General features: G+C 43.7%; 6 protein-coding genes across 18 annotated transcripts; 4 read left to right on the top strand and 2 right to left on the bottom strand.

Moving 5' to 3' along the window:
* The first annotated feature begins 457 nt into the window (after positions 1-457).
* LOC118391255 (myelin proteolipid protein-like) lies at positions 458-6,858 on the top strand. Of its 2 annotated transcripts, none has more exons than XM_035782450.2 (7): positions 458-623; positions 3,195-3,381; positions 3,628-3,784; positions 4,171-4,348; positions 4,470-4,543; positions 4,742-4,807; positions 5,560-6,858. In XM_035782450.2, the coding sequence occupies exons 1-7, from the start codon at positions 620-622 to the stop codon at positions 5,632-5,634; spliced, it is 741 nt and encodes a 246-aa protein (XP_035638343.1). In that variant the 5' UTR covers positions 458-619; the 3' UTR covers positions 5,635-6,858. The 2 variants fall into 2 exon arrangements, with proteins under 2 accessions (XP_035638343.1, XP_035638342.1); XM_035782449.2 differs by lacking the exon at positions 458-623 and adding an exon at positions 2,531-2,784.
* A 164-nt stretch (positions 6,859-7,022) lies between these two features.
* On the bottom strand, positions 7,023-25,935 carry LOC118391254 (calphotin-like). Of its 4 annotated transcripts, XM_035782445.2 has the most exons (11): positions 25,649-25,932; positions 16,049-16,084; positions 15,807-15,918; positions 15,473-15,613; positions 15,296-15,364; positions 12,938-13,000; positions 9,619-10,481; positions 8,826-9,528; positions 8,497-8,559; positions 7,573-7,675; positions 7,023-7,429 (listed from the first exon to the last, which is right to left on the bottom strand). In XM_035782445.2, exons 2-11 carry the CDS (start codon positions 16,059-16,061, stop codon positions 7,331-7,333), a joined length of 2,229 nt encoding a protein of 742 aa, XP_035638338.2. In that variant the 5' UTR covers positions 16,062-16,084; positions 25,649-25,932; the 3' UTR covers positions 7,023-7,330. The 4 variants fall into 4 exon arrangements, with proteins under 4 accessions (XP_035638338.2, XP_035638339.2, XP_052313926.1 ...); XM_035782446.2 differs by having other exon boundaries at positions 8,826-10,478; XM_052457966.1 differs by having other exon boundaries at positions 8,826-10,481; positions 25,649-25,930.
* On the top strand, positions 25,134-61,297 carry LOC118391256 (rho-related GTP-binding protein RhoG-like). Of its 6 annotated transcripts, none has more exons than XM_052457967.1 (3): positions 25,134-25,427; positions 57,364-57,485; positions 58,196-61,297. In XM_052457967.1, exon 3 carries the CDS (start codon positions 58,228-58,230, stop codon positions 58,801-58,803), a length of 576 nt encoding a protein of 191 aa, XP_052313927.1. In that variant the 5' UTR covers positions 25,134-25,427; positions 57,364-57,485; positions 58,196-58,227; the 3' UTR covers positions 58,804-61,297. The 6 variants fall into 6 exon arrangements, with proteins under 6 accessions (XP_052313927.1, XP_035638345.1, XP_035638347.1 ...); XM_035782452.2 differs by having other exon boundaries at positions 25,136-25,427; positions 57,364-57,555; XM_035782454.2 differs by lacking the exon at positions 25,134-25,427 and adding an exon at positions 57,074-57,199 and having other exon boundaries at positions 57,364-57,480.
* Positions 61,298-62,856: 1,559 nt separating this feature from the next.
* LOC118391252 (transcription initiation factor TFIID subunit 1-like) lies at positions 62,857-83,999 on the top strand. 2 transcript variants are annotated; one of them, XM_052457965.1, is made up of 39 exons: positions 62,857-63,139; positions 63,393-63,507; positions 63,783-63,906; positions 64,087-64,203; positions 64,373-64,498; positions 64,700-64,941; positions 65,035-65,256; positions 65,514-65,765; positions 66,564-66,762; positions 66,976-67,086; positions 67,258-67,425; positions 67,562-67,692; positions 67,804-67,911; positions 68,067-68,240; positions 68,379-68,552; positions 68,743-68,847; positions 68,977-69,177; positions 69,402-69,543; positions 73,321-73,451; positions 73,554-73,634; positions 73,736-73,885; positions 74,087-74,212; positions 74,319-74,494; positions 74,600-74,823; positions 74,922-75,129; positions 75,227-75,392; positions 75,713-75,924; positions 76,126-76,234; positions 76,375-76,473; positions 76,650-76,827; positions 76,920-76,987; positions 77,155-77,277; positions 77,510-77,602; positions 77,802-77,954; positions 79,282-79,398; positions 80,956-81,051; positions 81,172-81,385; positions 81,927-82,101; positions 82,195-83,999. In XM_052457965.1, exons 2-39 carry the CDS (start codon positions 63,394-63,396, stop codon positions 82,400-82,402), a joined length of 5,817 nt encoding a protein of 1,938 aa, XP_052313925.1. In that variant the 5' UTR covers positions 62,857-63,139; position 63,393; the 3' UTR covers positions 82,403-83,999. The 2 variants fall into 2 exon arrangements, with proteins under 2 accessions (XP_052313925.1, XP_052313924.1); XM_052457964.1 differs by having other exon boundaries at positions 62,858-63,139; positions 75,227-75,398.
* A 284-nt stretch (positions 84,000-84,283) lies between these two features.
* Positions 84,284-95,469, top strand: LOC118391253 (uncharacterized). 2 transcript variants are annotated; one of them, XM_035782443.2, is made up of 9 exons: positions 84,284-84,446; positions 84,877-84,985; positions 88,561-88,743; positions 89,378-89,468; positions 91,959-92,035; positions 92,157-92,228; positions 92,397-92,468; positions 92,941-93,094; positions 93,288-95,469. In XM_035782443.2, exons 1-9 carry the CDS (start codon positions 84,371-84,373, stop codon positions 93,399-93,401), a joined length of 948 nt encoding a protein of 315 aa, XP_035638336.1. In that variant the 5' UTR covers positions 84,284-84,370; the 3' UTR covers positions 93,402-95,469. The 2 variants fall into 2 exon arrangements, with proteins under 2 accessions (XP_035638336.1, XP_035638337.1); XM_035782444.2 differs by lacking the exon at positions 88,561-88,743.
* A 9,029-nt stretch (positions 95,470-104,498) lies between these two features.
* On the bottom strand, positions 104,499-110,535 carry LOC118391251 (zinc finger protein 711-like). 2 transcript variants are annotated; one of them, XM_035782439.2, is made up of 8 exons: positions 110,338-110,535; positions 108,968-109,058; positions 108,416-108,862; positions 107,371-107,529; positions 107,133-107,270; positions 106,863-106,997; positions 106,561-106,704; positions 104,499-106,459 (listed from the first exon to the last, which is right to left on the bottom strand). In XM_035782439.2, exons 2-8 carry the CDS (start codon positions 109,044-109,046, stop codon positions 105,282-105,284), a joined length of 2,280 nt encoding a protein of 759 aa, XP_035638332.1. In that variant the 5' UTR covers positions 109,047-109,058; positions 110,338-110,535; the 3' UTR covers positions 104,499-105,281. The 2 variants fall into 2 exon arrangements, with proteins under 2 accessions (XP_035638332.1, XP_035638330.1); XM_035782437.2 differs by having other exon boundaries at positions 108,968-109,062; positions 110,338-110,534.
* Between the last annotated feature and the right edge of the window lie 7,164 nt (positions 110,536-117,699).

Below are 117,699 nucleotides of genomic sequence, written 5' to 3'. Positions count from 1 at the left end.
TCAGTAAAAACAGTGCTCAAATTAAGATAGTAGATCTGTATGCATAGGAATAGGATTGTATTTAGGGAAATTGTTACAAGGTTTCTGCTCTGGATTGGTGAATACAGGATGTCATACTCAGTCTAGGAGAAATTTTGAAAAATATGGCATATCTTTTGAAATGTGAAAGGATATGAAGTGCTGCTCATTGAGTTGTATCTGATTGCTAACATTTAAAATATGTAATAACTTACTCCTAAAATCCAAAGCCAATTTATAGGGAGACATGTCACAGCAATGTTTACGATGAAGTCTGCTGCAAGTGTACTACACAGAAAAGGCTATGTGTTTGTGTGAATTTGTTATGCATGAGAGTGACTGAAAAGCAAGGGTCTACGGGTCTTTGACCCCTGCACTGTCCTTAATGTTGAACCCAGGGCTGCATTAGTGATGGACAGTGGCTGAAAAGGGACTTTGTGTCTTTAAGATCTGCTGGTATCTGGGAGTTGAGGGTCTGTCTATTGTTGGTCAGACAAAAGCGTGAGTCAGATTCATATAGGAGTGGTGGGGAATAACTTCTCAAATCACAGTCACAAAGCCGCCAAGCTAAACCTCAATAACCCCATACCTCTTTCTGAACATGGGTAAGTGGTTATCTAATGAGTTTTTAATATTTTCTATGACTATCTTAATAGTAAATGTCTGTGGAATATAATTAATCTACTTTTGAAATATATATATATATATTTTAGAAAATATAATTGTTGCTTCACTTGAGAACAATATGAAGGCTTGATTAATATTGTGATAATTGCTGGTTTTATTGCAAGTTGATTGTATGATTGTCTGATAAGATTATAATGTCCACTTGTGGGTACCTCATGGGTTATTCATAACACAACATTGGTAATATTGCAACATTAGAAACATAGGCAGGATTGCTCAAATATTATTCCAGGTTGCACGTAGGTAATATTGTAGACTAAATAGTCAATTTGGAACATTTGAGATAAGCTCAGCGTATTGATACTCATTACTCAAAACATTGATTGCAATTCCTTGAAAACAAAACATGAGATTCAAATACATTCAGGATCCTCATCTAATCAATGAGATTAAACTTCAAATACATTCAGGATCCTCATCTAATCAATGAGATTAAACTTCAAATACATTCAGGATCATCATCTAATCAATGAGATTAAACTTCAAATGCATTCAGGATCATCATCTAATCAATGAGATTACAATTCAAATCGAACCAGCTCTCACACAGCTAATATCTGTAAAATATTTTCTAAAAGGTGGATTGAACTCATTGGGGTTCAGAGAGACAGAGGACCAGCGCAGGCTGCTGTCAGGGAGAGGTCATGCAAGGTCGATCACGTCAAAGGCTCTCACACTTCCAGTCTTGTCCATGGCATAATTAGCAAATTTGCATGGAGTCCTTTGATTCACGTGGTAGATCTGACTCTGGAGTCAGTTTAAGTCGACCAACTATTCCTCCTTCACTACTATTTCTTCAAACAAAATAGTTACTCTGCACTACAGTTGATTCAGATTTAGCATGATATATTAAGGACTTAGTTTGGTATGATCCTTCAGTGGTATCTGTGCTGTGATTTTATTAATAGGTTATCGTGGCGTTTCAAAGCACAGCTGAAGAGGGGGCGTCTGCAGCTGATGTAATTTCCAGGGACTCAAACAACTTTCCAGCTGTTGCTGTTTTTATTTAAATGGCAGTATATTTCATTAACATACTTTGTTCCTTCCTACCGACTAAAATCACAGAAACCATAATATTACAGGAACATTTAGTCAGCGTGCAACAGTTGCTCAGTCATCTATTATGTATGATCATGACAGTGTTTGCCATTCCCGAATGGGGTTTGTAGATCATACAACTTTGATGAGCCACTTGGTTGTTGTTGTGAAGATATTTCAGTTTCCCCCCACCCATTCATTGTGCTTCCTCCCACCCTTGAACACTTGAACCGCAGTCCCAACCCCCTGCTGACATAGACACTTATTCGCTGCCATAGTACCAGTCCCAGCCAGCTGTAGCTGTGGGCTGGACTGGGTGAGTAGCACTGACGTTGCCATCGGTACTGTGAGAATCCTGGTGGTGGAGATACTCCCCTGACCTCCGCCCCACCTGCCCAGGCACCCGATGGCTTGTTTATTAGATTGTTGGTTTGTGTGTGTGTGTGTGTGTGTGTGTGTGTGTGTGTGTGTGTGTGTGTGTGTGTGTGTGTGTGTGTGTGTGTGTGTGTGTGTGTGTGTGCGTGCGTGCGTGCGTGCGTGCGTGCGTGCGTGCGTGCGTGCGTGTGTGTGTGTGTGTGTGCGTGTGTGTGCGTGCGTGCTTGTTTTGTGTGTGTGAGGTGGTGCTAGTGTGGTCTTTGTTTGTTTGACATCACTGGCCTTTGTTCTCCTCCACTCCTAGCTAAGACAAAGGGCACTGTGTATCCCGCCACAAAGACAGGCTCTCTCTCTAAGCCCCTGGAGCCCATCCCTCAGTGCCCTCTTCTCTCTCTCCTCTCTTGGTGACGCCTGTGGTGGCGGGTGGTGGTGAAAGAGGGTTGGACTCTGGAGAGAAGAGGGGCTGAACTGTAAGCTGTTGGCAGGAGCTGAGGAGCTTTTACACACGGATGAAACCAGTGCAGAGAGCTGTTCTTTAGTTGCAATATCCTGCAGAAGAGCCTTTAGCATCACTGGTTCATAAACTCTTTGCTTGTTGTTGAGGAGCACAAGATCGAAAGCAGCAAATGTTTCCGGTCAGACAGCCTTGGCTTTGCAAAGCCCTAGGTGCATCTCTCTCTCTGATTCCTATACCAATACAGCCATTAACAGTCTGGATGTTTCCTATCTGCTTCCCCAGCACAGCTTACATTGGAGGAAGTGTATGAGAGTGCTGTGAAGTCATTGGTGGCTGGTTTTGTATGGGCGCTTTAACGTTACTTGGTTGGATACGCTGCTCTGCTGCACTTGGTTTCGCTGTTGTGTTTCGCTAAAATGTTTCTGTTGCTTTCATGCCTGTTGATGGAAGTTGTTGGTGGATGTTGATGGATTTTCAGCAGAAACAGTGGGGTCTTTCTATTCAACAGCTCCCCAAGTAGGGTGACTGACAGGTGTCTGGACTGTGGCGTAGATGTGCTGTGTGTTGGTGTGTGCGGTGTGTGCCGCCTGTGTGTTGATGTATTATGCCCCCTCACCAGGTTGTTATGATTGCTGTATCCGCTGCCTGGGGGCAGTGCCCTACCCCTCCCTGGTGGCCACTCTGCTCTGCTTCACCGGCATGGCACTGTTCTGTGGCTGTGGGCACGAGGCACTGGCCAACACAGAGGTTCTCGCCGAGACATACTTCGCTCGTAACATACAAGACTATGTTGTCCTGGCCTCGTTGTGAGTTGAGTGGTCCTTTTAATTGATGAGTAGAATTTTCTTCCGAGTAAGTGTTTGTATTTGTAGATAGGTTGTGGAAATCAAGCAACATAAATGTAAAGACTCTTACAGTAGTAGTAGTAGTAGTAGTAGTAGTAGAAGTTAGTAGTAGTACCCCTTCCTTTAGGTAGGTTGAGAGCAGCCACCTCTCAACAGTAAATGTTTATATCTGACCTCTCCTTATTATGACCTGTCCTTGTCTCCCAGTATCAAGTACTTCCAGTACGTGATCTATGGCCTGGCCTCTTTCTTCTTCCTTTACTGCATCCTGCTGCTGGCTGAGGGATTCTACACCACCAGTGCCGTCAAGCAGACCTTCGGAGAGTTCCGGAGCACCAGATGTGGCCGCTGCCTTAGTCTGACGGTGAGTAGGGGAGTGGGAGAGAGAGAGGTGAGGGGGCAGGGAGCAGGGGGGAGGAGGGAATGACGTCACCTCGCTGTTAGGTTGCTAAAATAATATTGACACTATAGCCTACTGTACTCTAGCTTGTAACCCACCCACTGCAATAGAGGTTTAAAAACAATCCATAAACAATTCATGGAGTAGTTCATTAATCATCAGTTAACTATCCATGAATCCCTCATATATTATGCTCTGTGGATATTAGGCTCATGTTAGAGTATTTACCCTCTGTGGTGGGGTATTACTGCAGTAATAAGGCCTCATGGGACATGTTGTGTCACATCCTGATTCCCTGGAATTTGACCAATAACTTCCTGTGACCTCCTACTCTGCTTCCTGCTACACAGTTCATCATTGTGACATACGTCCTGGCAGTGATCTGGCTGGCGGTGTTTGCCTTTACAGCCATACCCGTCTTCTTCTTCTTCAACATGGCACAGACCTGCCACACCATCAACATCCTGGCTGAGACGACACCCAGCATCAACCAGCATGGCTGGATCTGCATGGATGCCCGGCAGTATGGTACGTTTAGCTTATGATGGGCCCAGCCGGCCCACCTTATGTTATTGTCTTTTTAATACATTTTTTACATTTGAAATGTACTGTACTTCATTTCACATTAATGAGATAAGCTTCGCTTTAGGACTGCTGCCCTGGAATGCAATGCCAGGGAAGGCTTGTGGAATGACCTTGGCATCCATTTGCAAAACAAAAGAGGTGAGTTGGTGGTAGCTCTGTCTGACAATAAGACTACTTTGAAAGAATGAATGTTCCTGGATTATGTAACCTTTAACACATAGCTAAATGATCATTCTGCATAGCAATTCAATGTACAGTACATGCACTCTATGAGGCCCCTTTTTATAATGTGTACTAAAATGCATTTAATCATATTTGCATGTTTTGTCTCTGCAGTTCTTCATCACCTATGACCTATATATCGCTGCCTTTGCTGGTGCAGGGATCGCTCTCTTGGCTCTGGTGAGTAAGAACGTCCACCCAGAGACTGATGAGTCTATGGGGCCTGTCAACCTCTTGGTTTAAGTTCAGAGTATGATTTGATGGTAACAGTTTATAATAGCTATCCTTTATAAACCATTTATAAATTAGTAAATAAATAAACTATTTGCAGATTATTAATAGTTAAATATCAGTACATTACTAGTAACTATATTAGTTAAAAATTACAAAAAATATGTTTAACTAATGCAGTTACTAATAATGTACTAATCATTTACAAAGATTTGTACATCATTTGGTAATATTTAGTTCATTTATAAATGGCTTATAAAGGATAGTTATTATAAAGTATTACTGACTTGAGTTTTGCAGCTCCATTTGGCTTAGTTTAAGGCATACCACCAAAGAGGTATGGGGTAAATTTAAGGCTCTTTGGCAGAGAAGAATAATAACAGAGAAATAGACAAATATATCATACTGTCCATCAGTACAGTAGCTACGTCTTTATTGATTTTCAACAATGATTAAGATGACAAGACCAGCCAGGTCATAAGAGAAAAGCTCACCAATAGAGAACAGACTTAGTGTTATATAGGTGTAACTGTAGGGGCATATGGAAGTGATCAACGTGTGCACGAAGAGAGATCAGCTTGTGAGGCTACTGAATAATTGTGTCATCTAAATGAAGCTGCACTTTTGCAAAAACATATTTAGGATTTATTTCATTTTTTTAATAGTTTCTCTTTTGTCCCACTCTTCATCTTTATCTCTAGTTTATGTATGTGGTAGCCACCACATATAACTATGCAGTCCTGCGGTTCCTGGGCAGGAAAGGGCTGCGCTGTTAAAATCTGTGCCCTTTCACGTCTCCTTCACCCCATAGACTGGGCCTGAGGGGCGCAGTTACACATCACACCACTGAACTCCATCCATCCCCTGTGAGACACACCTGCAACCTGGATCCCCTACCTACTGCTGGCTGCTTCCCTGGAGGGCTCCAATTACTGACACATGGTTCATCTGACCATCTGGTTTATCACCTCAGCCTAGCCTCAGAGCCATACTTTATGTATTTCTGAGCACCTCCAAGACGTATGATACCTACTAATGGTCTAGTTACTTTAGACAGAAACTAAAGTAGGGAGGTTGGTCAAAGAAGAGGGGTGGGCTCAATCCATGACTGTATGATATTGTACGTCCGCTATTCCATTCATAACATAACCTAATGTAACGTAATATATCATGCTAAATGGAGTGTCAAAGATTTACGCTGAGAATAATACAGATTGCCCTGAGACCACGTTGGGTCGTTATAACTTTAAGCCCCTCCCCCTGCTCACCAGTCTTATACCCGTGGTTCTCAGTCCAGGAGGAAGACTCTCTGATGTCTGTTGCTAATTTTCACATTGGATGTAGCGTCTCTGATTTTGGTTCACACATTTAAAAAAAAAGCTTTTAAAAAGTGTCACTGATGCTATTGTCAGATTGTGGGCTCTATTTAGCTCTCTAAATCTGAGTGACTTGGAGAGATGGCTGCTCTCCATGCTAATCAGAACTAAGAAACCGACCCCAGTCGCCTTGCTTACTGATATGTATATAGATTGTGAACATGATCTAGCTCTTGTTGCTTTAGATTGTGTTAGTAAATGAGCTGTCCATTACTGTAACTAGAGAAAACAGCAGAATGTGCCAAAGTTCTCTACAACACTCAAGTGAAATGTGGGAGTGTAATGTGGGAGTCGCTCTTTTCTAAGTGTGTCAAAGCACTTACGGCAGCTTTTTTGCATTCACTCTTGATGTAGTACCTATTGTTTGTCCTTTTGACTGATTACTGTGTGTGGGGTGCAAGGAAACCCAATTCTATGGATGTGCTAAAGGTATAAAGGTATATATATAATATACTCCGTTTTCATTCTCCATATGTATTAATGCTCTCTGATTTTAAACTGTAGTGTTTGATTTTCAGGGGATTTCTGGCTGGTGAGTGGCCTGCTATGCTATTTACTGAATTGGGTGTGTATATAATGCTGTGTTGAATTGATTAGCCATTAAAATGTATCAAAGCCTTTGAACCCAAGGTATTAAAATATTGTGCTTCATTTCATTTCATTTCATTGTCATGCAAATGTCAAATGGTAAAACAAAACTTCCAGTGAGGTTGTACACATGGGTAATATAATGCACAACAACAAACAAGACATATGTTATTAGATGTTAATTATTGACAAATTATGGAAACGGTCATAAAATCATTTATATATTTTTTCTCATTAAAGATATACATGTCCTCCACATGGTGAAAACACAATAAATGGGGAAAAAAATATTATTTGTTTACAGAAAAAAGTCTTACATTCACAAAAGAATGGCATTCAGTGTCAGGGAAGGAAAATTGATGATAACTCTGGAATTATAACATCTTACAACAAAAAAATTGAACAGTGTTAGCAAGTAATCTGTCAAAATGGTTGTGTTGGTGACAGGGATGTTCCAGGGATGACACTGTTGTGCCCTCTGTGTCAAGGTGATGAGAAGCCCTGGGGCCTACATGGTTTTAATAAAGCAGCCATCACAGTGGATCACTCTCCCATGCACGAACATGGAGGTCGCCATGTCCCCCAAGGCCTTACTGCACAATCCGCACTGAAAAAAGGAAATATTCCCCTCAGTATGGAGAGAGAGAAAGATGACTAACATATCACCAAAAAACAAGTGTCATAATGTTCAGTTCACTGACAGATTTTTTTGAACAATGAGGTGTCTGGACAAGGGTTGGGGTGCTGTACCTTAAAACAGTCTGGGTGGCTGTAGATTTGTGGGTAATTGATTGTGATCTTGACATTTCCATCAATTGACTTGTCACAGTATGAACAAATAGCTTTGCCATCCCTGCAGGGGAGAGGGGAAGTTCATCAATATTGAGTACGGTCAAAACATCTCTTTCTCAAGTATAGAAAATACACTATAAGCTTTGGAATGGCTAAAACAGACTCGATTGTTAATAATTGGCAAAAAAATACATTTACTTTTACAGTGGTGGAAAAAGTACCCAACTGTCATACTTGAGTAAAAGTAAAAATACCTTAATAGAAAATGACTCACGTAAAAGTCACCCGGTAAAGTTCTACTTGAGTAAAGGTATAAATCGTTTTAAAATCCTTATATTAAACAACCAGATAGCACCATTGTCTTGTTTTTTTTATTTACAGAAAGCCACGAGCACACTCCAATAATCAGACATTTTTTACAATTGAAGCAGTTGTGTTTAGTGAGTCTGCCATATCAGAGGCAGTAGGGATGACCAGGGATGTTCGGTTGATAAGTGCTTGAATTGGACTATTATCCTGTCCTGCTAAGCATTGAAAATGTAATGAGCACTTTTCGGTGTCAGGGAAAATGTATGGAGTAAAAAGTAAAATATTTTCTTAACGAATGTAGTGAGGTAAAAGTAAAAGTAGTCAAAAATATAAAAAGTTAAGTACATATACCACAAAAAACACTTAAGCAGTACTTTAAAGTATTTTTTACTTAAGTACTTTACACCACTGTACTTTTATGAGGAGAAATGTGCATCCTGCAATGTGTAGTATTATGCTGGTGTAAGTATTGGTGTAATATTTTTTTTAAACTGTCTTCCCTTTACACATAGTAAAGGTGTGTTCCTTTTAGGTCTACTATAGTCTGAACATGGACAGAATGACAACACTTACTTGGTGTGACGAAAGTCATGGACTATCTGATGCTGGGGTTCAGCATCCTCCTGTTGCTGAATGCTGAAACAGTACAGAAACAAATAGACACTGAAATTGCACTGCCCAAATGTAGAAAATGTACATACCATGCGGGTGTCTTACTGCATTACTACTGCTTGTATTGAATGTATGTATGCATGTGTCGAATAACTTAAAGGGTAAATGTACATTTGAAATGTGTGCTAGTTTACTGTACTGATTAACTTATCTGCTCAAATTACTTTCAAATAAGTGTACTGTCTCTAGTAGGAAAAGATTAGGACAACTTAATATGAGGGCAGACTCACAGTGATGGAACCTGACCCCCACAAGGGGATGGTGAAGGTTCTGATGCAGGTGCTATTATATCATCTGCCACGACTTCAGCAGCAGGTAGCTCCACGACTAATGCCTCCTCAAGTTCAATAGCAGCTGATAATTCCTGAACAACTTCAACAGCTGCTTCAGCCACAGTTTCAGCTTCAGCTTCAATGATGGGTTCAGATGTTGACTCCTCAACTACAGGTTTAACTGCAGCCACGGGCTCAACTACAGGTTTAACTGCAGCCACGGGCTCAACTACAGGTTTAACTGCAGCCACGGGCTCAACTACAGGTTTAACTGCAGCCAGGGGCTCAACTACAGGTTTAACTGCAGCCATGGGCTCAACTACAGGTTTAACTGCAGCCACGGGCTCAACTACAGGTTTAGCTGCAGCCACAGGCTCAACTACAGGTTTAACTGCAGCCACGGGCTCAACTACAGGTTTAACTGCAGCCACAGGCTCAACTACAGGTTTAACTGCAGCCACAGGCTCAACTACAGGTTTAACTGCAGCCACAGGCTCAACTACAGGTTTAACTGCAGCCACGGGCTCAACTACAGGTTTAACTGCAGCCACAGGCTCAACTACAGGTTTAACTGCAGCCACAGGCTCAACTACAGGTTTAACTGCAGCCACGGGCTCAACTACAGGTTTAATTGCAGCCACAGGCTCAACTACAGGTTTAACTGCAGCCACAGGCTCAACTACAAGTTTAACTGCAGCCACAGGCTCAACTACAGGTTTAACTGCAGCCACAGGCTCAACTTCAGGTTTACCTGCAGCCACAGGCTCAACTACAGGTTTAACTGCAGCCACAGGCTCAACTACAGGTTTAGCTGCAGCCACAGGCTCAACTACAGGTTTAACTGCAGCCACAGGCTCAACTACAGGTTTAACTGCAGCCACAGGCTCAACTACAGGTTTAACTGCAGCCACAGGCTCAACTACAGGTTTAACTGCAGCCACAGGCTCAACTACAGGTTTAAATGCAGCCACAGGCTCATCTACAGGCTTAACTGTAGCCACGGGCTCAACTACAGGTTTAACTGCAGCCACAGGCTCAACTACAGGTTTAACTGCAGCCACAGGCTCAACTACAGGTTTAACTGCAGCTACAGGTTTAACTGTAGCCACAGGCTCAACTACAGGTTTAACTGCAGCCACAGGCTCAACTACAGGTTCAACTGCAGCCACAGGCTCAACTACAGGTTTAACTGCAGCCATGGGCTCAACTACAGGTTTAGCTGCAGCCACAGGCTCAACTACAGGTTTAACTGCAGCCACATCCGCTGGCCTAACTTCAGGTTCTTCAGAAACACTGTCAAAAGGTTTCACTACAGGTTCTAAGATTGATTCTACAGCAGCCTCTTCTGATTGAATTTCACTTGCTGGTTCCACTGTGGGTCCCACGGTGGGTTCTGCAGTGAGTTTTGCGATGAGTTCTCCATCAGCTTCTTCCACAGATGCAGGTTCCTCAGTCGTTGTCTCAGAGGGCTCTGCTGCCTCTGGTTGGTCAGCAGGTGCATCTACAGATTCCTCCACTGCAGGTTGTTCCACAGGTTTCCCAAGAGATTTGTCTTTTGATTCTGCTGTTGGTGGGTCCGACTCCTCCACAGCTTCTGACAACTCTTCAGGCCTACTGTAAATCAGTCACACAGAATTAGCACTTAAATACGCTTTATGGCAGTAACTGATTCAAGCACCCATTATACTACTTCTACTACTACTTCTGTCAGGGTGAACAACAGCACCTGCTATCTATATTTCTCCTCAATTATATTCTAAATGTGCACAAAATCTATTCTTGCATAAAACAAAGGTAACATTCATTTTAATGGAGCTGGGGATGTGCTTGGCTACTTCATAGTGAATACATTAACCCCTTACCCCCCTCGGAAAGGGCCTATATAGTGCTAGATTGAAAGAAATAATAGAGGAATAATATGGAAATGATATACATAACCATGGTAGCAATTCAAAGGGAGATTATGGCAAGATTATTAGGCTAAAGGTGAGGACACAACAGTTAACCTGACACAAGACTGAATCCAAACATTGCACTGTTGATTTTATGTGCATTTTACATTTACTGTATTTTTAGCCACATTTGATAATAACGAAATCTGAAAATACTCTAGATACATTCAGTAACATGATAAGAATACTATTGGGAAATTTAGGGTAGGTGCAACATAAGACAAAACAATTACAAGAGTTTGAGTGAGAGGTCGAATTGGTGGCCACACCTCTCCATCGTGTGCACAGTTCATAAGTCATTTCAATGCACTTTCATGACTCAAAGAAGAGTCTTCAACTAAACTCAGCAAAAAAAGAAACATCCTCTCACTGTCAACTGTGTATATTTTCAGCAAACTTAACATGTGTAAATATTTTTATGAACATAAGATTCAGCAACTGAGCCAAAAACTGAACAAGTTCCACAGACATGTGACTAACAGAAATGGAATAATGTTTCCCTAAACAAAGGGGGGCTCAAAATCAAAAGTAACAGTCAGTATCTGGTGTGGCCAACAGCTGCATTAAGTACTGCAGTGCATCTCCTCCTCATTGACTGCACCAGATTTGCCCGTTCTTGCTGTGAGATTTTACCCCACTCTTCCACCAAGGCACCTGCAAGTTCCCAGACATTTCTGTGGGGGGTGGCCCTAGCCCTCGCCCTCCGATTCAACAGGTCCCAGACGTGCTCAATGGGATTGAGATCCAGGCTCTTCGCTGGCCTTTGCAGAACACTGACATTCCTGTCTTGCAGGACATCATGCACAGAACGAGCAGTATGGCTGGTGGCATTGTCATGCTAGAGGGTAATGTCAGGATGAGCTTGCAGGAAGGGTACCACATGAGGGAGGAGGATGTCTTCCCTGTAACACACAGCGTTGAGACTGCATGCAATGACAACAAGCTCAGGCCGATGATGCTATGACATACTGCCCCAGACCATGACGGACCCTCCACCTCCAAATTGATCCCGCTCCGGAGTACAGGCCTCGGTGTAACGCTCATTCCTTCAAAGATAAACGCAAATCCAACCATCACCCCTGGTGAGACAAAACCGCGACTCGTCAGTGAAGAGCACTTTTTGCCAGAACTGTCTGGTCCAGCGACGGTGGGTTTGTGCCCATAGGTGACGTTGTTGGCGGTGATGTCTGGTGAGGACCTGCCTTTACAACAGGCCTCCAAGCCCTCACTCCAGCATCTCTCAGCCTATTGAGGACAGTCTGAGCACTGATGGAGGGATTGTGCGTTCCTGGTGTAACTCGGGCAATTGTTGTTGCCATCCTGTACCTGTCCCGCAGGTGTGATGTCCGGATGTACCGATCCTGTGCAGGTGTTGTTACAAGTGGTCTGCCACTGCGAGGACGATCAGCTGTCCGTCCTGTCTCCTGGGCATAATTTTAAAGCACGTTATATTAACCAACATGACTAGCTAAATGATAAAATACAATCTTAATTTCACTAGGAAATTCAGAGAAGCAGATCATAATTTTGGTGCACATAGAATGGAGTCATGACTCGTGTGCATTTAGATGTGTGGTCCGCTTAACATTTTCTTCACAATACAATAAACATAGGCTCAATCTGTTAAGGACAAACCAGGGTATAATGCCATGTCACCTTGTAACTATACGTGAAAACATAGTGATCATATATCATATGGAAATGTGAAGTGCACATTTGGACTCACGGGTGTTTGGCTTGCTTGTATGATATCAAAGCAGTATTTATTATCTCAATGTCTCATCTTTCAAAATACATTGAGTCCTCGTAAATTGAAGAATTTTCCCCACTCAGACAACAAAACATTTGCAAAAGTTGCCCAATTAGCGGGAGGGATGAGAGACCCTGGGCTCCGATGTCATGAATAGTATGTTACTGTACAACCACTGCTTTCCAATTTAGGAACTTATCAGTGTCCAAATCTACAATTTTCAACCTCTATACGGGTACGAGTGTAAAGTGCTAGAGATAAGTTGATGTTATGTCCCAGGGTGATAGAAGGATACTCAGTCGGAGTGGATGCAATTTCAGAGAGAGAGAGAGCGAGAGAGAGTATATTTTCTACCAGGAAAACATTACCTTATAGGGAAATGTGACTGGCTGATTTTGAATGGTGGGGGGCTCGTTGGGGAATCAAGAGATCTAAAAGGTAAGAGAAAAGACATACCCTAAGATAACTTGCATGTCGGAACTAAACTACCGGTCAAAAGTTTTAGAACACCTACTCATGCAAGGGTTTTTCTTTATTTTTTACTATTTTCTACATTGTAGAATAATATTGAAGACATCAAAAAAAGTGTTAAACAAATCAAAATATATTTTATATTTGATTCTTCAAATAGCCACCTGTTGCCTTGACAGCCTTGAACACTCTTCACATTCTCTCAACCAGCTTCACGAGGTAGTCACCTGGAATGCATTTCAATTAACACGTGTGCCTTCTTAAAAGGTCATTTGTGCAATTTCTTTCCTTCTTAATGCGTTTGAGCCAATCAGTTGTGTTGTGACAAGGTAGGGGGTATACAGAAGATAGCCCTATTTGGTAAAAGACCAAGTCCATATTATAGCAAGAACAGCTCAAACAAGCGAAGAGAAATGACAATCCATCATTACTTTAAGACACGAAGGTCAGTCAATACGGAACATTTCAAGAACTTTGAAAGTTTCTTCAAGTGCAGTCGCAAAAAAACCATCAAGCGCTATGATGCAATTGGCTATCATGAGGACCGACACAGGAATGGAAGACCCAGAGTTACCTCTGCTGCAGAGAATAAGTTCATTAGAGTTACCATGCTGTCTGCAGCCCAAATAAATGCTTCACATCTCAACATCAACTCTTCAGAGGAGACTGTGTGAATCAGGCCTTCATGGTCAAATTGCTGCAAAGAAACCACTACTAAAGGACACCAATAAGAAGAACAGACTTGCTTAGATCAAGAAACATGAGCAATGGACATTAGATCGGTAGAATTTTGTCCTTTGGTCTGGAGTCCAAATTTGAGAGTTTTGGTTCTAACCACCATGTCTTTGTGAGATGCGGTGTGGGTGAACGGATGATCTCTGCATGTGTATTTCCCACCGGAAAGCATGGAGGAGGTGTTATGGTGTGGCGGTGCTTTGCTGGTGACACTGTCTGTGATTTATTAACCTCTCTTGGGTAGGGGGCAGTATTTTCACATCCGGATGAAAAGCGTGCCCAAAGTAAACTGTTACTCAGGCCCAGAAGCTAGGATATGCATATAATTGGTAGATTTGGATAGAAAACACTCTAATGTTTCTAAAACTTAAAATTATGTCTGTGAGTATAACAGAACTGATATGGCAGGCAAAACCCAGAGGACAAACCATCTCAAAAACAAACACAAAATCACCCTACCAATGTTTTCAATGGCTGTCACTTTTATTATAAGGCGAAATCCTCCCAGATTGCAGTTCCTAGGGCTTCCACTAGATGTCAACAGTCTAAAGAAAGAGTTTCATGCTGGTTTTTGAAAATTTGCCAGAATTTTCTAGTTGGCTCCCATTTTGGCTGTACAGTTTCCAGCCGCATGGAAGAGAAAGCGTTCTTTGGTATTTTTCTCCGGGAAAGACAATAACGATTCTCCGTCTTGAATTGTATAGTTTTGTTACGTATTAGGGTACCTAAGGTTTGATTATAAATGTTGTTTGACTTGTTTGGAAAAGTTTATTAGTAGCGTTTGGGATTAATTTTGTATGCATTTTGATGGAGGGAAACTGGGTGGATTATTGACTGAAGCACGCCAGCTAAACTGAGTTTTTATGTATATAAAGAAGGACATTATCAAACAAAATTACAATTTGTGATGTATCTGGGACCTTTTGGAGTGCCAACAGAAGAAGATCAAAGGTAAGGTATTTATTATATCGCTATTTCTGACTTTTGTGGCGCACCTGCCTGGTTGAAATATGTTTTTCATGCTTTTGTATGCGGGGCACTGTCCTCAGATAATCGCATGGTGTGCTTTCGCCATAAAGTATTTTTGAAATCTGACACAGCGCCTGGATTAACAAGAAGTTATGCTTTATTTTGATGTATTACACTTGTGATTTTATAACTATAATTCTGTAGTTCGAATTTAGCGCTCTGCAATTTCACTGGATGTTGGCCAGGTGGGATGCTACCGTCCCACCTGCCCATAAGAAGTTATAAGAATTCAAGGCACACTTAACCAGCATTGCTACCACAGCATTCTGCAGCGATACGCCATCCCATCTGGTTTGATTTGTTGAACACTTTTTGGGTTACTACATTATTCCACAATGATACTGGGAAGAGATAAACAATATGCTATTCATATTTTACAAGTAAAACGACTCAGCTACTGAGTTTTATGGGTAGATCTAAAAAAATATATATATTGTGTAAATATACATACAAATAAAAATTAAACACTACACTAAAACACAAACACCCACTCAAATTTCTTAGCTGCTGAGAGGACATAGGACTTTGCCAGGGGTCTGACCCTGCTAGATGTCAATGACCTACAGAAGAGAAGAAAGAGGTAATTAAGTTATGACATGTTATTACACTTTAATAACTGTCCAATACTGATTCATCACATGCACAGTCAAAGGTAATTGCCCTCTTACCATTTGGTGATTTCCTCAGGGGTCAGTGGGTCAACATCTGGTGTCACTGTAGGACTGTAGGGGTTGCATGGAGCAAGAGAGGTAACAGGGCTGGATTCAGCTGAAAAGAGACCAGTGGGTTTCTTTGGAAGTTCTGGCTTACTTGAGAGAAGAAAATAGTGGGGTTGTGGAATGTTAGTTCCAAATAGACTAGCGCCATAAATATAAAATCTGACTCAATTGTTAATTGCAATTAAAGCTTTAGATAAATCATTAATGTCTTAGACAAAGATAAATGTGCCTCCATTGTCTCCTAAAACATCAAGTGGGTGCATTTTGGTTTGGAATGGGTTACCGTGGTTGTCCCTCTTCTTCATCTGGGTCTGTCACTCTACGGATCCAGCTGCCGTCTCCCTTGAGGGAAGTACGCACCTTCATGGTTCTAACCACCTGTGCTCTGTTAACTTCTACAACACACACACACACATTACACATACACTTGATATTATTCTGTGTTTTGATATACCACAATTGCTCATGATGGAGCAGTGATGTTTTATATAGTGTTTCGTTACAGAGTTATGTAGGTCAACACACCCTTGGTGGCCATGGTCCAGTCCAAGTCTCTGCTTCCTATTGAAACAAAGAACACGGTTGGTGGGTAAATTGTGTGGGGATCATAGTATGTACAGAACAGAAGTCTGTATGTACTAAATATATATTGCATTAGAAAAAGGTATAACCAAAGGCACTTCAGCCCAGCTTAAACAAAAAAGGGGAATCAGTTGCTAGACTGAAGGACTTGAAAATCCCCAAAACATTCCTTCCCCCAGGATACTTCAACTGGTGACTATCCGGGAGAACAAAGAAAAAGGAGCACACTGGTACTGCGTAAATCTAATAGATTTATTGACTGGACAAACAAACAATATGCTTGAGTTTCGGCCTTAATCACCTTCATCAGAGCCTTGAGAAGGAAAATAGTGGGAGGCACCTACAGTTGAAGTCGGAAGTTTACATACACCTTAGCCAAATTACATTTAAACTCAGTTTTTCACAAATCCTGACATTTAATCCTAGTAAAAATGCTCTGTCTTAGGTTAGTTAGGATCACCACTTTATTTTAAGAATCTGAAATGTCCGAATAATAGTAGAATCAATTATTTATTTCAGCTTTTATTTCTTTCATCACATTCCCAGTGGGTCAGACGTTTACATACACTCAATTTGGTAGCATTGCCTTTAAATTGTTTAACTTGGGTCAAATGTTTCTGGTTGCCTTCCACAAACTTCCCACAAAGAGTTAGGTGAATTTTGGCACATTCCTCCTGACAGAGCTGGTGTAACTGAGTCAGGTTTGGAGGCCTCCTGGCTCACACACGCTTTTTCAGTTCTGCCTACAATTTTTCTATGGATTGTGGTTGTGGTCAGGGCTTTGTGATGGCCACTCCAATACCTTGACTTTGTTTTCCTTGAGCCATTTTCCACAACTTTGGAAGCATGCTTGGGGTGATTGTCCATTTGTAAGACCCATTTGCAACCAAGCTTTAACTTCCTGACTTATGTCATGAGATGTTGCTTCAATATGCCATCTATTTTGTGAAGTGCACCAGTCTCTCCTGCAGCAAAGCACCCCCACAACATGATGCTGCCACCCGTGCTTCACAGTTGGGATGGTGTTCTTCGGCTTGCAAGCCTCCCCTTTTTCCTCCTAACATAACAATGGTCATTATGGCCAAACAGTTCTACTTTTGTTTCATCAGACCAGAGGACATTTCTCCAAAAAGTACGATCTTTGTCCCCATGTGCAGTTGCAAACCGTAGTCTGGCTTTTTTTATGGTGGATTTGGAGCAGTGGCTTCTGCCTTGCTGAGCGGCCTTTCAAGTTATGTCGATATAGGACTTGTTTTACTGTGGATATAGATTAATTTTGGTACTGTCCATATAAGATAACCCATGTAAAACGTACAAGATCTGTAAAATGTATATAGGTTCAGAAATGTTGTGAAATAGCACAGTTACAAATAGAAATCAAACTGGATGGACATCAGAAATAGAGGAAGGACTAAAAACAAACAGAATATAACTATTTTAAAATAGATTGTATCTGTAAAATGTGTATAAATATAGGTGATTGGAAATAATGCATACAATTACATTGATGGAAGCAACAATCTATCTGAAATATTAAAGATGATCCACCCCTTAAAAAAAAGTAACAAGAACATTTTCCAGAAAGCTTAAATTTGTGATAATCTAACTGCACTGTCAAATTTACAGTAGCTATAGTGAAATAATACCATGCTATTGGTTGAGGAGTGCACAGTTAACTTGAAAATGTATTAATAAACCAATTAGGCACATTTGGCCAGTTTTGAACAGTTCATTGAATCAGTCTAAAACTTTGCACATACACTGCTGCCATCTAGTGGCCAAAATCTAAATTGTGCCTAACCTGGAATAGTACATTATGGCCTTTCTCTGGCATTTCAAAGATGGAACAAAAAAAACATGTTTTTTTTCTTTGCTTTATTTTTTACCAGAACTAATGTGTTATATTCTCCTACATTCATTTCACATTTCCACAAACTTCAAAGCGTTTCCTTTCAAATGGTATCAATAATATACATATCCTTGCTTCAGGTTGGTTCTTAGCTACAGGCAGGGTCCGATCCTTACATGTCACGTATCAGTTTGCAATTTAAAAAATTAAAATAATAATAGAGTTAATAAAGCAGCATACACACTTGGTCTCTTTTTTGCTTTATTGACCAAGGCAGCTCCAGCCTAGCTCAGTGCATTCTGTGGTGGTGGGGCAGCCAGTGAAAAATACAGAGCATAGGAGTTGGTAATGTTCTCTAGTTGTGCCGTGATTAGCTCAGTGTTCTGTCCCACTACGACACCACCAAATCTAAGGGTAGAGCTAAAAAATTCAAGCCCCTTGGGTGCTGTCATAGAGTTACATTAGAAGTGTCCATCCAAAAAGGCACAAGGTCATTGAGCACAGGTAAAATGTCAAATCACGTTATATCTACAGCAGCTTTGATTGGACAACATCCTACTTTCAAAATCTTAGCTTGCAAGCTAGCAGTCATCATCATGAATGAAGTCGACAATTTACTAGCAAATACTTTTTAATCCTTGTCATACGAAGATAAATAATGAAGAGAAATTATAGATGTAAAGTATTGGTGCTCATAGGCCATTGGACATAAACAAGTTGGAAATCGCAAATTCAACAATGAGTGGTTTGGAAGGAATCAGTGGCTAACTGCAAGCATTGCAAAGCAATCACTAGCCTGCTATTCAGTGGAGTGGATGTGTGGTCCCAAGTCTGTGTTTAAGGGTCTATTTTCCAAGCTTAAAAGGATACACATTCAACATTCACCATGGTGTCTATCCAGCATGACTTCTGACTTGCTCAAACAACAGGAAACTCAGAACTGGGATATATGATTTTGGTGAGTTCAAGATAACTGGGAACTCTGATAAAAACAAGCTCAGACTGGTAAAATACATTTTGAACGGTCATCCAACTCGGAATTGCAAGACGGGAACGCCGGCCTCTTTCTAAAGCTCCGATCTGAAGATCACTGACGTCATGATTCAAACTGTTTTTTTTTCTCCGGAGTTCCCAGTTGTCTTGAAAGCACCATAAATCTAGAGGATGCCATACTTTGATGACAAAATTTGCCCATGAAGGATCGCTGCGCCACCTTTCTGTTCATGTGAGCACAGCACAACAAGGTATGCTTGTTGTCTTGTATGCCGCTATATAAATTATGTAATATGCCAGGGAGATCTGTATACTGGGGTTATATCCTGCCTGGTTGGCCCTGTCTGGGGGTATCGTCAGACAGGGCCACAGTGTCTCCCAACCCCTCCTGTCTCAGCCTCCAGTATTTATGCTGCAGTAGTTTATGTGTCGGGGAGCTAGGGTCAGTCTGTTATATCTAGAGTATTTCTCCTTTCTTACCCGGTCCCCTGTGTGAATTTAAAGTACGCTCCCTCTAATTCTCTCTCTCATCCTCTCCTTCCCCTCCCAGAGGACCTGAGCCCTGGGATCATGCCTCAGGACTACCTGGCCTGATGACTCATGACTAAGTTTGTCCTAGCTCGCTCATTAATGTCTTAATGGAAATTAAGGATTGCCTCACATCTGCTCGTCGTCCCATTATAACAAATTCTGCCATATCAGCTATGTTTTTTTAAAGGCAGTAAATGAGGCTGTATGAACTATTTCCCTGTCAGACAAGGCTCTGCTGATAGCCAGGTGTAGCCAGGTGTAGCAATGTTAGGTGTTGGGACTGCTGTTGGGACACTGCTTATCCTCTTTGGGCTGCAATCCCATTAACGGGATGATATGACAACAGCCAGTGAAAGTGCAGGGCTCCAAATTCAAAACAACAGAAATCTCATAATTAAAATTCCTCAAACATACATGTATCTTATATCGTTTTAAAGGTAGTCTTGTTGTTAATCCCACGCAGGTCGCTATCATGTGGAATGCGCGTGACCAGAAAATGGCTGACTGCCAGACACCTGTTCATTCTGTTCTTATTCAGTCCCACAACACAGTAGAAGCATTCAAATTTCTATAGATGGTTGACATCTAGTGGAAGCCCTAGGAAGTGCAACTTCATTCATATCTCAAGGGGATTTCAATGGGAACTGTGTTGAAAACCTACCAACCTCAGATTTCTCACTTCCTGTTTGGATTTCTCCTCAGGTTTTTGCCTGCCATATGAGTTCTGTTATACTCACAGACATCATTCAAACAGTTGTAGAAACTGAAAGAGTGTTTTCTGTCCAATACTAATAAGAATATGCATATATTAGTAACTGGGACTGAGGAGCAGGCTGCTTACTCTGGGCACCTTTCATCCAAGCTACTCAATACTGCCCCTGCAGCCATAAGAAGTTATGTATGCCCTAACAGTTTGTGGGCACCGTTTGCCACTGATAGAGTTCAATTAATGTATGGTTTGGTGTTGTGTAATGGGTCTGCTGGTATGCATCTAAAACAAAATGTGTTTTGTTTGCCCCACCAAGATTTACATGCTAAAATTGCCACTGAATGTGTACAAAAACTTAACCAACAATCAATGCCGGTGTGTTAGTGAGGAAGAACGTGTTGATAAAAAATTGGTTCAATGGATATAATGTCATCATTGTGGGCGTGGCATCCCACAATGCCACGCCCACAATGCGTGTTTCTAAACAGCAGTGTTTCTAAACTGCACTGCGGCCACCATGGCATTTCTATATATATATGCACTACCGGTCAAAAGTTATAGAATACCTACTCATTCCATTTTTTTTGTTTATTTTTTACTATTTTCTACATAATAATGAAGACATCAAAACTGTTAAACACATAAGGAATCATATAGTAACCAAAACAATCTGTTGTGTTGTGACAAGGTAGGGGGAGTATACAGAAGACAGCGCTATTTGGTAAAAGACCAAGTCCATATTATGGCAAGAACAGCTCAAATAAGCGAAGAGAAATGACAGTCCGTCATTACTTTAAGACATGAAGGACAGTCAATACAGAACATTTCAAGAACTTTGAAAGTTTCTTCAGGTGCAGTCGCAAAACCCATCAAGCGCTATGATGAAACTGGCTATCATGAGGACCACCACAGGAATGGAAGACCCATAGTTACCTCTGAAGATAAGTTGTTAAAATTTACCAGCCCAAATAAATGCTTCACAGAGTTCAAGTAACAAACACATCTCAACATTAACTGTTCAGAGGAGACTTGCTTGAGCCAAGAAACACGAGCAATTAGACCAGTAGAAATTTGTCCTTTGGTCTGGAGTCTAAATTTGAGATTTTGGTTCAAAACGCCAAGTCTTTGTGAGATGCAGCGTGGGTGAACAGATGATCTCCGCATTGTGCATTTCCCACCATAAAGCATGGAGGAGGTGTTATGGTGTGGTGGTGCTTTGCTGGTGATACTGCCTGTGATTTATTTAGAATTCAAGGCACACTTAACCAGCATGGCTACCACAGCATTCTGCAGCGATACGCTATCCCATCTGGTTTGGGCTTAGTGGAACTATCATTTGTTTCAATAGGACAATGACCCAACACACCTCCAGGCTGTGTAAGGGCTATTTGACCAAGAAGGAGAGTGATGGAGGGCTGCATCAGATGAACTGGCCTCCACAATCCCCTGACCTCAACCAAATTGAGATGGTGTGGGATAAGTTGGACCGCAGAGTGAAGGAAAATCAGCCAACAAGTGCATTAACCTCTGCATGCCTTAAAGTAATGATGGACTGTCGTTTCATTGTCCCGTTGAAAAACAAATGATAGTGGGACTAAGCACAAACCAGATGGCATGGCATATTGCTGCAGAATGCTGTGGTAGCCATGCTGGTTAAGTGTACATTGAATTCTAAATACATCACTGACAGTGACACCAGCAACGCCCCCCCCCCAGCATCACACCTCCTCCTGCATGCTTCACGGTGGTAACCACACATGCAGAGATAATCTGTTCACCTACTCTGTGTCTCACAAAGAGACAGCGGTTGGAACCAAAAATCTCAAATTTGGACTCATCAGACCGAAAGGACAGATTTCCACTGGTCTAATGTCCATTGCTCGTGTTTCTTGGCCAAAGCAAGTAACTTCTTCGTATTTGTGTCCTTTAGTAGTGGTTTCTTTGCAGCAATTTGACCATGAAGGCCTGATTCACAGTCTCCTCTGAGATGTGTCTGTTTCTTGAACTCTGTGAAGCATTTATTTAGGCTTCAATTTCTGAGGCTAGTAACTCTAATTAACTTATCCTCTGCATGCCTTAAAGTAATGATGGACTGTCGTTTCTTTTTGCTTATTTGAGCCGTTCTTGCCATAATATAGACTTGGTCTTTTACCAAATAGGGCTATCTTCTGTATACCACCCCTACCTTGTCACAACACAACTGACTGGCTCAAACGCATTAAGGAAAGACATTCCACAAATTAACTTAACAAAGCACACCTGTTAATTGAAATGCATTCCAGGTGACTACCTCGTGAAGCTGGTTAAGAGAATGCCAAAAGGCAAAGGGTGGCTACTTTGAAGAATCTCAAATATAAAATATATTTTGATCCGCTTAAATACTTTTTTGGTTACGACATATAACACATGGAATTTTCCTTGTTTTGATGATGTCTTCAATATTATTCTACAATGAAGAAAATAGTAAAAATAAAGAAAAACCCTTGAATGAGTAGGCGAGTCCAAACTTTTGACTGATTCTGTATATTTACAAATGTATATATGGTGGATTGGAAATGATGCAATTACATTGATGGACGCTACAATCTAGCTGCAATGTTAAAACTGATCTACCCCCTAAAAAAAACATAATTAAAAAAAGATCCCATGGCACGTATCGTAAGAGTAGGGGTGATAACCCCGGTGTCCTGGCTAAATTCCCAATCTGACCATCATGGCCACCTAATCATCCCCAGCATTCAATTGGCTCATTCTTCCCCCTCCTCTCCCCTGTATTATTCCTCAGGTCATTGCTGTAAATGAGAATGTGTTCAGTTGACTTACCTGGTAAAATAAGGGTTAAATAGGAAGTGCAATGCTCTTCAGGAAACAAAAAATCATGAGTTGGCATACAACACAAATCTACTCAGGTGGGTGAACCTCTGTGCCCCTACAGGCTACCAGAATATCATCCATATATCTGTGCCACAGGACAATATTATTAAATAATGTGTTAGATACAGCATTGTTAATGAATATATTTTTTACAGAAAGCTATAAACAAATTAACATAATTTGGCACTATTGCCGCTCCCATCTCATATTGAAAAAAGTTCATAGTTAACGCCATTTTGGTTAAAGTCGAAATAAATCCAGAAGTGGGCAGCAGACCTTCAGGGCGTGTATATGGTGGGAGAGGGCTTCTAGGCCTCCTGGATGGGGGATGTTTGTAAGTATGTCATTAGATTCATATTTGGCATTCTCAAGGATCTTTAGCACATAAGTGGTGTCGCCAAAGAAAGCTGTGAGGAAATGAACCAACTTCATGTAAAAATATACAAATTGGGATAGGGGTTCTGTGAGGCTATTATTAGCACAGACTATAGGCCTCAGAGGAGGGTCAGATTGTTTCTTGAGAAATTGAGTGCTACTTTTTTTCAGTTGAAGTATCCGGGGGTAAGGAATGTTTTTTTAGTAATTAGATTACTCAGTGGAGCTGAAAGCCCTGAGGGAAAGATCTAGAGCTTTGATTCTGTCAGTCATCCATCTTTTTACCATGACTTCACACACAATTTATGGGCCAACATTTCACTAGCAACCAGTGTTACCGCATTCTGGGACTCTAAAGGAATGATCGGCATCACATTTAACCAACATATGCAAAACCCACAAAATTATGTAACAACAAATATGTACAGATGTACATGAACATACCAATTATTACAGGCCTCTAGAGCAGATAGTGTAACCCTAAGTAACAGTACATTGAAAGATTCAGGCCTACTGTACATCTTACTGTAGAAAGTATTGCTGAAAAAAAGGTCTAGGTTAGAACTGCTGCTGTTAAAATACAATAAATATTTTCTTATTTTGTCTGGAATAAACCTTTTGATCACATCACACAGATATAGACCAGAAAACAAACACGCAGTCACAATGAGGTGTGTGGCTGGTTGAAGTTTTCAACAAGTATGTCGATTCTGGGCTCAGTTTTTGATAGTGCAACCTTGAGGTCATGCTCAGAATTGGGTATGTTTCTGTACTTGCTTTTTTTTTTTAGGTACACCAGAGTTGAGAACCCTGACTTAGGTATGTGGTGCCAAACTGGAAAATAATATCTACTGCCTTCTCACACAGGCAGGGGACCACTTCCTGCTGTAGATGAACAACCCAAAGCTGTGTGTGTGTTTGCCTCAAAAAGGATCTTGTTTCAGTTTTTTCCAGAATCAAAAATATTACTTGTACTTTAACAGTAACAGTTACAATCTGGAATTGTTTATCAATAATTTATACAGTCAGATGTACAGTAGTTAAGATAATTATTTATCTTCATCTGTACTGTTACTTAGGTAGGGTTGCACTAAGTACAGTAGCTATTTTAACTAATTTGGTTTAGCTAACGTTAGCTAGCTATTAGCTGTGTACATGGGGATTGTTCAATAGAGAAACTCACATCTACTTTAGTACTATGAGCGATACTAACGTTACTCCTTTATTTCTGCTGATCTGTTAGAAAATGACAACAATGCCTTGCTAGCTGAATTACTTTTCCACTGTCGAAGCACTGTTTCATGAAGCATTGTGCCCTGTTCTGAAATAACTCCCTCGGTTTACCTTCATGCTGTGGACGTTTGGTCAGGACGTGTATGAAACCAAGAGAGATAAATGTATCGTTGTATGAGCTCAGTCAGAACGTGTATGAAACCAAGAGAGATCGATGTGTCGTTGTATGAGCTCAGTCAGAACATGTGGCTAGCTTGAGTCCAGTTGATGACAGAGGTGAGTGAGAACGACAAGACAGCGGCTGTCATCTGCTGCTGAACGACGCTGCAGCTTGTGTGTCGCGGAGTGATCTTCAATAAAACTGCAGAAAAAAAGATCCGGTGAACCGCCCCACCCACAGTTGCTAAACTGATCAGAGACACTGCTGCTAAACAGAGAGCACAGTTGCACTTGGCAAAATCAGTTCCAGTAATGAATGAAATAATTACACATTTACCCCCAACATTGTTATTACAATCTGCAATGACTGCAACAAAGCAAGGATCCTGGAAGAGTCATGTGATCTACTCCAAAGAATGGAAATTTGCCAAATTTGACATGAATCTATAACCGGTTGTAAAATATGTTCTTCATTTGCCGCTCCAATCATTGTGGGCAACTGTGTCTGCATCCACACACTCACATTATACACACTCTCCACTGATTAATGGATTATTCACACTCTACAGATGGTCAAGACTAGCAGCACCAAAACAAAGGTAAGTCTAAGGACCTGTAGTGAAACCTGTTGAAAGTGTTTCTTAAGGAATGCAAAGGCAACAACATAAATATCAGTTTAAAGATCATGTGTATGCATATGTAAATCATTTAAATGTTCTGCAGTGAGAGCAGTCTGAATTAGCAGCATAATCTCTCCCTCCCAGTATTTTATAAAGTCTTCAGATTGTTGTCTAAAAGATCAAAGGCAGTCAGAACTCACCTGTTGGAATCAGTACTGTGGATGATAGCAGTGCCGCAGTACCTGGTCTGGGTTTGTAGCAAGTCAGGTCCTCCTTTCACACAGCATAGATGCCTCTCACTGTGGGATGGTTGAGACCGCAAGCTTAAGATTCAACACAAATAGCTTTTGCCCCCCCCCCCCCACACCACAGGTACCACCCCTGGATGCTAGTATGCCATGCAGGGATCTCAGAGTGGGGCAGAAGGGAGCATTGTGACTGTCATTTTTTACTTCCTTTGTATGTTTGAAAGACATTCCTAGAGAGACAAAGAGATACCAGATAAAACCGGATCATAACATGAGGCAACACTTTTTCTTACTAATTCCTGCTTTCACAGCCTGGTCTCATAGATTAAATGTAACATAGTAAACAGAATTCCGGGACACTCAAATTAGTATGATATGTTAAGTTTGGTTACATAAGACAGATGTTAACTTAAATCTTTTGTTAAGGCAAAAAACACAGACGTCTAGCAACCCAAAGGTTGTGACTTCAAATCTCATTACTGACAACTTTGGCATTTTAGCTAATTAGCAACTTTTCAACGACTTACTACTTTTGTAGCTACTTTTCATGTTCGCTAACCCTTCTCCTAACCTAACTCCTAAACTTAACCCTAACCCCTAGCCTAGCTAACATTACTCACCTAGCTAACGTTAGCCACCTAGCGAGAATTCGCAACATATCATGTGTTTTACAAATTCGTAACATAGTAGGATTTGCAAATTCCTAACATATAATACAAATTGTAATTTGTAACATATCATACGAAATGAGTGATGGACATGAACAAATGAATGCGTACCATACAAAACATAACATGTCATGTCATACTAAATTGAGTGTCTCTGTCACGATAGTCGTAAAGGGGAGACCAAAGCGTAGCGTGATTAGAATACATTCTTCTTTTATTGAAGGAAGAACACGAAGAACAGTTAAACAAAAATAACAAAACAAACATGACGCTATGACCAACGAGTGCAGACACAGGCAACTTCACATAGACAATAACACATAGACAATAACCCACAAACCACAATACAAAACAGGCTACCTAAATATGGTTCCAATCAGAGACAATGACAAACACCTGCCCCTGATTGAGAACCAAATCAGGCCAAAACACATATAAACAGACAAACTAGACATGCAAAATAGAATGCCCACTCATATCACACCCTGACCAAACAAAACATAGAAACAAACAACGCAAATAATGGTCAGAGTGTGACAGTACCCCCCCCTGAGGTGCGGACTCCGGCCGCAAAACCTAAACCTATAGGGGAGGGTCTGGGTGGGCATCTGACCGCGGTGGCGCCTCCGGCGCGGGACGTGGACCCCACTCCACCATAGTCATTTCCCTCTTCAAGGGCCTCTTTAGAGTGGCGACCCTCGCCTCCCACCTTGGACCTAAGACCCTAATCAAAGGCCCTTGGCTGGCTGACGGCTCTGGCGGCTCCTGGCTGGCTGACGGCTCTGGCAGCTCCTGGCTGACAGACCGGAGACTCTGGCGGCTCAGGACAAACGGGAGACTCTGGCGGCTCCTGGCTGACAGACGGGAGACTCTGGCGGCTCAGGACAGACGGGAGACTCTGGCGGCTCAGGACAGACGGGATACTTTTTTATTTATTTATTTATTTTATTTCACCTTTATTTAACCAGGTAGGCTAGTTGAGAACAAGTTCTCATTTGCAACTGCGACCTGGCCAAGATAAAGCATAGCAGTGTGAACAGACAACACAGAGTTACACATGGAGTAAACAATTAACAAGTCAATAACACAGTAGAAAAAATGGGCAGTCTATATACAATGTGTGCAAAAGGCATGAGGAGGTAGGCGAATAATACAATTTTGCAGATTAACACTGGAGTGATAAATGATCAGATGGTCATGTACAGGTAGGGATATTGGTGTGCAAAAGAGCAGAAAAGTAAATAAATAAAAACAGTATAAAAACAGTATGGGAATGATGTAGGTGAAAATGGGTGGGCTATTTACCTATAGACTATGTACAGCTGCAGCGATCGGTTAGCTGCTCGGATAGCTGATGTTTGAAGTTGGTGAGGGAGATAAAAGTCTCCAACTTCAGCGATTTTTGCAATTCGTTCCAGTCACAGGCAGCAGAGTACTGGAACGAAAGGCGGCCAAATGAGGTGTTGGCTTTAGGGATGATCAGTGAGATACACCTGCTGGAGCGCGTGCTACGGATGGGTGTTGCCATCGTGACCAGTGAACTGAGATAAGGTGGAGCTTTACCTAGCATGGACTTGTAGATGACCTGGAGCCAGTGGGTCTGGCGACGAATATGTAGTGAGGGCCAGCCGACTAGAGCATACAAGTCGCAGTGGTGGGTGGTATAAGGTGCTTTAGTGACAAAACGGATGGCACTGTGATAGACTGCATCCAGTTTGCTGAGTAGAGTGTTGGAAGCCATTTTGTAGATGACATCGCCGAAGTCGAGGATCGGTAGGATAGTCAGTTTTACTAGGGTAAGCTTGGCAGCGTGAGTGAAGGAGGCTTTGTTGCTGAATAGAAAGCCGACTCTTGATTTGATTTTCGATTGTAGATGTTTGATGTGAGTCTGGAAGGAGAGTTTGCAGTCTAGCCAGACACCTAGGTACTTATAGATGTCCACATATTCAAGGTTGGAACCATCCAGGGTGGTGATGCTAGTCGGGCATGCGGGTGCAGGCAGCGATCGGTTGAAAAGCATGCATTTGGTTTTACTCGCGTTTAAGAGCAGTTGGAGGCCACGGAAGGAGTGCTGTATGGCATTGAAGCTCGTTTGGAGGTTAGATAGCACAGTGTCCAATGACGGGCCGAAAGTATATAGAATGGTGTCGTCTGCGTAGAGGTGGATCATGGAATCGCCCGCAGCAAGAGCAACATCATTGATATATACAGAGAAAAGAGTCGGCCCGAGAATTGAACCCTGTGGCACCCCCATAGAGACTGCCAGAGGACCGGACAGCATGCCCTCCGATTTGACACACTGAACTCTGTCTGCAAAGTAATTGGTGAACCAGGCAAGGCAGTCATCCGAAAAACCGAGGCTGTTGAGTCTGCCGATAAGAATATGGTGATTGACAGAGTCGAAAGCCTTGGCGAGGTCGATGAAGACGGCTGCACAGTACTGTCTTTTATCGATGGCGGTTATGATATCGTTTAGTACCTTGAGTGTGGCTGAGGTGCACCCGTGACCGGCTCGGAAACCAGATTGCACAGCGGAGAAGGTACGGTGGGATTCGAGATGGTCAGTGACCTGTTTGTTGACTTGGCTTTCGAAGACCTTAGATAGGCAGGGCAGGATGGATATAGGTCTGTAACAGTTTGGGTCCAGGGTGTCTCCCCCTTTGAAGAGGGGGATGACTGTGGCAGCTTTCCAATCCTTGGGGATCTCAGACGATATGAAAGAGGGGTTGAACAGGCTGGTAATAGGGGTTGCGACAATGGCGGCAGATAGTTTCAGAAATAGCGGGTCCAGATTGTCAAGCCCAGCTGATTTGTACGGGTCCAGGTTTTGCAGCTCTTTCAGAACATCTGCTATCTGGATTTGGGTAAAGGAGAACCTGGAGAGGCTTGGGTGAGGAGCTACGGGGGGGGCGGAGCTGTTGGCCGAGGTCGGAGTAGCCAGGCGGAAGGCATGGCCAGCCGTTGAGAAGTGCTTATTGAAGTTTTCGATAATCATGGATTTATCGGTGGAGACCGTGTTTCCTAGCCTCAGTGCAGTGGGCAGCTGGGAGGAGGTGCTCATGTTCTCCATGGACTTCACAGTGTCCCAGAACTTTTTGGAGTTGGAGCTACAGGATGCAAACTTCTGCCTGAAGAAGCTGGCCTTAGCTTTCCTGACTGACTGCGTGTATTGGTTCCTGACTTCCCTGAACAGTTGCATATCACGGGGGCTATTCGATGCTATTGCAGTCCGCCACAGGATGTTTTTGTGCTGGTCGAGGGCAGTCAGGTCTGGAGTGAACCAAGGGCTGTATCTGTTCTTGGTTCTGCATTTTTTGAACGGAGCATGCTTATCTAAAATGGTGAGGAAGTTACTTTTAAAGAATGACCATGCATCCTCAACTGACGGGATGAGGTCAATGTCCTTCCAGGATACCCGGGCCAGGTCGATTAGAAAGGCCTGCTCCCAGAAGTGTTTTAGGGAGCGTTTAACAGTGATGAGGGGTGGTCATTTGACTGCGGCTCCGTGGCGGATACAGGCGATGAGGCAGTGATCGCTGAGATCACTGCCTCACTCTGGCGGCTCAGGACAGAAGGGAGACTCTGGCGGCTCAGGACAGAAGGGAGACTCTGGCGGCTCAGGACAGACGGGAGACTCTGGCGGCTCAGGACAGACGGGAGACTCTGGCGGCTCAGGACAGACGGGAGACTCTGGCGGCTCAGGACATACGGGAGACTCTGGCGGCTCAGGACAGACGGGAGACTCTGGCGGCTCAGGACAGACGGGAGACTCTGGCGGCTCAGGACAGACGGGAGACTCTGGCGGCTCAGGACAGACGGGAGACTCTGGCGGCGCTGGAGAGGAGGAAGGCTCTGGCAGCGCTGGACAAGCGGGAGCACCTGTAGGGAGAAGACCGAGAGATAGCCTGGTGCGGGGGGCTGCCACCGGAGGGCTGGTACATGGAGGTGGCACCGGACAGACCGGACCGTGAAGCTGCACTGGAGCTCTTGAGCACCAAGCCTGCCCAACCTTACCTGGCTGAATGCTCCCCGGAGCCAGGCCAGTGCGGCGAGGTGGAATAGCCCACACTGGGCTGTGCTGGCGAACCGGGGACACCCTGCGTAAGGCTGGTGCCATGTACGCCGGCCCGAGGAGACGCACTTGAGACCAGATGCGTAGAGCCGGCTTTATGGCACCTGGCTTGATGCCCACTCTAGCCCGGCCGATACGAGATGCTGCACTGTACCGCACCGGGCTATGCACGCGCACCGGGGACACCGTGCGCTCCACGGCATAACATGGTGCCTGCCCGGTCCCTCGCTCTCTCCAGTAAGCACGGGAAGTTGGCGCAGGTCTCCTACCTGTCTTCGCCACACTCCCCGTGTGCCCCCCAATACATTTTTGGGGCTGCCTCTCGGGCTTCCAGCTGCACTGCCGTGCTGCCTCCTCATACCGCCGCCTCTCTGCTTTCGCTGCCTCCAGCTCAGCCTTGGGGCGGAGATATTCTCCAGCCTGTGCCCATGGTCCCTTGCCATCCAGAATCTCTTCCCATGTCCAGGAGTCCTGTGTTTTTAGCCGCTGCTGCTGCTTCCCATTACCACGCTGCTTGGTCCTTGGTTGGTGGGTTATTCTGTCACGATCGTCGTAAAGGGGAGACCAAAGCACAGCGTGATTAGAATACATTCTTCTTTTATTGAAGGAAGAACACGAACAGTGAAACAAAAAAATGAACGTGACGCTATGACCAACGAGTGCAGACACAGGCAACTTCACATAGACAATAACCCACGAACCACAATACAAAACAGGCTACCTAAATATGGTTCCCAATCAGAGACAACGACAAACACCTGCCCCTGATTGAGAACCATATCAGGCCAAAACACATAGAAACAGACAAACTAGACATGCAACATAGAATGCCCACTCATATCACACCCTGACCAAACAAACATAGAAACAAACAACGCAAATAATGGTCAAGTGTGACAGTCCCGGATTTACATACAGAATAATACAAAATGCTCTGAGACCAGGTTGGCTTTCAAAAACGTTTATAGTGAAACCCAGATGCAAAGCTCAACTAGCAGTCATAAAAAACAGTCACTAAGACACTAACCCATCTGGTGTGCTCTCTGTGTCAACACATAACTTTTTATCATTAGAAAGTAAATTGCTAAAGGCTCAGGTGAATAAATTAAGCAAATCAGGCTAGCTTTTCGACACCAGTAAGTATTAGTGTCTTGATGAGGAGCTATCAGAATGTTAGTCTGACTTGTCCTTGTTGAATTAAACTACTCATGTATAGCCATTCAACTGCCCCAGAGTAAATTGAGCATTAGTCTTGTTTTTGGGGATGTTATGTGGTGAGATTAAGTAGCTATAACTGATCACAGTCATTCCTGTTTTGACTAACCACTCTCTCCCCCTTATACATAAGGAACTTGGCCAAGGGGTGTATGCTTTTCCTCTTTGTATGCACCACACACAGTCACACTCACGTAAAAATAGACCAGACCCATACACCATGAATAAGTAGATTTACTGGGAGGTTTCTGGCCATGCCCTCAGAGCTAAGCTTTAATATTAGGCCAATCAACATGAGTCAGTTAACACTCTAGTGAATACACTTTGTGGGTTATTTAATTAAATGTCTGTTTGCCTGCTTGCTTGAAACCCTCATCCACCCACACCCCATGATTCCTACCCACCATCTAGCACAATATGGAACCAGTAGAACCTTTCCTCTTAGTCTACCTCCCTCTACCTCCCTCTGCCCTGGGGCCTTCGATGGGAATTTGCGGCATTTGAATCCACCTCACCGTATCCAAAAAAGACAGAAGGAAAACACATAACTATATGAAGACAATGTTTGGCATCTGTGGACTGATGATTCATGTCAGTGGCCAATCATTCTCAGACAGAGCACAATGAAGATTGTTTATTACACATGAGAAGACAGGGACATTCTGATCTGTTCTCTGTTATTTTCAAGTTTGAATGTCACGTGCACAAGTACAGTGAAATATCTTTCTAGGCCCAAAAATGCAATAATCAATATCAATGTAGCACTAAAATACCATAAGGTAGAACAAAAAACACAAGTAAAAAATCAGAAATAAGAAGAATATAAGAAAGTAAGTATGCTATATACAGGGATCAGTCAGTTCCAATACCATATTTCCAATGTGCGGGGATACTGGAGTGATAGAGGTGGGGTAAGGTGAGTAGGCATCAAGATATATGATACAGAGAATAGCAGCAGCCTATATGATGATCATATGTAAGTGTGTGTGCGTGTGTGTAGAGTCAGTATAAATGTGTGTGCATGTTGTGTGTGTGTGTTTAACTGTCAGTGTGCATGAGTTTGTAGAGTCCTGTGAGTATGTATAGAGACAAAAATAAAATGCCAGGGTCTATTGAGATAGTCCATGTAGCCATTTAGTTAGCCATTTAGCAGTCTTATGGCTTGGGGATAAAAGCCTGTTGGTGTCAGACTTGATTCACCGGTACCGCTTGCCTTGTGGAAGCAGAGAAAACAATCTATGGCTTGGGTGGCTTGAGTTTGGAGTCTGGATGGCAGAGAGCTAGGCCCTAGTGATTTACATTGCATTCAGGCCCCTTGACTTTTTCCACATTTTGTTACGTTACAGCCATATTCTAAAATGTATTAAATGTTTGTTTTTTTCCTCATCAATCTACACACAATACCCCGTAATGACAAAATAAAAACAGTTTTTTATAAATGTAGCAAATGTCCCTTTACTCAGTAGGGGAGAGTGAGGTAAGCTGTCACACAGGTAAATTGTCAAACTGTTCATACCTCCAACACAAGAGATGCTATCTCAAAAATCAAATAGCTACTTTGTGTGACTACACAAATTGTGAATTTCCTGTTCACATGTGGTCAAGGTCACTCTAATCTGAGATGAACACTATTTTCTTATTTTTCCCCTTCAAAAGGTAAAAAATTGGCACTTTACATTTTATGCAATAAAACTTTGTTAGGTATGAATGTTCAAAATTATAATTTTGCACTGAGTAGAGGAGACAGTAACGTCTCTTTTGATACTTTAGCTGCAGTCTTAGGTTGAGCTAACCTTGAGATTTAGCCAACATTAGCACACATATCAGTTTGGGGCAAGTTGTCTCAATGACCTTGGGGCAAGTCTTCACATTTGACAACTTGCCCTAGTATACATGTATACATAGACACATAGAAAATGCTAAGAAAATCATTGTGATATTGTATAATCAGCTCTGATAATAGTATTAAATGTTACTGTAAATGGATTATTATATATGCACATATAGTTTAGAGCAGCAGACCTGTCGCTAGACTATACAAGACAGGCTCTGTTGTATGTGTGTGTGTCTACTAACACACTACATGCCTACTGTATGACACAGTATATCCACACACACACTACTTCATACAGTGTCATGAATTTAGTGTGGTGTTATGAATTGCATTGTGGCAACAAGGATAGTAGACAGGGAAGTGGGTGGAATAAGCCTGTAATGAATATGTAATTGCAATGAGGAAATGTGTTTTTGAAGGAAAAATGGAAGGAAAGAAAGAGGGTTAGACATTTTAAAAGAAAGACAGAATGGCAGCACACCACCTGGCATAATGTTATAGGCAGTGAGGCAGGTGAAGTTGCAGAACAAATCAATCAGGAGAACAGGGAAGGAGTTTTACATAAATGACCGTAATCTGACTCGATATTGTCAAAAGGTTACCAAAGAAGAAGTTGAAAGTCAGACAGTCATGCCAACAACAGTAGTTGGCTATACAAAGCCACGGCAGGTTTATTCACCTGATTTAGAGATGCAGCTTGTTTAGTATATTACTAGGTCAGCTGACATTTATTTTGGTCTGTCGCCAAGTGAGGTCAGAAGACTTGCCTACCAGTTTACTGTGGCACACCAGCTGAAGTTCGCGCCAATGTGGGCAAAAAAAGAAAAAGGCCAGCTCTGAGTGGTTTACAGGCTTCTTAAAGCGGCAACCAACGTGGTTGCTGAGAAAGCCAGAGGCAACTAGCCTTGCCAGGGCAAGTAGCTTCAACAGAGAAAATGTTCATGCTTTCTTCGACAATGTAGCAGAAGTGCTACAGAGATATCAATTCGGACCAGGACACATATGGAGTGTCGATGAAACTGGGGTGACCACTGTACATAAACCTGACAAAGTGGTGGGCAGACGTGGATTCATGCAAGTAGGGTCACTGACCTCCGCTGAAAGGGGAACCCTCGTCACACTGGCCTGTGCTGTCTCAGCCACAGGGAATAGTATACCTCCATATTGTATTTTCCCCCGTGTCAACTTCCGCAATCATTTCCTGATCAACAGGCCACCTGGCAGCAAAGGAGGGCCAAATCCCTCTGGGTGGATGAATGATGTGCACTTTGCTGACTTCCTGAAACATTTTGTCGAGCATACGAAGTGCTCAAAGGAGAAGCCCTGTTTTACGTCTTTTGGACAAAACCAGGAGTCTCATCTATCCATTGATTGACTCAATTATGCCAAAGAAAATTGCATAATTTTGTTGTTATTCCCACCCCATTGCGCTCATCGGCTTCAACCCTTAGACAGGTCTGTCTATAAGCCCGCTAAAGAGGCACATCAACACCACGTGTGATGCCTGGATGAGGAACAATCCCGTAAGACATTGTCAATTCATGATATTCCTGGGATTGTGGCAATCGCCTATCCTCTGGCTGCAACCCCCTTGAACATTCAGGCTGGCTTTAGGGTGACTGGAGTACAACCTTTACAACATGAATGTATTTCTGGAAACCGAGTTTGCGCCATCCTACGTTACAGATCTCCCATTCAGAACCAAACCCTACCAGGCCCCAGCACCAACTCTGCCCTGGCAGGCCACAGCAGCATCCCAGCCTTGCCAGGCCCCAGCCTGCCTGCCCCAGCACTATTCCAGCCCTGCCAGGTCCCAGCACCAACCTGCCAGGCTCCAGCACCATTTCATCCCTGCCAGGCCCCAGCACTAACCTACCAGGCCCCAACACCATTCCAGCCCTGCTTAGCACGAGCACCATTCCAGTTCTTAAGCTAGCACCAGCTCACCCTTGCCCAGCAATGCCATTGCTGACAGCGGACTACCAACTCCAGAGGACATCCGGCCATATCCAAAAGCTGGCCCCTGAAAACCAGCTTGCAAAGGAAGAAAATGGCGCAAAACAGCAATTCTATCTAACACACTAGTGAAGCAGGTACTATAAATAGAAAAGAATAAGTCACAATCTAGCAAAAGGCTGTTTCCGAAAGAAAGGGAAGCAAGGGGGGGTGGGGGTCAATCTGGATCTGCAACGACAAGGCAGCAGCTTAAAAAATAAAAATCGTAGAAGAGTCATCATCAGATGAAGAGGAGTGCTTCTGCCTCGTCTGTGTGGAGCCATTTTCAAACAGCCTTCTAAATGAGACTTGGGTGAAGTGTGTGAGATGCAGCAAATGGGCCCATGATGCTTGCACCTCAGGCCAGGCAATTTGTGTGCCAGAACTGACTCTGAAGATGAGTCTGATACGAATGTATGTCGTATAGGCTGTTACAAAACTGTGAATTAGTGCATTAGTGTGTTTAAACACCACGTCTGTTTTGTTAAGACTTTCGACATTTAAGCAAGTTATCTGTAGCATTACATTACATTCAGATTCCAACAACTATCGTGCATCTATGTGCACACCAGAGAACTTTCGATTTCAAAGTAAAAGTAAAAGTAAAAGTGGTCGTGCAACTTATTGTTTTGATTGAAAGGCATGATTTGCCAGATTCTCTAGGCATGATTGTTTTGATTTTAAGGTCTTTAATAAAGTTGAGCTTGGTTTTGAATTTGAAATTAAAATCAATATTCACAATTAATTAGTTGTGTTCTTATTTGTTGATAATCCAATGTGTCCAGTGTGACAATATACCCGCTGATGGGGCAAATTGTCACAAGTGCACACTATTTAACAATCTACAACTCCATACTGAAATAAGATAGGAAGGAAGCTGTAATGAATACGAAATATGTGCCCAAGACTTCCTCCTTTCATTTGGTATGACCATTGTGATGTATTGTGCCCAGTAAATGTTAGACAGCGTGAAAAGTGTGACAACATACCTCGCTCTCCCCTACTTTGTTGAAGCACCTTTGGCAGCGATTACAGCCTCAAGTTTTCTTGGGTATGACGCTACAAGCTTGGCACACCTGTATTTGTGGATTTTGTCCCATTCTTCTCTGCAGATCCTCTCAAGCTCTGTCAGGTTGGATGGGGAGCGTCACTGCACAGCTATTTTCTGGTCTCTCCAGAGATGTTAGATCGGGTTCAAGTCCAGGCTCTGGCAGGGCCACTCAAGGATATTCAGAGACTTGTCCCGAAGCCACTCCTGCATTGTCTTGGCTGTGTGCTTAGAGTCATTGTCCTGTTGGAAGGTGAACCTTCCAGGTCAAAATCAAATCAAATAGTATTTGTCACACGCTCCAAATACAACATGTGTAGACATTACCGTGAAATGCTTAAGTCCCGAGCACACTGGAGCAGGTTTTCCTAAAGGATCTCTCTGTACTTTGCTCCCTTCATCTTTCCCTCAATCCTGACGAGTCTCCCAGTCCCTGCTGCTGAAAAACATCCCCACAGCATGATGCTGCAACCACCATGCTTCACCGTAGGAATGGTGACAGATTTCCTCCAAACGTTACGCTTGGCATTCAGGCCAAAGAGTTCAATCTTGGTTTCATCAGACCAGAGAATCTTGTTTCTCATGGCCTGAGAGTCCTTAAGGTACCTTTTGGGAAACTCCAAGCAGGCTGTCATGTGCCTTTTCCTGAGGAGTGGCTTCCGTCTGGCCACTATACCATAAAGGCCTGATGGGTGGAGTGATGCAGAGATGGGGTTCCTTCTGGAAGGTTCTCCCATCTCCTCAGAGGAACAGCTCTTGGTCACCTCCCTGACCAAGGACCTTCTCCCCCGATTGCTCAGTTTGGCCGGTCCGCCAGCTTTAGGTAGAGTCTTGGTGTTTTCAAAATTGTTCCATTTTAAAATTATGGAGGCCACTGTGTTCTTGGGGGCCTTCAACGCTGCAGAAATGTTTTGGTACCCTTCCCCAGATCTGTGCCTCGACACAATCCTGTCTCGGAGCTCTACGGATAATTTCTTCGACCACGTGGCTTGGTTTTTGCTCTGACATGCACTGTCAGCTGTGGAACCTTATATAGACAGGTGTGTGCCTTTCCAAATACGAATCTTGTCCAATCAATTGAATTTACCACAGGTGGACTCCAATCAAGTTGTAGAAACATCTCAAGGATGACCAATGGAAACATGATGCACCTGAGCTCAATTTCGGGTCTCACAGCAAAGGGTCTGAAAACGTAAATAAGGTATTTCTGTTGTTTATTTTTAATAGAATTGCAAACATTTCTAAAAAACTGTTTTCGCTTTGTCATTATGGAGTATTGTGTGTAGATTGTTGAGGATTTTTATTTATTTAATCCATTGTAGAATAAGTCTGTAACGCAAAAAGAATTTGGAAAAAGTAAAAGGGTCTGACTATTTTCCGAATGCACTGAGGGGGAAGAGCGCGGTTGCGCCCTCTTCATATCTGTGTTTGGACCATTTTAAGTCCTTAGTGATTTGGACACTGAGGAACTTGAAGCCTTCGACCTGCTCCACTGCAGCCCCCGTCAATGTGGATGGGGGCGTTTTGTTGTCCACGATCAGCTCCTTGGTCTTATTGATGTTGAGGGAGAGGTTGTTGTCCCAGCACCACATTGCCAGGTCTGGCCTATCACCATCTTGTCGTGAGCAAACTTGATGATGGTGTTGGTGTCGTGCGTGGCCACGCAGTCGTGGGTGAACAGGGAGTACAGGAGGGAACTAAGCACACACCCCTGCGGGTCCCCCTGTGTTGAGGGTCAGTGTGGCGGAGGTGATGTTGCCTACCCTCACTGCCTGGGGTCAGCCCGTCAGGAAGTCCAGGATCCAGTTTCAGAGGCATGTGTTCAGGCCCAGGGTCTTAAACTTGGTGACGAGCTTGGAGAGGACAATGGTGTTGAACACTGAGCTGTAATCAATTAACAACATTCTCACACAGGTATTCCTCTTATCTAGGTGGGTGAGGGCAATTGAGATTGCGTCGTCTATGGATCTGATGGGGTGGTATGCACATTGGAGTGGGTCTAGGGTGTCTGGGATGATGGAGTTGATTTGTGCCATAACCAGCCTTTCAAAGCACTTCATGATTACAGATGTGAGTGCTACATGGAATAGGAATGATGACGGCCATCTTAAAACATGTGGGGATTACAGACTGGGTCAAGGAGAGTTTGAAAATGGCCATGAATATGCTTGCCAGCTGTTCTGTGCATGCTCTGAGACCTCGCCCAGGAATACGTCAGCCCTTGACCTTGCAAGTGTTGAACTGATTAAAGACCTAACTCACATCTGCGAGAACATCCAGTCGTCTGGGTTGGTGAGGGTCCTCACACCCGGAAGGGTGTTGCTATTGTCGAAGAATGCATAAAATGCATCGATTTCGTTTGGTAGAGAGGCATCGTTGGGCAGATCACAGCTGGGTCTTCCTTTATAATCTGTAATGGACTGTAGCCCCGGCCACATGTGGCGGTCAGCGGAGCCTGTGTAATATGATTCCACCTTGTTACTATATTGGCCTTTTGCTCATTTGATGACTCTGCAGTGGTCATAACGGGACTTCTTGTTTTTGTTCCTGTCTTCAGCCATAGCCTCAGGGTTGTCTGGGATAGCCCTGTGTGTGATGACCATGTTATTTAGCTTAGAGCCAACCTTGGTGTTAATCTAATTGGAACATACATAGGCATGCAAAAGAACAGGTTAAGGAGGGAGGGTACATAGTTTGCATGATACAGGAGGGTATAGGTGCAAATTTCTCAGAACGATCATGCATTGCATGTAAAATAATGAGGTTAACACTAGTAGCACCAGACAGTGAAAGCCCTTTAGAGATAATAATAAAAGCAGAAAGATAAACGTTCATACCATAATGTGAGAACCAGTTGTTTCCGCCCGGCTTTGAGAGTCTCTACACACTAAATATTGTCAAGTGACTTGTGTGACACATATATTAAAGCCACAATTATTAAAAGGATAGTTCACCCAAATTACACATTGGTTTCCTTAACCCAGCCTGTTCTCATAGACAAGACATAACATATTAAACGAAAATCCGGGACACTAAATTATTAAGATATGTTACATTTGGTATGGTTAAATAAGACAGAAGGTTACTTAAGGCAAAAATGAAAGGAGGGTGGTTGGTCAGGGTGAATTGGTGGCCGTATAAAGCAAACATCTAGCATTTAACCCAAAGATTGCGTGTTTGAATCTCATCACAGACAACCTTACAATTTTAGCTAATTTGTATTTTATTTTTTTAAATTTTTATTTCACCTTTATTTAACCAGGTAGGCTAGTTGAGAACAAGTTCTCATTTGCAACTGCGACCTGGCCAAGATAAAGCATAGCAGTGTGAACAGACAACACAGAGTTACACATGGAGTAAACAATTAGCAAGTCAATAACACAGTAGAAAAAAATGGGCAGTCTATATACAATGTGTGCAAAAGGCATGAGGAGGTAGGCGAATAATACAATTTTGCAGATTAACACTGGAGTGATAAATGATCAGATGGGCATGTACAGGTAGAGATATTGGTGTGCAAAAGAGCAGAAAAGTAAATAAATAAAAACAGTATAAAAACAGTATGGGAATGAGGTAGGTGAAAAAGGGTGAGCTATTTACCTATAGACTATGTACAGCTGCAGCGATCGGTTAGCTGCTCGGATAGCTGATGTTTGAAGTTGGTGAGGGAGATAAAGTCTCCAACTTCAGCGATTTTGCAATTCGTTCCAGTCACAGGCAGCAGAGTACTGGAACGAAAGGCGGCCAAATGAGGTGTTGGCTTTAGGGATGATCAGTGAGATACACCTGCTGGAGCGCGTGCTACGGATGGGTGTTGCCATCGTGACCAGTGAACTGAGATAAGGCGGAGCTTTACCTAGCATGGACTTGTAAATGACCTGGAGCCAGTGGGTCTGGCGACGAATATGTAGTGAGGGCCAGCCGACTAGAGCATACAAGTCGCAGTGGTGGGTGGTATAAGGTGCTTTAGTGACAAAACGGATGGCACTGTGATAGACTGCATCCAGTTTGCTGAGTAGAGTGTTGGAAGCCATTTTGTAGATGACATCGCCGAAGTCGAGGATCGGTAGGATAGTCAGTTTTACTAGGGTAAGCTTGGCAGCGTGAGTGAAGGAGGCTTTGTTGCGGAATAGAAAGCCGACTCTGGATTTGATTTTTGATTGGAGATGTTTGATGTGAGTCTGGAAGGAGAGTTTGCAGTCTAGCCAGACACCTAGGTACTTATAGATGTCCACATATTCAAGGTTGGAACCATCCAGGGTGGTGATGCTAGTCGGGCATGCGGGTGCAGGCAGCGATCGGTTGAAAAGCATGCATTTGGTTTTACTCGCGTTTAAGAGCAGTTGGAGGCCACGGAAGGAGTGCTGTATGGCATTGAAGCTCGTTTGGAGGTTTGATAGCACAGTGTCCAGTGACGGGCCGAAAGTATATAGAATGGTGTCGTCTGCGTAGAGGTGGATCAGGGAATCGCCCGCAGCAAGAGCAACATCATTGATATATACAGAGAAAAGAGTCGGCCCGAGAATTGAACCCTGTGGCACCCCCATAGAGACTGCCAGAGGACCGGACAGCATGCCCTCTGATTTGACACACTGAACTCTGTCTGCAAAGTAATTGGTGAACCAGGCAAGGCAGTCATCCGAAAAACCGAGGCTGTTGAGTCTGCCGATAAGAATTTGGTGATTGACAGAGTCGAAAGCCTTGGCGAGGTCGATGAAGACGGCTGCACAGTACTGTCTTTTATCGATGGCGGTTATGATATCATTTAGTACCTTGAGTGTGGCTGAGGTGCACCCGTGACCGGCTCGGAAACCAGATTGCACAGCGGAGAAGGTACGGTGGGATTCGAGATGGTCAGTGACCTGTTTGTTGACTTGGCTTTCGAAGACCTTAGATAGGCAGGGCAGGATGGATATAGGTCTATAGCAGTTTGGGTCCAGGGTGTCTCCTCCTTTGAAGAGGGGATGACTGCGGCAGCTTTCAATCCTTGGGGATCTCAGACGATATGAAAGAGAGGTTGAACAGGCTGGTAATAGGGGTTGCGACAATGGCGGCAGATAGTTTCAGAAATAGCGGGTCCAGATTGTCAAGCCCAGCTGATTTGTACGGGTCCAGGTTTTGCAGCTCTTTCAGAACATCTGCTATCTGGATTTGGGTAAAGGAGAACCTGGAGAGGCTTGGGTGAGGAACTACGGGGCGGAGCTGTTGGCCGAGGTTGGAGTAGCCAGGCGGAAGGCATGGCCAGCCGTTGAGAAGTGCTTATTGAAGTTTTCGATAATCATGGATTTATCGGTGGAGACCGTGTTTCCTAGCCTCAGTGCAGTGGGCAGCTGGGAGGAGGTGTTCTTGTTCTCCATGGACTTCACAGTGTCCCAGAACTTTTTGGAGTTGGAGCTACAGGATTTGCAACTACTTATTACTTTTTGGCTACTCCTAACTTAGCATTTTAACTAACACTTCTCCTAACCTGAACCTGAACATTAACCCTTTAACTTAACTCCTAACCCTTAGCCTAGATAACGTTAGCCACCTAGTGTTAGAACATACACTAGTGTTAGCCACCTAGCCACTTAGCTAACGGGAGCCACAACAAATTGGAAATCATAATATATCATGTGAATTGCAATTTGCAATATATCATATGAATTGTTATCCGTAACATATCATAAAAAAATCTATGATGGACATCCACAAATGAATACATACCACACCAAATGTAACATATCATACAAATTTGAGTCCAGGTTGCTTACCCTGTAAGCAGTCTATGGACAAGGTATGACAGTAATCCATGCTTTGGTTTTGTTTACCTGGCCACTGTTTAAAGCTAGAACATTTTAGCATTTGTGGCACAAATCCAATGCAAGTCAATGGTACCTACAGTATATTAGCATTTCCGCACGGCATGTCCAAATCATTAATAAGTCACTTCATTGAGCTACACAATCAATTTGAGCTACTTTAATTTGAATTTAGTTCAACTACTACCAAGTTACTGCAAAATGTAGTTAAATTACTATTTGAACTACATATAATACACTACTCCCCAACACTGAAGCATAATGGCCATGCATTCCACCTGGCTACCCCAACCCCGGCCAACAGCTTTGCACCCCCAGCAGCAACTGGCCCAAGCCCCCCCCTGGACTCTCTCTTCCTAACATTATCCACCGCAATCGTTGCAACCCCTATTACTAGTCTGTTCAAGCTCTCTTTCATATCGTCTGAGATTCCTAAAGATTCGAATCCCACCGTATCTTCTCTGCTATGCAATCTGGTTTCCGAGCTGGTCATGGGTGCACCTCAGCCACGCTCAAGGTCCTAAACGATATCATAACCACCATCGACAAAAGACAGTACTGTGCAGCCGTATTCATCGACCTGGCCAAGGCTTTAGACTCTGTCAATCACCTTATTCTTATCGGCAGACTCAACAGCCTTGGTTTCTCAAATGACTGCCTCGCCTGGTTCACAAACTACTTATCAAATAGAGTTCAGTGTGTCAGATCGGAGGGCCTGTTGTCCGGACCTCTGGCCGTCTCTATAGGGGTGCCACATGGTTCAATTCTCGGGCTGACTCTTTTCTCTGTATATATCAATGATGTGTGGGTGATTCTTTGATCCATCTCTACGCAGACGACACCATTCTGTATATATATAGCCCTTCTTTGGACACTGTGTAACAAACCTCCAAACAAGCTTCAACGCCATACAACACGCCTTCTGTGGCCTCCAACTGCTCTTAAATGCTAGTAAAACGAAATGCATGCTCTTCAAGCAATCACTGCTCGCCCGACTAGCATCACTACTCTGGATGGTTCCAACTTAGAATATGTGAACAACCATAAATACCTCGCTGTCTGGCTAGACAGTAAACTCTCCTTCCAGACTCACATTAAGCATCTCCAATCCAAAGTGAAATCTAGAATCGGCTTCCTATTTCGCAACAAAGTCTCCTTCACTCATGCTGCCAAACATACCCTCGTAAAACTGACTATCCTACCGATCCTTGACTTCGGCGATGTCATCTACAAAATAGCCTCCAACACTCTACTCAACAAATTGGATGCAGTCTACATTTACATTACATTTAAGTCATTTAGCAGACGCTCTTATCCAGAGCGACTTACAAATTGGTGCATTCACCTTATATCACAGTGCCATCCATCTTGTCACCAAAGCCCCATATACTACCCACCAATGTGACCTGTATGCTCTCGTTGGCTGGTCCTCGCTACATATTATTTGCCAAACCCACTGGTTCCAGGTCATCTATAAGTCTTGCTAGATAAAGCCCCGCCTTATTTCAGCTAACTGGTCACCATAGCAACACCCACCTGTAGCACACGTTCCAGCAGGTATATTTCACTGGTCATCCCAAAAGCCAACACCTCTTTTGGCCGCCTTTCCTTCCCATTCTCTGCTGCCAATGACAGGAACGAATTGCAAAAATCACTGAAGTTGGAGACATATCTCCCTCACTAACTTCAAGCGTCAGCTGTCAGAGCAGCTTACCGATCGCTGCAGCTGTACACAGCCCATCTGTAAATAGCCCATCCAACCAACCAACTACCTACGTCATCCCCATATGTTTTTCTGCTCTTTTGCACACCAGTATTTATACTTGCGCATCCTCATCTGCACATATATCACTCCAGTGTAAATTGCTCAATTGTAATTACTTTGCCACTATTGGCCTATTTATTTCCTTACTTCCTGACTTAATTTGCAATCACTGTTAACAGATTTTACTATTGTGTTATTGATTGTACGATTGTTTATCCCATGTGTAACTCTGTGTTTTGGTCGCACTGCTTTGCATTATCTTGACCAGGTCACAGTTGTAAATGGGAACTGGTTTTCAAGTGGCCTACCTGGTTAACTACAGGTGAAATAACACATGATACATAACAGTGGATATGTGTGCTGGTGTGTATAATGCTTACGATTAAAACGTACCGGATAACATGATACATGTGGAGGTGTCCTCCTAGCGGTCAGTGGGAACGTCCATCAACACCAGGTGACATATTGTGCAGCTTGTGCTCTCTACACCACTAGATGGTGGTGGTGTTGTAGCCTGCATGAGAGAGACTAGGGTGTCTGGCTCCCACTTGAGCCCAACAGTAGAACTGTAGCTCACAGCTCTGAGTGGATGTTCCAGTCAAAGCCCTATTTAAAACCAAACTTATTTTCTGTTTATTCACTGTACCTTGAACTCAAAAGAGACAACAGTGCATGATAAGGTCATGGTATCTGACAGAGAAAAGAATGTTTCCTCGGTACAACAAAGGTTGACGTAGTTCTCCTGGCCCAGTCACATTGTTTGCTGGAAGACCGGCCCAGCAACAAAGGAATGTATTTATACAATAAGATCAGGATTTATGTTCAGTGTTCCTCAGAGTCCATCTGGACAACAATAGCTACCTTAAGTAAACAATTCAATCTGACAATGTTAAAGTGACCACAGAACAGTATAATGCAGCTCTACTTGAGCAGGGATTGTGTGAGTAGTGGTTTTGATGCAAAACTAAGACGGTTCTGCCGAGTTATTTGAATAATGCTCCACACCACTCTCTCACTTGAGTATCTTACCTAGTTATTTTCAGATCTCATTTTTGTTCTGTTGTAGCTTTGGCAACTATGTGTGTGTTTTCACACCTGTCCCCTTGGCTGCAAAGCTTCTCATTTAGTGTACCCTGTGCACACAACCCATGTGGAATTACGGGTCTCTGGCAGCATTTGGAACTGCCAAACTGCGGACAAGAAAGCCAAGTTCATCTCAGCCTACAGTGCATTTGTAAAGTAATCAGACCCTTTGACTTTTTCCACATTTTGTTATGTTGCAGCCTTATTCTAAAGTGTATTAAATATTTTATTTTCCTCATCTACACACACTACCCCATAATGGCAAATTGAAAACATGTTTTTAGAAATGCTTGCACGTTTATATAAAAATTAAAAAAACATATCATATTTACTTAAGTATTCAGACCCTTTGCTATGAATATTGAAATTGAGCTCTGGTGCATCCTATTTCCATTGATCATCATTGAGATGTTTCTACAACTTGATTGGAGTCCACCTGTGGTAAATTCAATTGATTGAACATGATTTGAAAAAGGCCCGCTTGGAGTTTGCCAAAACACACTTAAAGAACTCTCAGACCATGAGAAACAAGATTGAATGCCAAGTGTCACGTCTGGAGGAAACCTGGCACCATCCATACGATGAAGCATGGTGGTGGCAGGATCATGATGGCGTGGTGTTTTTCAGTGGCAGGGACTTAGTAGTAGTAGTAGTCAGGATTGAGGGAAAGATGAACGGAGCAAAGTACAGAGTTCCTTGATGAAAACCAACTCCAGAGCGCTCAGGACCTCAGACTGGTTCACCTTCCAACAGCACAACGATCCTAAGCACACAGCAAAGACAACGCAGGAGTGGGTTCGGGGACAAGTCTCTGACTGTCCTTGAATGGCCCAGCCAGAGCCCGGACTTGAACCTGATTGAATATCCATGGAGGGACCTGAAAATAGCTGTGCAGCGACACTCCCCATCCAACCTCCCATTCTACAGAGAAGAATGGGAGAAACTCCCCAAATACAGGTGTGTTAAGCTTGTAGCGTCATACCCAAGAATAATCAAGGCTGTAATCGCTGCAAACGGTTCTTCATCAAAGTACTAAGTCTGAATACTTACATATTGTTAGATTCTGGGTGAAACTTGATACATTATTATACGCAGAAGCATAGTATATAAAGGAGTGAAAGAGACTGGTTTTTACATCAGAAGTTAATGGTTATCTGTAGGAGACAGATGGCTTTGGAATGTGTTGGGTGGACAGGTGTAATGGTTTTCTTCATCTGAACGAGAGGCAGACCAAAATGCAGCGTGGTTATTTTGATTAATGTTTTAATAAACCACTTCACATGAACAAACTAACAAACTATCAAAAACAAGAAACGTGAAAACCCAAAACAGCCCTACCTGCCTACCTGAGAACCATACTAGGCCGAAACATAGAAATACCCCAAAACATGGAAAAACAAACATAGACTGCCCACCCAACTCACGCCCTGACCATACTAAATAATGACAAAACAAAGGAAATAAAGGTCAGAACGTGACAGTACCCCTCCCCCCAAAGGTGCGGACTCCGGCCGCAAAACCTTAACCTATAGGGGAGGGTCTGGGTGGGCGTCTGTCCGCGGTGGCGGCTCTGGCGAGGGACGCGGACCCCACTTCACCATTGTCTTAGTCCGCTTTATTGTCCGCCTCCGTGGCTTTCTAACCATGGCCACCCCTCTCAATGACCCCACTGGACAGAGGGGCGGAAGCTCTGGACAGAAGCTCTGGACAGAGGGGCAGAAGCTCTGGACAGAGGGGCAGAAGCTCTGGACAGAGGGGCAGAAGCTCTGGCGCCTCTGGCTGAGGAGTTCTGGCGCCTCAGACTCCAGCAGCAGCGCCGGACAGGCGGGAGACTCCGGCAGCAGCGCCGGACAGACGGGAGACTCCGGCAGCAGCGCCGGACAGGCGGGAGACTCCGGCAGCAGCGCCGGACAGGCGGGAGACTCCGGCAGCAGCGCCGGACAGGCGGGAGACTCCGGCAGCAGCGCCGGACAGGGGAGACTCCGGCAGCAGCGCCGGACAGGCGGGAGACTCCGGCAGCAGCGCCGGACAGGCGGGAGACTCCGGCAGCAGCGCCGGACAGGCGGGAGACTCCGGCAGCAGCGCCGGACAGGCGGGAGACTCCGGCAGCAGCGCCGGACAGGCGGGAGACTCCGGCAGCAGCGCCGGACAGGCGGGAGACTCCGGCAGCAGCGCCGGACAGGCGGGAGACTCCGGCAGCAGCGCCGGACAGGCGGGAGACTCCGGCAGCAGCGCCGGACAGGCGGGAGACTCCGGCACCAGCGCCGGACAGGCGGGAGACTCCGGCAGCAGCGCCGGACAGGCGGAGACTCCGGCAGCAGCGCCGGACAGGCGGGAGACTCCGGCAGCAGCGCCCGGACAGGCGGGAGACTCCGGCAGCAGCGCCGGACAGGCGGGAGACTCCGGCAGCAGCGCCGGACAGGCGGGAGACTCCGGCAGCAGCGCCGGACAGGCGGGAGACTCAGGCAGCAGCGCCGGACAGGCGGGAGACTCAGGCAGCAGCGCCGGACAGGCGGGAGACTCCGGCAGCAGCGCCGGACAGGCGGGAGACTCCGGCACCAGCGCCGGACAGGCGGGAGACTCCGGCACCAGCGCCGGACAGGCGGGAGACTCCGGCACCAGCGCCGGACAGGCGGGAGACTCCGGCACCAGCGCCGGACAGGCGGGAGACTCCGGCACCAGCGCCGGACAGGCGGGAGACTCCGGCAGCAGCGCCGGACAGGCGGGAGACTCCGGCACCAGCGCCGGACAGGCGGGAGACTCCGGCACCAGCGCCGGACAGGCGGGAGACTCCGGCAGCAGCGCCGGACAGGCGGGAGACTCCGGCACCAGCGCCGGACAGGCGGGAGACTCCGGCACCAGCGCCGGACAGGCGGGAGACTCCGGCAGCAGCGCCGGACAGGCGGGAGCCCCTGTAAGGATGAGCCGGAGAGACAGCCTGGTGCGGGGGGCTGCCACCGGAGGGCTGGTGCGTGGAGGTGGTGACGGATAGACCGGAGCTCTTGAGCACCGAGCCTGCCCAACCTTACCCGGTTGAATGGTCCCAGTCGCCCTGCCAGTGCGGCGAGGTGGAATAGCCCGCACTGGGCTATGCAGGCGAACCGGGGACACCGTGCGCAAGGCTGGTGCCATGTAAGCCGGCCCAAGGAGACGCACTGGAGACCAGATGTGTAGAGACGGCTTCATGGCACTTGGCTCGATGCCCACTCCACAGCATAACACGGTGCCTGCCCGGTCTCTCTAGCCCCCCGGTAACCACAGGAAGTTGGCTCAGGTCTCCTACCTGGCGTAGCCATACTCCCTGTGAGCCCCCCCCCTCCAAGAAATGTTTGGGGCTGACTCTCGGGCTTCCATCCGCTCTGCCGTGCTAGTTCCTCATAATGCCGCCTCTCTGCTTTTGCTGCCTCCAGCTCGGCCTTGGGGCGGCAATATTCTCCTGGCTCTGCCCAGGGTCCTTTCCCGTCTAGAATCTCCTCCCAAGTCTATTTCTCCAAGTAGTGAAGTCTCTCCCACTGCTGCTGCTGCTACTCCTGTTGCTGCTGCCTCTGTTCCTTCTCCTGCTGCTGCTTTTGCCGTTGCCCGTTACCACGCCGCTTGGTCCTGTTGCGGTGGGTGATTCTGTAATGGTAATGTAATGTAATGGACCAATATGCAGCGTGATATGTGTTCATGTTGAATGTTTAATTAAAGAAAGAACTGAACACTGAAACACTATACAAAAACAGTAAACAAAATAACAACCGTGACGCTAATGTGAGCTGCGCTGAAACAAGTCATATCTGGTGCAAAACACAGAGACAGGAACAATCACCCACAAACACACAGTGAAACCCAGGCTACCTAAGTATGATTCTCAATCAGAGACAACTAATGACACCTGCCTCTGATTGAGAACCATACTAGGCCGAAACATAGAAATACCCCAAAACATAGAAAAACAAACATAGACTGCGCACCCAACTCACGCCCTGACCATACTAAATAATGACAAAACAAAGGAAATAAAGGTCAGAATGTGACAACAGGAGGAAGTCACAGGATTTCTATTTTTTAATTTTTTATTTCACATTTATTTAACCAGCTAGGCTAATTGAGAACAAGTTCTCATTTACAACTGCGACCTGGCCAAGATAAACAGATAAACAGACAAGAACTGTTGTGAACAGACAACAACACAGAGTTTTACATGGACTAAACAATAAACAAGTCAATAACACAGAAGAAAAAAAGAGTCTATATACATTGTGTGCAAAAGGCATGAGGAGGTAGGCAATAAATAGGCCATAGGAGCGAATAATTACAATTTAGCAGATTAACACTGGAGTGATAAATGATCAGATGATCATGTGCAGGTAGAGATACTGGTGTGCAAAAGAGCAGAAAAGTACATAAATAAAAACATTATGGGGATGAGGTAGGTAAATTGGGTGGGCTATTTACAGATGGAATATGTACAATGTTTATCGTTGTCTAATTGGGAACCATATTTAGGCAACCATATTCTTTGGGTATTTCGTGGGTTATTATCTTTGTCTAGTTGCCTGTATTTGCACTTTTGTATCATAGCGTCACATTCGTTTTGTTATTTTGTATAGTTTGTTTAGAGCCTATCTTTATTAAAAGTATCATGTATTCACATTACGCTGAGCCTTGGTCTCCTCACTACGACGATCGTGACAATATGCGACATAAGCAGTCGGTTAGGCCCCCAACCCTCCCCAAACTCAGTCGGGGTGCAATTTCAAAATTTGGTTGTGCATCAGCAATTTCTCTCATTATGTCAGTCACTCAATTAGCTGAAAATTAGCCATGTCAAATCTTTGATTGGTAGTTAGTCTAGCCAGCTATCTAAACTTGTAGTAATCATGGCCGAATGCTGACTGGGCACGCAGGGGATGCGCCCAGGAGCCCTGACCTCCAGCGGGCCCCCATTGATTTTGTTAGTCATTCTCACTCCGATGTCATTTTAACATGGCATAAGTCATGAATTGTTTTTTGAGTTGTCGGGAATTTAGCTTCAGAGGCCCACACCAGAGGGCAATGCCGGCCCTAGTTTGGCGTAATTCCTGTCCTATAGCGTAATTTCTCGTTTAGGTTTCACGTCCAAAGAATGATGTAGGCTGCTAATACATAATCACGAATTGGGGGTTGGAATGTTGTGGATTTCCACGTGGAGTGGAGAAATAACAAGAAAAAGGGCACTGACAGCTGTCAGTGTAGCTAGCTAGCATGCTAACCTTATCTATCTAGCTAATGTTATGTTGTTGCTACACTGTATTCAAAAGATTAGCCAGCTGGCTAGGCTGTGGCTGGTTCTGGAGATGGATTTGTCATAAGTATTTAGGGAAATCTTCACCACAGATGGATATGGAAAATATTTTATTTTGCCATCTATTGTTATCTCCAAAGTTTTGGCATTTTCTATATATTGTGGCTTCACATCAAAATAATAAAATTAAGCTCTGGTAATATGGATAGCTTATCTATTGAACGGTTTGGACTAGATTCTACATTGTAATGGACACAGTGCAACCTTTGGTAGGCTTCTGGCAGGCTGCGTTACAGCAATGCCACGTCAGCCTGTGCTCATGCCATGGTTCTCACAGCTAGGGGAAGTGATGGCTACAATGACTTTGCTCTTGATGTACGCCGCAAATTATACTATATGTAACAACACCCTCAGCGCATTGGACACGAAACACCAACACAAATGTAACAACCGCACAAAATAGATAAACACATTTTCTATTGCAGGTGCCATCATGATAGGATAGACACTTGTGATTTCTAGCTGCACCGATCAAAGCAGTGGAGTGTGTTCAAAACCTTCTTGGGGAGCTGGGTTCCAAAATGCAATGATATCACTCACAATTTTACCATTTATAAAATTGTCATATATATTATTTAATACAGACTAGCTCAAAAATAAGTGAAACTTGACAAATTATCCAATGGATTATGATAATTTGCTAGGGGGGAACAACAACAAAAAAACATAAGTTTGCACCCCCTGTTTTAATTTGTTCCATGACTCAGGTGACCAAGTGTAGGTTTCCACGAAAAGCTGTTTGGCTCAGCCGAAGATTATTATATAGTTCAGTCGAGACTCGCGAACAGGAAGAACTTTGCAGGTGTTTCTGATTAATAAACAATGCCATGCTGGTGGGTGGTAACATTCAAATGAAACTGTCCTGAAAAGAAACGTAGACTGAAAAGTATTAGCATGTCATAGCATAGGTGAAACACGCGGCATTGGCACGGATAATATCCAAAGTTACCACTTTAATTTCCCACTTCAATCCCAAATATATCATACTTTGACTAAAACAATGACTTATTTTAAATCATTTTGCAACATCATGGGCAAACTATGGACATTGTCTTTCAGCTGAAGAAAAAAAGTGAATTCTCTCTTGTAGGCATTTAAAACTGTAAAGAAATGTCTCCACCCCATGGCAAAATGTGTAGAATTCCAGGAAATAAGCTGTAAAACTGCAAATGTTTTCACTCTGCTCCATTATAAAATGAGTAGAATTGCATTCAAATTGTTGTAAAATTGCAAAATCTTTCTCTCTGCCTCATGGCAAAATATGTAGAATTTCAGGAAATGTAAATGTTTATCTCCGCTGTCAAGAGAGGGGCCACTTAAATAATTTGTCGCGAGATGGGCAAATTATCTCGCTTAGGGCCCCCGAAAGGTTAGAGCCAGCCTCGACTCTTACAGCCATCCTGCTTGGGTCTCTCAGAAAGGAAATAATAATGTCTGTCCCCTCTAAGGAAGCCATTAGGAAAGACATAACACTGCTGTCCTTTGCCCTCAAGCTGAGCCATGTGGGTCCAGCCTCCAGGTCAGTGACATACTTAGGATGTTATGAGTGCTTCATGACCAGTTGCTGACATAGTTCCCACATGCTTAAAACAGAAAATAATCAGCATTATACAGTTGTGGTCAAAAATATTGGCACCCTCGCACTTTTCAAGTAACTCACAATTTTCCCTAAATATAAGTTGAAATTGACCAAAGTATTTGGTCTCCACAATTATTTATTTCACTGTTAATATTACAGAAACTTTGTTTTTGATTCAGAACTTAATATATCTATTTAATTGAGAAAATAAACAGAAATTGTATTGACAAAATGATTGGCACCCTGGACTTAATTTGGTAGAGCACAGCCTTTAGTCAAAATAACTGCAATCAAGCCCTTCCTACAGCCATCGATGAGCTTCCTTTACTGTACTGGAAGTTTGGCCCACTCCTCTTGTCCAAACTGCTCCAATTCTCCCAGATTTTAAGGGTGCCTTCTCCAAATTGCTGGCCACTTCAGAACAGTCCAGCATTTTGTCTTGAAACATTCCTGAGTCCTTTTTGAAGTGTGTTTGGGGTCATTATCCTGCTGGAAGACCCATGACCTTTGACGGAGACCCAGCGTTCTGACACTGGGTCCGACATTGCGCTCCAAAATGCCTTGGTATTCTCTTGGTTTCATGATGCCATACACACGTTCAAGGCACCCAGTGCCAGAGGCAGCAAAGCAACCCTAAAAAACATCCCCAAACTTCCATGTTTGACTGTAGGGAAGGTGTTCTTTTCATTGAAAGTTTCATTTTGTTTTCTGTAAACATGGAGATGGTGTGCTTTACCAAAAATCTCTAATTTGGTCTCACCTGTCCACATGACATTCTCCCAGAAGGATTTTGACATGTTCAGATGTGTTTTAGCAAATTGCAGTCAAGCTTTTTTAAGTCTCTCTCTCAGCAGTGGGGTCCTCCTGGGAGTCCTACCATATAACCCCTATTCAATGAGTTGGTGATGGATGGTGCGAGTTAATTGTCGTAACTTGTGTCTGAAGGTCTGTGTGGCAGTTGAGCGAGGTGCTTTCTCCACCATTCAAACAATCCTTCCATCAAGTTTTCTATTGCTGCCATGTCCAAGGAGGTTGGCTACAGTGCCATGGGCCTTAAACTTCTTGATAATTACATACAGTGGAAACAGGAACATCACGGTCTCTATAGATGGACTTATAGCCTTGAGATTGTCCATGCTTGGCTACAATCTTGTGTCTGACCTCATATAATTATTTTCTCCATGCTCATTGCAGCATACAGTGCCGCAAAACAGGAGAATGAGTCCTTTCCTCTGTTAAAGCTGGTTGAATTAGTTATTTATAAATTGTAGGCACCTGCAACTCACCATATGTGAGTTCAATTCCAAAGTAAAGGAGCATTACCTGCTTGAAATATAATTATTTCAAACTACTTCTAGAAGGTGCCAATAACATTGTCCGTGCCGTTTTAGAATTTCTTTGTGTAATATGCTAACATTTGGTATGTTATTACGATTTTTTTTGTTTTGTTCAAATGCAAACCAAAGACATACGTGGATACCACTTTTTTGTTTTCTGGATGAAAATGTGCATTATGTGAAAAAAGTGCTAGGATGCCAATGTTTTTGGCCACGACTGTAACAGTTTTCGCATGTTTGATGGGTTTACCCAGCTCAAAAACAGATGTAAAGTAATCAATTATGTGGGTGGGTTGGTTTATTGAGCCATTCCTTCATCCATTAATTCACTCATTCAGTCCATTGTTAATAGCAATGTTAGGTCCCTTTACAGACTAATCTCACCTCTTGCGGTTCTCTCTCACCCATCAGACTGTCTGTGGATGTGGTGCATGGGCATCTGTCTCAGCTGCACAGCAGACTAACTGCACTAGAGATGAGAATTCAGACAATCTGCTCTCCAACAGCAAATCAAATTTACATTTACATTTACATTTAAGTCATTTAGCAGACGCTCTTATCCAGAGCGACTTACAAATTGGTGCATTCACCTTATGACATCCAGTAGAATAGTCACTTTACAATAGTGCATCTAAATCTTAAAGGGGGGTGAGAAGGATTACTTATCCTATCCTAGGTATTCCTTAAAGAGGTGGGGTTTCAGGTGTCTCCGGAAGGTGGTGATTGACTCCGCTGTCCTGGCGTCGTGAGGGAGTTTGTTCCACCATTGGGGGCCAGAGCAGCGAACAGTTTTGACTGGGCTGAGCGGGAACTGTACTTCCTCAGTGGTAGGGAGGCGAGCAGGCCAGAGGTGGATGAACGCAGTGCCCTTGTTTGGGTGTAGGGCCTGATCAGAGCCTGGAGGTACTGAGGTGCCGTTCCCCTCACAGCTCCGTAGGCAAGCACCATGGTCTTGTAGCGGATGCGAGCTTCAACTGGAAGCCAGTGGAGAGAGCGGAGGAGCGGGGTGACGTGAGAGAACTTGGGAAGGTTGAACACCAGACGGGCTGCGGCGTTCTGGATGAGTTGTAGGGGTTTAATGGCACAGGCAGGGAGCCCAGCCAACAGCGAGTTGCAGTAGTCCAGACGGGAGATGACAAGTGCCTGGATTAGGACCTGCGCCGCTTCCTGTGTGAGGCAGGGTCGTACTCTGCGGATGTTGTAGAGCATGAACCTACAGGAACGGGCCACCGCCTTGATGTTAGTTGAGAACGACAGGGTGTTGTCCAGGATCACGCCAAGGTTCTTAGCGCTCTGGGAGGAGGACACAATGGAGTTGTCAACCGTGATGGCGAGATCATGGAACGGGCAGTCCTTCCCCGGGAGGAAGAGCAGCTCCGTCTTGCCGAGGTTCAGCAAATCCTTTCTGTAGGTAAGTGCTTCCTGAAAAATAATTTATAATATCTCAAAGTAAGGCCGCAAGACTGCCATTTCAATGTTTCAGAAATGAATTTACATTGTAAGTAATTTGATTGGAATTTGGACTAACAATCATAAGTTATGAAAGGTAGTTTGCAAGACTTTTGTTGTGGTCTGTTGTTAGAGCACTGAGGGGAGGCTGGAGGAGGCAGAGGTGGAAGCTCTACTGCAGGCCCAACAGGACCTGGTGGACTTCTTCTGTGAGGATGATGTCACGTTCAAGCTGGAGGAGGCCTGCAGCATCTTTTACTCCTTCAACGTTCGCTTTCAGACATTTTTAGAAGTCAGCAACTAGAAGCATCTGTTTTGAGTTCAACCATATTTTCACTTCTCCCATTGATATGAATGAATATTATTTTGCTACAATAATGCATGTGTGCTGGTTGGCAAGACCTCCATCGATGTACTTTTATTTGCCCTAAATTATTATTCTAATTTGATTACACTTCTGATTGTGTTTCATTAGAATGCAAAGAGGGAGCTTCAGGAACAGAAGTGAGCAGAGGGGGGAGGATGGAGAGGGACTGGGACAGGACAGGGAGATGTTGCTCCATAGCCACCTGTTCATCACTGGAGATGGGACCACCACCCCAGACAAAGTCTCAGCAGACTGTGGCTGCTCCCCCCTCTGACCCCATCAACAGTATGCCTGCCCAGGAGACCACACCTCCGGTGGACAGCCCACAGTCATCTCTGGAGAGTGCCCACTGCTACTCACAGTTGAGGGACAAGCAGGAGCAGGACAGCGGCAGCACCCCGGGTCCACAGAGTGGCAGCACCCCAGGTCCACAGAGCGGCAGCACCCCAGGTCCACAGAGCGGCAGCACCCCAGGTCCACAGAGCGGCAGCACCCCAGGTCCACAGAGCGGCAGCACCCCAGGTCCACAGAGCGGCAGCACCCCAGGTCCACAGAGCGGCAGCACCCCAGGTCCAGGGGGATAACATGCAAGCAAAAAGTTATGTACACCAGCTTCTGGGCTGCAGAGAAAAACTCTGCCCAGGAGCAGGGCGTCCACACCCTCTGCTAGCCCCACTTCCACCCTTTCCTCTACTGATTCTGCCATCCCCACTTCCACAGCCTCTGCCATCCCCAAAATGCAGGGCAGGTCAGAGGCAGCCTCCACATGGTCCTCACTTCTCCCTCTCGGAGACTCAATGCGTTCCCCAATTCCATCCACCTCCAGAGATTATACTGAGGTCAGACAGGAAGCGATTGTTGGGGAGAAAATTATTTATCTGAATGAGCAGACAAAAAGAGAATCCACTTTGTCAACTACTAGAAAAAGATAAACCGAAGGAGAAGATAAAGGAGCAGGAAAGAGAGATGGAGGGAGAGATCATGGGAGGGAGTGAGAGGGAAAGAGAGAAGGTAAAGCATAAGGAAGAGAGGGAAAAAGGTAGGTCAATGAGAAAGAGAAGGACATGGAGAGGAAGATGGCAAATTATAATGCGAGGGAAAAGGCAGAGGAGAAGAAGCAGATGAAAACAAAGCTAAAGTGGTGGGAGATGGAAGTCAAAGTGTAGCCAGTGATGGAGTCAGCTCTGTGTGTGTCCAAGCGGCTGCCCCTGCACCCTGACTGTCATACCTCTATACCCTGCCGTGCCCTTCAGAGCTCTGTGACCACCAGTGCCAAGGTCATACACTGTGCTGTCATTGCTGCTGCGAATAAGGACAGGAGCAGCCGTCCACAGTAACAAAAACCCCACTTAAAAAGCTGCCTGGCCACAGGTCGAAGCTCCCAACTCCACTATCCATGTGGAAGTGAGGCCACCCACACCCACTCGGTCTATGACCCAGACGTACATAAAAACCCTCAGATCTAATATGAACAGATTCCAATTGGGATTCAAGAAAATTACAAGTATTAGTAATATCACACTTCCTTGGCTTTAGCTGAGTAGGCTACCCTGAATTATGTTGAACTGAGGTGAGAACTGTGGTGAAAGTTTGAAAGTAGAATATTCTATTACTATGCTAGACATATTATTCAAGGTAATGAAATAGTTGGAAATGTTTGCTCATCACTCTGTATGCTGTTTTTTTTATTCAGCTAATTTAATAGATGCATCTATTTGTATAATGATTTACTACTGAAAATGTGATTAATATTATGAGGTAGGTAATAAAAGAACACCCAATGGGTCTGGTGAATTTACCTGTAATAATAAAATGTTGCAAAATAAAGGAAAAAGTATGTATTGATGAGGTGGTATATTCAACAAGATGCTTGAATATGGCGTGAATGGATGAGGTGGGGATGATGAACAGAGAAGGATCTGGTCAGGAATAAAACCCACTTTGATGGGGTTTGTGTGCTTGTAGGTGACTTGATTAATTGAAAATGCATTGAAAGTTTCTATATTTCGTACCTTGTATTCATGCTAGTTCCAACTCTACACAAAACAATACAACTACGAAAATGTAATTTGGTCTGTTACCTGTGTGGCTTTTGTTAAATAACTGACTCCTCCACTGTACACAGACTGTAGTGTGGCAGCTATCTACTACAACAACCAGAACACAATACAATTTGGGCAAGAATCCCCGGATGAAATACTTGCTACAACAACGAAGGGAGGAGGGCGCGAGACAAGAAGTGGTGGGGTAATTTATCAAAATAACCTGACTTTCAGCTCAGTTAATGGAACATTTCAACTTCCCTACTAAATTCATCGTGAGTTGTGTTCTTAATTTAGCCTGGTTACAGATGATTTCCAACAAGTTATTCTTATCCTCGGACAATTTTACAACCTAGCGTTTAGTTTAGCGTGTAGCTGTGGCTAACGCTAGCTAAAGTTCATAGCTAGCTAACGTTATCTAGCTACGGAAACAAGCGCGTGCTAGGTGGCTAGTTAGATAACTTTGAGCCAACTAGCTTGCTATCTGGTTTTCCTGCCGGATAGCTAGTTAAAACAGTCGGCTGTCCTTCCTGTACATAACCATGTTAATTTCATTCAATTATACTATTGTGTTTGTCTACTTAACTCGCAAAGTAAATAGTATAACTTTCTTCTAGCTAACGAGAAATAAAGTGAACTAGCTATCTTGTTTGCTAACGAAGTAGCTAGCTGAGCAAGTAACTTTATCAAGGTAACGTTAATATTTGGCTATTTGTTGCATGCATTTAGCTATATTCTTGCGAATGTTCTAGTTATGTGTTTTTATCTTACTGTGTGTTGGTAAACCATCTCTGCCTCTTTACATTAAGGACCACGTTGAAAATAAGTGTTGAAAAACATTTTGTTTTTATCCTTTGAGTTCACTGTCAGAACTTATGGTCATATTTCTTCCCTTTCTTGACTCACTTGTTTCAGGCACCCTAGTCGCCAGTGTGGCTGAGGGAAGCATGCAGACCATAAAGTGTGTGGTGGTGGGTGATGGCGCTGTGGGTAAGACTTGCCTGCTCATCTCCTACACCACCAATGCCTTCCCAGAGGAGTACATTCCCACCGTGTTCGACAACTACAGCGCCCAGATAAGTGTGGACGGCCGCGCCATCAGTCTCAACCTGTGGGACACGGCAGGCCAGGAGGAATACGACCGCCTGCGCACTCTCTCCTACCCCCAGACCAACGTCTTCATCATCTGCTTCTCCATCGGCAGCCCCTCCTCTCATGCCAACGTACGGCACAAGTGGCACCCAGAGGTATCCCACCACTGCCCCGGAGTTCCAGTGCTGCTGGTGGGCACCAAGCAGGATCTGCGTGGAGATACGGAGGCGGTAAAGAAGTTGAAGGAGCACGGCCTGACCCCCACCACCCAACAGCAGGGCAATGCCTTAGCCAAGCAGATTGGTGCTGTCAAATACCTGGAGTGCTCAGCTCTGATGCAGGAAGGTGTGAGGGAGGTGTTTGCAGAGGCTGTGCGAGCTGTGCTCTACCCCGTTACCAAGAAGAATGACAAGAAGTGTGTTCTGTTATAACTTTGCGCCTAGACTGCAGGGGGACAGGGGGAAGAGACTCAAATGATTGGCTAGGCCATTTTGGCTCCCAATAGGCCTTCCACGTCCTAACCCTCACCAATGTAGCTTTGCCTGGCTTCTATATTAATTGATTGTCAAGAGGTCCTCTCAACTAAGATATGGTTTTAATTGATGCCATCAACCTTCCTATGGATTTTTTTTGTACCTCTGAAATCAAGAACCAAAATGAAGAAGCCAAGGGATTTCGATGGTCTTCTCAGCTGCCTTAAGTGACATGTTACAGCTACATGTTTAAGAAGATTACATCTGCTTTGCTTTTCTCCTTCATCAGGCCAGTCTTGTGTGTTGAATGTTTTCTGTTAACTTTGCCCTTGTTTTAATTTGATGTGAATCACAGGAATTTTGTGTCAATCAATATCTACCGTGTTAAACATTTTGTTAATCCCCTGTGCCATTATAGTTATTGTCTTATTGCATTAGAGCTGTCAATAAGATATACAGTTTGCATCTAACGTGGCTCATAACCTGGGGTCGCAGGACATCAGCTGAACTAGCCTTACTGGAATGAGAGATGCAAGGGTGGGTGTATGTATGACACTGTTACCCCAAACACAGGCACACTGATTAGATCAGTCTGTCTCCTATTGCTCTTTCAGTTACTCACACTCCTCTCTCTCTTACTCTGTAAAGCCTTGAGCTTGCCATTGCACACAATGCTTTCTTGTTAAAACAAAGTCCTGATTGTCTCAGATTGAATACAGATTTGGATGTCTGTGTCTGCTAGGTAAACAGATCCCAAAGATGAATCTTCCATTTGTATTGCTGTTGTTGGAAGAAGTTTGGAAGCAATAATTTTATGAGTGATTATTGAGACCCCTTCCCCCAAAAGTCAAACTTCTGTCTGCTTACCTGCTTATGTGTAATAAACTCTCTTTTTTTTGTCTGAAGTCAAACAGAAACCACAAGGAAAACGCATTCCATCTTATATTGTCACAGAAATCTATGTGCTGATTAATGCTACACATTAGGATGTCATAAAAATCTTCTACTGTTTAGCGTTACCTCCCTCATGTAGGTACGTATGTGTTTTGAAGGTACCAGATGTCAGCAGTGATGCTACTCATTTGAGGCTAACTGTGTTAACTTATCTAGGTGTAATGGAAAGTATGTATGACTAATACCGCAACAGGAGCTGCAACCCTAACAGTTACTAATGTTGCATGGGCTGTATGAACATGCTTGTGGGGTAGTGTTGTGGAAAGGTATATATATGCCTCTGCTGCAGGGCAGATGCCTACCTGAGGAGAGTGCCTACATATTTTATCCAAACCACTCTCGCAGGATTCTTTCAGTGCCTGGTGGTTATTGGAATGACTAGTTCTGTCGTTTGCCTCGTGCCTTTGGTGACATCATATGGGGTCTGTGCACCTTATGTCCTTAAGGGCTACAGGGTCAGCTGGTTGAATTTAATATAAAATATTGCATTTGATGGACACCTGTTTTATAAGTCATAGTTAATCTGCTGACTGGATGACACGTGATGGAAACCTACAGAGTCTAGCACTTGAGAACTAAAGTTGCACTTCCTCTGTGTGGAAGTCTTTGTCTTCTCAAACAGATGGATTGCCCCCCCACCACTACCCGATAATAAATGGGTTCTGGTGGAATGTCATAGGTTTCTTAACAGGTAATCTGCCATGACATGTATAACAGGTGATAAAGGTTAAATTAAGAAGTGCAATTTTGTTCACTTTTTTAAAATATACACCATACATATTCCCTTGTATCTTTGCAGCTCAATGCCATTCTGTACTGCAGACTAAAGATGCTTGGTTTGGTATTTATGATCCAAAAGAAACATTTGGCATTGAATATTTTATAATCCATTTAATTCCAGATGCAAGTGGTCTTTACCTATTATATGTAAACACTCGACTTGATTATACATTTTGATTTAATCCTTTTTTACAATGAGAAGTCTGTGTGTACTTTACAATACATAATATTTTAGATAAATGATTATGTAGTAACACATGCATTACCTTTTCAAATTACTTTGATAACAATTTCTTAAAATTAGATTTTTACGCTTATATAATTACGGCACTGTAAAAGAATGGGCAACTAATTTCTTCAATCTATTGTGTCGTCAGAGCAGGCATCAAGGAAACATCACCTAAGTAAACATTTTTTGGGGAGTTTCTCTGCTATACTTATAAATCAATGAAAGGCTGGGTCCTGTGTGGTACAGTGACCCAAACCTTATATTTGGTATTCCCCAGACTTGCCCTGCTGCACACAGCCTTAAATTGCTGAAAACTCAAGTTTGGCCTTTTTTAATCTCCTTTAGCTGAAAGAGATGACTTGGCCTTGAAGGAGTGTATGGTGGTATGTGGTTTTTGATTTGTGTGTTAAAAAGTCATTTTAACTGCAACCCACTTGAATAACAATTCTGTTGAAAATATCAGTCATGCCAAATAAATTAAAAAGTTTACATTTGTGTTTCTCAACTTTGTACATGTCTTCCGTTGTATATTTGAGGCACTATTGCATGATGAAGACCTCAGCACAAAAACTGATTAAATATTAGACTGTATGCTTGTATAAACAGGAGGAATATTCAACACCTCCATTGACAGAGCCAGCGAGGGGAAGTCACCCCCTAACCAAAAATGCACTTTCAATATACTCTGAGACAAGCGCCTAGATTTGGTTTTACAGTTTGCTCACATACCACAACAAAGGACAGAGAGAACAGCTGCAGCATTCACATTGAACACTCTTACATCATACTTTGTGACACCACTGTACACAAACATTTCATTGTCACTGTGCTTGGTGTAGCTCCTGTGTAGTTCAGTTGGTAGTGCATGGTGCTTGCGAAGCCTCGGTTGTGGGTTTGATTCCAATGAGGGACCAGTATGAAAATATATGCACTCACTACTGTAAGTCGCTCTACTGATAAGAGCGTCTGCTAAAATGTAAATGTATGGCCTGTGCTGAAGCATGGATGACTGGGCTCTTGACCTAGTGGTGGGCACATAGATGTGTAGTGGGAGCCATATCATTAATTATATTTCAATGGGTGGGAACATAGAGATCCTATTAAATGACTATATTCTAATTTCCAGTGTTGGTGGAGCTACTATGAAAATGTAGTTTACCAAGCTACCAATTACTTCACTCTGAAAGAAGTGAATCTACCCTTAAGGAAAATATGGTTTAATTAACTAAATGTACTTTGAAAAAGGAGTTCACTACATCCAAACTACTTCTTCAAAAATGATCAGATTTAAATCTGAAATGTCATAGATGACAAATTGCAAGAAAAGATCACTTTGGTGTAATATGTTAACAGAATTAGTAATTTAGCTTATTAAACACAAAATCAATGTTTCAAGTGAGAATTAGGCAGGTCTGATGCCAAAAAATAAAGGTCATTATTGCCAACTTCACCTTTATATTATTTTTGCAAAATGAGTAGTGTGTAGTTCTAGTAGTTAGCTATACTACTACATGGCAAAAATATATATAATTAACCTACTGAAAACACTACCAAGACTTGAATTTAGTTAAACTATAACCAAGCTACTGCAAAATGTAGTTAAATGACTATTTGAACTATGTTAATCTAGTTCACTACTCCTCAACACTGCTAACACCTAATTAATTGGATGAACATGATAAATGTAGCAAGACACATGTCATAAAGGCAGAGACAACCCAAGCCATGGATGATCACCGAAATTCTCAGACCAGTGAGCTTGGTTACTTAAGGCCTATGGGCTAGGAGTCAGGTCAGGTAACATCAGGTAACACCAACTTGTTACATCACGTATTAAACAACACCAGTCTTGTTGTTGAGGTAACCTCACGTGGCCAGTGTGCTACTGTGCTTTCACACAGTCTGTGGTTGCATTGAATGGCCTTGTGCAAAAATAATGAAAAATAGCTCATGAAATACACTATCCTGTAGGTGGCGATAAAGTACGCGTCAACGGTAAAAAACAAACAAATAATAATAAAGCGGGAGGGCCATCCGTCACTTGCCATCCTTCATGGAGCGGAAATGAACTATGCGCACGCGCATTGCTCAATGTTGGTTGGTGTTGTCTGCATCGACTACATTTGAAAACAATGAAGCCCATATATTTTCTTTCGAAATAACGGGTCGGTGAGATATCCACCCTTTTACAGCGTGTGGATACTGGCGTAGTGAACGGAGGTCGCATAGGGTACTAACGTTAATTTGCCAAGCTAGCGGCAAATTGGGTCCGATGATATTATCAAACTGGCCTTAATCCGAGGACAACTGGCCTTCCTAACTTGTGTAAAAGTAATGCAAGTTAATAAGATCAAACCTTTAACATACCTATTCATTTAGTTTGTATGTTTTGCTGTCTGTCATTCCATCCCGTTTGATTTGATTATCATGGGTGGGTTTGCCACCCCCTTTGTCACAACCAGGATTGGTATTTTAAAATGTCTAGTTTCACTTTTGTTCAGTTAACTGCATTTAATCTACTTTGAGGACTATATAAACAAGAGAGAATAGATGAATCACACATTGACATTCATTGCTCTCTCAGGATGTCGGACTCAGACAGTGATGAAGACCAAGACCGTCCCTTCTCACTCACTGGCTTTCTCTTCGGGAACATCAATGAAGATGGTCAGCTGGAGGGAGACAGTGTGCTGGACACTGTGAGTGACTATATTTTGTTAAAAGAATAAAGCATTCTGCATAGTGTGGAAATAAACAACTGTTTTGAACACACACTAAAATATGCCTAACAACAGGACTAAGATGTACATTTGCTGAATATGGGTTTTGTATTATTATGTTGCTCACTTGTCCACTATGTCTTTGGTGCAATGTTACTTATAAAGTCAACAGACATTTTCACACCTGGTATATTCCAATACACTTTGGCATATCGAATGTGATGTTTGTTTGACAATTTCCTTCCACACCCCAGGAGTCCAAGAAGCACCTGGCTGGCCTGGGCTCTCTGGGCCTGGGCAACCTCATCACAGAGATCACAGCCAGTGAGGAGGACGATCCTGACGAGGATGGAGACACAGGTGGCACAAATGCAGAGGGTAAGACGAAGGGCATGAAGTAAGGCTGTGGGTGGGGTAGTACCATGGCTGGGAACTGTTATTTAACTGGCTCAACATGACAGTCAATATGCTCCTTAGTTGTGTTTGTAAGTTGTGTGTCTGTAAATACTGTGATTTACTGTGAAACAGTGACTGTTTCATGTCCTTTTTCTTATGCAGGATGGGTGAAGAACGATGTTGATGCAGTTGATTATTCTGACATCAACGAGGTGGCTGAAGATGAGACTAAGAAGTACCGTCAGGCCATGGGCAGCCTGCAGCCTACCAGGAGAACAGGTGCAGTAATACCCATGAAATCCCACATATGTATATACTGTACACAGCCATCTAGGAGTGCACGTACCCTAGTGTACCAGAACAGATAAATGCATGGTATTTAATTTCCACCCTCTTTATCAGAGACTTTGCATGGCCGATAACTGGACACTTTTTCTCTCTGTCTCAGATGATGAGGATGACTATGATGCGGATTGTGAGGATATTGATGCCAAGCTTATGCCACCTCCACCTCCTCCAAGTCTCCCCACGCCTGGTTGCAAGAAAGAGGATTCCTCTCCTACGGCTGCAAGTGGTAAGGAATGGATGAGGAAGGGCCAAAAGTGGCAGTGAAAAGATACGTTGTACTTATATTGAACAAGCATGATTCTTCACAATCTGAAATGAAATACATGGATATTGATGTATTTAATGTCAAGAATACATGCTAGTAATTTAGCACTCAGAGTCAGAGGGGCTCTAACCCCAGCGTCTGCTATTGTTGGTTTCTCCACAGTTGGGGATGAAGGAGATGGGATCATCCTGCCCTCCATCATCGCTCCCTCCTCTCTAGTAGACAAAGTGGACTTCAGCAGCTCCTCAGATTCTGAGTCAGAGACGGACCGCCCCTCCACAGGCTCTGGGTCTGGGGGTCCTCCAACCTGCCTCAGCCTGCCCCTGGCTGGCATCATGCAGAAGGATGCTGCCAAAGCCCTGCCTGGCGTCACACAGCTCTTCCCAGAGTTCAGGCCTGGAAGGGTGAGCTGTCCTCCTTGGACACACTGTATAGGTCACCAAATATCAGAGAGCATAAATTAACGTCTATCCATCCACTCCTCTGATCCCATCCAGGTGCTGCGGTTCCTTCGACTGTTTGGCCCTGGGAAGAACATGCCGTCGGTGTGGCGGAGTGCACGACGAAAGAGGAAGAGGAAGCACCGCGACCCCCAGCCAGAGACACCCCCACCAGAGGGCGCTGAGCCCATGGAGGAGCAGGGACCAGAGAAGAAGTCTGGCTGGGACTATGAATACGCCCCACCTCCACCCCCAGAACAGTGCCTGTCTGATGATGAGGTCAGTGTGCAACAATCTCTTAGACAGAGATATGTAGAACTGTGAAAACTTGTTTGAAATCCCTGTGAAACTGTGTGGTTATTTACCTATATATTTTTCACAGCTTGTTTATGAGAGGTTACAAGGTTTAGTAATGGGATTCAGTCGCAGTATAATTCTGTATGGATTTTCTCTCCTTAGAAAATGAAATGAACAGAAGAGATTACTCAAAAGATCATCTCAATAATTAATCCCTTGTCCCTCTCTCCTTCCCCCAGATCACAATGATGGCCCCAGTAGAGTCCAAGTTCTCTCAGACCGCTGGAGACGGGGACAAGGTGACAGAGTCCAGGCCTAAGGTGGCAGAGTGGCGCTATGGTCCGGCCCAGCTCTGGTACGACATGATGGGGGTCCCTGAGGATGGAAGTGGTTTCCACTATGGCTTCAAACTGAAGGAGGAGGAGGAAGATGAGCAGGAGAAGCAGGAGAGGCCAGAACCACCACCACCATTTTCACAACCTCCCAAAGAGGTTGGCAACCCATACACTTCACTGATGCTTTAGGATTAGGGCTGAACTCACTCATTTTGCCTCGCTTTTCCACATCCTCATTAAGAAATGCTAGAAGCAATGAGTTCTAAGTGGGTGTGTTATGTTCAATACCGTTTTGTGTTCCTCTTTTCTTGAAATATCCCAAACAGCCACCATACATGTGATGAATGGCTTAGCAACCACGTGGCGCAGCATGACAACGTGAACGTGATTGGTCAAGAATCCCAAGCTCAGAGAATTTCCTGCATTCTAGAGTATCAGAATCTTCAATGAAAGTTGTGTTCGTGATGCTAAAGTTCGCACACGAATGTGAGGATGTTTGAGTTGGGGGAAAAACCAAGCCGTGTATAACAAACAAGTCTTATTCTTTCAAAATAACATTGCCGACGATAATCGTCTCATTCGTTGTCTCATGTTATGTCGCAGCTGTGCTCCAAATCAATGATTATTTGGGTGCTGCCAGCCATGGGCATGTTGGCAGAATTTAAATCTAAACCCAACCCAAGGAAAACTGTGACGTACCCTAGATTCCTTAAATCATGCAAATTATGACCATAGTTCTTACACTTTTTAATAAATGTTGCAACTAGTACAATTTTTTAAGAACAATATCGTTGCCACATAGGCCGTTTTCAACCAGAGAAGTTGTTTTTTTTAGTTCGGCTCCTTTTTGATTCTCAATCTTCCATTTCTAGCTACACCTTCTTCCAACTCATAGTTAGAAGAGAACAGACAACATTCTATAAAGACTTACCATGTTTTTTTTCTGTCTTGGAGGGAAGTGGTGACGAAAAGGATGAACAGGCCCTGGAGAACGAGCTCTTTCTGATGGTCACCCAGCTTCAGTGGGAGGACGACATCATCTGGAACGGAGAGGACGTGAAACACAAAGGCACTAAGACCCAGCGAGCCAGTCTGGCAGGGTGGCTGCCTTCCAGCATGACGCGTAATGCCAATGCCTACAACGCACAGCAGGGTGAGAGACCCACCCACTCCACTCCAGTACCAATGAACACAGACTGACCTGCATACTGGAGATTCCTACCTCATTGAAATCCCATCACCAAAGCATAAACCCCAACTGTGCAGGGGTTTTAGGACTACAGTGGCAAATATAAACTGATATAATTGTTGTGTATTTGTCTGCTTTGGGTTATCTAGGTATTCATGATGTCTATCTACACTACAGGTCTGTGTAGGAGTAGCTCTCAGCTGGTGCCCCCCACTCCTCCACCCATGCCCAAAGCCCCGTCCATCGGCTCTGGCTCCAAGAGAGACAAACACCACCATGACCATTATGGTACGATGAGGCTAGTTTACCTGGTATCTGTTGTCGAGTGTAATTTACTGTTATAATGATGAACAACGTGAGATTACAACATATTCCTTCTTATCTCTGTTAGTTGTCATGGTGAACGTACCACTAAAGAGTAAATCTATCACTACTGATTCCCTATTGGTCTCGCCACAGCCTCTCATGAAGATGACGCCCCCTGGTTCTCCATCTTCCCCATTGACAATGAGGAGCTGGTGTACGGGCGCTGGGAAGACAACATCATCTGGGACGATCAGGCCATGGACCGCATGCTCTCACCCCCTGTCCTCACCCTAGACCCCAACGATGAGAACATAATTTTAGGTACTGCCCATTTCTTAGTGAACTGTGTGTACACCATTTGTCAGTCAGTTTCAACATATTATGAAATATCTTGATGGTCTGTAACCTTTTGAATGCTTTGATCTATCCACAAATCTCTGAACTTGGCCTCTTGCAGAAATCCCAGATGAGAAGGAGTCTGAGCGTACGTCCCACTCCCCGTCCAAGGAGAACAAGAAGGAGTCGGCACTGAAGAAGAGTCGCATCCTGCTGGGGAAGACTGGGGTCATAAAGGAGGAGCCTCAACAGGTACTACAGGACTGAAACAGAGAACATAACGTAGATCTGTATCTTAAATGCCATTCTGCAGTCCCTGAACTAGCCTGTTAACTCCTTTTCTTTTTGGTCTGCTGCCTACAGAACATGTCCCAGCCTGAGGTGAAGGACCCATGGAACCTGTCCAACGATGAGTTCTATTACCCCAAGCAGCAGGGTCTGAGGGGCACCTTCGGTGGCAACATCATTCAGGTGGGCACTAGATTCTCTCCTGTGAGCTCTCTTCCTTTACAGATTGATCAGCAGTTAAAGAGGAGAATCTTAACTATAGCGTAGGATAAACTTAGCTATGTGCTGAATGTTCACAGTAGTTGTATGTAACCTTACCTGTCTATCTTTCCCTCCAGCACTCCATCTCTGCAGTGGAGCTGAGGCAGCCGTTCTTCCCTACTCACATGGGACCCATGAAGCTGCGTGGGTTCCACCGACCCTCTCTGAAGAAGTACTCGTTCGGGACGTTGTCCCAGCCAGGTCCCCACGCAGCACAGCCCCTACTCAAACAGATCAAGAAGAAGGCCAAGGTGAGGCCCCCTACCTCATCCACCTCCACCCTTCTCTCTGTCTTAACACAAGTCATCAGGAATGCGTCTGTCTGTCTGTGTGTGTTGATAACCCTGTTTGTGTGTGATTTGCGTTAAATGTATTTTTCTGTGCCATAGATGCGAGAGCAGGAACGCCAGGCTTCTGGTGGCGGTGACATGTTCTTCATGCGGACAGCTCAGGACCTGACAGGGAAAGACGGAGACCTGATTCTGGCAGAGTACAGCGAGGAATACCCTCCGCTCATCATGCAAGTCGGCATGGCAACCAAGATCAAGAACTACTACAAGAGAGTGAGTCACTGCACTAGTCTTTCAACTACCATTTCTCTTGTATCAACATTGATTAGCATTTACTAAAAACAGAACCACCTCAGTGGTTATTTTCCTTCCTCTATTGTCTATGAGTTGTGTTTTGTTATTAACATATGTGTAAATGCACTTTAAAATCGAATAAACTTGAAACATGGCTGTTTCTACTCAGAAACCAGGCAAGGACCCTGGAGCTCCAGACTGTAAGTACGGAGAGACGGTGTACTGCCACACCTCTCCCTTCCTGGGCTCCCTGCACCCCGGGCAGCTGCTCCCGGTCAGTACTATGTTCATTACAGTAATTTACATGACAATTTATTGATGTTTGAAAAATAATTTGCTCTGAATGAATCTGATACCCAGAAAGAGAAAATATAGAGCTCTGTCATGTCTTTCTTTCTTTTAGGCTTTTGAGAACAACCTTTTCCGCGCCCCCATCTACCTCCACAAGATGCCAGAGACAGATTTCCTGGTGCTGCGTACACGGCAGGGCTACTTCATCAGAGAGCTGGTGGACATATTTGTGGTTGGACAGCAGTGTCCGCTCTATGAGGTCCCTGGACCCAACTCCAAACGAGCCAACACCCATATCAGAGACTTCCTGCAGGTATACCTTGCGATACACACACACACACACACACACACACACACACACACACACACACACACACACACACACACACACACACACACACAGCATCTGCAAATCCACACACACGCTCTCTCTCTCTCTCTCTCTCTCTCACACACACACACATATTGTCACACACAAGAGAAAGCACACTTAAAAAATGCATTCTTGCCGACACTCATGTCTCCTCTTCTGTGCAGGTGTTTATCTATCGACTGTTCTGGAAGAGTAAAGATCGCCCTAGGAGAATCCGCATGGAGGACATAAAGAAAGCCTTCCCCTCACATTCAGAAAGCAGCATCCGCAAACGCCTAAAACTCTGTGCTGACTTCAAGCGTACAGGTAGAAACAGCTAACCTTACTTACCCTAGCCTCATCGAGAATCAGGCTTCCCTAAAACGGGAAGCTTGGAAGTTTTAATGGCAGAAAAATGGCTAAATATGGGTGGAGACTTGCAATCAGTGACGCTACGCAACACGTCAAACAAATCAAATGCCTAGTGTTGTAGGAGTAACAGTGCGTGAGGATGGTTGGGAAATTGCAGATTAAAACCCATCAAAATATGTTGATGTATGTTGATTTTGTGTATAGCGCACACTTCTGGCAAAACAGACGAACATAACACGTACCAGCAACGGGCATGTGGTGCGAGGGTTCATGAAATGTAACGTCCAATCAAAGTCTTGCTACTGGGAGCCAGCGGACCATTCAAACCGCTTTTGCAATAAAAAGTCTTCAGACCGCCAAGGGAGGCGTGAAAGCGATGTGATTTTGGACGAATGGCAACCCCAATGACTATGCTTACCCCAATACTACCGTATAGCCTCATGTTTGTCAGTAGTACAGTATGACACACTGTCCTTCATTGTTTGAAGGACAAACAATCTTGATTTCCTCTTAAAGTCATACTGCAAAATGTTTAGGTAATTGTTCTATGTACGCAGAGTCAGACAAACTGATGGATACCATTTTTGTATCTCTGCTGAGTGATTACCCAAAATGTCTGCTCTTTTTCTGTTTTTAAACAACTGACTGACGTCGGTTCAATTATTTGAATTCCATTTCGTTCTGTTTTTTTCTGTGAGCTGGATATGCAGTTTCTGAAGAGAGAAATCGGACGAAGCCACAAACTATGCAGTGTAGTAAGGAGTTGTAGTTTCCAACAAGCCAATATTCTGCATAGTTTAGTGCAGAAAACGTTGTAATTAACTACAATTACCATAATCCATTGCGTGTCCATCTATGTGTCTGGTCTGTGTGGAGCAGACAGGGGGACAGAGAGAAGAGGGGGACTCGTGATCATCAGGGATAGAAAGCAGTTGCTTTGCTATTTATTTATTCATTTTTTATTTAACTACTCAAGTCCGTTAAGAACAAATTCTTATTTACAATGACGGCCTAGAAACAGTGGGTTAACTGACGTGTTCAGGGGCAGAACAACATATTTATACTTTGTCAGCTCGGGGATTTGATCGAGCCTTTCGGATACTGGCCCAACGCTCTAACCGTGCTATCTGAAAATACATGGTCTAAGTGATTGATAGTTGGTATTCAGCAGTCATAAAAGTATGCCTTATTTACGTTGAAGAACTACTAATTATAGGTATTTTGTCAGACAGCATAGGCAGCAGCTCGAAAGAGATGAAATAATAAAGTAATGAAATGAAGCAAATATTTAATTCAAGTAATGTGAATAAATGATGGTTAATAAGTGATAAGCAGTAATGGGTAGTCACTACCTTCATTGGAGTTTTATTAATTGTTTTATTCTGTTACAGCATTCAACCCACATTATGCATAGTAAAAAAAAAAAATGAAATTCGAAAACTGGGATTATTTTTTAATCGAACCGAAACTGAACCGACCTCAAAAAGCATGAATCGCTTAGCACTACTCTGCGTGCAGTTTGGATATTATTGAAGTTATCATATTGTTAGCTTGGTACAGTAGCCAGCTCCTCTCAAAATGTTACTGATAATCATCAACGAGATCTTCATTCTCTGTTCCATTGTCGTATAGAGATTGCAATATTGTATCAAATCTAATTTTATTTGTCACATACACATGGTTAGCAGATGTTAGTGCGAGTGTCGTGAAATGCTTGTGCTTCTAGTTCCGACAATGCAGTAATAACCAACAAGTAATCTAGCTAACAATTCCAAAACTACTACCTTATAGACACAAGTGTAAGGGGATAAAGAATATGTACATAAAGATATATGAATGAGTGATGGTGCAGAGCGGCATAGGCAAGATACAGTAGATGGTATCGAGTACAGTATATACATAGAGATGAGTATGTAAACAAAGTGGCATAGTTAAAGTGGCTCGTGATACATGTATTACATAAGGATGCAGTAGATGATATGATATAGAGTACAGTATATACGTATACATATGAGATGAATAATGTAGGGTATGTAAACATTATATTAGGTAGCATTGTTTAAAGTGGCTAGTGATATATTTTACATCATTTCCCATCAATTCCCATTATTAAAGTGGCTGGAGTTGAGTCAGTGTGTTGGCAGCAGCCACTCAATGTTAGTGGTGGCTGTTTAACAGTCTGATGGCCTTGAGATAGAAGCTGTTTTTCAGTCTCTCGGTCCCAGCTTTGATGCACCTGTACTGACCTCGCCTTCTGGATGATAGCGGGGTGAACAGGCAGTGGCTCGGGTGGTTGCTGTCCTTGATGATCTTTATGGCCTTCCTGTGACATCGGGTGGTGTTGGTGTCCTGGAGGGCAGGTAGTTTGCCCCCGGTGATGCGTTGTGCAGACCTCACTACCCTCTGGAGAGCCTTACGGTTGTGGGCGGAGCAGTTGCCGTACCAGGCGGTGATACAGCCCGACAGGATGCTCTCGATTGTGCATCTGTAGAAGTTTGTGAGTGCTTTTGGTGACAAGCCAAATTTCTTCAGCCTCCTGAGGTTGAAGAGGCGCTGCTGCGCCTTCTTCACGATGCTGTCTGTGTGGGTGGACCAATTCAGTTTGTCTGTGATGTGTACGCCGAGGAACTTAAAACTTACTACCCTCTCCACTACTGTTCCATCGATGTGGATAGGGGGGTGTTCCCTCTGCTGTTTCCTGAAGTCCACAATCATCTCCTTAGTTTTGTTGACGTTGAGTGTGAGGTTATTTTCCTGACACCACACTCTGAGGGCCCTCACCTCCTCCCTGTAGGCCGTCTCGTCGTTGTTGGTAATCAAGCCTACCACTGTTGTGTCGTCCGCAAACTTGATGATTGAGTTGGAGGCGTGCGTGGCCACGCAGTCGTGGGTGAACAGGGAGTACAGGAGAGGGCTCAGAACGCTCCCTTGTGGGGCCCCAGTGTTGAGGATCAGCGGGGTGGAGATGTTGTTGCCCAACGGGACAGAGAATGAGGAAGTGGATAGAATCTTGTTTCTTCAGTGAAATTAACACAATATTGATTACTAGGTATAGCTTTCTAAGACCATAAATGATCAACCACCCAGCTTTGGAGTGGTTAGGTCAATTTCGCTGCTTTTAAGAGGAGCTGCCTACTGTAACTGGAGACTTCCAGCAATTGCGATATGCTGATTTAAACTTTCCCCAAACTGTGTGCAGAGACATAAAAATAGTATCCATGAGTTCGTCTGACTCTGGGTAAGTAGAGAAACAACCTAAATCTCAATCTCGCAGTATCCCTTTGACGTTTCTACTCCCGTGTGATCTCAGAGAAGTGTTGAGGTGTAAGAAAGAGCGGTCACTCTGATGCTTAGCTGTGTGAGCTCAGAGATGGTGTGCCTTTGACTGACATGCGTCAGGAAAGAGAGATGTCAGAATAGTCCGGATTTGGAGTTTACTGTGGAAGTAAGGTGTGGTCTGAGGAAAGCGTCAGTAAGGTACCAGAGGTTTTCATGGTCCTTTGTTAATATCTGCTGTTCTGCTCCTGCAACACCTCTGCTTTTGAGCCTACAAGACGCTTCAGTTGATGAAATATCCAAAGGGTATAAGATCTTTGGAGAGGGGGAATTCTCATGTGACATGCGTCCATTAATCTTACAAAGCCGTAATTTGGGTAATAAGGGTGGAGTTAAGAGAACGTGGTTAATATTTGTTATATGATTTAATATCATTTGCCCTCCCCCTGTTCCCAGGGATGGACTCTAACTGGTGGGTGCTGAAGCCTGACTTCAGGCTGCCTACTGAGGAGGAGATCAGGGCCATGGTGTCTCCAGAGCAGTGCTGTGCCTACTACAGCATGCTGGTGGCAGAGCAGAGACTGAAGGTAAGACGACAGGCTCTTTGTTCAGGTACTATCTGTCATATTGGTATTCGTTATGGCACTGTGTGAACTATACCATAACTTTTCTCTCTCTCTCTCCACCAGGATGCTGGATATGGTGAAAAGTCCTTCTTTGCTCCAGAGGAAGAGAACGAGGAAGACTTCCAGATGAAGATTGATGATGAGGTTCAGCGCTACTCTGCTTCCTTTTCATAAAACATTGATTTTGATGTTGGAAAAAAAGGATGATCCATGATCTCACCAGTGTTCTCTGTGGTCCACCCTAGGTCCGCACGGCCCCTTGGAACACGACTCGAGCCTTCATCGCTGCCATGAAGGGGAAGTGTCTGCTGGAGGTCATGGGGGTGGCCGACCCCACAGGTTGTGGAGAGGGATTCTCCTACGTCAAAGTGCCCAACAAGCCCACTCAACAAAAGGTACTTCCTCTTTGTTTTACCCCAATGCACTTAAACACTTCTGCCAGATCCGTATTCAGATCAGGGGGCCATAATTCCAGTCATGCGTTCGTAGCATTTCTGACAACAATATTTTCTGTTATAACCATTCAATTGTTTTTTGATGATTATTTAATAATTTATTACTGAGCTAAAGGTTATTTTGTTATTTGTCGTGTTTAGGCCCAGGATGACCGGGAGCCACAACCCGCTAAGAAGACTGTGACAGGGACAGACGCTGATCTGAGAAGACTATCACTAAAAAACGCCAAGCAGCTGCTGCGCAAGTTTGGTGTTCCAGAGGAGGAGGTATTATTACATAATAATAATGTCTTCAGTTCCCTAATTTCTTCCACCAACCTAAGTATGAAGGTCAGATTAATCTCTTAAACCTGTGTGTATATGTGCGTTTCAGATAAAGAAGCTGTCTCGTTGGGAGGTGATTGATGTGGTGAGGACCATGTCTACAGAGCAGGCACGCTCTGGCGAGGGGCCCATGAGCAAATTTGCCCGCGGGTCCCGCTTCTCTGTAGCTGAACACCAGGAGCGCTACAAGGAGGAGTGCCAGAGGATCTTTGACTTGCAAAACAAGTGAGGCCATCTCATCCTCCATTCCCCCTTTATCCAGATAACCATACTTCACCACCCATTTCCTATAGGGATGATGTGATGTTCTACCCTCTACTTGCTCCCCAGAGTATTGGAGTCCACAGAGGTCCTGTCCACAGACACAGACAGCAGCTCAGCGGAGGACAGTGACTTTGAGGAGATGGGGAAGAACATTGAGAACATGCTGCAGAACAAGAAGACCAGCTCCCAACTGTCCAGAGAGAGAGAGGAGCAGGAGAGGAAGGAGCTGCAGAGGATGCTGATGGGAGAGGAGAGCGACCACAAGGGACGGAAAGCACGCAAGGGCTTCTGTAAGTGGCGTGTGTATGCATGTGCGTTTCAGGATTTTTTCATGTGTGTTTACTGGAGTGTGTGTGCAAGTTGAATCTCTCTCTGTCTGTCCCTACAGCTAGTGCTTTGTCCACGGGCTCCCATAAAGATGATGACACGTCCTCGGTCACCAGCCTGAACTCGTCCGCTACGGGACGGCGCCTCAAAATCTACCGCACCTTCAGAGACGAGGACGGCAAGGAGTATGTCCGCTGTGAGACGGTCCGCAAACCCTCCGTCATAGACGCCTACACCAGAATCAGAACCACCAAGGACGACGACTTCATGTAAGTTCGTCCGTGTGTGTGTGTTTAATATGAGTGTTTGGTCTGTGTGTAGTGTACCCAACCTCACACGGTCTTTGTCTGCCTTCTGCCAATGTAGAAAGAAGTTTGCTCTGTTTGACGAGCAACATAGAGAGGAGATGAGGAAGGAGCGCCGGCGGATCCAGGAGCAGCTGAGGAGGCTGAAGAGGAACCAGGAGAAGGACAGGTTCAAGAGCCCCCCTGAGAAGAAGGCCAAGAAGATCAAGGAGAGGCCAGACCTCAAGGTAAAAGTAAGCTTGCCAGCCCATAATGATTCATCTCCAAGACTATCCTCACCTGCTTTTCCATAACCTGCTGTCTGTTTTCCTGCTGACCTGCTGTCTCGAAAATAGGATAATTTCGTTCAAGATAAACCTTCCTCACTTATTTCACACTTTTCTTTATTAGCAATATATTATATTGCTTATAATAAGCATGATAACGTAGTGTTTGGTGTACTACAGTGAAGGTAGCATGATGTGATGCAGTGACTTGCAGTCCACATTGTTATGTACAGTGTTTGTCTGGTTGTTAACTACATCTCTCCTTACCCCCCCTGCCCTAGCTGAAGTGCGGAGCTTGCGGTGCCATCGGGCACATGCGAACCAACAAGTTCTGCCCACTGTACTACCAGACCAATGCTCCGCCCTCCAACCCGGTTGCCATGACGGAGGAGCAGGAGGAGGAGCTGGAAAAGACTGTCATCCACAATGACAACGAGGAACTCATTAAAGTGGAGGGAACAAAGATTGTCCTGGGCAAGCAGCTCATCGAGAGGTACACACCACACGCACACTGACAGGAGAGGGGGATAGTTCTAATTTATTTCCAAATCACAACTGAATATCAGTGGTCTTTTCCACTTTCTTTGCGGACCAAAAGCTCCTATAGTGTTCATTATGCTCTCAACGTCTGTCTAAATGTTAGGGATATTACCTTGTGCTGCTGTGTAAAGGACCATGTTGTCTCCTCTCACAGTGCTGATGAGGTGCGCAGGAAGTCCCTGGTGCTGAAGTTCCCCAAACAGCAGCTTCCCCCCAAGAAGAAGAGACGTGTTGGGAACAATGTACACTGTGACTACCTAAATGTGAGCCTGGTTGCCAGTTACCATATTTTGCATTGGTTGCGTGTGACTATTCAGTTAAAGCGAGCTCTGGAGAATATTTAACACTGTGATAGTTATGCCTTAGCTCTCTGTGTTTTTTGTTTTGTTTCATCCTCTCACAGAGGCCCCACAAATCCATCCACCGCAGACGCACTGACCCCATGGTCACCCTGTCCTCAGTCCTGGAGAGTATTATCAATGACATGCGGGATCACCCCAATGTAAGACACACACACCCACACACCTACAGCACACTGCAAGACCCACACACACCCACAACCCACTGCTTACAGACAGACAGTGCCTACACTCCTCCGACCACTATATACGTTTCTCTCTCACAAACACACACACACTTTTTTCTCTCTAATTGGGTTGTCTTTACCTCTTGTCACAGACATACCCCTTCCACACACCAGTCAATGCCAAGGTGGTGAAGGACTACTATAAGATCATCCCTCGTCCCATGGATCTGCAGACGCTACGGGAGAATGTGCGCAAGCGTGTGTACCCCTCCCGGGAAGAGTTCAGAGAGAACGTGGAGCTCATTGTGAAGAACAGCGCCACATACAACGGTACAACTCTAAACCACTTGAAGCCTTAGAGAATGACTCATATTTTACTGTGACCGACTGTTCTGTAACTGTAATTGTTGCGGTGTATTCAGGTGCCAAGCATCCAATAACCCAGGTGGCTCAGACTATGCTGGACCTTTGTGATGAGAAACTGAAAGAGGTACGTGTGAATGTTCACGCTGATGGATTCTGGATGTGTGCCATTTTAGACACCGCCTCATTTCTGGAGGAGGAGGATCATGTTCAGCAACTCTTGGAAGACAATGGAAGTGGCCTTCAATAGTACTTGTTAATAATTAAAGGGGTCCATTTCTTTGTCCTGTGCAGAAGGAAGACAGGCTGGTGAGACTGGAGAAAGCCATTAACCCCCTGCTGGACGATGATGACCAGGTGGCCTTTTCCTTCATCCTGGACAACATCGTCACTCAGAAGATGATGGCTGTGCCTGACGTGAGTGGAGCTCCATACAATCATCAGGGTGTCTGCTTTCTTTCGGGCGCTCTGGATGTCACTGAGACTATCTGCTATTTGTATTTTCTTTGTGACTGAAGTCATTTCACTGAGCAGTTATTTCTTTGCTCTTAAATGTACAAAAATATTGAGAATTCTGCGAGTAGTTCAATCAAGCGCACAGTGTGAAGGTGTTATAACTGTCCTTACTCTGCCTCTGTCTCCTCTTCAGTCTTGGCCGTTCCACCATCCAGTCAACAAGAAGTTTGTTCCAGATTACTACAAAGTGATAGTCCAACCCATGGACCTAGAGAATGTCCGCAAGGTAAGTTATGGGAAGGAGACTTCAGTGTTAGCCTTGAGGAAAACCACAACAAGACACCTTTTGGATCCCTATGATGCCAAGATGGATCAAACCTATATGTAGTTGATGGTAATATTTGTATTATACAGGTAGATGGTCATATGTATAATATAACCATTAGTGTTATTTAAAAGTCTCCCTGTGTGCTGTGGTCCAACAGAACATATCCAAACACAAGTACCAGAATCGGGATGTGTTCCTGTTTGATGTCAGCCTGGTCCACACCAACAGTGTCAAGTACAACGGACCAGACAGCCCTTACACCAATACGGCCCTGGAGATAGTCAACGTATGCAAGCAGACCCTGGCAGAGGTGTGTGTATATAAGATAAACTGTAAGAGAAGGTCATAATGAAACTACACTGAACAAAAAATGCAAATTCAACATGTAAAGTGTTGGTTTCATGAGATGAAATAAAAGATCCCAGAAATGTTCCATGCGCACAAAAAGCTTTAATTCGCTCAAAATCAAATCAAATCAAATCAAATTTATTTATATAGCCCTTCGTACATCAGCTGATATCTCAAAGTGCTGTACAGAAACCCAGCCTAAAACCCCAAACAGCAAACAATGCAGGTGTAAAAGCACAGCTCAAGTTTTGTGCACGTATTTGTTTACATCTCTGTTCGTGGACATTTTTTTAGGCGTGGCATATCAAGAAGCTGATTAAACATCATAATCATTGCACAGGGCTACCTTGTGCTGGGGGCAATAAAAGGCCACCCTTGGCATGCTGACTGCAGGAATGTCCACCAGGGCTGTTTCCAGAGAATGTAATGTTAATTTCTCTACCATAAGCCGCCTCCAATGTCGTTTTAGAGAATTTGGCAGTACGTCCAACCGGCCTCAACCGCAGACCACATCTATGGTGTTGTGTGGGCAAGCAGTTTGCTGATGTCAACGTTGTGAACAGAGTGCCCCATAGTGACGGTGGGGTTGTGGTATGGGCAGGCATAAGATACAGACAACGAACACAACCGCATTTTATCGATGGCGATTTGAATACACAGGGATACCGTGACGAGATCCTGAAGCCCATTATCGTGCCATTCATCCGCCGCCATCACCTCATGTTTCAGCATGATAATGCACGGCCCCATTTCGCAAGGATCTAAACACAATTCCTGGAAGCTGAAAATATCCCAGTTCTTGCTGAGGATCAACGTGTACGACAGTGTGTTCCAGTTCCCGCCAATATCCAGCAACTTTGCACAGCCATTGAAGAGGAGTGGAACAACATTCCACAGGCCAGAATCAACATTCTGATCAACTCAATGTGAAGGAGATGTCCACACTGCATGAGGCAAATTAATGGTGGTCACACCAGATACTGACTGGTTTTCTGTTCCACGCCCCTATAATTTTTTTTATGTATCTGTGACCGACAGATGCATATCTTTATTCCCAGTTATGTGAAACCCATAGATTAGGGCCTAATTAATTTATTTCAGTTGATTGATTTCCTTATATGAACTGTAACTCAGTCAAATCTTTTATTGTTGCATGTTTATATTGTTGTTCAGTATAATTCATTGACATCTTTATACCTTGTCAGATGATGAATCATATTTATGGCTTCATTATGTTGCCTCTGCCAAGGATAGTTTGATAATTTGATTGTTGCTTGATATCTCCTCAGTATGATGAGCACCTGACCCAGCTGGAGAAGGACATCTCCACAGCTAAAGAGGCAGCTCTGGATGCAGCAGACCTGGATAGCCTGGACCCCATGACTCCTGGAACCTACACACCACAGGTAGCAATGTTCCTGTCCCATATATGGCCCAGAAACAACCCAGATACTAACAATAAGACCTTAGAGTCACCACTTAAAGTACCCCAAAATGCCCTTCACCTGCTCCAGAGTTGGGGAATGCCACTCTTCTCCAAAGATCTACTTTTTAACCTCTGTTTGCTGTCGTCTCTCCCTCCATATTACATATACCTCTTCACATTCTAGTCTTTCTCTGCCTTGTCGTTCTTCTTTAGCTCTCTTGTATGTGTCAATTTAGTAGCTGTTTCTATAGTTTATCTATGCCTTAGTTTCTACAGTGGCTTGTGAAAGTATTCACCCCACTTGGCATTTTTCCTATTATGTTGCCTTACAACCTGGAATTAAAATGGATTTTTGGGGGGTTTGTATCATTTGATTTACACAACATGCCTACCACTTTGAAGATGCAACATATTTTTTATTATGAAACAAACAAGAAATAAGACAAAAAAAACAGAACTTGCCTTTCACCCCTCCAAAGTCAATACTTTGTAGAACCACCTTTTGCAGCAATTACAGTGACAAGTATCTTGGGGTATGTCTCTATAAGCTTGGCACATCTAGCCACTGGGATTTTTGCCCATTGTTCAAGGCAAAACTGCTCCAGATCTTTCAAGTTGGACGGGTTCCACTGGTGTGCAGCAATCTTTGTCATCCCACAGATTCTCAATTGGATGAATACATACGCACGCACCACTTTTCCGTTTTTATTTTTGATCATTTTTTGAAACAAGTCATTTTTTCCATTTCACTTCACCAATTTGGACTATTTTGTGTATATCCATTACATGAAATCCAAATAAAAATACATTTTAATTACAGGTTGTAATACAACAAAATAGGAAAAATTTCAAGGGGGATGAATATTTTTGTAAGGCACTGTATATTCTCCTTCCTACGATGTGTTTATCTCTTCTCCCTCTTTCCTTTCTCTCTGTGTGTGTGTGGTGGGGGCGGGGTGGGGGGGGGGCAGCCTGCTGATGTGTTTGACAGCAGTGCCTCTGTGAGCCTGCACAGAGAGACCAGCCTTTTCTCTGAGGTTGAGGCATCTCTAATGGCTGTTCCAGAGAAGAGGGGGGTAGGGCAGGTACGGAGAGAGATCACCCAGGAGTGCAACGGACGTCTGTCTCATCCAGGGGTCACCTGGCTTTTAACCACCCTCTCCCCTCCCATTCCCCCCGTTCCTCCTTGCACATTCACCTGGTCCTCCCTTCCAGTTCTTCCCTCTGCATTCCCACAGTGTGGATCCTGACTGGTGCATGCTCCTCCTAACTAGGAGCCATTCTAAGATCCCTTTGTGCTTTTCATTCCTAAGACAAAGATGGTTCCTTCCCATAACTAATTTGGTTCATTTGTCTGCCAGTTTCGCTTGTATGTTACTTTTGCTCCTAATTGTTACTGCCTGTCATACTAGCATTCTGTTTGCCTGGCCAATTATACATTTTCAGGCATCTCCATTGCTTCACAAGTTATCACTGTCTTTTCCCAGAAGTATCTTTTCCTGTTTTAGTGTCGCTTAACTTCTCCGTGTGTCTCCAGGGTCGTCATAGAAGGCTAGGAGAGGAGGAGTCGGACGTGGACATCGAGGGCTTCGAGGAGGAGGATGACGACGGGAAGCCCAAGACACCAGCTCCTGTAAGACTAAGATCATGAAGAAACAGAGAGATGGTTTTTGAAAGAGAGAAATGGCAGATTTGAAGACAGTCTGTAGTTCAGGCAAATTAGTTATTTTGATGATGATGACCTGTTCCCCAGGCAGAGGATGGTGAGGGAGACCTGGAGGATGAGGAGGATGAAGAGGAGATGCTGCTGCCGCCCCGCAGAAGGCTGCAGGGCCACGAGGATGATGATTATGACGAGGATGAAGGCTCCAGTCGGCCAGCCCAGGCCAGTGTGCTGTACCAGGACCTGCTCATGTCAGACGGAGAGGATGACGCCAGCGAAGAGGAGGGAGACAACCCGTTCTCCTGTGAGTCACACTAGGGTGGAGGTTGTCATAGGATGGAGTAAGATGGTGAATAAAGATGTGCTTTGGGTAAAAAACGTTCACCCAAATGACAAAATTACATATTGGTTTATATATAGACACGGTATAACATCAATCCATGCTTTGGTTTAGTTTCCCTGGCACTGTTTCCACATTCCTTTTTTAGCATTTGTCATGGGACCGATATCATGATAAAATGATCTATGACTTTGTTGAGCTTCAAAATCAATTTTAGATGCTTTCGGACGATTTGGACATGATGCATGAAAAATGCTAATATCTGTCCCATGACTTTAATGGGATTTGTGCTACAAATGTGGAAACAGTAGCAAGGAAACTAAACCAAAGCATGGATTGCTGTCATACCTTGTCCATATTCTGCTTACAGGGAAACCAATGTGTCATTTGGGTGAACTTTCCCTTTAAAATCTACATCCTATGATTGGAGGATTTCTGGAGTACATTAGGGACTGTGTTTGAAATGTGAGGTTCTTACAGTGTTGCCTCTCCTGTCCTGCCTCAGCTATCCACCTGTCAGAGAGTGGCAGTGACTCAGACAGAGAGGTCGAGGTGCGTCCCCCGCCCCCTCCCAGACCCCACCACGAGACGGCCCGCATGGGCCTGGAGCAGGACGAGAGCATGATGTCATACGGGGAAGAGTTGCCGGATGAGACCCACCTGGAGGACAGTAATGTCAGGTACAACACCATATTTGCATCGTTGTTTGGATCTTGGGCCCTATTAACCCATACTTTACCCTTCCCTCTCTTTCTCTCCCCGCTTCCCCATAGTTATGGGAGTTATGAGGGTCAGACCCACACCCAGACCTCCAGCATGGGCAATGGAGAGGGCTACGGCATAAGTGAGGAAGAGGAGGAAGAGGCAGCTCGGAGGAGAGGTCCCAGTGTGTTGTCCCAGGTGCAGCTGAGTGAGGATGAGGAGGACAGCGAAGAGTTCAGGTCCATCGGGGGAGAAAGTGACTTAGACTCAGACAACTAGAAGTGTTCCTGCATACATATACACACACACACTCAGACACAAATGCTCTTACAACTATAAACACAGACAGAGAGAGCCACACCTATACACAGGAATAGATGATCTCAGGCTCAGTAAATGAATACACCCTGAAGTTGCAGGCTGAATTACATTCACGTAGTGTCATAACTTTATCTGGTGTCAGTCAATCCCTCAGTGTTAGACTTTGTTTGCTGCCCAGTCATTAACTGCCCAGTCATTAACACACCTATACAATTAAACTTCTCTGTGAGATCAATATTGTACAAAATATTCAATCAATTGAAAGTGAGCTCTTCTATTATGGCAGGATTACATTGTAGTTGATGCTTTTAGTCAATGTTTTCTACTGGTTATGCTTTTTTCAATGTACCAACACGTGTATGTATGTGTATATATATATAATGTGTGTATATATATATATATATACAAATACACTTTTTTTTACAATGTTTTACCTTGAATAGCATTTTATTTCATGGTTGTGCAAAAGTTTGATTGTTGAATATTTGAATAGTCAACTTTAACCATTGTCTGTGAGACAGAGTTGAGTGCTTGCGTGATACTCTTATTCCCCATTAACTAGTATGATTGCAGCCTGGATGTTCAGGCATTTGAGATGTTCCAGTACTGTTATTAGGAAACTCTCAAACTTTTAAGGAGATCCTAAATAAATGCTGTCTTCATCTTTTCATGACTAAATGTTAACAGTATCTTAAAGTTGTCACGCATGTCTTGCTTATCAAAAGAAAGTATGACTATATTAGGGAGCCACCCTGCTGTCTGCCCCCACAGGGCATTGTCCAAGGACTGTGTTGCCATGTTGAGTGTTCTATTACCAAGGTGTTTCATTTTTTCCTATCCTGCCACACCTTTTTCCTATCCTGCCACATTTGTATCTTATTCATGACAGTGGTCATTAAAGCTGGTGCATTTCTTTCTTTTTTTTACCTTTAACTTATTTTCAATAACGGCCTAGGAACAGTGGGTTATCTGCATTGTTCAGGGGCAGAACCGGAGATTTGAACTTGAAACCTTTCGGTTACTAGGCCAATGCTCTAACCACTAGGCTACGCTGCCGCCCCAACATGAACTCTGCTCCACAGTAAACAGATTATTATTGTAGGGAGTCACATAGATGACGTGTCAAGTATAAAGTTTCCCTCCTTGAGGACTTTGTGTGTGGACAAAATATGCTAAACTCAGCAAAAAAAGAAATGTCCTCTCACTGTCAACTGCGTTTATTGTCATGCTGGAGGATCATTTCAGGATGAGCCTGCAGGAAGGCTCATCCTACATGAGGGAGGAGGATGTCTTCCCTGTAACGCACAGCGTTGAGATTGCCTGCAATGACATCAAGCTCAGTCCGATGATGCTGTGACACACCGCCCCCAGTCCATGACGGGGGGTTCGGGGAGAGTCATCTGCTAGAACTGAAGGGGCTCTGGTTTTTCCCCCAAAGGGGACAGTAATACCCCGGAGCCCAGAAGACGGTAACCCGGAGGAGGTCTCCTGGAGGATACCTATTATTATTTTTTTCTTTATTGGTTTAATAAATACGCTTGAAACTGAGCTATCACACTTGTGTCCGTGTCTAATCAGTGTAAACCTTTTGATCAAACCCCCTGGTCTGCCACACACCAGAAAATGGCCAAAAAGAGTAGAACCATCTCACCCGCTTTTATAATATACTTTGACTATTAGATCTTCAATGTCTCTTTTGAATACCAAATGGATGCAAAAGGCACTCATTTCACGGAACTACCCCACTACATTGGGAAGAACCACTCTATAATCATTACGATAGTACTTGTGATTATACCCTGCCTAACCATAAACTTTACATTGTCTCATTATCTGAACATGAGTATAGCTCTGACGTGGGAGAAGGCTATAAATGTTTGACTGGTATTACTTCTCTCATACACATTTGGTCATAGAAGAGTGAAGATGAAGGGCTATATTTTGCTGGGTTTAATATTTCTGCTCCCTGTCACAGTTATTGGACAATCTACGTCACCAGATTGTGAGTAGCATCTTTTTCTGCAATGCAATCTTTTGAAGAAATCTGGAATGCAAACCTGTGTTATATAGCATCTGTAGCTCAGTTGGTAGCGCATGATGCTTGCAACACCAGGATAGTGGGTTTGATTCCCGGGACCACCTGTACATAAAAATGTATGCACGTATGACTAAGTTGCTTTGGATAAAAGTGTCTGCTAAATGGCATATTGTAACATCACTGTAGCTATGCACTGATGGCACTTCTAAAATGGGCATGTTAAATATAGATTTAAATCAATGTCCTGCTGCTTTATAGGCTCTTTGTTGGCTAGGCCCTTTGTTTGAAGGTAGTGCTCTTTATCAAATTGTATCTTTAGTTGCTCATGATATTGTTTAACCAAAACAATTGAAAAATGTAATGTTTCAATTACATGTTTTGTTTTTACATCCAGTGACATTGTGTGTAGGAATAAAGGACTTTGAAGTGTGCAGGACACATTTACCACCTAAATGCAGTGACAAGAGCAAATGCTACTGTAAGGACAATAAAGCATTTTGTAGGTATGTTTCAGCATTTCCCACAATCTTTTCCCTCAATATTTGTATATACACTGCATATCTCAAACATTAGGAACATCTTCCTAATATTGAGTTATTTTTGTTTACCTACACTCTCTGAACGCTTAAAAAAAAGTAACCCTGCCATATACTAATTAAAACATAAAGTTGATAGCAGAGAACAGGCCTACCATTTACCTTCACCCCTACGACAGACCAGAGCCTTAGATATGCAGTTTTACATGGCAAAGTAACAAGAAGGTTGTGGATCCGCAGACCACCGTGGACAAGGGTAGGAGTGAAAAGATATCTATTACACTAAAAGCACTGCATTAATCTGCCATCTTATTTGCGGTCCTTGAAAAAATGGCTTTTTATAAATGCATTTCATACAATTATATGTCATTTTACATGAGTGGAGACAAGTAGAGTCTGTTTTAATACTACAGCAGAGCATGACAACGAATTAGCGCATGCTGCAGCACCAGAGACATTTTGATTTCTATACAAGCTGTTGTTCAAAAATAGGAGTCTAAGTTTGTAACAGCGCTAAAGTTGTCTGTCAACTGCAAAAATGGAGCGCAACAGAACCAGTTACAACTGAAGTATCATGCAATGAATTAGAGAGAAAGCCAATCAATGTTGAATACAGCAGCCGCATATCATCAGGTAGGCCTGGTTTGTCTCTATGATATTCAGTGTTTGCTCTTAGACCCTACTTCCCAAGAATATCACAGTCAACACAAATCTAGTTTGTAACAACAATATCATAATACAATTGAATAATTTTCCCAAATACAGTTTTATGCATATTATGCAGACACAATAAATAATATATATATAATATATATACAGGGACGTTTCTTTTTTTGAAGAGTTTATGCCAGGGCAATGAATTGCAATGTCCATACTGTGAGACGCCTAAGACAGCGCTACAGGGAGACAGGATGGACAGCTGATTGTCCTCCCAGTGGCAGGCCACGTGGAACAACACCTGCACAGGATCGGTACATCCAAACAGCACACTTGCGGGACAGGTACAGAATGGCAACAACAACTACCTGAGTTACACCATGAACGCACAATCCCTCCATCAGTGCTCAGACTGTCCGTAATAGGCTGAGAAAGGCTGGACTGAGGGCTTGTAGGCCTGTTGTAAGGCAGGTATTCACCAGACATCACCGGCAACAACTCCGCCTATGGGCACAAACCCACCGTCGCTGGAGCGGGATCGATTTGGAGGTGGAGGGTCCGTCATGGTCTGGGGCGGTGTGTCACAGCATCATTGGACTGAGCTTGTTGTCATTGCAGGCAATCTCAACGCTGTGTGTTACAGGGAAGACATCCTCCTCCCTCATGTGGTACGCTTCCTGCAGTCTCATCCTGACACGACCCTCCAGCATGACAATTCCACCAGCCGTACTGCTCGTTCTGTGTGTGATTTCTTGCAAGACAGGAATGTCAGTGTTCTGCCATGGCCAGCGAAGAGCCCGGATCTCCCACCCATTGAACATGTCTGGGACCTGTTGGATCGGAGGGTGAGGGCTAGGGCCATTCCCCCCAGAAATGTCTGGGAACTTGCAGGTGCCTTGGTGGAAGAGAGGGTAACATCTCACAGCAAGAACGGGCAAATCTGGTGCAGTCCATGAGGAGGAGATGCACTGCAGTACTTACTGTAGCTGGTGACCACACCAGATACTGACTGTTACTTTTGATTTTGACCCCCCCACCCCCCTCCCCCTCCCCCTCCCACACACACACACATTATTCCATTTCTGTTAGTTACATGTCTGTGGAAATTAGTTTATGTCTATGTCTCAGTAGTTGAATCTTGTTATGTTCATACAAATATGTACACATGTTAAGTTAGTTGAAAAGTAATGCTGTTGACAGTCAGAGGGCGTTTTTTGTTGTTGCTGAGTTTATATACAGTACCAGTCAAAATAGTACTTGTACTCTGCTGGCCTCTCTCCTTACAAAAAGGATATTTAGCTCTTGGAGACGCAGGAGAAGCTAGACTAGAATAGCTTGCTGGACATTTATACTAATATTCGATGAAAGATGCAAGCTCTTTTTCTCTGAATGTTAAAACACAGCAGTCACGGGTAGTTTGAAAGAAGAGCCAACGCGTGATGGCTGTTAGAAGTGATAGCAGTTATTTATTCAGAAACCATAACGATTCAATCTTAATGAAGAGAAATGAAAGCCGTCAGCATCTTATTCTAGTCCTATATTATTCATTACAATGATGAAGATAAGCAACAACAGAGAGAAAAAGAGTCGGTTGGCTACGGGAAATATGATGAAAGGTGTATATGCTCAGCCTACTAATTATATAAATGTAAAACAGGCCCTATTATATTTTAGAATTAAAATAAAATTCACTAGCCTACATGTATAATTGTAATTTTTTAGGCCACATGTCCTGCACCATGATCGCATGTTCTCTCCCAGCATCATGGTTTGAACGAGGAGCGTACGTCCAGTCCATATATTACAATACAGTACATTAATACCGTCCACACTCAAAATGATTAGCCTACTGGAGCTTGTTTCATGTATTTGCCCAAGAGAGCATAGCTACATCTATGGGCTATTATGTTTGGATAGTAGACTATCATTTTGTCTGTCAAACAGGTAGGCTTTTCGATAATTTCATGAATAGGAAGAAATATTCTCCAACACAAATACCTCTTGTTGTTAATAGCCTAAATTACAATCGAGTAATTTACCTAATTTAAATTACAATATGAAGACTGTTTAAATGAATTAGGCATTCTCGAATTAGCCTATTCAGCACCCATACACTGTCCATCTCCACGGCTGCCGCTTCATAGTAATGCAAGTTTTGTAAATTACTCGAATATGGCTTATGCGAGGTCAATAACTCTGATAAATAGCTTCATTATGGGCAAAGAAACATTGTTTTTATTCAAATCAATTATAGCTGTAGCAAGCTTACCTACGGTCCCCCTTCTCACCTTCATGCTCTCCCTCTCAAACTGAACAGGACATCAGTATGTGTAGTCCGTGCTCACATATATGGCTTTTCTCTCTCTCTCGCCTCCTGAAGTGCCAACGTACACAGTACAGTCATCGGTTAGGCAGTACAAAAGGTTTTACATCAGCAAGAGCAGGGCAGGTCGGGCTCATGATTGGGAAAGAAATACATTAGAAATATAACTTCACCTCGTGCTTTTCCGAGCATGCTTTTCGTAAAGCCATGAGATAGCCTACTATAATAATTTAATCAATTAATAATTACATGACCCTCCCCTGGACAAAAATAAATAAATACTAAACCCTTCCCCTGCCTGAAGTTGAAAAAACATGACCCTCCCTCATTTTTCTCTGGGTAACTATTGTGTACATTTCGATCTCTGCCTTAACAAGTGGCATCAATAAGGGATCATAGCTTTCACCTGGATTCACCTGGTCAGTCTAGGTCATGGAAAGAGCAGGTGTTCTTAGTGTTTTGTATACTCAGTGCATATTTGTATATATTTTTATATTTTTGGGTTTTGGCATCAGACCTAATTAGAAAATTATTCAGAATTTGCTTTTGTGTTCCTTTTCAGGTGTAACAACTACATAAACACGTGGTACATAGGGGAGAATTGCGACTTTGAGTGGACCATCTTGACTTTCGCCCTGGTAGCAATTCTACCAGGATTGGCCCTGGCTGCTATTGTTGGTGTGACGGTCCAGTGTGTCCATTACTCAAGGAAACCAGCTGAGAAACAAAAGGATCGGACAGTGGGGTGAGAGGGGGAGAGAGTTTGGACAAGGCTAATTATTTCCATGTGTTTTGCACATTGTATGGCACCTAGTATCAGGAAATAAGCTTGTTAAAAATATTTAACAGAATTGATTCAGATCAAATCAAAATCAAAGTTTATTTGTCACGTGCGCCGAATACAACAGGTACAAAGGACCTTACAGTGAAATGCTTACTTACAGGCTCTAACCAACAGTGTGCTTTTTAAGTAAATAATAGATATTAGGTGAACAATAGATAAGTAAAGAAATAGTCCAGGTAGCCATTTGATTACTTGTTCAGGAGTCTTATGACTTCAGGGTAAAAACTGTTGAGAAGCCTTTTGGTCTTTTGGTCTTTTTGGTCCTAAACTTGGCACTCTGGTTAGGGTTAGGGTTGCCATGTGGTAGTAGAGAAAACATTCTATGACTGGGGTGGCTGGGGTCTTTGACAATTTATAGGGCCTTCCTCTGACATCGCCTGGTGTAGAGGTCCTGGATGGCAGGCAGCTTTGCCCCAGTGATGTACTGAGCGTATGCACTACCCTCTGTAGGGTACATTTGTCCACAGTCTTGTTTCAGGTTTGAAATGACTAGACACTTATCATATATTTATAATGTATATTTCACTCTTTTCAGTTACACAAATAATGCAATGTCACCAACAACATATGATAGAAATAACCAAGATGACATGTTCACCAACACTGTGTTTGCCTCAGACATGCCGGTGAGTAGCTTGAGTCCTTTACTTAAATCTCCACATGGTATTTGACCAACATATAGTATAATGATATTTCCAATGGTGATGACACATCCAGAGATCTTGCTAAATTAGGGATTCTTTATCTCCCAGCAATTATGAGTTAATCTTTTACTTCAGATAAATTCAACTGCAGGTATTCTTCTAAGGTCGTAAAACCAACCAAATCACAGGGTACTAAACTCTAGTGACCATAGGAGATGGCGAGAAACAGCCTTTGCACTGGTACAAATCACAGGATGAATTACATCGCCATGGCTATTGTACATAGCTGAATAGTCCAGAATTCCTTCGTCTTCAATTTCTTTAGTCTAATTTGTATTTTAATTATTAACCCCCTCTTCGGAGGACAAAAATAACTTTGTTTTTACAGCTTTTTTGCCACCAATACATACATTTTACATATACATTTTACATATTACATACATACATACATGCATGGCACTTTTTTACACAGTGTTCTGGTAACAGAAATATATATATATATATATTTTTTTATATATATATAGATATCTACAGTAAGTACCAGAGAAATATTTGGACACACCTACTCATTCAAGGGTTTTCCATTATGTTTAGTTTTTTCTACATTGTAGAATAATATTGAAGACATCAAAACTATGAATTAACACATATGGAATCATTTAGTAACCAAAAAAGTGTTAAACAAATCTAAATATATTTTAAATTTGAGATTCTTCAAAGTAGCCACCCTTTGCCTTGATGACAGCTTTGCACACTCTTGGTATTATCTCAACCAGCTTCATGATGTAGTCACCTGGAATGCATTTCAATTAACAGGTGTGCCTGATTAAAAGTTAATTTGTGGAATTCCTTTCCTCCTTAATGCGCTTGAGCCAATCAGTGGTGTTGTGACAAGGTAGTGGTGGTATACAGAAGATAGCCCTATTTGGTAAAATACAAAGTCCAAGAACAGCTCAAATAAGCAAAGAGAAATGACAGTCTATCATTACTTTAAGACATGAAGGTCAGTTAATCTGGAAAATATCAAGAACTTTGAAAGTTTCTACAAGTGCAGTCGAAAGAAAACATCAAGCACTATGACGAAACTGACTCTCAGGAAAGGAAGACCCAGAGTTACCTCTGCTGCAGAGAATAAGTTCATTAGAGTTACCGGCCTCAGAAATTGCAGCCCAAATAAATGCTTTACAGAGTTCAAGTAACAGACACTTCTCAACATCAACTGTTCAGAGGAGACTGTGTGAATCAGGCCTTCAAGGTCAAATTGTTGCAAAGAAACCACTACTAAAGGACACCAGTAAGAAGAAGAGACTTGCTTGGGCCAAGAAACACGAGCAATGGACATTAGACTGGTGGAAATCTGTCCTTTGGTCTGATGAGTCCAAATTTGAGATTTTTGGTTACAACTGCCGTGTATTTGTGAGACCAGAGTAGGTGAACGGATGATCTCTGCATGTGTGGTTCCCACAGTGAAGCATGGAGGAGGAGGTGTGATGGTCTGTGGGTGCCCTGTTGGTGACACTGTCAGTGATTTATTTAGAATTCAACCCACACTTAACCAGCATGGCTACGACAGCATTCTTCAGCAATACGCCATCTCATCTGGTTTGCGCGTAGTGGGACTATCATTTGTTTTCAACAGGACAATGACCCAACACACCTCCAGGCTGTGTAAGGGCTATTTGACCAAGAAGGAGAGTGATGGAGTGCTGCATCAGATGACCTGGCCTCTACAATCACCCAACCTCAACCCAACTGAGATGGTTTGGGATGAGTTGGACCGCAGACTAAAGGAAAAGCAGTCAATAAGTGCTCAGCATATGTGGGAACTCCTTCAAGACGGTTGGAAAAGCATTCCAGGTGAAGCTTGTTCAGAGAATGCCAAGAGTGCAAAGCTGTCATCAAGGCAAAGGGTGGCTACATTGAGGAATCTAAAACGTAGAATATATGTTTTGGTTACTACATGAATCTGTATGTGTTATTTCATAGTTTTGATGTCTTCACTACTATTCTACAATGTATAAAATACTAAAAATAAAGAAAAACCCTTGAATGAGTAAGTGTGTCCAAACTTTTGACTGCGACTGAAAATATAAATTGTAATCGTACTTTATCAAAAGCCTTTTCAAAATCTGATATGAAAACTAGGCCCGGTGTCTTTGATTTTCCATAGCGTTCTATTGTTTCAAGTTATTGTCGTATATTATGTATCGTCCATGTAAAAAGCCTGTTTGATCAGAATGAACAGTTATCTAGTGAAACCTGTTTAATTCTATGTGCTATGCATTTCACCAGGAGTTTCGCACCACAATATTGAAGCATTTCCTTGTCTTTGTTATTGCACATTATATTGTCCCATTAGATTATGTAGCAACAATCTCTGTTTTAGTTTATTACACTGTCAAGCAACATTTTTACATTTTGAACAGTAAACATTGCCCTGAGCAACTGTCTCTATTTGTCTTATTTCTGAAGAATCGGCCAAAGCCCTCCAGTATTCAGCCCACCCAGGAGAGGTTTCCCATGGCCAACTTACCCAACAGCCCTTACAGGTTAGCTGTCTGAACAAAATTCAACAAGCCACTGACTTTCACTTTCATTATGGGGATCCTTATTTGGTCTGCAATGTTATAATGCACTTTAATTGAAATGTTGATCTCTCTACTCTCTTAGCCCCCAACCAAACGGCATGCGGCCCACTTTAGATAGATCGTCTTTGACAAACCTTACAAGCCAGCCGTACAGGTAAGCCCATGTAAGACTGTCAAATGGAATGTATACATTCTAAGCAAAACATTTTTTAAACGTACTTAAATAAACCCCCAAAAGTAATCAGGAATTACTGTGGTCCTTTTTTTAAAAATGAAATATTATCCCGTTTACTATATAGTTCTCTTTATTCTATTCTCTTAGCCCTTCACCAAACAGTATTCGACCCTCTTTAGATAGATCGTCTTTGGCCTATCCTCCAAGCCAGCCATACAAGTAAGCTAGTTTTTGTGTTTTTCAGTGTAATACTTTGTTCAATGGCAGTGATGTTGTACACATTTTGTTTGTGTTAACATACAATTCTCTGTGATAGACAAAAAGTTCAACAAAATTAGAGACGACAACAGGACAATGCTCCCTCTACACAGTTTTAGTAGTCATCCAGTGATTTGAGGAGCATGACACTGACATTATCCATACCCATTTCCAGCATGTTATTTTATCTTTTGTTATTGACCAAAAAAAATCTACTGTTGAAATGTTGATCTCTATGCTCTCTCAGCCCTTCACCAAGCAGTATGCGACCTACTTTAAATAGATCATTTTTAGCCAACCCTGGGAGCCAGCCATTCAAGCCTGTTTCTTTTGATTTGTGTGCTTTCAATCGGCCACAGTACTTTGTTCCATGTCAAGTTATATGATCATGTGCCCTTTCAACAACATTATAAATATTGTTTTGAACTGTCAGCTATGCTACAGGTATGACACAGCCCCTGGGTAACCCCTATCCCAAGTCTCCATCGCCAAGGAACCCGTATGAAGACAGAGCGCCACCTCCAGACCATTATGACGACCAGCATATGAGACCAACACAGCCCCCACCTGGATACAACGGCATGATGGTGAGTGATTGCTTCCCTCTATTGAACAGTATGATGAATTCAACTGATCAACTGGACAAGCAAACTGTAGGGCGAAACTGTGGCTGAAACATGGCTTTAATTTTAGCCTAAAGGTCCATGTTAGTTAGCCCCTAGATGACCAGGCTGATATAGAAAGCAGTGTTTTGACATGAGATCTTTTTCTATCTTCTAGAGAGAAGGCATGTCTGGGTATCCTGTGCCCAGTTCACCTGCTCCCCTCTACTCAGCTCCGGAGTACAACCCCAGGTCCCAGTTTCCCCGAGCCCAGACGGGGAGACTCTACTGAGGACAAACAGAGGGACCCTGGACTGAACTAGGAAGGAAGTGGAGCTCCACCAATTTCACTATTACAATGACCAAAATAGAATTCATATCTAATTTCAATTTTCATTTAACATAGTAAACATTTTAAATTTAAAGGCAATGTTCCCACATTCACAGAAAAATTACCTTTAAATGTTAATCTCGCAATAAAATGGATCTTCTGTGCTACGGATTTAATCTAGGCCTTAGTAACAGGTTTGGGGTCAATTCCAATTTAATTTGAAATTCCAATTCAATTCTTGAATTCACTCATGAAGTGGAGAATTTACATTGAATTCAATTCCAATTTCAACAATCTTCAAGTTATGGAATTTGACTGTTTGAGTAGGAATTGTAAAATAAAAATGAATCTTTGGAATTCAATGTGTACATTTCCCAGTTAATTTAATTAATGCACAAGTATCAAAAATTGACTTCAGGATTTGTTTTAAATCATTCCAGCTTGTATTTCTATATTTCCAGTATAGCTAGGCTGTCTGAACGGTGACATTATCAGCCTGAAAGCCTGATGGAATTGAATTCAAATGAGAATTTGTGGCATTGTGGATAATATGAAATTGGTCATTGAATTCTTGGAATATACCTAACACTGGATTGAGAGGAATTGAATTCTCTAAACTGACATGGAATTTGAATTTAATTAAATGGAATTTACAGAGAGGGAATTTAATTGTAATATAATTTGTGGAACTAACCCCAACCCTGCTAAGTAATACCCTTTTTAGACTAGTCTGATTTGTAACAAATTAATTATATATATATATATTTCCACACAGTACCAGTCAAAAGTTTGGACACCTACTCATTCAAGGGTTTTTCTTTATTTTTTAAAACTATTTTCTACACATATGCTGAGCACTTGTTGGCTGCATTTCCTTCACTCTGCAGTCCAACTCATCCCAAACCATCTCAATTGGGTTGAGGTCGGGGGATTGTGGAGGCCAGGTCATCTGCACTCCATCACTCTCCTTCTTGGTCAAATAGCCCTTACACAGCCTGGAGGTGTGTTGGGTCATTGTCCTGTTGAAAACAAATGATAGTCACACTAAGCGCAAACCAGATGGGATGGTGTATCGTTGCAGAATGCTGTGGTAGCCATGCTGGTTAAGTGTGCCTTGAATTCAAAATAAATCACTGACAGTGTCACCAGCAAAGCACCGTCACACCTCCTCCTCCATGCGTCACGGTGGGAACTTTACTTGCGGAGATCATCCGTTCACAAACTCTGCATCTCACAAAGACGACGGTTGGAACTAAAAATCTCAAATTTGGACTCAGACCAAAGGACAGATGTCCACCAGCCTAATGTCCATTACTTGTGTTTGCAGCAATTTGACCATGAAGGCCTGGTTCACTTAGTCTCCTCTGAACATTTGATGTTGAGATGTGTCTGTTACTTGAACTCTGTTAAGCATTAATTTGGGCTGCAATTTCTGAGGCTGGTAACTCTAATGAACTTATCCTCTGCAGCAGAGGTAACTCTGGTTCTTCCTTTCCTGTGGCGGTCCTCATAAGAGCCAGTTTCATCATAGCGCCTGATGGTTTTTGCGACTGCACTTAAAGAAACTTTAGAAGTTCTTGAAATTGTCCGGATTGACTGTCTTAAAGTAATGGTAGACTGTCATTTCTCTTTGCTTATTTGAACTGTTCTTGCCATAATATTGTCTTGGTCTTTTACCAAATAGGGCAATATTCTGTATACCACCCCTACCTTGTCACATCACAACTGATTCGCTCAAAAGCATGAAGGAAAGAAATTCCACAAATTAACTTTTTTTAAAAGCATACCTGTTAATCAAAATGCATTCCAGGTGACTACATCATGAAGCTGGTTGAGAGAATGCCAAAGCTGTCATCAAGGCAAAGGGTGGCTACTTTGAAGAATCTCAAATTTAAAATATATTTTGATTTGTTTAACACTTTTTTTGGTTACTACATGATTCCATATGTGTTATTTCATAGTGTTGATGTCTTCACTATTATTCTACAATGTAGAAAATAGTAAAAATAAAGAAAAACCCTTGAATGAGTAGGTGTGTCAACTTTTCACTGGTACTATATATATATATATATATATATATATTTATATTGTGAGCGTACCAAGTAATTAGGCGTCACTCTAAAGCGGGAAGGTGGAATAAACGAGTCAGGAGTAGGTTTTTCTGATTGAACACGGTTCTCTATTGAGGGTATTTTGTCAACCAAAAACATTCTAACATAATCAATGAAAAATCTTCCAAGGAAAAACACACATCTTCTTCTCCAGATGAAACAAGAACACAATAGGATAATCTTTAAACTACAACAAACATAAATCACGGGTTTGTCACCATCTTCGTGGTTCTTTCAGCACAGCTTCTCCCTCTCGGTGGCCATCTTCCAGAGATAGTTTTCTCCCTCTCTGCTGGTTCCATTCTCTCTTTTATAGGGGAAGGAGAGTATCTCATTAGTACCGTCAGCTGTGCTTAATTGACTCTGGTTACCTTGTCTCCCATGCTTTGTTGGGCTACTATCCATGAGCCCAGCCTGCCCTCTAGTGGTCCTTCCATGACATGGAAAGAGAACGGTTGTAAAGACAAAACACATCTGGCTATTCTGTTGTTATTGTTTCTCTTACCAGCCATCCACGTGAGGGGCGCATGGTCAGTAACTAATGCAAACCTCCGACCCAGTAGGTAGTACCGGAGATAATCGAGGGCCCACTTGATGGCTAAGGCCTCTTTCTCTACGGTCGCATACCTCTGTTCCCGATCGCTGAGTTTCCTACTAATGAAGAGAATCGGCTTCTCTGCTTCACCTTCACCCTGAGCTAGTACGGCCCCGAGCCCTGTATCCGAGGCGTCGACCTGCACAATGAACTCTTGTGAGAAGTCCGGAGCCTGTAGAACGGGATCGGAACACAGGCCATCTTTTAACAATTGAAAGGCCTCTTCCGTCTCGTTTTTCCACTCTACCTGGTTTGGCAGGTTATTCCTGATGAGGTTTGTGAGGGGGTTGGCAATGGTTGCATATCCCGGGATAAAACGGCGATAATATCCTGTTATCCCTAAGAAGGCCCGAACGTCTCGCTTGGTCCGGGGTTGAGGCCAGTCACGAATTGCCCTGGTCTTCTCTGCCTGCGGGCGTATTTTCCCATTCCCCACGGTATACCCCAGGTATTCCGCTTCGGACAGGCCCAGGCAGCATTTATTTGGATTGGCTGTCAACCCTGTGGCTTCCAAACTCACGAGCACCGCCCGTAATCGCAGGAGGTGACTATCCCAGTCCTCGCTGTGGATGACCACATCGTCTATGTACGCCGCTGCATACTCTTGATGGGGCCGTAGAATGGCATCCATGAGGCGTTGGAAGGTTGCAGCAGCTCCGTGCAGTCCGAAGGGCATCCTCACATACTGGAAAAGCCCCTCTGGGGTGGCGAAGGCAGTCTTTGGGCGATCCTCCGGAGCCACCGGCACTTGCCAATATCCCTTCGTCAAATCCAGGGTAGTGATGAACTTGGCCTTTCCTAAGCGCTCCAAGAGTTCATCCACGCGGGGCATGGGGTACGCATCGAATGTAGAGATGGCATTCACGCCCCTAAAGTCGTTGCAGAGTCTCATACTACCATCGGCTTTGGGGACCTGGACTATGGGACTGGACCACTCGCTCGTCGAGGGCTCGATCACGCCCATCCTCAACATCTCCCTCACCTCTTTCTTAGCGATGACTCGGCGAGCCTCAGGAATCCTGTAAGGGCGGATATGCACTTTCTTGCCGGGTTCAGTGTGGATATGGTGGAACAGGACATCTGTTTGTCCTGGGAATGGAGAGAATATTCGACCAAAGTTCATAATCAGCTTGTCTAGCTGTCTTGACTGCTCCGGTAGGAGAGTTTGGCCACGGCGCACCTGTGGTAGAGCCTCTTTTTTTCTTTGCCCTCCAGGGCCATCAAAGCCACCTCCTCCTCTCGTCCATGGTACGTCTTCAGCAGGTTTATGTGATAGAGTTGGACCTTCTTCCTCCTGTCAGGTTGCTTGATGAGGTAATTGACCGGTGAGACCCTTTTCATTACCTCGTAGGGCCCCCTCCACTGCGCCAGCAAGCGATGTTCGGCCGTGGGCACAAGCACCATCACTTTCTCTCCCACGGTGAACTCACGGGGGGTCGCAGATTTATCATAGGCCCGGCCTTGGGTCCTTTGGGCCTTCTCCATATGCTCCTTGACTATGGGCCACACTGCTGACAGGCGGTCTCTCATCAGGGTAACGTGTTCTATTGTAGATCGAAAGGGGCATGGTTGGGTCTCCCAGGTCTCCTTGGCTAAGTCGAGGATTCCTCGACAGGGTCTGCCATAGAGCAATTCAAACGGAGAGAATCCAGTGGATGCCTGGGGTACTTCTCGCAGGGCAAACATTAAGTGTGGGAGAAGCATGTCCCAGTTTTTCCCGTCTCGGGACACCACTCTTCTCAACATGCTTTTAATTGTTCTGTTCAAGCGTTCACACAACCCATCTGTTTGAGGGTGGAATATGCTTGTACGTATCTGTTGAACCTGATATAACCGACACAAGTCCTTCATCAACCGGGACATGAACGGGGTTCCTTGATCGGTTAAGATAGTCTTGGGAAGACCCACACGAGAGAACATCAGGAATAACTCCTTGGCAATTCCCTTTGACGACATGTTACGTAGGGGTATGGCCTCCGGGAACTTGGTAGCATAATCTATAACCACTAGGATGTACTCGTGTCCTCTGGCGGATTTTGGGAGGGGTCCTACAAGGTCCATAGCTATGCGTTCAAAGGGAGTCTCTATGATGGGGAGAGGAATCAAAGGGTTACGTAGGTGTGGCCGTGGGGCTGTACGTTGACATTGATCACACGTCTTACAATACCTGGCCACATCTCGGGTGACACGGGGCCAATAGAATCTCTGCATGATTCTGTCAATCGTCTTGTCTCGTGCCAGGTGTCCTCCTAGGATGTGGGAATGGGCTAACTGTAGAACTGTATCCCTGTATGGTCTAGGCACCATTAGTAATTCCTGGTTTTCCCCCCTTCGTCGTACGACCCAGTATAAGAGACCCCGCCTGATTGCATAGTAAGGAAGAGGGGGCTCACCTGATCCGTCGACGTTCCTTCCGTCGATCACCTTCACCTTCCTCATGGCCTCCCTTAGGTCTGGGTCTCTATGCTGCGAGGTGCCGAACTGTCCCTTTAATTCCTGGGGCAGGTCAACCTCAGTAGAGGGATGTGGAGGTTGTTCCACATCCCCATCAGGGGAGACCGAGGAGAATCCCTTCCAGGTTCCCTCCTCGGATGGAGCTTCAAATATATCCCTTAGTGCCTGGTTGCTCCTTCCTTCCTGCGTTGTGTATAACCCTTCACAGGTGTCTTCATCGGTGGTTTCCTGGAATATCTGTCGTAAACGTTGGGTCGCTATTTCTTCCTCTGCTGTAGAGGACGAGGACGCGGCTATGTCTCCTTGTAGTACTACTACCTCGGGCTTGGAGATTCTCTTCTTTCCTGTCCCCCTTCTTCCCGTGCATAACGTCATCTGCCGAAGCTCCTTATATAGGGGACAGTCTCTCCCGATCAATAATGGCACCTTCAGCTGGGGCACTTTCCCTGCCCTGACTGTACACCTTCCTTTTGGAGTGAGAATAGGCAGATTCACAGTGGGGTAATAGTGGGTGTCTCCATGGATACAGGATACGGCTACTTTGTCTGGTAGCAGTGTGGCGGAGGTCACCATCCGCTCCTCTACTAACGTAACCATACTTCCCGAGTCGAGAATAGCTACCACATCTTGTCCTTCAACTCGCACCGGAATCTCTGAGGCTATCTCTGCTAACCAACAGTGTTGATCCTGCCCCCTCAAAACGGGATGTGTGGGGGTAGGCAGTGACGACTCCGTGACCATGGGCTCATCCTTGCTAGGACATTGTGGGGCATAATGGTTGGGAGACTGACACTTATAACACCGACCCGGCTGTGTGGTGGCTGACTTCTCCCACCTCCGGGGGGGGCTTGGACGTTTCGGTGGCGGGCGCGCCGGGGTGAGTCGTGGTACGGGATTGGAAGACTCCTTCCGTTCCTCCTTGTCACTTTTAACAACTCCCCTGTAGACCGATATGTTTCCACCGCCTGGGCTATGTCGTCGGCTGACAACGGGTTGGCTTGCCCCACAACCCTTTTTAAGTCACTGGGTAATTCTCTCAATATCTTGTCCACTACGAGAGTCTCTATCACATGTCCTACTCCCTTTCCAGGTTCTAGCCACTGTTTCGTCAGTCGTATTAAGGCGAAGATCTGAGCACAGACGGGTTGATCAGCTGTATAGGTCCATTGATGGAACTTTACAGCCCTATCTCTGGCAGTCAGCTGGTACCGGGACAGGATCTCGGTTTTTAGTCGCCCATAGTCCGCCGCTTCGCGGGAATCCAGGTCAAAATAGGCTTCCTGAGCCACCCCGGTCAAAAGAGGAGCTAATGCGCTAGCCCATTCTGTGGGCGGCCACTCTTCCAAGGTGGCCGTCCTTTCGAAGGTCATGAGAAAGGCCTCAATATCATCCTCCTTGGAGAGACGAGGTAAGATGGCGTGAGCAGCCGCTCTTGGCCTAACTGTAGGTTCTTCTCGTCGACTCAGCTGTTGTTGCAGGAGTTCTATGGTTGTCTGCTGTGCCGTGATCAATTGTTGTAGTAGGGCGTTATCCATCGTTCTTGAATGGTTCCTCCGGGTCTTCTGGAAGAATATTAATTTACTCACTTATCCTTGTGTCACTCGTCCACCTAATGCCCGCATCCTCCACCAATGTGAGCGTACCAAGTAATTAGGCGTCACTCTAAAGCGGGAAGGTGGAATAAACGAGTCAGGAATAGGTTTTTCTGATTGAACACGGTTCTCTATTGAGGGTATTTTGTCAACCAAAAACATTCTAACATAATCAATGAAAAATCTTCCAAGGAAAAACACACATCTTCTTCTCCAGATGAAACAAGAACACAATAGGATAATCTTTAAACTACAACAAACATAAATCACGGGTTTGTCACCATCTTCGTGGTTCTTTCAGCACAGCTTCTCCCTCTCGGTGGCCATCTTCCAGAGATAGTTTTCTCCCTCTCTGCTGGTTCCATTCTCTCTTTTATAGGGGAAGGAGAGTATCTCATTAGTACCGTCAGCTGTGCTTAATTGACTCTGGTTACCTTGTCTCCCATGCTTTGTTGGGCTACTATCCATGAGCCCAGCCTGCCCTCTAGTGGTCCTTCCACAATATATATATATATATATATATACAGCTCTGGAAAAAATTAAGATACCACTGCAAAATGATCAGTTTATCTGGTTTTATATTTTATGGGTATGTTTTTGGGTAAAATTATTTTTTTGGTTTTATTCTATAAACTACTGACATTTCTCACAAAATCCAAATAAAAATATTGTCATTTAGAGCATTTATTTGCAGAAAATGACAACTGGTAAAAATAACAAAAAATATGCGGTGTTGTCAGACCTCATATAATGCAAAGAAAATGGGTTCATATTAATTTTTAAACAACACAATACTAATGTTTTAACTTAGGAAGAGTTCAGAAATCAATATTTGGTGGAATGACCCTGATTTTCAATGACAGCTTTCATGCGTCTTGGCATGCTCTCCACCAGTCTTTCACATTTATGTTTAGTGACTTTATTTATTTTATTTTTTATTTCACCTTTTTTTAACCAGGTAGGCTAGTTGAGAACAAGTTCTCATTTACAACTGCGACCTGGCCAAGATAAAGCACAGCAGTTCGACATATACAACAACACAGAGTTATACATGGAATAAACATACAGTCAATAATACAGTAGAAAAAATAATGCAAATGCAAACGAGGTAAGATAAGGGAGGTAAGGCAATAAATAGGCCATGGTGTCGAAGTAATTACAATATAGCAATTAGACACTGGAATGATAGATACAGTGCCTTGCGAAAGTATTCGGCCCCCTTGAACTTTGCGACCTTTTGCCACATTTCAGGCTTCAAACATAAAGATGTAAAACTGTATTTTTTTGTGAAGAATCAACAACAAGTGGGACACAATCATGAAGTGAAACGACATTTATTGGATATTTCAAACTTTTTTAACGAATCAAAAACTGAAAAATTGGGCGTGCAAAATTATTCAGCCCCTTTACTTTCAGTGCAGCAAACTCTCTCCAGAAGTTCAGTGAGGATCTCTGAATGATCCAATGTTGACCTAAATGACTAATGATGATAAATACAATCCACCTGTGTGTAATCAAGTCTCCGTATAAATGCACCTGCACTGTGATAGTCTCAGAGGTCCGTTAAAAGCGCAGAGAGCATCATGAAGAACAAGGAACACACCAGGCAGGTCCGAGATACTGTTGTGAAGAAGTTTAAAGCCGGATTTGGATACAAAAATATTTCCCAAGCTTTAAACATCACAAGGAGCACTGTGCAAGCGATAATATTGAAATGGAAGGAGTATCAGACCACTGCAAATCTACCAAGACCTGGCCGTCCCTCTAAACTTTCAGCTCATACAAGGAGAAGACTGATCAGAGATGTAGCCAAGAGGCCCATGATCACTCTGGATGAACTGCAGAGATCTACAGCTGAGGTGGGAGACTCTGTCCATAGGACAACAATCAGTCGTATATTGCACAAATCTGGCCTTTATGGAAGAGTGGCAAGAAGAAAGCCATTTCTTAAAGATATCCATAAAAAGTGTCGTTTAAAGTTTGCCACAAGCCACCTGGGAGACACACCAAACATGTGGAAGAAGGTGCTCTGGTCAGATGAAACCAAAATTGAACTTTTTGGCAACAATGCAAAACGTTATGTTTGGCGTAAAAGCAACACAGCTCATCACCCTGAACACACCATCCCCACTGTCAAACATGGTGGTGACAGCATCATGGTTTGGGCCTGCTTTTCTTCAGCAGGGACAGGGAAGATGGTTAAAATTGATGGGAAGATGGATGGAGCCAAATACAGGACCATTCTGGAAGAAAACCTGATGGAGTCTGCAAAAGACCTGAGACTGGGATGGAGATTTGTCTTCCAACAAGACAATGATCCAAAACATAAAGCAAAATCTACAATGGAATGGTTAAAAAATAAACATATCCAGGTGTTAGAATGGCCAAGTCAAAGTCCAGACCTGAATCCAATCGAGAATCTGTGGAAAGAACTGAAAACTGCTGTTCACAAATGCTCTCCATCCAACCTCACTGAGCTCGAGCTGTTTTGCAAGGAGGAATGGGAATAATTTTCAGTCTCTCGATGTGCAAAACTGATAGACATACCCCAAGCGACTTACAGCTGTAATCGCAGCAAAAGGTGGCGCTACAAAGTATTAACTTAAGGGGGCTGAATAATTTTGCACGCCCAATTTTTCAGTTTTTGATTTGTTAAAAAAGTTTGAAATATCCAATAAATGTCGTTCCACTTCATGATTGTGTCCCACTTGTTGTTGATTCTTCACAAAAAAATACAGTTTTATATCTTTATCTGACCAGTGAAATATACCTGCTGGAGCGCGTGCTACGGGTGGGTGCTGCTAAGGTGACCAGTGAGCTGAGATAAGGCAGGGCTTTACCTTGAAGAGACTTGTAGATGACCTGGAGCCAGTGTGTTTGGCGACGAGTATGAAGCGATGGCCAGCCATCGAGAGCGTACAGGTCGCAGTGGTGGGTGATATATGGGGCTTTGGTGATAAAGCGGATGGCACTGTGATAGACTGCATCCAATTTGTTGAGTAGTGTTGGAGGCTATTTTATAGATGACGTCGCCAAAGTCGAGGATCGGTAGGATGGTCAGTTTGGATGTTTGGCAGCATGAGTGAAGGATGCTTTATTGTGAAATAGGAAGCCAATTCTAGATTTCATTTTGGATTGGAGGTGCTTAATGTGAGTCTGGAAGGAGAGTTTACAGTCTAGCCAGAAATCTAGGTATTTGTAGTTGTCCACATATTCTAAGTCAGAACAGTCCAGAGTAGTGATGCTGGACGGGCGGGCAGGTGCGGGAAGTGATCGGTTGAAGAGCATGCATTTAGTTTTACTTGCATTTAAGAGCAGTTGGAAGCCACAGAAGTTTTATGGCATTGAAGCTCGTCTGGCAGTTAGTTAACACAGTGTCCAAAGAAGGGCCAGAAGTATACAGAATGGTGTCGTCTGCGTAGAGGTGGATCAGAGAATCACCAGCAGCGAGAGTGACATCATTGATGCACTCCTGGTGCATTAAAATTCAAGCAGCTCGGCTTTGTTTGATGGCTTGTGACCATCCATCTTCCTCTTGATCACATTCCAGAGGTTTTCAATGGGGTTCAGGTCTGGAGACTGGGCTGGCCATGACAGGGTCTTGAGTTGGTGGTCCTCCATCCACACCTTGATTAACCTGGCTGTGTGGCATGGAGCATTGTCCGGCTGGAAAAACCAATCCTCAGAGTTGGCGAACATTGTCAGAGCAGAAGGAAGCAAGTTTTCTTCCAGGACAACCTTGTTAGTGGCTTGATTCATGCAAATCTGCCCGATTCCAGCTTTGCTGAAGCACCCCTAGATCATCACCGATCCTCCACCACATTTCACAGTGGGTGCGAGACACTGTGGCTTGTCGGCCTCTCCAGGTCTTGCACCCACTGAAATTTGGTGAAGGATCAGTTGTCATTTTCTGCAAATAAATGCTCTAAATGACAATATTTTAATTTGGGAGAAATGTTGTCAATAGTTTATAGAATAAAACAAAAATATTCAGTTTACCCAAACACATACCTATGAAATAGTCAAATCAGAGAAACTGATCATTTTTGTCATGGGGGGATCTATACCCTTCAAAGATATTTCAAAAAGTACATTTCCACAAATCAGATGTTCATCATTCTAAATCAATAAACAAAAAACACCTCTCTAGGTCAATCACAGGATGACTTGATGTCAGTAGGTGCCCATGTAAGATGCAAAGCAGTGTCATCTTAACACAAATCCACCTGCTGCTACATTATTTGTTACTGAATGAATGATGGCAAAAAGTTCATATGAAGAGTGAATGAATGGTTGAGGTGAACAATTTATCAGGAGATGTCTTTATTTACTAAAGGAGCTCCTAACATTTCAGTTGAGACATGAGAATAGATAACACTGATTTTGTCTGATGCATGAGAGACAGTCCTGATAGTGAACATGATGTTGTTGGCTCTGAGCAAAATGATTTTAGTAGTGCACACATGGGAAAAATTGAAAACCCCCGATTGTCTGACAAGCGATTATTTCAATGCATAATGGACACATACGATTACAAAGCCGAGTCGTCCACATCCCCTTTCCATCACTTTGAATACAGAGAAAACTGACACTGACGACTGTTTACATTTGCAATTATAACTGGGTCTTTAAAATGCATTATTTTCACAATTTATTGCTAGCAGAAACAGTACTAAAAATCATACAATGACTTGTCAGAGAACAGTTATCCCAAGGTCAAAATGAGAATAGTCAGCAGTCAATCAAACATGGCATTAGTTGAAATCAAATGATCTTAGCACTGATACTGCATATAACAAGTGTTGTGCTATTCAAACAATCCAGGCATGCACAAGCATACTACTGAAAAAAAATGTACTTTCAGCAATGTTCTGATTCAGGACTTGCCTGACGAAGTTTGTTTGAATAGCACCCTAGGTTTGAGTACTAATGGTGATGTGAGGATAAGGTTAATAAATAACTAATAAAGTTGTAAGAAAATGTGACAATTGTCATCCTTTACCACATTGAAACCATTGTATTTCCCTGCTCTATAGTGAGTGAGAATAGGATTGTTCTGAATATGGGAAAGGGTGTGTGAAGTGGAACTCTACATTAAAATGTCCTTGTGATGCCGCGCAATGTGCTGGCTCTTTTCAGAGGGCCTACGGAAGCCTTTAGTGCAGTAGTCACAACGGTGGGGATAGTCCTTGGTGTGGATGGATATGACGTGCCGTTTGAAACCAGAAGCGTCAGAGGAGCTGTACTCACAGTACTGGCACTGGTACACTTTCCGTCCACTGTGGGTCTTCATGTGCTTCTTCAGTTCCAGCTGATGCCTGAAGCCACGTCGACAGCGCTTGCACTTGAATGGCAAGTCTTTGGTGTGGACGGACAGGATGTGGCGGCTGAGTATGAACGGGTCCGGCGTCTTGAAGTCACAGTGGCGGCACTGGTGCAGCCTGGCACCTTTGTGAGTCTCTGCATGTTTTTTGAGCTCCGAAGGCCGGTGGAAGCCCTTCTCACACACATCACACTTGTGAGGGAAGTCTTTGGTGTGCACAGAGATAATGTGGCGCTTCAGGTCACTGGAGTTGGTGCTTTTGTGCTCGCAGTGCGGACACTGGTGTGTCTTGTGGCCCTGGAAGATCTCCATGTGCCTCTGCAGCTCCCGCTCGTCAGGGAAGGCCTGGGGGCAGTGTCCACACTTGAAGGGCAGCTCAGCGCCGTGCTTACTCTTTATGTGGGTCTTCAGGTTGGACTGGTCGGCACAGCGGAACTCACAGTGCTGGCAGTGGTAAGGCTTCTCACCTGTGTGGGTCCTCACGTGCTTCTTGAGCTCTGATGGGTGGCGGAAACCCTTCGCACACTCCACACATACATGGGCAAAGCTCTTGCTGTGCACAGCCAGCAGGTGGCGGTTGAGCAGACCCTGCTCGGCTGTCTCATAGTCACAGTACTTACAGTGGTGCAGCTTGGGTTCCTGGTCACGCAGGATGAGCTTGTTGGAGCTGAGGGGGCTCTCCACACAGTAACGCCGCGTGAACTCAGTGAACTCTGGTACCCTGTCACTCTTCACTATGAGCTTGTGGCCCTCCAGGTGGTTGTGGAAGTTGACCTTCTTGTTGGTGGTAAAGTCACAGTCTGTGCACTGGTACTTCTTCTTGAACATGTGGTCCGGGTGGTTCTTCATGTGGATTTTCAGGAAGCCTCGTGATCTGAACTTTTTCCCGCAGATGTGACAGGGGTACACAGTCAGAGGTTGGCCATCTGGACCAATGATCACAGCTGGGGAGAAGAGTGGAAGAAAAAGACCAGGCAGTGTTAGGACTACAGCTAAAAACTAATATTATAAAATTGTATGGTTGAATGAACATAGAACCCCATACCTGTCTGACACTGACGTGTCTCTCCCTTCTTCTTTTTCTTGATATTCTGTTTGAGAGCTCTACTTGTACTCAGGCTGTCGCTGATCTTCAGGTAATGTGTACCTGTGTTGTTCTTGTTCTCCAGCCTGGAGTCCAGACTGTTACCTAGAGAAAATTATTTTGAGCCTATGTCATATACCACATCCACCAATTCAACACTCAAAAATCATGATGTGAACAAAATCGAAATGTAAGGCTAAATGTAGAATTCTATCTTACAGCATACTGAATGCATGCCTATGAAGGAAAGGAGTCAGCTTTACCATAAGCTGCAGCCCAGGCTATGGTGCCAAAGTTCTTATTATGGCTGGAGTCTTCCAGGGAGTCCTGAATGGCAGGGGCATCCTCCTCTCCCACTATCACCTCCATGTACACCTCATTTGCCATCTCAGCACAGTCTGCTCAGAGAGAAGCAAAACGTAGTCATTATATTTAATACTACAACCACTTATTGAGACAAAAAGAATAAGACAGACATATGATCTGATGTGTATAAGGGATTGGAGGAAGTGCTGGTAATTCAGGGGACTCACTGATCTCTGAATCCTCCTGGGAAGGGTCTTTCACTGCCATGTAGACCATCTTCTCTCGAGACAGCTTGCCAATGCCCCCAGTCTCCAGCACTGTGTGACCGTTGTGGAAGTCACTCTCAGCTACAATCTCTGTGCCACCTGCACTCACAGTAAACGTCTGAAGTCAGGAAAACTAAACAGAGGTGTGCCTTTCAAATAAGTCGTAACTTTCAGAAAGCCAAATAATAGCAGTCCTCGCCTATGTTAACATCATCATCAGCCTCTGCCTTGAAGATGTAGACTTTGATGCACTCAGAGTCGTAGTCGCCCTCTTTGGAGCCATCCTCCTCAGGCATCACCTCAGAACCCATCTTAAGGGACGTGTCCTCCATGTCCAACTTCTCCTCAACATCATCCACTGCACAAACAGCACAATTATTGTTCACTCCCCTGCGTATTTATTTAGACAGTGAAGCTAAAACTTATAATTTGGCTCTATAATATAGCATTTTGGATTTGAGATCAAATGTTTCATGAGGCGACAGTACAGAATGTGACCTTTTATTTGAAGATATTTTCATACATATCTGTTTTACCTTTTACAAATGAATGCACTTTATGTATCTAGTCACCCCATTTGAAGGTGTCTAAAGTATTTGGGCAAATTCACTTATCGTGTATTCAAGTTAGTCTTAAGTTTAGAGTTTTGGCCCCATATTCCTAGCACACAATGAGCACGTCAAGCTTGTTGGATGCATTTGCAGTTTGTTTTGGTTGTGTTACAGATTATGTTGTTCCTAATAGAAATTCATGGTAAATAATGCAAAATGCAAATGCATCCAACAAGTTTGTAGAGTCACAAGCTTGATGTAGTCATTGCGTGCTAGGAATATGGGACCAAATACTAAACTTTAGACTAAATTGAATACACTATAATTGAATTTGTCCAAATACTTAGCACACCTTCAAATGGACTAGATACATAAAGTGCGTTCATTTGTAAACGGTAAAACAGATATGTTTGAAAATACCTTCAAATAAAAGGTGACATTCTGTTCTTTCGCGTCATAAAACATTTGATCTCAAATCCAAAATGCTGGAATATAGAGCTAAATTAATCGTTTAAGCTTCACTGTCCAAATAAATATGTAGGGGTGTGTACATTCTCTGATTCATCCTATTGAAGGCAATTATTCTGTCAGTCTTGGACCAAATCAAATCAAATTGTATTTGTCACATGCGCCGAATACAACCTTATCATGAAATGCTAGTAGTTCTAAGAACAGAAGATGTATGCGACTTACAGGAGATCACCAGGTAGTCCTCAGAGACACTCCCCCCATCCTCATCGTCCTGCTCCTCGATGGTGACTGCAGAGTCTTCCATCTCCTCCACATATGTCTCTGAGTTGCAGTTAGAGACCATGATCTCCTCCGTGACCATCTCAAACACCCGGTCAGGAACACTGTCAGATTCCTCTATGAGCTCTGCTGTCAGCACATGTTGATGGTGGTCTGAGTCCAGCACCTCATCGATGGCCACCTCGGCCCCCAGGACCGACTCAGTCATGATCATGCCGTCAGGGTCGTCACTGCAGCAGATGTCTGGCCCCTCTACAACCTCTGAGCCCAGGTCATGCTCAAATGTGATGCCCTCCTCATCAGTCACCACATCTGACACCAGCACCGCCTCTGGCACAGACACCACAATGTGGTCACCGTCGATGTGAGCCATGCCACCCATACCTGCCACTGGGGAAGTCAGGAGAAACTGTTAGACTCATCTTATCAGATCGAACATACACAGACACAGTCAAATGAACAAAAGGCCATGGAGTATTGATAGAGATGACATACCAAAATCCTGCATTATCATTGTGTGTTGCATCTTTGAGTTCTGCATCTGAAAGTTCAAGACCCCTCCACCATGGTCCATTCTATTTGTATCCTGTCTGGTACAAACATAAAAGAGGAGAGGATTAAGTTGATCTCATTTTATTCATTGAATCAGGACCTCTGTCAATGCATAAATCAATACAAATGTGTCAACACATTTGATTCAATTAAATAATCAACAGACTGATCTTCATCAATGCTGAATAAACATTGACATAAAAACTACTAAATGTTAAGACTGAAAGATTAAAAACACATTGCATTTCAGCATTCACATTTGATGCTGAGCTCTCAAACCATCAGTGAAGTGTTATGCTTTTTGTTGTTGTCATCAGCAAGGGAGGAGACACTTGAAATAGAGAAAAGGAAAACACATAGCCGATAAATCAGTTTCCATTATATTATCTATCCTGAAAAATAATTGTTTTGTGGAAATAAAGCAGACAGCTATAATGCTTGATTAGGTTAGGAGAATTAGGTTAGGAGAATGTCAGGTTTGGAGAATTAGGTTAATGTTAGGAAAAGGGTTAGCTACAATGCTCTCCTAACCTGCGAGGAAACCCCTTCCGGTTGTAGCTGTACTGCATCTAGTCACAGCCGCGTAAATTATCCTACCTGGGTGGAATACCGTTATGACAGGAAGTTACTTTTTCGTAGCAGGTTAGGGTCATTAACGTAGCAGGTTATGATAATGAGGTTAAGGTTAGGAAAAGGGTTAGCTAAAATGCTCTCCTAGCCTGCCACGAAATGTCACTTCCGGTCGTAGCTGTACTCCATCTAGTTACAACCCACTGACAGACAGCAGAGAGCGCCCAGACGCAATAAATATGGCGGCTTCTGTTTACATTGTGGGCACACAACCCCGCCAACAATGACGTATAGCGCGAGCGCACAGGTGACTGTAGCAAAAATAATGAATACACATGAATAATATGCTAAATGATATTTAAGCATACGTCGAATCTATGATTTTTTTTTCAGGACTCCAACAAGTGTGCAATACTGATGCTTTGCAAATGTTTTTCTGTTCTGTGCTAAATTAGCGAGCTAACTAGTTAGCAGTAGCATTCCCAGCTATTGTAATCAATATTATTAGTAAAATAAACGCAGTAACCCCACAACTGTGTATATACTTTAGAAAGTGTGCACTGAAAGAAAACACAAATGAACATCGGCTTGCAAAAGTCACGATATATTTCCGAGCTAGCTATTCTGTTAATTAGCTTGGCTAGCTAGCCACCATTGTTACTTTTTTCGACTGGGGTGGAGGCCCGTAGGCCTTCGTGACAAGGCCCCGTTGTCATATTGCATTAAACGTAATACATACTTACCAAACCAAGTCACTGGTGTCTTTTTTAAATGACAGTTTTCGGGTTCAAACAGTCTTTCCGTAGTCTTCTTGTTAAATTAGGTTATATTTCTCATGGTGCAAATGAGAGGCCTGTACAACATTCTAGATCCTTAAGGCTGTTTTCAGGCCTGGACCAATCACGTAGCTCCCTGATAGCTCGGAAGGGTGGGGGCGGTGGGGGAGTAGACTGCGCTCAGTCTTCAATATTTTATTCCAAAACTGCTGGTCCCTGTCTCTACAACTAGACATACGTCATGTAACTATTGTAAAGTTTAGAAATCTTAAACATGTCTGTATGTACTAACTAATAGGTGGAAGTGCAGTGTATACTCCAACTGCTCACTCACTTTGCAACAAATTGCTATGACTATCTGAAGTTAGAGCCCCTAGGCCCAATACTGTAACTGTCCTCTAAGTGTTCAATTCGGAGTTTTCAACTGAAACGTAGTATAAATTGTTACAATGTTTGTAACATGCACCGAATAAAGTATGTGTAAAACAGTACATACAGTACATAACTTGTGAGCTCCTTTCATATAATGCACAATAGATATAGTAATAGATAAGAAATAAAACAAGTGAAATGGAGAGAAGAAAAAAATGAAACATGAATGCAGATATATACAGATTTATATACAGGTCGTGCAGTACCATTATTTCAATGTGCAGAGGTACTGGAATGATTGAGGAAGACATTTACATGTAAACCAGTGTAAAAGTAGTATGCAGAAAATGTTTTTTTTTATGACTGAGGCCTGTGTGCTACTTTATGTTAATAATGATATACTGTATCGGTTCTAAGTATGTGGATTTGTGTGTCAAATCAAAACATTTGAATCATTTAAGATGTATTTGTGCAGCACCTTGCATGTATAACTTGAGAAAGGAGGGATGTGTCCAGTTCCAGTGGAAGGGATTGTGAAGCCACACTAAATAAATCAGTACTGTATGATCGGCAGAAGAAAATGACAACTCAAATAAAATGCACAGAAATCAAACCTACTGTTTAATATACTTTAATACATGAAGTGAAAATATTTTGAGTGAGAGTTTGTTACAGCCCTCTGATGGAAGAGGCCTGAAATGATTCTCTCAGGGACTGGCGTACTGCTCCAGTCGCAGGGTCACTGGAGCTCAAGGTTTTGGCAGGGACAAATGCTTGACTGAAGATGCACCTACTACTGTAGGAGGTAATAATACATTTGGAAATATTATGGCTTACACATATGTATGGAATAAAAGCAAGTACAAAATTCAGTTCCTATGGATTTCTATACACTTGCTGAGATGCAATCAAATTTTATTGGTCGTGTACACATATTTAGCAGATGTTATCGCAGAGGTGCAGTGAAATGCTTCAGTTTCTAGCTACAACAGTGCAGTAATACTTAATACACACAAATCCCCAAAATATCAGAATAAACAATGTCATAGTCCGGGAATATAAATATATATGTACATGATGGTGTGTATAGACATTATGGTTTAGCATATGCTCTCCCTACTAAAATACTAACCCACCAGGTGGAGACCTGGTTCAACCTGCGATAGGGGTCAGGCGGGGTGGTTTGTGGGGAGTTAGCCTCCAGGATGCAGCTGTTCCTGACTGCCTGGAGGGAGTGGAGGCTGGTGCAAGTAGGTGGTAAATTCACGTTGAGCATGCTGCTTTTCAGCTCCTCTACAACAACAACCTACATCTGGGTCAACTCCCATTTCACATATACAATTGGTCAAACACACAGCAGATCATGTTAAACTGGTAGTGTCGATTTGTTTTTAAGTAAAAGTCAATATGTGAATTTGTGTGGCAAATTGGATTTTCTATTCAGGTGCTCTTTTTACCTATGCTCCTTGCGAGTTTAAGCAGCTTCGATTGAGTGGTGGCCTGACTGGGAGGCCTTGGCTGCTGTGACCAGGCTGGGCTATGGATCTGGATGACTGGCCCAATGGGGAGGGCCAGTAGTGGGGCAGCTGGCTGGGAGGAGGTGTGTATGCGACTGTGTCCTCCAGACTATACTTGTCGAACTCCAGATCACTGTAGCCATAATCACAAGGTGACAGCATGGCTGTACCAACACTCCTGAATGGTGTGGCAGCAGCAGGGATGGAGGAATAGTTCTGTCTTAAACCTTGGGAGAAGAAAAACACTGTCAAACACCCTCTTCACAAGTAAAGTAATTATGTATAGTATGTGGGTCATTCTTGGGCTCAGGTAATATTTCAGTCCCTCTGACTTTTTATAGAGAATTGGGCCACCAAAATCATATGTCAAAAGATTTTGTATATACATTGAAATGTCCAATATAATGAATTGAAATAAATATAGCATTAATTTAAACTTTTGCCATTAATGCAAACATATATTTGTGTTCTTTTGTTGAGGAAGTATTTTTTATCAAATAAATTCCTGATTATTGATTAAAATCACACAATTTAGCTCTGTCCCTCAGTCTACACTCAACTCCGTCACACCAAACAAACAGACAATAAAAATGGTCAGTCCACCCTTATGTGCCATCATTAACAGGAAGTGACATTTTCAACATCATGGTACAGAAACAGGCAAGTAATCACATTTTTGTGTATCTCTACTTTGTTGTTTTTTAAAGTCATTTACATGGAATAAAGATGGAAAACAAGTACTTGTCAAAATTATACTTTAACCCATAAAAATATACAATATATTAATTTCATGCACAAGATGTGGTCTCCTGTCCTTCACCACATGAGGAGCAGAGGCCATTTTGAGCCAAATAACTCAACCCCCGTCACACTCAACCACACCACGTTTCATTGTAACGGGGTTGTAAACCTGTGACAGAGTTGAGTTATTTACTTTATTTATGAATATTGCATCTAAACAGATTAATTATTCAATATATTATACATTATATATTGTTCCTACTCACTTATGAAACATGCTGTAATGTGTTCCATGTGAACAAAAAATATTGTAAGGCAGGTAGCCTAGTGTTAGGAGAGTTGTGCAAGGCTCTTAACTTCAGTTGTTCCTTTAAGTTGCTCTAGATCCTAAATTACTCAAGGATTACAGTGTATACATGTATATATTCTAAGAAGACAAAGGTAGTGTCGAGCATGTCAAAATGCTGACCCAGAAAAAAGGGCATAATACCTTATGAGAGAGAGCGTCAGAGATGGCAACTTCCTGCTTTTCACAACAGAATTACACAAACATGGATTCAAAGCTGGTACATGGAACTTTTTGGAGTCAAGCCATAGAAAAGGGGCTCCTGATGGTGTGGGAGGAACGTTGAAGAGAACGGCGGACAGGTTGGTGGCTAAAGGCCGTGATATCAGTGATGCACAGGAGATTTTACAAAGCCCTCGATTAGACAAACACGTCAGTGAAGCTGTTCTTTATGAAGAGTGCTGATGTTGAACGTGCGATGGAGATGATGCCAAGCCCGATAAAAGCGGTGCCCTCCACCATGAGAATACACCAGGTCATCACCCTTGCTCCTGATGAGCTGATGTCTCGTGATGTCAGCTGCCTTTGTTCAACAAAGGACCTAAACTTTACATGCTTTAACTCACAGCATTTCAGTTCCAGGCAGAAGGTCCTAGCTGCTCCAGAACAGCCAGCATGTCACTGTGGGGCAAGTGTGCATAACAGCCATCATATATGTGTACATCCTGCCCCACTAGTTTCTCTCTCTGGGTTTCAAGAGGAGATGGAGATATACCATCTCCACCACTAACCTCCGCTGGTTCAGGGTCCAGCAAATCACATACATTTTGACATTCCTACAGCAAAGAGGGACAGCTGATGAGCCCACCAGAGAGAGCCTGGTTGTTGCTGTTGATATTTCTTCGCCTCTCGCTTAGAGCTTCATTTTCCAGTCTCCGCACTAATTCATGTATCTTGCGCACTTCTCCCAGTTCCAGTGCAGTAATGTCCTGCTCCATCCCTGTGTCCGGCCTAAACCTTTCTCCAATTCTGCAGCGTTCTTTACTTTTCACTGATTGAACAGCACTACTTGACCAGATGACCACACTGAAAAATAAAAAGCTCCAGCTGAATTATACACTGAATTCAGAAACCAAATGTATCTAAAAGTGACATCAAGTAATCCCAATATTATCAACGTCCAAAACAACTCTCGAAATGTAGAGCCACTGTATGAATCCACTACACTCTTGTGTACTGATCCAGACTTGCAGCAGGAGAGACTCAATAGTGCGCTTGGATGGCTTTAAAGTGCCAGGTTCTATTGTGGATTAAAGAGTCTGACAAGCTGCTTCTGAAGAAAACCAAAGAACATCTGAGGAGCCGACTTGGTGACACCTGCAGTCATAAGTGATGAGTAATGACTTGTTAGCCATCATAGGTCAGGTCACACACAGTCACTCATCATACTCGACCATGAACCCTTACTGTTCTGGCCTAGCAGATCAGATGGTCGTGACCACTAATAAAACCTCCACATCTAGACATTTTTAAATGACCAAGTTAAGGATATGAAGGTGTTTTAACCATCTATATTTATTAATATAGGTTGCTTATCTACATCTCAACAACATACCCTAAGATACATATACACTGCTCAAAAAAATAAAGGGAACACTAAAATAACACATCCTAGATCTGAATGAATGAAATATTCTTATCGAATACTTTTTTCATTACATAGTTGAATGTGCTGACAACAAAATCACACACAACTTATCAATGGAAATCAAAGTTATCAACCCATGGAGGTCTGGATTTGGAATCACACTCAAAATTAAAGTGGAAAATCACACTACAGGCTGATCCAACTTTGATGTAATGTCTTTAAAACAAGTCAAAATGAGGCTCAGTAGTGTGTGTGGCCTCCACGTGCCTGTATGACCTCCCTACAATGCCTGGGCATGCTCCTGATGAGGTGGCGCATGGTCTCCTGAGGGATCTCCTCCCAGACCTGAACTAAAGCATCCGCCAACTCCTGGACAGTCTGTGGTGCAACGTGGTGTTGGTGGATGGAGCGAGACATGATGTCCCAGATGTGCTCAATTGGATTCAGGTCTGGGGAACGGGTGGGCCAGTCCATACCATCAATGCCTTCCTCTTGCAGGAACTGCTGACACACTCCAGCCACATGAAGTCTAGCATTGTCTTGCATTAGGAGGAACCCAGGGCCAACCGCACCAGCATATGGTCTCACAAGGGGTCTGAGGATCTCATCTCGGTACCTAATGGCAGTCAGGCTACCTCTGGCGAGCACATGGAGGGCTGTGCGGCCCCCCAAAGAAATGCCACCCCACACCATGACTGACCCACCGCCAAACCGGTCATGCTGGAGGATGTTGCAGGCAGCAGAACGTTCTCCACTGCGTCTCCAGACTCTGTCACGTCTGTCACATGTGCTCAGTGTGAACCTGCTTTCATCTGTGATGAGCACAGGGCACCAGTGGCGAATTTGCCAATCTTGGTGTTCTCTGGCAAATGCCAAACGTCTTGCACGATGTTGGGCTGTAAGCACAACCCCCACCTGTGGAAGTCGGGCCCTCATGGAGTCTGTTTCTGACCGTTTGAGCAGACACATGCACATTTGTGGCCTGCTGGAGGTCATTTTGCAGGGCTCTGGCAGTGCTCCTCCTTGCACAAAGGCGGAGGTAGCGGTCCTGCTGCTGGGTTGTTGCCCTCCTCCACATCTCCTGATGTACTGGCCTGTCTCCTGGTAGCGCCTCCATGCTCTGGACACTACGCTGACAGACACAGCAAACCTTCTTGCCACAGCTCACATTGATGTGCCATCCTGGATGAGCTGCACTACCTGAGCCACTTGTGTGGGTTGTAGACTCCGTCTCATGCTACCACTAGAGTGAAAGCACCGCCAGCATTCAAAAGTGAGCCAGGAAGCATAGGAACTGAGAAGTGGTCTGTGGTCCCCACCTGCAGAACCACTCCTTTATTGGGGGTGTCTTGCTAATTGCCTATAATTTCCACCTGTTGTCTATTCCATTTGCACAACAGCATGTGAAATTTATTGTCAATCAGTGTTGCTTCCTCAGTGGACAGTTTGATTTCACAGAAGTGTGATTGACTTGGAGTTACATTGTGTTGTTTAAGTGTTCCCTTTATTTTTTTGAGCAGTATATATATATATTACACACACTCAGCAAAAAAGAAATGTCCTCTCACTGCCAACTGCATTTATTTTCAGCAAACTTAACATGTGTAAATATTTGTATGAACATAAGACTCAACAACTAGGACATGAACTGAACAAGTTCCACAGACATGTGACTAACAGAAATTGAATGTGTCCCTGAACAAAGGGGGGTCAAAATCAAAAGTAACAATCAGTATCTGGTGTGGTCACCAGCTGCATTAAGTACTGCAGTGCATCTCCTCCTCATGGATTGCACCAGATTTGCCAGTTCTTGCTGTGAGATGTTACCCCACTCTTCGGTGAGGTATGGTGAGGACCTGCCTTACAACAGGCCTACAAGCCCTCAGTCCAACCTCTCTCAGCCTATTGCGGACAGTCTGAGCACTGATGGAGGGATTGTGCATTCATGGTGTAACTCGGGCAGTTGTTGTTGCCATCCTCTACCTGTCCCACAGGTATGATGTTCGGATGTACTGATCCTGTGCAGGTGTTGTTACACGTGGTCTGCCACTGCCAGGATGATCAGCTGTCCGTCCTGTCTCCCTGTAGCGCTGTCTTAGGCGTCTCACAGTTTGGACATTGCAATTTATTGCCCTGACCACATCTGCAGTCCTCAATGCCTCCTTGCAGCATGCCCAAGGCACTTACATGCAGGTGAGCAGGGACCTTGAGCGGCTTTCTTTTGGTGTTTTTCAGAGTCAGTAGAAAGGCCCCTTTAGTGTCCTAAGTTTTCATAACTGTGACCTTAATTTCCTACTGTCTGTAAGGTGTTAAATCAAATCAAATTATATAGCCCTTCTTACATCAGCTGATGCCACAAAGTGCTGTACAGAAACCCAGCCTAAAACCTCAAACAGCAAGCAATGCAGGTGTAGAAGCACGGTGGCTAGGAAAGACTCCCTAGAAAGGCCAAAACCTAGGAAGAACCCGAGAGAGGAACCAGGCTATGAAGGGTGGCCAGTCCTCTTCTGGCTGTGCCGGGTGGAGATTATAACAGAACATGGCCAATATGTTCAAATGTTCATAAATGACGAACATGGTGAAATAATAATAATCACAGTAGTTGTCGAGGGTGCAACAGGTCAGCACCTCAGGAGTAAATGTCAGTTGGCTTTTCATAGCCGATCATTAAGAGTATCTCTACCGCTCCTGCTGTCTCTAGTAGAGAGGTCGACCGACTATGATTTTTCAACGCCGATACCGATTAAATCGGACAATTTTTATTT

This window comes from Oncorhynchus keta, chromosome 12, assembly GCF_023373465.1.
Source record: "Oncorhynchus keta strain PuntledgeMale-10-30-2019 chromosome 12, Oket_V2, whole genome shotgun sequence".
NCBI lineage: Eukaryota > Metazoa > Chordata > Actinopteri > Salmoniformes > Salmonidae > Oncorhynchus > Oncorhynchus keta.
The sequence above is the reverse complement of the archived record's forward strand: the minus strand, read 5'-3'. Positions and strand labels throughout refer to the sequence as shown.

Excerpts from the sequence above, each read along its gene's own strand:
- LOC118391256 (XM_052457967.1), top strand. The coding sequence starts at position 58,228 with ATGCAGACCATAAAGTGTGTGGTGGTGGGTGATGGCGCTGTGGGTAAG.
- LOC118391252 (XM_052457964.1), top strand. The coding sequence starts at position 63,394 with ATGTCGGACTCAGACAGTGATGAAGACCAAGACCGTCCCTTCTCACTC. Across the intron at positions 65,257-65,513 it reads AGTGCCTGTCTGATGATGAG|ATCACAATGATGGCCCCAGT; the intron begins GTCAGTGTGCAA and ends TCCTTCCCCCAG. Across the intron at positions 75,399-75,712 it reads GGCCAGACCTCAAGGTAAAA|CTGAAGTGCGGAGCTTGCGG; the intron begins GTAAGCTTGCCA and ends CCCCTGCCCTAG.
- LOC118391254 (XM_052457966.1), bottom strand. Across the intron at positions 15,614-15,806 it reads GAAGAAGAGGGACAACCACG|TAAGCCAGAACTTCCAAAGA; the intron begins GTAACCCATTCC and ends TCTTCTCTCAAG. Across the intron at positions 7,676-8,496 it reads CATGACTTTCGTCACACCAA|GGATGGCAAAGCTATTTGTT; the intron begins GTAAGTGTTGTC and ends TCTCCCCTGCAG.
- LOC118391251 (XM_035782439.2), bottom strand. The coding sequence starts at position 109,046 with ATGGACCATGGTGGAGGGGTCTTGAACTTTCAGATGCAGAACTCAAAG. Across the intron at positions 107,530-108,415 it reads GGACTACCTGGTGATCTCCT|TGGATGATGTTGAGGAGAAG; the intron begins GTAAGTCGCATA and ends CTGTTTGTGCAG. Across the intron at positions 106,705-106,862 it reads AGCCTGGGCTGCAGCTTATG|GTAACAGTCTGGACTCCAGG; the intron begins GTAAAGCTGACT and ends AATTTTCTCTAG.
- LOC118391253 (XM_035782443.2), top strand. The coding sequence starts at position 84,371 with ATGAAGGGCTATATTTTGCTGGGTTTAATATTTCTGCTCCCTGTCACA. Across the intron at positions 84,447-84,876 it reads ACAATCTACGTCACCAGATT|TGACATTGTGTGTAGGAATA; the intron begins GTGAGTAGCATC and ends TTTTACATCCAG. Across the intron at positions 92,469-92,940 it reads CCTCCAAGCCAGCCATACAA|CTATGCTACAGGTATGACAC; the intron begins GTAAGCTAGTTT and ends TTGAACTGTCAG.
- LOC118391255 (XM_035782449.2), top strand. The coding sequence starts at position 2,745 with ATGTTTCCGGTCAGACAGCCTTGGCTTTGCAAAGCCCTAG. Across the intron at positions 2,785-3,194 it reads TTGGCTTTGCAAAGCCCTAG|GTTGTTATGATTGCTGTATC; the intron begins GTGCATCTCTCT and ends CCCCCTCACCAG. Across the intron at positions 3,382-3,627 it reads TATGTTGTCCTGGCCTCGTT|TATCAAGTACTTCCAGTACG; the intron begins GTGAGTTGAGTG and ends CTTGTCTCCCAG.